The 144,179-nt window shown below is 27.0% G+C and overlaps 3 protein-coding genes and 1 long non-coding RNA gene across 4 annotated transcripts; 3 read left to right on the top strand and 1 right to left on the bottom strand.

Annotated features, from left to right (window-relative positions):
- Positions 1-7,533: 7,533 nt before the first annotated feature.
- Positions 7,534-28,085, bottom strand: LOC135931014 (uncharacterized). Its single transcript, XM_065467863.1, has 13 exons — positions 26,551-28,085; positions 26,470-26,504; positions 26,329-26,407; positions 22,186-22,268; positions 21,670-21,752; positions 20,891-21,045; positions 20,214-20,315; positions 17,433-17,547; positions 16,782-16,923; positions 14,407-14,519; positions 9,396-9,501; positions 8,818-8,896; positions 7,534-7,946 (listed from the first exon to the last, which is right to left on the bottom strand). Exons 1-13 carry the CDS (start codon positions 28,037-28,039, stop codon positions 7,843-7,845), a joined length of 2,685 nt encoding a protein of 894 aa, XP_065323935.1. The 5' UTR covers positions 28,040-28,085; the 3' UTR covers positions 7,534-7,842.
- Positions 28,086-56,353: 28,268 nt separating this feature from the next.
- Positions 56,354-57,413, top strand: LOC135932039 (uncharacterized). The gene is made up of 4 exons (XR_010573262.1): positions 56,354-56,752; positions 56,817-56,899; positions 57,079-57,131; positions 57,183-57,413. It is a non-coding gene; the product is annotated as an uncharacterized LOC135932039 (long non-coding RNA).
- Positions 57,414-70,493: 13,080 nt separating this feature from the next.
- LOC135931640 (uncharacterized) lies at positions 70,494-125,074 on the top strand. Its single transcript, XM_065468881.1, has 8 exons — positions 70,494-70,585; positions 70,624-70,763; positions 104,103-104,286; positions 105,061-105,209; positions 106,875-106,979; positions 108,470-108,639; positions 110,359-110,614; positions 123,629-125,074. Exons 1-8 carry the CDS (start codon positions 70,568-70,570, stop codon positions 125,034-125,036), a joined length of 2,430 nt encoding a protein of 809 aa, XP_065324953.1. The 5' UTR covers positions 70,494-70,567; the 3' UTR covers positions 125,037-125,074.
- Positions 125,075-136,442: 11,368 nt separating this feature from the next.
- On the top strand, positions 136,443-137,926 carry LOC135923261 (ATP-dependent DNA helicase pif1-like). Its single transcript, XM_065457919.1, has 2 exons — positions 136,443-137,325; positions 137,406-137,926. Exons 1-2 carry the CDS (start codon positions 136,443-136,445, stop codon positions 137,924-137,926), a joined length of 1,404 nt encoding a protein of 467 aa, XP_065313991.1.
- The last annotated feature ends 6,253 nt before the right edge of the window (positions 137,927-144,179 follow it).

The raw sequence follows: 144,179 nt of genomic DNA, 5'->3' as shown, positions 1-144,179 counted from the left end.
ATCCATCTGCATTCCAGCTGCGGTGTGCTGTTAGAGGTGTTCTACATGCCAGATTGGGAGCTTCAATGACTGGAAATTGCATCCCCTTTGATGACACCAATCTAATCTGTGAAGATTTCCAAAAAGACCCAATCATGTTCAAACCTTTATTGGACAACTCTTATGATATACCTAATATTTCACGACTATCTCTCTAAGTTGATAATGTATTTACCTATATCTCTGGATACATTATCCGTAAACTTGTTAAAGAAAAAAAAGTGAGATGTGATATCTGTTTACATTCACTAATAGATAATTCTTCAAACAACTATAATTACACTTTAATAAAAATTAAAAATTATAGTGAATTGGTAATACCATCCCAAAGCGTATCAAATTTATGCAAAATAACTGAGAGCTCATTCAGGGCTTTTGAAAAAGTATATGAAATAACTAAAAAACATACCGTTAAAAAATTAGAATGTCTAATATTATCAAAAATATTAGGCACAAATATTTTCAATGACCTGCAAGAACATATGTATGATCAAGAGGCAGGATTAAGTCATCATCAAATTATAATAAGACTTATTATAAAAAGGTATATATAATCATTACTTGATTTTAATAAAATTTATTTCAGATACCTACATATACGTATGCATCATTATGGCAATAAAATTAATCAAAAATTGAAACTAAATATTAGACAAAAACTTAACAAAGCAGTACTTTTTCAAGGACAATAAATCAGGTAATATAAAAATATGTTATTTAACTTAAATATTTATAGGTGAAGGAAAAATTATTGTGAAAATTTGTACAAAAAAAAACCTTTGAACTTTATACTTTACTTTATTTAGTTATAATTAAACAATTTATTAGATATAAATATATATATATTATTGTATTAATTATTGTAAAGATTATTTTTCCCGCGATATACATATTCATTTAATACAATTATTTTATGAGATGTAAATATAACATATATTATTTGTATTTATTATTGTAAAAATTTATAAGATTATTATATTATTCGTTAATTTTTGTACTTTAGTGAATTAAATTTAAATAAATATATTTAGAAATGGATAGTTATAATTATTAAGGAATAAACATAATTCAAAGCAAAAATAAAATATAAAAAGACTTAAAAATTATAAAATATAACATCTTTTTATTTGCTAAAAAAATAAATACAAAAGAAATTTTATCAAATTTTTTTTTTTATAAAATTCAAAATATTTATCAATAAAATCATATATATTCAATTTTGTTTTTGAAGTAATTTCTAAAATTCCAAATCACATGTTAAATATTTTCATAGCAAATCTGACTTAATAATTTTTACAAGAAAAATAGGTTATTAATATAAGCTGCATTAAGATTTAATTTGAGATATCATACTTATGAAAGGAAATTTTGCTTCCTGAACAATATTTTTGGTTACAGCCATATGCACTACAATATATTACCATTTTCTTAAAATATATTTTATATAAATTTCAAATCATAATATATCTTTCCTCCCTTTGATTTTTGTTATTGAATATATAAATATAAAATTAATTCTTATAAAAAATATTTATTCTAACTTGGTAAGATATATATTTGAAAAATCTTAAAGATATTCATGAGGTATTAAAGAAAACAAATCCTTACTTCTCTAGAAATGACAAAATTTTAAACTATATTCTTATTACTATACAGATTTTATTTTATATTGATTATTCTATATAAAATATTAAAGATATTCATTAAGTAATAAACTGCAAATGTTTATAAAATGTTTTTTATTCATCTAGTAAAAAAATATGATTATAAATATAATACGTGATACGTGATATATAGCGCATCGCCCTCTAACGTTGAATACACAACAGAGCTAAGCTAGGTTTTCCTTATTTCCATCTAATTGGAACAATTTAATTTAAAAATATGAGGAGCTCTCCACACGTTTGTGGGCAAGCCGCACGTACTTGTAGGCACAACATTTCGAATGCTTAAACCTCTATAGGCTTTAATTTAAAAGGAGTGGGACAAAGAAAAAGCCTATACCCGAGAACTACAGTATAATTTAATTACTTTAAAGGTGGGTGATGGCTAATTTTAAGCTTAATTTCTTTAGTGTAAGTTATAATTACTATCAATATTGAGATATAATGTTCATAGAATCTGTAAAATAAATATGATTAAAATAAAATAATATTTACCGTTCTATCACTTCAAATTTTCCACCGGAAATGACTAAAAAAAATCTCTAAAATAGCATTTCAATATATAATAAAAATAAACCTGAAATTTATAAAATTATCATATGTTTCTTACGTTATAGATCCAAACACAAAATGGCTGCTACTCAATTCAATTTTTGCCACTTCAAATTTGATTTTAGCATCACAATCGGCAGTCTATAGTATTAATGTCATTGTTCAACTTCCATATCAGTTCTTTCTAGGTTGTCACATTAGGTTAGGTGCTGGTTATCATATTCCAGTCCAACACCCAGAGCCGGGGCACCATGAAGAAAGAAGCTTTTGGCGTGAAAGAACTTGCTAGAGAATTTTCTTGGTTCTTGGTCATCTCATTAAGTTAGGTAGTCATCTCATTCAAGTCCACCACCTAGAGCCGGGGCACCATAAAGAAAGAATAGATTATTAATTCTTTTGAGCTTGGTAATTAATATACTCAGTGTGGGAACATAATATCTTATGCTCATATTATCTTGCCCTTCCAAGATTTTAAGTGAGGCAGCAACATATTGCATAACAGGAGACATAGATCTAATATTAAAGATTCTTTCATTTCTTTAAAGCTATCCAAAATTCTTGCTATCAATGTCTACCGGCAAAATATCTTGGTACGTGGAGATAAAGTGTTTATCATCTAAAAGAACCATTATCCACCATGGATATTGGTTGAAAAGTATTTATTATAAAGTTCATTATGACTTTGTCAGCCAATTTTTGAGATACACCTGGTGTTGATGAATCCAAATTCATCAATTTTGTTTGAATTAAATTTGATTTGGAAGTGGATGTATCTTCTTCCATTACCAGGGTTGCCAAGTCAATATTTTCAAATTGCGGGAGAAATTTGGTATTTTGCGGGAGAAATATGAAAATTGCGAGAGAAATATGAAAAATATGGTAGAAATAAAAAATTTGCTAAAAAAGGCCCGCAAAATCCCGGCCGGGCCGAGATTTTGAATTGACTTAATTATCCGCCTATTATTTTTTATAATTAGTTTATATAAATACAAATTCAGTAACTATTTTTTAAAATAAAATAACATCTTGATTTATTTAAATATATAATTTATAAAAAATAACCAACGATCCTTTTTAAATATAAAAGAATGTAAACAAGATAAAATTTTATTAAAAAACAAACGATTTTAGTTTTATAATGTAAAAAATATATTTTAAGTGAATGTCCCGCAAAACATCAGCAATTAGAAATCTAACTTATGTGTGTATAATATTATAGGGAAAGGCGCTTAATTATCACGTATCACGTTTAAATACATAATAAGGTAATATTGTACTCAATGATAATTATTTTATTTATTATTGTTCAATCACATTTTAATAATCAGTGCAGAAGAGTGAATCTACATACATTGCAAAGCAAAAATATTCTCCAAAAATAAGAAATAATATAGATGCAACTACGCTTGCAGCAATTGTAATCACTTATCTTGTAATACAACATTCACAGAGCTACTTATCATACAATGTAGGTAGAATCCCTCCCCATAATATTTAACGACTCCAAGATAAATGAAAACTTTACTTGTAGAATAAAAATGAGCAAGGATATCATCAATATTTTAGAACCTGAATTCAGTAGGTCAATTCTTGACGATTTGAAAGATGGGCATACATATGCAATATTCTAATAGATGCATCTAATAAGGAAAATATTAAAATATTTCTTTTGATCCTTCGCTATTTCAAAAACGTTTCAAGAAAACTATTAAATTTTTTCCCTTCAAATAGTGAAAAATCCAAAGACATAGCTAACCATATAATGGTAAATATAACAAATTCTGGATTATCAATAAATTACATGTCAACTTTCTGATCTGATAATGCCTCAGTGAATTTGGAAAAAACCAGAGTGTATTTACAGAATTGAGTCAGCACAATATTGGTTGCGATATGTTCCTAGTACCCGCCATCTATAGAATTTTAAAATTTTATAAACCTTTAAATATTTCTTAAATAAAGATTATAAAAGCTGATATTTAGAAAAAATTTTTCAAAAATGAATGGCAGAGGTATATTTAGGAATGATTTCACATGTAGGAAATATACTACATGCTGTTAATGGAGCTCGGATGAGACATTAGATGCTCCTCTGCTTTTAGACAATCTAACTTTAAGTATTCTGGCGAATCATAAAAAATAGAGAAAATTACAATCTCCTCAAACAAGACATCAATGTCTTTCGGTATTTTTATATTTATTAAATTACAAAAACCATCAATTGACGGTTTCTGTTCCAAGGTCATAATATTTATACATTTGTAAATAGAGTTATTAAAATCAAATTTTGATTGTAAATATTCTAAAATTGTTTTAATAAAAATATCTGCTTCATTTAAAAATGTATTAATTAGAGTATTATTTGAACATTTAATATTTTTAGCAATAGCGCCATAAAATTTATTATCAATTTTTAACTGTAGAGATGAACAGAGCTGTAGCATGATTTTGTGAATCTTTATTAATAAAGAATATTTTGATTGCAACTGAATATTAACTGCATGAAGTAAGATTTTTACATGTGAAACTAATCCCAAATATGCTTCTGCCATTTCATACTTGAATAAATTTTTCAAAATTTTAGGACAGCTTTTAAAATCTTTATTTAAAAAGTATTTTTTTAAGGGTTTGTAAAATTTAAAATTCTATCGATGGCAGGTATTAATGATAACCACCTGATAGGTACATATCGCAACAACTAACACCATTCCAAGTCAGACCACTCCACCAACTCTTTTAATTCGTTAACTCTTTTCGTTGATGTAATAAATTCGTTAAAACACCTCATCATAATTATTTCGACATCCACAGATAATTGCCTTCTTGCAAGAATCATGTAGATGGCATATACAGTCAATTGGTTTTAATTCATTATTTTGCTGCCTCAATTCGGTAAATACACTCTGGTTTTTGCCAAAATTTACAGAGGCATTATCAGTGCAGAAAGCTGACATGCAATTCATTGATAACCCTGAGCTATATTTACATTATGTGGTTAGCTACATCGTTGGATTTTTCACTATTCGAGGAAAAAAATTTAATAGTTTTATTGAAATGTTCTTATTCTTGTTGGAATAGCGAAAGATCAAGGGAAATGTTTTAAAATTTCCCTTATTAAATGCAATTGTCAGAATTGCATATGGATGCCCATCTTTCAAATCGTCTAGAATTGACCTCTAGGATTCAGGTTCTAAAACACTTGTGATAGCCTTGCTTATTTTCGTTCTACCACGAGTAAGGTTTGCACTTATATTGGAGTCGTTAAATATCATGGGAAAAAGATTCGACCCACATTGTGATGATATAGCTCTGTGAATGTTGAACTACATGATAGGTGTATACGATTTCCGCAACTGTAGTTCCGTCTGTATTATTTATTATTTTTGGAGAATATTTTTGTATTGCAATCGATGTTGATATACTCCCCTGTACTGACTTATATGACTTATATGAATGAAATGATGTTGATTTATTATTAGGTAAAAATAAAACAGGATAGAAAGATATTTACAAACTAGACATGTTTTTCAAATAAATATTTAAAATTTATTATAAAAATAATCAATTAATGTCTCATAAATTATTATTTATATATTTAAAACGTTAAAATACTTTTAAATAAAATTGCGGGAGAATTTAAAAAATTGCGGTAAATTTTTGCGGGAGATTTCCAATTGCTGTAGTTTTGCGGGAGAGAGATGTCTGCGTGTAAATTAAAAAATTGCGGGAGTATTCCGCTGATGGGGAGAGACATGGCTACCCTGTCCATTACCCCAAAACTTTTGAGATATTTTTCAATCTCTTTATAAAGTCTAAAATTATAACAGTAATCACTAGAATATAAATTATGTAGGAAATAAGTGCATAAAAATGATTGAAATAACTATTTTATGTTTAAAATAATTTAGATAAAATTTATGAATATATAAAAAAAATGATTGGTCTTTGATTTAAATTTATTTTAAAAATTAAGGATTAGCCTACACATTGATATTAAATTTGTTTTATATATTACCTATGTTTTTTCAAATTAAAGCTGCTTGTATGATTTGAGGATAAAATTTTGCGACAGATCTTGCATCGAAACCGATATCCAGTAGTAATTTTTTCTTCAAGATTAGAGTATTTTTTGAATTTTGGGAAAGGATAATCTATATTTTTCTTATTTTTAAAAAGAAATTTCGCTATCTTCAACAATCTCACACATTTTTAATTACTAGATTTATAATGCTAACTAGATTTATAATGTATATTTTTAAATATAAATTAAAATTTCAAAATTAAATTAAATAAAAGGATTATAATTTATATTTAATAAAAAATATTTTTTAATAATTTTTAGATGTATTTATTATGCTACTTTCTAAATTAGTAGCGAGCTACCCCTAACGCTATTTTACAAAAAAAGTAGCCCACTAAGGCTACCGCTACTGAAAAAAGTAGTGCTCAATAGTAGCGAACAACCCTCTAATGTTTGATATTGGAATGGATTCCAGAGCCTTGTATCAAATATGGAAGAGGAATCATCGCCGCCGTATTAAATATTTTCAGAGAAAAATGCAACCCAATTGGCTTAATTTACAACACAATCTATAATATTAATATAAAATTCAAAATTAATATATTATTAATTATCTTGTGTATAATAATTATATTTTTAAAATCTTTATTTACCATAATTTAATGCTATTTAATATTTTTTTATAAATGAATCTAAATCTCAGATAAATTTAAATTTTGAAAATTAAAAAGGTATTCTTCTTTTATTATAATAAATACAATCGCTTGCGCTACTCATTTGAAAACGAGAGCGATAGCGTTAGCGCGCTAATTTTAAAAGTAGCGTTTAGCAACACTGGAACATTAATATAAATTTGTCTCATTATTTACTCTTACTCGTTTGATTCCCTATCATGATCAAAATACGCATAGAACTGGTATCTGTTGATATATAATTGACATTTAGGGACGTTTTTCAATTGATTTCGAATAAGAGATAAATAACATTTTTTTTATCTTTGTTCTTTTTACAATGATATCATGTGACATAATTATTATAGTGATATATTTATGAAATAAAAATAATCTGGAATTATCATTATAGAATCATTTATTTTTAGAAAAGTAATCATTCTTATTTTTTAGAAATGGAACTATAAACCTACATTAGACATCAGAAACCTGAAAATCACCATTAAATTTAAGTTCGTAAGAATATTACCATTAATACGGTCGATTAAAAACGCTATTTTATTTATTTACTTAATAAAAACTAAATAATATGATGGATAAGTAACTAACACATTTATGTAATAATTCATGATATTATATAACATAACACATAATTAATAAGAAGTAAAATAGTTAGATATTAAAAAAGCTCCAGGTTAATATAATATAAAAAATTTAGTATTTAATGACTGGGAGCAAAACTGATATCTGAGTCGGACCAATTAAAAAAAACTCAATATTATATTACATAAACTAGAATAATGGCAATATTATTTATCGAAAAAAAATTAACAGAAGAATTCATCATTTTATAAAAATAATAACAACATAAAATCCAATAAATCAAAAAGAAATCTCAATATTTGTAATGAGGACGTAGGGGAGCGTTTGCGTTGATTGAATCAGGAAATCGTTCGTTATACCTTTGCAGTCTCAGGTATTTGACGGCTATAAGATTTCCTATAAAAAAAATTTAATTAAAAATATTAATCTATACTCGGTCCGGTTAAGCTCAAATTTTTTTCAATTACTAAACCTTAAACCAACCTTCCCCCCCCCCCAATCTAAAAAGAAGAAGAGGGGTATATGGGTGTGAAATAAAATATTACTTAAATAAATTCTCGTAGGATTTTTTCTTCTTTTAAATTCACGAATTGAAATGTAATTATTTTTTTTAAACGCAATATATAATAATTTATAATACTTTGCATTTTATTTTATTAAAAATATATAATTCCTTGTCAACTGGAATGCTCTACTCGTTGTTTAAAAATTGAGACAGATTTAATGTTCAAGAAGATAGAGGAATAGTAAAAAAAATAAGAAGGTGACATTAGAAGACAATGGACATAGATATTATTATCAATCATTAAATCAAATTTAGATAAAGAAAAAATATAATATTAAGTTTTGATTGACATATTTAATAGCGATTTAAATTTTTATTTAAAAGAAGGCATTCATTAACTAGGCAACGATATAATTCACAAAATCCGATCAAATTTATCCAGAAAAGGAGATTGGATACCGTTTTTTATTATACTTTTAATATAATCTAGATAGGACATTCATTTTTATCATTGTTTTAATATTTTAAAAAGAGTAAAGTTACTCCTAACCCAAGTATCTACATAAGCCTTTTCATAGGGGAGGGGGGGGGGGGGGTTCTAGGTAGGGATTTATAAATATTTTGCGATGTAGGTTCTCGACATGTACCTTAAAAAAAGTGGTTTAATGAATGTCAATTAATTATAAAATAATCATGGGTGGCTATGTATTAAAAATGAAAATATTTTTTTAAAAAGAAGGAATAAAAAATGAAAATTAATACCTCCGTACCACCATCCATGTAAAGCTGTGAAAGTGGCACCAGCTGCGTCACTTGTTCCGCATTTCACGTAAACACAACCCTAATTTTTTTTATATTAGAAATATATATTTCAGTGCTATTAAATTTAAATCATAATATAAATATTTTAAATAAACCGGACCCAGAACACAAACCGTATATTAGGCCTGGAGAGTAAAAATCTAGCCAAGCAATGCATTAAAATAAAAAAAACTCGAGCCGAGACAAAATATATTTTTATAAATCCGAGCTGTGCCTAAATATACTACCTCTGCAGTTCTCTGATAAGCAAAAAACTTTAAAAGTTCTTTAGAATACGATATTCCTGAAAGGTTTTCTTCGTGAGAGGTTATGTTTTATACAGGTTCTAAGAAGTGGACCAAAAAGGATTGTAGTTCCAGTTAAATTGTAGTTCCAGTTAAGAAAGTTTCTAGAGAGAGAAGTTCAGAATTATGATTTATAGATTTATCCCATATCAGGTTCCTGGTTATGGTTCCAAGTTCTAGTTCTGAAGTATTTGCTTTTTCTTATTGCATAACAAAATAATTGTATTTATTAACTTCTGGGGATTCTTGGTCTATGACCATGTGAACTATATTCGCGTTAGGCCCACACTTTTCCAAGATGGCGTCTTTGACTCTATCTGGCCATTCGTAACCGGTTTCTCTGTTAATTTGTAATAATAAAATAAGAATTAGTTCTTGATGTGATAAGTTAAAAAAATAAACATAATGTCATTATTTAGAAAAAATCACTTTTAAATATCCAAAAATAATCGTATAAAAATGAAAATTATTTTTAGAGGCAAAATGAAATTTATATTTTTGTAAATTATTTTGCAATTATATCATTAATTTTATTCATTAAATAATTTATTAAAACTATATAAATGTAAAATAATATAAACTTTAATAAAAAAAATTTAATTTAGTTCCTAGAGGAACAATAGTTAAAAATATTGATTTGTATGTTCTGACTGAGGAATAGCAATTCCCTTTGTTTAGATGTTTGCGATGATTTTGTAAGCAAAACTTTTTAAAAAGCTAAAAGTTAAAGAAGTGAACTGCCGTTGGTAGACGTTGCTAATGCTAAGGATTTTGTATTTATTTATTTTTTTATTCTCTGCTTGGATAAGCAGGTTATATTTACTATTAATGGGGAAGGGTGGGACACATGTATATCCCAAATAAGGGTGTTGCCCATGGTCAAGGGGATAGTGGTCAGACCGTAGGGTCCTAAGCCGTCATCTGTTGAGAGGTAATAATAAATGACGAAAATTCTAAAAATTTATAAGGCTAAGGCCATATTGAGCATACTCGCTTTTAAGCCATATTAATAGATAAAACCGAAACTAAGCAATGCAAAATATGATTACCAAAAATCTAGATTATTTCGAACGTTAGTATATTTAAAAATTTTTTATCGTCTGCTTAACTCATTGTATAGATATTTCCATATTTTAGAGTAATGAGTGTAAATGTTGTATTGGGATATGGAATTTTATGGGAGTTTGAATCCCAAAATGAGAATTCTTTGTTATTTTTCAAAAAAAAATTGAGTTCCCATGGGGATTCGGAATATATTTTTTGAAAATATTAAATATTTATTCTAATATCTTATTATGCTTAGATAATAATTTATTTTGAATATAGTACGTATTTTTACGCCTGAAAAATAAAATTCAGATTATATTTTTACGCACTTATTGTTTTAATTAAGAAAAAAATTTCTTTTTAGTCAATTGCATTTTTTTTACTCTCCCAAAATCCTACCTTCAGCCTCATCGTGGCGGGGGAGTGGCAACGTCTTTTGGCGGCAAATGGAGGTCTAAAAGGTTCCCTGTGATCTGGGTCTAGAATAGGATCACCGTCTCCTCGACGGGGTGTAAAAACCACTTAAAGAGGTTGATGTCAGGAAGGGCATCCGATTGTAAAAACCTTGCTACAAAAATTTCCCTATGGTTACAACAAAGCATGGGCGGGGTACAGCCCAAAGTACCCCGTGGGCCTCCTCATCCGCCTACGACAAAAAGAAGGATGGGAAACCTGGTGGAACCACTATTCATGAAAATGAAACCTATGACGGCCATAAACGACCTGATAAAAAGTGGAGAAACCAGTTAACGGGTGATCGAGTTAGGGTCGCGACATGGAATGTTGGGAGTATGACGGGAAGAGCGGGAGAAGTCGTCGATGTATTGCACAGAAGACATATAGATGTGTGCTGCATACAGGAGACTAGATGGAAAGGAAATGGGACCAGAATGATTGGCAAGACTAGCGAAAAGTATAAATTCTTTTGGCAAGGAGGTAATGATGGTAAGGCTGGAGTTGGGGTATTGGTTGCGGAGAAATTGGTAGACAAAGTAGTCGAAGTGAGAAGGCTAGACAACCAGATAATGGTTATCAAGATGATTATTGGTAGAAAGCTATATAATATGATCTCGGCATATGTTCCTCAGGTTGGAAGAAGTGAAGAAGAGAAAGATGTATTTTGGGACAGTCTATTGGGGGTGACATCGAGACTGGCAAATGAAGAGGGGATTATCCTGGCTGGCGATCTGAATGGACATGTGGGAGCGAGTAGTGAGGGTTATGAAGGAGTACATGGAGGGTTCAGTTACGGCATGAGAAATTTGGAAGGAGAGAGGATTTTAGAATTTAGTGATGCTATGGATATGATTGTTTGTAATACAATGTTTAAGAAAGAATCAGAGAAGCTGGTGACTTATAAGTCGGGTAGTACCAAAAGTGTTGTGGATTACTTGTTATTAAGGAGATGTGATCGATGTATAATAAAAAATGTGAAAGTGATACCGGGAGAGGAATGTATAAATCAGCATCGACTAGTTGTAGGAGATCTCACTCTTAAAGGTGCCAGGGTCACTAAAAGAAAGTTTGTCCCAAGGCTGAAGGTTTGGAAGTCAATTCAATATGGCATTGGCGATTAGGGAGGCGGAGGTGGCACAAGCATCTGGGGTGAATGACAAGTGGGAAGCCATGAAGAAAGCTTGGGTAATGACAACTGAGGAGGTATGTGGATGGACAAAAGGGCCGCCTAGACATAAGGAGACTTGGTGGTGGAGCCCGGAGGTAGCGAAAGCCGTGGATGAGAAACGGAGGTGTTTCAAAGTATGGTATAATAGCAAAGAAAATAGTGATAATGATATTTACAAGATGGCTAAAAGAAATGCTAAGAAATTAATAGCGAAGGCTCAAGAAGAAAAAAGACACGAGTTTGCTAAAGAAATGGAATGCGCTGATGGAATTGGAAATATGGTTAGAATGGCAAAACAGATGTCAAAAAAGAGGCAGGATGTGATAGGTGTAAAGTGTTTGAAAAATATGGAAGGAAAAATGACGATTGATAGTAGTGGTATTAAGAACACCTGGAAGATTTACATGAAAAGACTTTTGAATGAAGAAAATGAATGGAATAATAATATTAGTTGTGCAAAGGTAGAAGGTCCAGGGTGTAAATTTGGCAAGGACGAGATAAAGAGAGTAGTGAAAAAGATGAAGAAAGGGAAGTCATCGGGTTTAACGATGGTGGTATCAGAGATGTTTAAAGGTTCTGATGATTTAGGGATTGAATGGTAAATGAATTTAGCAAATCAGATTGTCACAGAAGGTACTATTCCCGAGGACTGGCGAAGAAGTATAATTATCCCTGTATACAAGGGGAAAGGTGATCCTTTAGATTGTGGGTCTTACAGAGCTATTAAACTCTTGGAACATGCAATGAAAGTATTTGAGAGAGTTTTAGAAAAGCGGATAAGGGAACAAATCAAAATTTATGAAATGCAGTTTGGTTTTACATCGGGAAAAGGCACGACAGATGCAATTTTTGTGGTGAGACAAATTCAGGAGAAGTATCTTGCGAAGGAAAAGAAACTCTATTATGCGTTTGTTGATTTGGAGAAAGCATTTGATAGGGTGCCGCGTGAGATTACAAGATGGGCCTTGAGAAAATCCGGTGTGGAGGAATGGTTAGTTACCGCAGTGATGGCAATGTATGTTGGAGCACAAACAGCAGTACGGACGGATTATGGTGATAGTGACAGCTTTGAGGTGAAGGTAGGACTTCATCAAGGATCCGTGCTGAGTCCATTATTATTTATCTTAGTAATGGATGTGGTGGCTAGAGAAATGCGTGAAGGACTTCCCTGGGAGATATTATATGCAGATGACCTTGTATTAATGGCAAACAGTGAGGGAGAAATGAGGGATAAAGTTAGTAAATGGAAGATGACTATGGAAACAAAGGGCCTGAAAATGAATGTATCAAAAACAAAGGTGATGATTGGTGGGGAAAATCTAAAGATAGAAGAATCAGGTAAGTGGCCTTGTGGTGTATAGGGGAATAGGAGTTGCTAGAAATTCTATCAAATGCACCAGATGCCAGAAATGGGTACATAAAAGATGTAGCGGGAAAAAAGGCAGTTTGATGTTAGAAAGAATGACCTTTATATGTAAAACATGCATGAAAGGGATACATAATAATGATAACCTAAAAAATGGTGGTCTGGATATTGGCAATGGGTTAAACCTAAAAAAGTGGATAAGTTTTGTTATTTAGGTGATATGCTAAACGCAGATGGTGGTGTAGATTCTGATGTTGTTGCAAGGATCAGACAAACTTGGAAGAAGTTCAGAGAGATGTCGTCTATTCTTACAAATAAAAAAGTTTCTCTGAAGTTAAAGGGGAAAGTTTACGTAAGCTGTGTGAGGAGTTGTTTAGTTTATGGCGGTGAAACATGGGCAATGAAAGCAATTCACGAAGCCAAATTAGAAAGAACAGAGATGAGGATGGTTAGATGGATGTGTGGGGTATCTCTGAGAGAGAGAAAAACTAGCAAGGAATTGCGAGCAAGATTAGATATAGAAATGATTGGTATGGTAATTCGACGAAATAGACTAAGATGGTTTGGGCATGTGGAACGTATGACAAGAGATGACTGGGTAAAGAGATGCACAATGATGGAAGTAGGAGGATCAAGACCTAGAGGAAGACCCAAGATGACGTGGACAAATGTGATAGCGGCGGATATGAGAAGCTTGAATCTTACAAGTATTGATGCTCAGGACCGTCAAAAATGGAAAAGAAAAATCAGAGGGAAAACTGGCCTACCCGAGTAAACCTAGAAATCGCTATAAAACGGAGAAGAAGAAGAAGAAGAATTGCATTTTTACCCCTTTATTTTAGTAATTTTCGTAAGATATTTTATACATATATATGATAACATACATTAATAAATTCATAGCTAATTTTAGGGATTTCGATTTAAGCTAAAAACTTAGTTTTGCTTTTTTTGTAATCGAGTGAAATGTCCAAAAATGGCTATTATCTAATTTCTTAGTTAACTATCAAAAAATATTCCTAATATTACAAATTTTGAATTTTTTTTTCCTAAAAAATAACTGTCCTACTCCAGAAATATTTTTAATTTTAAAATTAAGAATTCTAAAAAAATTAAACAAATCAAATTTATAGGAAACAAATAATTGAACGAAAAAATAACTCCAAATAATAAACATAATTGGAGATGGATGCATCATTATTTTTTTTTACATATTTTTGTCGAACATATTCCTTATCTTGAGGCATTGAGTCAATCCCTGGGAACCATATTGATTAGAAACATCGTTAGCCGGACCTTGCCATAATTTCCCATTGTCGTTCTCCTATTTAATTTTATTTAAAAAAAATTTCTTTACTAGAATTTTTTATTTCAATCTCTATTTATTTTTCTCTTCTTTCTTCCATGTTAATCATAAATCGTTATCGAGCTAATTAATCAAATTTTAACACTGACAAATCCATTTTATACAGTGGTATTAAGAATATGAGAATTTCTAGTAATAATAATAAGTAAAATATTGGATATTGTCAGAGATGCCCTGATACCCCTCTTATTGCCGATATTGATACCAATTCGATGCCGATATCTAATAATAACCGATACTGCGATATGATCGGTTCGATACTTGTTATATCTCTGGTTATTGTGAAAAATCATTTCCTTTGCAATTGCTAAAATTTATTTTTTAAAAAATGCCCATTATACAGAGTGTATAAATGAGGGCCAAATTTTAGATCATCTATTGGCGAAATATCAAGATTTAGGTCATTGTCGTTTTTTTTTAAAAATTGGTTAAATAATCGAGGTTTTTAACAAACACTAATTATTCAAAAAAAACAAGGCAAATACATCGCTATTTTCGTGAATACTATAAATTCGACCAAAAGGCAAAAGTTTTTGAAATCATCTACAACTTGAAATTAAGCCATTCTTTCTAAAAAAAACTTTGTTAGTGATCCATTTCAATTTCACATTTTCACATTTTATATCAAGATGACATATTTAATAATTAATATAAGATTTCTAAAACTGTAAAAAAAAAAGGAAAATAACAACTGAAAAATATTTTAAGACCGTGCCCTGTTCGCCTTCTTTTTGAAACGTATTTCTGATTAGACCAACCAGTCTATTAAGATTTTAAGCTAGTATTATTAAATCTAAATAGTCTCTTTCTTGGAAATAAGATGAGTCAGGATAAAACCTAATAATTTATGAGCGTTCAATTATTATTTTTGAGTATAAGTCAGAAACCTGCAGGCCCTATGGCCGAGTACACGGATCGAGCTTAAAAAATTTTTTTAAATACCCGAGCAGGCCTAAAAAAAAATTTCAAAAAAAATACCAAGACCGGGCTGTATATTTCACCGAATATATAGCCGTTATTAGGTATAAAAATTATAAATAAATGTAATATATTTTAAAAAAATCCAGGCCTTTGTAGGATTGTGAAATCAATACCCATTATAGCTTAAATACCGTAGTGATATTTTGGTATTGCAGAATCAATATCGTATTGATCTTTAAGAGATGTTTTCATCGCTTCAAATATATTGGCGGCCATTAAAATTGCAAAATATTTATTCATTATATATTTTTTCATCTTCAATATATTGGCGGTCATTAAAATTGTAAAATATTTATTCATTATATATTTTTTCATCGTTTCAAATATATTGGCGATTGTAAAATATTTATAATTATATATTTTTTCATCGCTTCAAAAATATTGGCGAACATTTTCAATTTATAAAAAATTTATTTAAAATAGATTTAATAGTTTTAAATATATTTAAATGATTATAAAAATGATTTTCTCTTTTATATAATTTTTCAGGGAATTTATTTATTTTACAATTTTTAATATCCTATATAATTTTTATTTGTTTACTCATTATTTGTAATAATTTTCTTCCTATGGTTAAAATTATATTGTTTATTCAACTCCATCCTGCAGAAAATTTTAAATAAATACAATATACAAAAGTTTTCTTCATTTCCATCGTATTATTGGGATCTCAAGCCTTAAAATTTTGATAGACAAAAGCTTAAGCTAATCACAGACAAATGAGAGTTTCTATTACGTCAAAGGATCTCAATCAATATCTATCATTCTGATTATGTTTTAATCATTTCCTGTTGGCTTCTTAAAATTGTCATTTTATTTTTTGGATGCATATATAATTATTTAGCTGAATAAAATTTAATATGGCATACAAAATTTTTTATATAGAAATTTATAAAATAAAATCTTAATGTTTTAAATTATTCTTTTAAACTGAAACAACTATTTTTCTTTGTATATATATATTTTATTGCAATAATATTAAAACTGGCTTCATCTATAAATGTCGATTCAAAGATTTGTAAATTATATTAGATTTTATTTGTAAAAGTTGAGGTTCGGTCATAAATTATCAATATGATATTGATTTTAGATGGTACTGATTTTACAATACTACACCGGATCTGAATATATAAAACATGGGCTAGGCCGGGTGGTGTAAATGGTACTTCTGCAAGTCTCTGTTATAAGTGCATCTCCGATTTTAAATGTGTAAAATATGCTTGAAATGCAATTATTAACCTCTTCGATATGGTGATAGTGGGGAATCCATTTCCACACTTCGAAAGGTTCTCCGTGAATGGTCTGAGCCTCAACCCTTATCCTAGAATCATCATTGTTCATGTGATAGAGCACCTGAGTCCATGTTGATCTTAATTCTTGTCTGTTTTTTCGACAATTTATTTCAATTCCCTCCAGTGAAAAATTTATGGGGATTAAAAAAATGGAATATTTCAAAGAATAAATAAATATAATATATTTAATATTAATGAATATTAATGAATATTCTGATTTTTTTTTTAAAAAAAACTGGAGGATAATTGATAATTTTTTTATTTATTCAAAAAAAAAACTGGAGGATAATTGATAATTTTTTTATTTATTCATAGGAATAAAAAATAACTATAATATTCAAATCAATGATATCTCAAACCAAGATTTAAATTTAATATTAAAGAATTTTACGATTTTAAACGAGAAGCGACAAACTATTTAAAAGAATACTATTCTTTTTGGATATGGTTTTTTGGAATTATAGTTCAAAAAAAAGCAATAAGTTAATTTCCTGATACGAATTAGCCATTATTTAGGCATTACCCAACTTATAATAGGTAATCATCACTACTAGGAGATTCCTCAAATATATTCTTTCTTGTTTTAAATTGCAATAACCGTTTGTTGGGCGGAATTAGCATGTCCCTGACGTGTGAAATCGCAATGTAAGGAAAAATCTCGGTATCCTTCGCAGAAGAATTTTTGTAAGCTTCATCGTTTTTCATGACTATATCTGAAATATTATACAATTGTCAATCAATATTTTAAATATATTATATATTTCTAATTATAGCAAAAATATTCGTGAAATCGTGGGCCGAGTATTAGAGGGATCGATATCCATTTTATATTTATCAGGAGAATTTAGAATTTTTTTTAAAATATTTGTTGATTGGAGAGGAATATATATATATATACTGAAATAAATTTATCGAAAATTAAGAATTTTGTAAAAATAAAGATCTAGACATAGAACACTAAATATTCAGCCGATATTGCTTGAAAAAATAAAAAAGTTTTCTAATGAAAAAGTTTCATATTTTTTCTTCAGACATTTTTCTCTAAGGAAAATATGCAAGGATAAGGTTTATTATGCGATTCACGTGTATAATGTAGGACTAACTTTTAAAATGTAATACAAAATAGTTATAGGAGATTAATAGAACCCTCCTGTATATTAACAATTGCAATAATATTAAAAATTGCAACTCAAATGGTATCCTGTTGTTAAAGGCTAAGCCGAGTCGACTTAGCTGCGACTCGAGCCTAATTTCTAGTCGATAAAACGACTTTGACTTGAGTCGACTAAATGAGCCGCATTGGTCGGCTCACTTAGTCAGCTCGTGTAAGTCGACTCGCTGGGTCTGCTCAATTTTTTTGTTTTTTTATATCTGGTAAATTACTAAATTTTGAGTTACTGATTAATGTGTACAAAATTATAAGAATATTCATGTTGTAACTAAAAATGGCTCATGACCCGAATTCAGCTTCAGGGATTATATACCTAATTTTTATAAAACAAAAATGTAAAAATATAATTTATATTGTAAAGATGTTAAATTAAAATTTCAGTGAAGATGTACCATAGATAAGTGACAATTGTCATAATCGTTATTTTTAAAGATTTTTGAAATTTTTTGACGCAAGTGGGTAAAAATATAGATTGTAAATATGTTATATTAAAATTTTAGTGAAGATGTACCCTAGATAAGTGACAATTGTCATAATCGTTGTTTTTAAAGTTTTTTAAATTTTTTTGACGTAAATGGGCTAAAATAAGTATTGCTAACATGTTTAACCCTTTCGCGCCCGGAATATTTCCCATGAACAAAAAATACTTGTATTTTGATATAATAAAATAATGATTTTGACATTTTGATATAATAAAATAATGATTTTGACAGGTTAATGATAAAATACGAAATAATAAATATTGTTTTATAAATTAATATCTCTAAGTACCAACCATTAGTTTCTTAAATATAAAAATTAATTGATTAAAAATTTTGATGACAAATGATCTCGCTGGGCGCGAAAGGGTTAAATAAAATTTTAGTGAAGATGTACCATTAATAAGTGACAATTGTCATAATCGTTATTTTTAAAGTTTTTTAAATTTTTTTGACGTAAATGGGCTAAAATAAGTATTATGTTAAAATAAAATTTTAGTGAAGATGTACCATAGATAAGTGTCAATTGTCATAATCGTTGTTTTTAAAGTTTTTTAAATTTTTTTGACGTAAATGGGCTAAAATAAGTATTGCTAACATGTTTAAATAAAATTTTAGTGAAGATGTACCATTGATAAGTGACAATTGTCATAGTCGTTGTTTTTAAAGTTTTTTAAATTTTTTTGACGTAAATGGGCTAAAATAAGTATTGCTAACATGTTAAAATAAAATTTTAATGAAGATGTACCATTGATAAGTGACAATTGTCATAATCGTTGCTTTTAAAGTTTTTAAATTTTTTTGATGTAAATGGGCAAAAATAAGTAATGCTAACATGTTAAAATATAATTTTAGTGAAGATGTACCATAGATAAGTGTCAATTGTCATAATCGTTGTTTTTAAAGTTTTTTAAATTTTTTTGACGTAAATGGGCTAAAATAAGTATTGCTAACATGTTTAAATAAAATTTTAGTGAAGATGTACCATTGATAAGTGTCAATTGTCATAATCGTTGTTTTTAAAGTTTTTTAAATTTTTTGACGTAAATGGGCTAAAATAAGTATTGCTAACATGTTTAAATAAAATTTTAGTGAAGATGTACCATTGATAAGTGACCATTGTCATAATCGTTGTTTTTAAAGTTTTTAAATTTTTTTGACGTAAATTAGCTAAAATAAGTGTTGCTAACATGTACCCCACTTCATGAGTCGACTAAGCGAGCCGACTACACGAGCTGACTAAGCGAGCCGACTACATGAGTCGGCTCATGCGGCTCCTTGATTGGCTTGAGTCGGAGCCGTTTTTTACGACTACGACTCGAGTCGCAAGTCGTAAGAACTCGACTTTTTAACAACACTAATCCTGATAATATGCATAAAATTAGTGTTGTTAAACGGCTCGATTTGAGTTAATTTTTAAAAACGGCTAACTCAATATTTTAGCAATATGGCCTAAGCCTCAAGATATCGCTAATAGATGTCCTACTTTGTACCGTCTATAAACAAAATCTTCAGGCTTGCGTAATATTTTTATGGATAAAATATTGAGCTAGCAGTTTTTAAAAATCGGCTAAAATTGAGCCGTTTAACAACATTACATTAAATATATATAGCATGCTGGAGCATTAATAGTATGAAATGAATGATATATAATATTCACAATTTTTTAATTTTAGGAAATTTTGGGATTATATCTTATTTTCAAATATGTGATATAAAAAATAATAACCTAGAGCTTTGCGAATCATTTGATAGACCTTTTCGTTTTGGCGCCTTTTATAACAGATGAATTTGAATGAAACGAACCCCAAGAGTGACAAAAAGATCAGGACTATAATATATATTTTTTAAAATTCGCATCAATTATTAATTTTGACATTTAATAAAACATGAATTAAAAAAATTTCATCAAGAGATTGGACAACTAAATACTTAGTATCACCATGGGACTTCGATATAGTTCCACAATAAGTCAAGAAATCCTCAATAATTAGGTATAGCAAGGAGGTAAAAAAAACCCTATTACTAAGGAGCAAGTTAATATTGTTTGTATACTATGACAAAAAAAATTAAAATCGTAAAGATTATTATTCATCAGGACCTACACTAAGTTGGGATCCTGAAAAATTGAGAAAGGAACTTCTAGGTTGGAATGTGAAGCAGTCTAAATTCCAAAAGTATGTGGAAATTCAGCCTAAAAAAGTCTAATTCAAGAAAATATTCCAACTCCTAATGACCAATTTCTATAGTTTACTTTCTACCCTTCCTACTGCCAATTTGCTACACTTTCTTTATATTTCCATTTCGAGTTGTTCGCATGGTTTCATCCCAATCTCCTATCCAAAATTACCCTAAGAGTCGGATTCAAAATATCAAAAAATAATTTAAAAAATAATAAATAAAAACTTAATGAATAGGAAAAGATTTTGGAGAGCAAATATCCGAGTCCCTTGAAACCCGAGCACCAGAGGGGTATGTAGGGGCGCGCGGATTCTAACCAATATACGTCGTAAGCGGTTGGCAGTTTGATCTTGCTGTTATAGCCCGATTTATCCGCTAAGCTATTTGATTTGATTATATACAATGCATAGCATAATATATATTATAATATAATGGATAAATCATTAAAGACTACATAGAATAAATAAAGCACTCTTAAGATGCGAGATGAAAGAAACAAAAATGATTATAGAGGAGATCTTATTAATAAGAATAATTCCGAGATCTAGTGTAAAATGAATTCCATTACATGGTGGTGTGCAATCAGGAATAACACACCATATATATATACAGTAGCCAGAACATAATCTAGAACTTATACACTAAAAATAGTTCTGATTCTCGAGCTCCCAATATTTTCTTTTAAAAATTGATACCGGCTCCTGAAAAAATTTGTAAATGTTATCTAAGTTCTGGTTATTAGATATGGCTCCGAGAGTTCGATCTGCTTTCAAAACTCAACAATCAAATTTTTAAAAAATTCAAAAAATAAACGTTAAATGAATCATAAAACATTTTATATTAAACAAGTTGAGTTTTCGTTAGAAACTGGTACCCTAATTCGGGGTTTCCAGTTTCAAGCTCTTGCTAACAACTATATTTACATGTTATAGTCGAGTGACATTAGTGAATAGACGTGCTATTATTATAAGTAATAGGAATTGGCATATATATTTGGTAATTACTTGATCCCCCAGTGAGGATTGTCCATCATCATCTTGATAGCCGACACTAAGTATTCGTTCATTTGAAATTTGGGGATACCTGGCTATTTTTTATGATTAGAATTATATAGCTAAAGATTATTAGGAGATAGGGGAGCAGGGATCTAAACAGAGCGATAAAAAACATGTTAAACAACATTTTAACCATATTGTTATTTTTTAAAAAAGAAATTTTATTCATAGATTTAAAATGTATAAAAGCACAAAGTCAATATATCCCAGAAAAAGTGCACCACGTGACTAAATTAAATATTTTAAAAAAACGATTGACCATGCCAACCCTATTTTTTTTAAATTATAGTGCATTTGACACTTTAAATTATAATGATGAACTTACAAGAATCAGCTGATTCTTTAAAAAAAATTAATAATGATAATTGATGTTAATTTTTTTTAACTTTAATATTCATTCATATAAATTTAAATTGTTATAAATCCAATATTTAATTTTATACGATGTAATATTATGAAAATTACGTATTTGGCTTTGAGATGCAATAAAATATCATCAATGGAATAATTTTTAGGTCCGAGGTTGATAAAACTGCACTGATATCGCCCTTTTAAACATTAAAAAAAATGACTGATATTAAACTGAAATAAATTTTTTAAAACATATATATAATGTAATCAATACATAAAACAGATAGGTATTGGTTCGATTAAAAAAGGCTAATCAAATATTTTAGCCAAAAAATGTTACGCATGCCTCGAGATTTCGTTAATAGATGTTTAGCCTTTTTGCCATCTGAGCAAAATCTCTTGGGGTTAGCCGTTTCTAAAAATAAAGTCGTTTAACAAAACTATTAAATTTATAGAAAAAAACGACTATTATCAATTAATTAAATATTGGTTAGACTTAAAATAGAATAATCAACTTTAAAATATAAAATAATTATCAAATGAGTGTTGTTAAAAATTTAGCCGATTTTTAAAAAAAATCTATTAGTGAAATCTTGGCGACTAGGTAATCAAATCGAAGCATTTTCGTTGTCATAAATATTAAAGATCAATCATTAAAACCTATATTATTTTCAAAATTTTCACTATTTTTAATCAGAATATATTTTTTTCCATTTTTACCCAGTATAAAATTGGTAATTAAATACAAAATTGATCAGCTATTTTGATCAGTAAAAATCTTAAATTGGGTAGTGATAGATGTGAATCACGGACAGAAATGTCCTGGACAAAATGACCCAGGCAAGAAGACACTGGACAAAAAGACAAACCGCAAATTCTGCAGGTAAAAAATCATTTATGTATGTCGTAGGCGTATAGAAAATCAAGATTATGCTTCAAAGATCCGAGTTTTGTAGGACGTTGAGAATTCTTCTTTTTTTGTTCAAAATTAGTTTCCTGTGGTAAACATGTTTTATCCCTCTTCAAATTTTGGATTCAAATATCTAAGCTCTTCGGCGAGTCTCGAGAGGGTTTCTACCTTAGACAGAGGTTAGTCATCGCTTTTCTTGATGCAAACCACATTGGCTTAAACGAATCTTTCTAAAGAGCTTTCCTATATCTACTTTTCCTTTCTTATTTTCTTCCCCCTTTATGATATATTTCTTCTATTTTTTAGATTAACATAATCTTGCATTAGTTACTATCTATTATAATAATAACTAGAAATGCATTTACCTTTATATATTAATTGCTTTAATTTTTTTAAAATTTTTATATGATTTAAGAAAATTGGATTGCTTAATTTTTTAGGTTAATGATAGTCACTACCAAGTCAACGATACCATTTTTCTAAATACCAACCAAATTTGCTAAATACCGACCAAAATTTATTAAAATGTAATAAGACCTTATTTAATAAATATTATAACGGAATCACGTGGTCGAGTCCGGCCTCCTATGTATCATTAACCAAGGACGGAACCACCAAGTTAAATTAAGAAGAAAAAATGATCATTGCTGGGATTCGAACCCATAATCATCGGATTGGTAAGCGACGCTCTTGCCGATTAGGCCACAGAGGCTTCCCATATATATTATGATTTTTCAAATATATATTATAAATAAATTTGGTATTGTCTATCCAAATGAAAAATAAACAAAATACAAATTTGATAGGTATTACTTTAAGGTAGTGACTATCATTAACCAATTTTTTATGTAAATTCTTTTTTATTATTGATAAGAATTTGTTTTATGATTTTATAAAAAAAAAATTATTATTGGACAAAGATAGAATTAGGAATTATCAGTGAAAATTGTTATAATCAGAATTTGAAAATAAAATTTCGCAAAAGTTTAAGTAAAAATTTTTTGAATGGTTACAAAATTAAAGAAAGATTTTTGTTAAAGAAGATTAAAAAAATTTCTGATTTGTAATTTCACCATAAATGATTTTTTAGACTTAACTTATTAAAAATATTTCACAATTTTTTTTTGAGATTTTGGTAAAATATGCTCGAAAATTCTGTTTGAGTAATTATAAAAAATTTTGTAATTTTGTAATTTCATTGTAAACGATTTTTTGGACTTAACTTAAAAAGGATATTTCACAATTTTTTTTGAGATTTAGGTAAATATGCTAGAAAATTATATTTGTGTAATTATAAAAAATCTTTTTAATTTGTAATATCACCGTATAAAATATCTAAATTTAATTTTGAAGAGCATTTCAAACTGTAATTATAGTTTCCTTTTTTACTAAAGTTCATGGGAAAGATATAAGCAAAATTTATTAACAACTAAATTTTTATAATTTTTTTTAAAGATATAGCCTTATCAGCTTATAATCTTTATATCTTGGATATATCATAAATTTATTTGGCTGTCATCTCCTACCATTATTATCTAGAAACTTTAGCTTTAAAAAAAATTATATCACAAGCTAATAACGTTTGATTCAATTTTAAAAAATTTAACATTTTATAATAAATATAATTTATATTTTGTATCAAAAATCTTAAAATTTATACAAAATTATTTATAATAACAAATTTTTACCCACAAATTAATTTTACACCAGTCCTCTTTAAAAAAAAATTATTATGAGACAGACTGAGAAAAATATCTAATGGACAGTGTTGGGCGATTCATACATAAAAACAAGCCTCAAAAATTTATGATATTAAATTTTACTAATATTCTTTGATATAAAATAAAAACAAGAGGCTTTTTTATTTTCATTTTACTGCTAATTCACCAAAATCTATAATTCAAATAAAAAAATTTATTCCCTAATGTATAGAAAATTAAAAGCTATGCTGGATCTTTCATAAAATTTTAATGGACTGGACCTGCTGTTCATAAGATTTTAAAGGGCCAGGCTGGGAAATAAAAAAAAATATTGAGCTTTTATGGACTGAACAAACATTTAAAGACGAGCTGAGATAGGCCATTTGTGCAAAATATCTTAGCAGGCTGAAATGGCAGGTCTTGCAAATCTCAGATTTAAATCACATTTTTTTTGGTAATAATTTAAAAAATAAATGAAAAATATATTTAATGACATATCAATTAAAATATCATGGAAAAAATATATACTGGCAAATCTAAAATACCAAAAAATATATATTTAAAGGATACACTTACATATTAATTTTATATGGGTAAACTTAATAATAAACCAACTATTTTTAAAATTACTGATAATTTCAAATAAAATACTGAAGAAATATATAACAGTCAAATTCAAATAATACAATTTAAAGTTATTATTTTTTCATATTTTTAAAAATACCAATTCAATTTAAACATCAAAGTGTTTTAATTTAAAAAACATTTGCAAATGCTATTAGCTATTTTTATAAAAAAATCTGATAAATCAAAATTTTTAACAAAACTAGATATAATTTTACTCATTTTGAAAAATTTATAAATAGCACAGAAGAATTAACAATCATATTTATTTAAATAAAATAAGGCTGTAACTGTACCAATTTTAATTCAAGATTGGATATTTTGTGTTTATTAAAAAATTGGAATGGGCCAATATTTTTAAAAAAACCCAATCCAATCCAATATTTTAATAGTTTTTGGTTATTCTATGATTGTATAATATAATATTTTTTATTTTATAGATAATTTCATAATGATAATAAATAAATAAAAGGAACCAAAATTCAATTTATTTGTAAAGCTTAAAAAAATCAAATTATTTTGAAAGATAGAGTAACTAAATTTAAAATTTCTTGTTGGATAAAATATCTAACAAGTCACATTCAGTTCTAATTGTTAAAAGGCTCAATTTATACAATTTTTAAAAATGGCTAAATAAAGATTTTAGCTAAGAGTAAATTACCAATTTTTAAATATTTGCCAATGACATTATAGTTTGAACATCTATTGGCAAAATTGAGACTTAAGTAATAATATTTTGCTTAAAATCTTGATTTATAATAGTTAATTGAGCTATTTAACAATACTATACATTCAGTCATAATATTGGAGAACATAAAAACAAAATACACATACGTTAGTTTAGTTTTTTTAAATAAAAAGTGTTTATTTTTAATAATATTGATTAAAAGATAGTTGGTAAATAAAAATCAATATAAATATTGGATAAGGTTTATAGTAATATAGGTAAATATTGGATCAGATCAATAAAAAATATGTGGATCAAAACAGCCCAAAAATTATATTTTTAGGAATAAGTTTTACCAGCACGCTTAGATAATAGATCATATATTAACCTAACAAGTTTCACTACAAAAATGTGCTCATTTTCCATAATACATTTCTAAAATTATTTTTTATTATATATTAACATATTTATTTTAAGAATTGTATTAATATTTGAACTTGATCATTTCCACTACAAGCAAATTTTTTCTCTCCTATATATACATAACTATTTAATATTTAAAAAATATATAAATCAACCTTTAATTTGTATCATATTTTGATTAGTTAAAGAATCTTTGAAATTATAATAGGCAGATGATAATAAGAGAATAAGGCCTAAAACTAAAGCAACTGATAAAATATTTTGCAAATTGGATGGTTTTATTAGGAAATGGAAAGATCTTGACAAAAATGATTTGATATGATTAAAGTAATATGCATAATTAAATTTTGTTCCACAATTGTAGTAATGGCTATAATAATCTAAATAAGGATTTTTTTCATTTTTAAGTTGATTGCGCATCATTAAATTCCTTTTGCTATTGGTGGGAGAAATTTTTATTGGATTTTCATATTGTAAACTGCTACACCTACTATTTTGATCATGGTTATAATTGTTTGGAATAATTTTAGATTTGAAAAAATTTAAATAACGAGATATATAATGATTATCTTGGTCATCAATATTATCTTCTTGGTTAGTGTTTATTCTATTCTGGTAATTATTAGGATTAGAGCTATAGTTTGATCTTGAATCCAAAATATTTTTATCATCTATATGTGAAGATCTATATTTTGGGTTTATATCAAGGTAATTTCTAACAGGTATATAATTATCTGATTTATTTATATTTCCAAAATTTTCATTGATATAATTTCTTTCTTGATTGTCATCCACTTCCATTATATTTCTATCCCAACTTTTATTATTATGATGATCTGAGCTAAATTTATCATCCAAGGTATCACCGTGATCAAATCTATTTCTGAGTGTATTTTGTGACATTAACAAATTCTTTGATCTCAATATAGGATAGGGATTTGAGGTTTCATCTTTAAATTGAAGTGGTGAAGAATGTGATATATTTTGTGACATTTCATCATTTCTTTGACTATTTATAGCTTTATTAATTATTTCATCTCCTTGATTAAATAATGCATTCCTTTTACCTAGTTCATTAGATTTTAGGATAGAAAAATTTAAATTAGGGTATAAAATATTTGAACTTTGTTGTTTAGGCTTATTATAATTATTTTTAGAACTAAATATAGAAGATAAGTCAATTTGAGGTATATTTTGGACTTTGTAATTTGATTTTATAGGGGAAAATTTGTTTGATGGAGGCGATGGTGTTGAAGGAATAACAGTTAATTTGGGTGAAATTTTTAATTCATTTTTATTTACATCTACATTAAAGGTTTTTGTAATTTTTTTAATTGATGAATTTATGATTGGAGTGGAACTTTTAATGAACGTTGCATCAGGTACAGTTGTTTGAATGTTAATAATATTTTCATTATTTTCCTTATAAATATTATATCGCGTTTTTCTAATTATTGGTACTTTATTTTGTGTATCCTCTAACTTTTTCTCATTAATAGTTATTTCACTTTTTTCGTTCATAAGTTTTTGCAATTTTTTAAGATAAACACTTCTTGTAGATTGCGTGATTGGGCCAATTGAAGTAGCTCCGTAACTTTTCAGCTTGGTTCTCAACTCTTCATCCGATATATTGTCTTTAATCATAATGATATTTTTTTAGAATGATCAGTTATATTTAAATGAACGAATGTTTAATTGGCAAACATAGTCGGTAAATATGAATATAATAATTATATTCGATAAACAACGACCTTAATTTAATTAGTCGAAGAAAAGTAAAAATGATTATTTATTTTTGACAATTCGATTTCACTAAATACTTAATATTATAGTATATTTTATATTATTCCTATCAAAATAAAGACATGACAGATTGTTTATAATTATCAAAGCATGTGAATTTATAAAATATCAAATTTCTATTTTGACAAAATAATAAATTATATGACAAGTTTTATTATTTTATTTCTCTTTAATAGAATTTAAAGTAATAGAAAATATATTATCAAAATATAATCGAATTTATCTAAATAATCTAAAACCAGGGGATTTAAAAAAAATAATATTGGTGAGAGATATATTTTCCATCACCTTCAAAATAAGCAAATAAAAGACTATCTGAATCTCATGATGCTAAGCTTTGGCTGTTTTACAGCCTTCACCCTCTATTTACCATCAAATGTTTTTTCACATTTAGGTTATTTTTCCTTAAACATTAGATTCTCAATTTTTGTGTCAGTTATCAGTTACGTGGGACCATCTCCATCAACGAGTTAACTCGCATCAGAAATACCCTGTCTTCAATTTTAATTTTTATCAACAAAAAATTTTTAAAAAAATATTTCTTTTTTCTAAATATAAATAAAGAAAATATTAAATATCATTACTTTATTTTTGACCTATGTTTTATCACGGAAGCAAATATATTATTTTTTAATTTTCTTTTACATGTGTTATATGTTAAATTTTATATAGCATTTTAAAAATTAACTTAAGATGATTGAATTTTTTATTATTAAAATATTTCATATAAATAAAATGATATAATTTTTAAATTACAATAATAAAATATATCTAATATAACAAGTCATATATTAAAAATGAGTATAAATTTTAAAAATATCGATGGCTCTAAAAAGAGCTTATAGTAAAAAAGTACCTAAAAAACATGTATAATTATGTTAAAAATCTAATTGTATTTTTTGTTTTAGGAAGGTTGACTTGCGTTTTTCGTTTGTTATGTTAAAAATTTTACGTGCTAAAATTTTTAAAAAAGAATATGTTGATTAAGAGAAATTACCATTAGTTGAGATGACTATGGGTTGAAAAATAAAATTATTTAATGATGATTGAATTAAAATTTTAAATTATAAATATTCTGTGAGCAAATTCTTGATAAATTATTGTTTTTTGAAATTTTTTTTGTAGATGTTCCATCATATGAATAATTTTGTCCTATGGAACTCATTAGATATGTGTCAAACTGGATATTTTTTAAGTTTATTACACACAATTTTTAAAATGTTACACACAATTCGGATTCTTTATTTTATTTTATTAATATCCAAATATAATTCATACAAATAAAATAAACTAATGTATAATAATTTATAAGCCGCGGAAACAAAAAAATAATAATAATCATAATTTACCATTTTTTAGGCTTTTATATATTTATTTTTCTTTATAAAAATAATATTCATTTATTAATAATAAATTTTTTCTTAAAATAAAAAAAACAATAATAAAAAAAATATACTTTCTTTTACTATAATTCCGATTCATTAAATTAACAAAATTAATTTCTATAGGATGACTTGACCAAAACCAATATTATTTTTTGAGTTGACAATCAATAAAAAATCCTAATATCCATAACTATATTAAACTTGCTTATAGATGTACCACTCCTCTACTTAAGAAAATTTGACTTTAGTTAACATATAAAAGGAATTTAAGGTTATAAATACATTTAATCAATTATTTATCACCACCTAAATTTAATATTACTATAACAAACCATATCCCATAATAATAAGACAAACCATAATTCATAATAATAAGACGACTCAAATTTATTCATTAAAAAAAACACCAACAACAATCTCTATATATTAACAAAAAAAATATAATATAATATAATATAATTATCCATTTCTTCATCTCCCAAAGGTTCACAGCTGACATCTTATTCAATATCTCCCAATCTCCTTTTTCCTAACAATGAAACACACCCCGTGATCATCATCTCCCCTTCTTCCCCCAAGGAAATCTTAATTCCCCTGTCAGAAAATAACAGACATTTTATGTATTATATTAAATTTATTTCTTCTTTTCCAACAATTACAACAATTACAAAGAAGATATATTATTATATAGATAATGTCATAGTTATAATATTAAATATATCTAAGTAGGAAGGAAAGTTGATTATGGTAAATATATTTTAAAATGCAAATCTATTTGCGATATATCGGTTAAGAAAAATAAAAGCCCCATTATATTTAAACAATGCTATTTGTATCGGATAATTGCAAAGCGGTGATTTTTGAATTTAAATTAATCCTACAAATTATTGCCAACCAATCTGATGGGTTTTTCTTTTTATATAAGGCTAAGTGCTTAATATCACTTAATTATTATTTTATTCTATAGAATATAATAAAAATTATCACAATGCCTTACAAATAAAACACCAAAATTAGGTTCCAGAAATTATAGTCAGCATTTTTGACTTGCACAGATGCGGACCCCAAATTGTAGCCTGAATGGCCTTTTCATGCTAGAAAAAGATAGAATTTACAGCAAAACATTTGGAGTTCTGAATATTATAAATATTTACAATTTTTATAATTCTAGGTGGCTGCAGAGATATTGAAAATAATTTCACACAATCTGCAATGTAAGAGGAAGCACCGAACTTGGAAGGTGTATTATTTTTTTATAAATAGAAAAATTAATTTTCTAGAAAGGTAGGATAGTGTAGAAAGTGATTACTTGAATGATGTTATAAAAGAGATGCCTAAACCTGATTATTTACCTAACAAAAGCAAATCTATGAATAGATATGACATCTTTAACCAGTATACACATGCTAACTTGAAGGACCAAGAATCATTAAGAAGGCTAGAAAGAAGTCATTATAGAAGGCCTATTTAAAAATTCACAAATTAATTAATTTTATAAACATTATTTATTTGTTTATATACTTTATATAATAAAAGAAAATGTCTGGTAATTTAATTTTGCAATTCATAAATTAAATATTAACAAGTTTTTAAATGAGAAATTAAAAATATTTCTCAGTGAGTAAATTTGGATTATCTACTATTCACTCATTTGATTTATTCATTATTGATTGATTCTGATTTATTTAGCAGATTCTAATTACATAAATTAAAGGATTTTCTTTAAAAAATATATATATATATATGTAAAAATCTCAAATAAAATATTATATATATATATATAATAAAATTAGAATGGTAAAATGAAATTCGTTAATAAAATATAAAGATTATTCATCTCACTGTCCATTTGAATATTAAATAAATTATAATGTTAAATAAAATCTGATTCTATCATTAATATTAAATCACAATGTTCGCCGACAATGGATCTAAAATAATTCTTAAACATAATTAATATTTTTAGATTATTAAATAATAATGTTTCTAATAAATAACAGAATATCTTTAGGTTATATTTAAACTATGGTGTAAAATATTGATTAATTAATAAAATGAAAAAGTCTTTTATGATTGTGGTAGTCTCAATATTTAATAAAGACAAGTAACAACAATTTCAACTCAACTCAAAAAAGTTTTTTATTTTCTTTAATAATCATAATGAAAAATATCTATTTTTTTATACTTTATATATGTGACGTAATTTTTAAATGGATCAGAAACTATCCAGGATCATCATGGGTTTTAAAGGGATCTTTTTAAGAATTAAATTTTTAAAAGATAAAGAGCTATACGGTATTATCACGTTTGAACCATGATTAAGGAAAATCTTAATTTAAAACGCGTTTAATTTGTTTTATTTATTTTCAAATTTTTTTTTTTGGGGGGGGGGGGGGGGTGGGGGGGGGGGGGGGGTGGATTATGAAAGTAGATATGTCGAATATAGGGTATCAGCCAATAGCTTATTAAAATATCTATTTATTCGAATAGAGGTCAAAATTTTACCATTAATGGGCGAGTCTATGTCTGAGGGGTCAAGAATATTTTTATCAAAACAAAATATCGATATGGGTATCAAATAATAGCTAATTAATATATTTTAACGAGAAGTATTTATTATTGGTCTTGATGGGTATGACTTGGTCTTAATGGGGGGGGGGGGAGGTGGATGGATAGGGGGGAGGGTAAATAATTTTTTTTGATATGGGTATCATAAAAGATAAATAAAATATTTTTTTATTTAATAATAATAATTACTTTAAGCGTGTGTCTAGGTCTTGGGGGCTCAGGAGTATTTTTAACAACACAAATCAATATGGGTATAAAATAAAAGCTAATTTCTTTTAACTGAACATTCATTCTTGGTTTTGATGGATAGGACTTAGTCTAGGGGGGGGGGGGTAAAAATAAAAAATATTGATATGGGTATGGGTATCAAATAAAATGTAATTAAAATATATTTTGATTGTAATAATAATTATCACTCTAAAAGGGCAGATCTAGGTATTGGGGACCAGGTATATTTTTATAACACAAAATAACGATGTGGGTATCAAATAAAATGTAATTAAAATATCTCATGTTTGTAATAATTATACTCTAACTAGGCGGGAGATCTAGCAGTGGCGTCAGTAGGGGGCGCAGAGGTTCGAGCCCCCTGAAAAATTTGAATAGCCCTCTAAAGCAAAAAAAATTTTAATGGAATCTTAACCCGTTGAATTAAAAATTAATTTTTTTGATTGCCCCCTGATAGATTTCTTTTATAATTCTATTAAGTAAAATATAGATTTAATTTTATTATTTAAAAATTAATATGACAGTCTAAATATTTATTAAAAGAATACTATTTTACATATAATATTACATTAATACATATAAATTATATTTTCACTATGTCAGCTTGCAATCAAATTTTGTGTTAAAAATAGAATATCAATATCATTCACTAAATATTTATTTAGCAGTAACAGTTGAAGCTTAGTAACTATTATTATTTAAATTATTATAAAACTCTAATTAAATAAATATAATCATTTATTAATTGAAAACTAAAAAATTTAATATTGTATATTTATTTTTAAATTTTATTATCATACCTATTCCTAAAAATATTTTAAAGGTCCAAATTATAAAATATTTCTTTATAAAAAGTAAGTAATTATACACAGGGCGTCGCTAGCCTTTACAATCTCATGTGGCTCAGCTAAAAAAAAATTTATGGGGGGCTTTTGCGGGTATTGCTACGCTTTTGCCTGGCATTCGACCGGGTTTTATATTAATATATTGTACATTTTTAAAATATGCTAACTCTAGACAATTATTCTGAAATATTTTGTCATTTATAATATTTTGCATACAAAATAAACTAGCATATAAATAATTAAAACAATACAATAAATTTCTAAAAATAATATTTTTTAATACAAAATCTATTTATTACAGTATAAAATATTTTCGATTGCTGGCATAAAAAAATTTTGCGTAAATAAGTACAAGTGATAAAAAAGGTTAATTAATTCATACATATGCCCCTCAATTGATAATAAAAACCACATAAGGCTATATAATTCTAGCAAGTAACATTGACAAAAGGTCATGACACTCACGATGGTAACCTATATCAAAATTTTTTATGTTAGATAAACTGATAAAGCAAAAACAGTAAAAATCTTTAGAAGAAATTATACAAATATATTGATTAAGTTATTTACACGGCAAGGATGCCATATTAGAAATGAAACATTTTTTAACTATAAAATAAGAACCAGAGTGATATGATGAAAGTAATTAAGATTTTATATATTATTGTCGCACCACCTCTAGTTGGTTAATCTATCTTAAAATAATAATAGATTGTAATAATATCAAAAATATATTCGTATTAAAAATTTAACTCAAAACTGTTTTTCAAAGAAGAAGAAAAATAGCTTTCCTAAAACACGTAAAAAAGAGAAGAAAAGATATCTAATTTATTACATCCATTGTGGGATGAATAATAAGAAGTTTAATTTTAATAATATATTTATTAAATAGAAGGCGTTAAATAATTGAGTGCAAATTGCTTATATTTATTATCAAAAGCATTATTATTAAAATTTTAAAATTATTAACTGTAATATATTATATAACTGTCAAATATGTCTGTAAAAGTGACATTTTACCTAATTTTTTATAAAGAATTATATATTATAAAGGATTATAAACTATTTATCTACTTACTTTTTATAAATAAATATCCTATACTCATTTGGATTTGGACCTTGAAAATAATTGTAGGAAGAGACATGATAATTAAATTTAAAAATCAAAATGTAGTTGATTAGTGATTTTGAACTCGGCTAATTACAATATGTAATTATCAATTAAAAAATGATTATATTTATTTAATTAAGGTTATATAATAATTTAAATAATAAAAGTCAATTAAGCTTCGACTGTTAGTGCTAAATTGATATTAGTGAGTGATATTGATATATTTTTAACATAGAATTTGATTGCAAGCTGACAGAGTGAACATATAATTTATATGTATAATCTAATCTTATAATTAAAATAGTATTAATTTTATAAAAATTTAGATAGTTTAATTAATTTTTTAATAATAAAATTAAATCTATATATCACTCAATAGAATTATAAAAGAAATCGTTTAAGGGGCAATTAAAAAAATTTATTTTTAGTTCAAGGGGATATTAAGGAGCAATTATAAAAAAAAATTAATTAAAAAAAAATTTTTTGCTTCAGGGGGCTATTCAAATTTTTCAGGGGGATCGAGCCCCTGCGCGCTTCCTCCTAGCAACGCCACTGATTATACATATAGTTTATATTCCTCTATTATATACAGTTGTTTATAAAATATTAGATAAAATGCCGTTTTATAGACGTATTTGTCAGTTATAATATTACAATCAATATTATCAAAAGCTTTTACTAATAAATGCTTTTGATAATATATATAGAAACAATTTGGATATAAGTATTTAACGCCATCTATTTAGTTATAAATAATTTTAACATTTTATTATTCATCCTACAATAGATCTAATTAATTATATCTTTTCTTCTCTTTTTTTTACGTGTTTTTAGGAAAGCTATTTTTTTCTTTCTTTCGAAAAACAGTTTTGAGTTAAATTTTTAATACAATTATATTTTTGATATTATTACAAACTACTATTATTTTAAGATATAATATACCATAGAGGTGGTGCGACAATATATAAAATATTAATTGTTTTATCATATCATTCAGGTCCTTATTTTATAGTTATAAAACATTTCATTTCTAATGTGGCATCCTTGCCGTGTAAATAACTCCAGGCTTCAATATATTTGCATAATTATTTATTCCAAAGATTTTTAGTGTTTTTATTATATCAATTTATCTAACATAATAAATTCTGATATTAGTTAACATCGTGAGTGTCATGGCTCTGCAAATTAACCAGCATCTATTATTTGTGTTGCTATGTAATTTAAGATTATTACTACAGCTGCTCAGAGCATATGATAGCATATTTTAGATAAACAATAATGGTCAATGTGTAGTCGTTTATATATATCATTTAAAATGGAAGATAATCTTTTAGAAATTTAATATCTCACAATAATTTTCTCGATTACTTATCTAGCTTCCATCATGTCATCTAAAAGGAAACTCTATCCACTATGTAGTTTTATGGTTAGGATTGGTCGTTTATACTCTCTTCTTCAAGAATTGTTGATTTGGTTTAGGCCTATAAATTTTTCCTTATTAGTCCATTCTATAAAACATTGTCTAAAATGGTAACAGAGAGTTATATTAGTTTCATGACCTTTAGTCAATGTAACTTGCTAAGAATTATATTATTGCATTATGTGGTTTTTAAAAACTATTATCAATTGAGCCATATGTATGAATTAATAAATCTTTTTTATCACTTGTAAATTACAAGTTGTAATTCTTTAGACGCAAAATTTTTTTATATCAGCAATCGAAAATATTTTATATTGTAATAAATAGATTTTGTATTAAATAGGATTTTGTATTAAATAGATTTTGTATTAAATAGATTTTGTATTAAATACATTTTGTATTAAATAGATTTTGTATTAAATAGATTTTGTATTAAATAGATTTTGTATTAAATAGATTTTGTATTAAATAGATTTTGTATTATATATATTTTGTATTAAATAGATTTTGTATTAAATAGATTTTGTATTAAATAGATTTTGTATTAAATAGATTATGTATTAAATAGATTTTGTATTAAATAGATTTTGTATTAAAAAATATTATTTTTAGAAATGTCTTGTATTGTTTTGAGTATTTATATGGCAGTTTATTTTGAATGCATAATATAATAAATGACAAAGTATGGGGGGGGGGATATAAAAATTGATATGGGTATCAAATAAAAATTAATTAAAAATCTTTAGATTATATTAATTTTTTCACGCTAAGCGAGCATGTTAAGATGTCTTGAATAATATTATTAACAAAAAACATTAACATACGTATCAAATAACGGTTAAATACAACATATTTAGACTTCAATTATCACTATAAGCAGGGGTCATATATAGTCAATAAAACTCATGCCAAACAAATGATAAAATTATTTGTTCAGAACTTAATCTAATATGTAATATTTTTAATCTAAATTTCTAGAATCACAAATTTTAAAACGACATTATAAATTTTCTTATTGCAGTTATAAATTATTACACTTCTTTACAAGCAAATTATCCTTATTATTATATTTTTTTCAGCCATATATTCAACACATATTTTATTTGATTTTGATAATTGAAATTTAAAATAAAATTTTGAGAAATCATTTATTATTTAAATAATATTTAATATTTTCTCAAACCTGGTCCAACCCATAATAATTTGTAAAAGATTGTCCCAAGCCAGGTCCAGCGTCTACATGATAGGGGGGGGGGTAGGAACAGTTTGCATCTTAATATCTAAAAGAGGAGTAGGGGGTAAGTATAAGTTGGGGGGTAGGATAAAATTATCTAGAATACTATCTATTACATTTTTAATTTATATATGGATAAAATTTGCTATAATAATTTATAATACAATTATAGACATATTATAATATTTATAGATTGCTAAATATCAACCAATACAATCTTAATAGATTGTACTCCATTATTTTTGAATTTTCCGTCAAATTTTTTATAATATTTTACAACATTTTTTATAACATTATATTTTAATTAAATCAATATATTCGATATACATTGTTAGATGCCAAGCAATAAAATATCATATAAAGTAAAATGCTTGCATACAGGCTGTATCCAAGAAAATTAGAAAAGACAAAATTAATTTACATTACAAAAAAAGACACCTAAAATGTACACATGAAACCTGTATTGAAATGCAGGCTATTGGAAATGATTTAGCCATGGTGAATAAATTAATTCAACATACCAAAAATAAATTCCAAAGATTAAGGGGCTATATGTTTAATTATATTTTTTTAATTAAGCAAATGGTGATAATATTTTCTCTAAATTACATAAAGATGTTAATTCCTTTATGGACGATAATAATATAACAGATATTTATAATATAAAATTATTATTTAAGCTGGATCAAACAGAGTTTGATAATTTTATGGAACAACAGAGAAGTTAAAAAAAGTTTATTTTAAAAATAATATTTAATTTTTTAGATATAAAAATGAAAATTTTTACCCAGTAATTAATATGATCATTAAACACTTAAATGAAAGATTTGATTATCAATCATTAAATTTTTAAAATCAGATTTCTATTTTCACTCCTGCTGGATTAGTAGAGAATGAAATTATAGAAATTTCCCAAATATCTGAAATAGTTTCTTTATATGGTTTTGATGCAGAAAAGATTGTTGATGAATTTTCTAATTTCAGACCACTATACTTAAATTCCTCATCAATTATTTATAGTAATGATCTAATGAATATTAGAAAATATTATGCCTTATATGTTGAAAGTAAATAATTATATTATAACTTAAATTTAATAAATTTATTGATTAAAACGTAAAAGATACTAAAACTACCAATACAAAAAGATGGCTCAACTATTCATTTATTCTACCATATTGATTACTAATAAAATTGAGTTCCTTTTTCCTTCTTTAAAAACATTATATAAACATCTTATAACTTTACCTACTACCTCATGCTCTGCTGAAAGAGCTATGAGTAAAGTTAAAATTGTTAAAACGCGTATAAGAAATAAAATTTCTGATGCTTTTTTAGAAAATTTATTATTAATATCAAGTGAAATTGATATACGATACATTTAAAACGGAAGATATAATAACAGATTTTGCACTAACCTCAAAAAGACTATCTAATCTTTTAATCGTCTAATCCATATTTTATATAACAAATAAATTTAGTGTCATTATAATTTACTTTTTTTTATAATTTAATAAATTTATAAAATTAAGACTATTAATACATTTTGTTTACTAGTCCCTTATTAGTTATTATAATTTACTTTTTTTTATATTTGAATAAATTTATAAAATTAAGACTATTAATAAATTTTGATATACTAGTCCCTTATTAATCATTTATACGTAGCCTTTTGCTGCACATTTATTTATAATGTCATTATAAATATGTACAATATTAAAAAATATAATGTAACAATTATAATATATATTTTTTTAAATTTCGATCTATTTTATATCAATAATTATTCTTTATAATTCCCTGTTTTCGAAATATTACTATTTCTATAAATGTTGATTCAAGTATATTATAATAAACATGTGGCAATCGTTTAATAAAACTATATTTTATTATAAAACAACATTGGTGGCAGAATTTTTTTTATGGGGGTAGATATATATTTTTCAAGGGGGTTTGCATCCAGTGAATAAATATCCTGTCATGTAGACGCTGGCCAGGTCCAAACTCATATTAATTTTGAGGAATATTTTCCAAGCCAAGCCAAACCCATAATAATTTTGAAAAATTTCTCCCAAGCCTGGAGATAGTTAAATTTCTAATTGATTTATCACAGTCCTGAATTACGCTGGAGGAAGTGCAGCCTGGGAATTATAAATGGCATGAAATCAGAAATTTCCATGAATTACAAATGGCGAAAGATAACAAATCAGGAGATATTCGAGTTTAAAAAAAAATATAATATGGCTATGGGGTTAAGAATGGATATTAAAAAAATATTTTTAATTTATGTATTGCCATAATATAAATGATTATATTTACGAGAAACCATAAGAAAAAAAATTATACAAATATTTACTATATGCAAAATAATAAGTATATATGTGAATTAAGATAAATATTGTTTGGAGAACCATTTTGGCAAGCTTTCTATAATGTAAAATCGTAGAGAATATAATTTGTTTTTAAATATTTTAAAAAGTAAAGATTTTCCATTTTAGAATTGGAATTTCCCCCTTTTTATTGGATCTTTTACTTTTTTGATAGAACCTTTTCCTTTTTAGATCAAACTTTTAAGGAAATTAACGGTAAAGTAGCAATCCAGAATCAGTTGGAATTAAACTTTCTAAGAATGATACGAAGAAAGGGAAAATAAAAATAAAAAGAAACAGAAGAAACGAAAGGAATTGGGAAAGGGAAGGAAAAAAGAAAGATAAGAAGGAAAACGGGGTAATGGAAAGTGAAATAAAAAATAGAAAAAAGGGAAAGTGAAATAAAAAACAGAGAAAAAATAGTTAAAAGGGAAAAGTGAAAGAAAAATGAAAAGGAAAGAAAAGGGGTAAGGAAAAGAAAGAGCAAGGAAAAGAAAAAGGGAAAGGAGGAAAAAAATGTAAAGAGAAATAAAAAGATATGAGAGAGAAAAGAAAACGGGAAAGTAGATAGGAAATAAAATCTGGAAAGGAGCAGTGAGAGGATAAGGTAAATAAAAAGAAAATGGATTGGCAAGGGAAATAGAAAGATAAAAATAAAGGATAGGGGAAAGAAAAAGGTTGGAATGGAAGGGGGGGGGGTGAGGTAGGATTGTTAAAAACTGATTTAGGTCGATTTTTAAAACAACCCAATTATTTTAGGCAAAATAATATGTACGACTGAAGATTTTGCTCTTAGATGGCAAAAATGTTTGCACCTATATTTTGCCCTCGAGGTTTATATAATTTTATTTTGCCTAAAATAATTTTATGGTCATTTTTGTAAATCGACTCAATTCAGCATTTTAATAACCCTATAAAAATTGAAAGGTAAAGAAAAAAGGTAGAAAAGGAACAGAGAAAGAGAAAAAAAAGGAAGAAAAAGGAAAGAATAAAAAAAACTTATTATTATTTTTATTGAAATAAATCTTTAGAGGAGTCAGCTAGTATTAATACCCTTTAGAGAGCATATCCAGTGTAGTGGATTAATATCCACTGACTGGAAAACCTGAGGGAAGGGGGGTAGGGCACATTCTTGTTGCTAAATCCACCTAACAACACTTTGACAAAAATGAAAATAGCCACCCTAAATGTGTATTTAAAATTCCCCTCCCTTTTCAATGTTGTAAATGATATTAATGATATATAGCTCTATCATTAATATATAAATATTTTATAGAGTATAAATGGTTATTATTATATTTTGATTTTTTAAAAAAAATAATAAATCTTGAAATTTAAAAAAATAAAATAAATAAGAAAATTAATTTTGAATATTGTAATATAATTGATATAATGAAAATATTATGTATCATCATATTGTATTTTACATTGGTGAATAACACTGATAGTAGCTTATTGAGTGAGAGTGGTAAGTAAATAAATTGGTATCATATTGTATTTTACATTGAATTGGTGAATAATTTTTTCACTGATAGCAGCTACTTGAGTGAGAGTAGTAATATCATCTTGCCTAGCTTTATAATTGATATAAAAAAAATATTATGCATCAAATCTTGAAATTTAAATGATGATTGATCTATTTAAAATTAAAATAAAAATAAATAAGAAAATTAATTTTGAATATTTTAATATAATTCATATAATGAAAATATTATTTATAATATTGTATTTTACATTGGTGATTAATTGTTTTCACTGATAGCAGCTTCTTGAGTGAGAAGTAATATCATCTTGAATAACTTTATAATTGATATAGTAAAAATATTGGTATCATATTGTATTTTACATTGAATTGTGAATAATTGTTTTCACTGATAACAGCTTCTTGAGTGAGAGTGGTAATATCATCTTGCATAGCTTTATAATTGATATAATAAAAATATTATGCAAATTTTGTAAAGATAAATTAAATGATTTGTAAAATTTTGTAAAGATAAATTAAAAGAATATTTAAGGTTTTACATTGGCATCCTACAGTGCATGGTCAACTGAAGTTATAGGCTCATCTGTTAGTATAGATATTGAAAAAAATAAAATAAACAAATAAAAAATAAATAAATACGTATCGATGACATGACGTAGTGATGATGTAGTGAGGACATTGGAAAATTATAATATAAATTATCATAAGAAGATGCACTTCTTGATGCTGTTATTATGGAGATGGTCTTAGTATAAATGGTTAAATGGTTAAATTTTATTGATTTGTGAACGTTCTTTTTTTAAAATGGGGAATCAATTTTTCCCAAATTAGTTCCAACCCATAGTTTCTCACCCTCCATTTTTATTGGATAATTATGGCTTCAATATTTTTTAGGCATAGATTTTATCTATCATTTTTATATAATATTTTGTCTTAATAAAAAATTTTCTGACCCTCCAAGACCTAGAGCCCATTTACAGTTTAATTATTATTACAATCAAACGATATTTTAATTACCTTTTTTGTTATCCATATCAAAAATATTATTTTTGTCCCCTCCCCCACCCCTCCATTACCATTAAGACTTAATCATACCCATCAAGACAGGGAATGAATGCTTTCAGTTATAATGTTAAATCAGCTTTTATTTGATACTCATATCAAAAAAAAATATTTATTATACTCCCCCCTTCATCCACCTCCCAGGCTAAGTCTTATATATAATGACCAAGAATATATCCTTTCAGTCAAAAGATATTTAAATTAACTTTTATTTGGTACCCATATCGATATTTTATGTTGAAAAATATTTCTGACCCCCCAAGACCTAGAACCCCCCCCCTCCCCCTCCCACTTTGAGTGATAAATATTATTACAATCAAAAGATATTTTAATTACTTTTTATTTGATACCCATATCAATATTTTTACCCCCCCCCCCAGACCTAAGACCTACCCATCATGACCAAGAATGAAGACTTTCAGTTAAAAGATATTATAGCTATTATTTGATACCCATATCGATATTTTGTTTTGATAAAAATATCCCTGACCCCCCAGACCTAGACTCGCCCTTAAAGTAGAGAGATTGACCTCCAGTTGAATAGAATTTTTGAATAGCTATTGATTGATACTCTATATTAGACATATCTTATTTAATAAGGTCAGAAAAGCAACATTGAAAATTAATAAATAACAAAATTAAAAAGAAATAAACGAAACGCGCGTAAAACGCTTTTTAAAATAAGATTCCTCTTTAGTGATAATACAGTATTATCATTACTTAACCTAAAACTCCAATTTTTTAGTTATCCCTTTAAAACTCGTGATGATCCCGGATAGTTTTGATCCCTTTAAAACGCATGATGATCCCGGATAGTTCTGATCCCTTTAAAATGGACGACAAAGTTGTATAAAAAATGTGAAAATAAAATTATAAAAAATGTGAAAATAAAAATATAAAAAATGTGAAAATAAAAATATAAAAATTTTTTCATTATAGAAAATAAGATGTTTAATATAACTACAATCAGCGTCTACATGAGCGAGAGGGGTAAGAACAATTCGCATCCTATTTTTTGAGGGGGGGGGGGGTAGGGGGTAGGCTGCTTTAATGGGGGTAAGATAAATTTTTGGGGGGTTATCTATTAATTTTTGAGATGAAATAGGACAAAATTGCTGTAAAAATTAATACTTTTATCATAGAATAATTATAATACAATTCATCGACCAAATCTATATATTGCAAACAATCATTCACATAGTTTTCCAAATAAAACTTTCTGTTATCCTTTTAACTGTAATTTAAAAGGTTTAGATATTTCAGCAAGCTCATAATGCCATAATAATTAATTCATTGTAAATAATGGAGGTTTTAATTGAATTTATTATCTAAAAAATAAATTCTTTATATTCACAAAATATCGATAGTTAGTAGTAGAGATAGATTAATTTAAGTTATCCTTTATAAAGTCTCTGAAAAGAGTATCAATAAATTAAAAAGGTAAAAATAATAATGGGAAGACACCGTCGCTGAAGGTGGCGGGATTTTTAGGGGGGTAGGCAAAGGTTTTTGAAGGGGGTTTGCACCCAGTGAAAATCCTGTCATGTAGACGCTGACTACAATGATTAACATAATTCTCCTTCACTATCCTTTTTTAAATATAGTATTCCTAATTCCCGCTGGATTGCGTGCTATATTTGTATAAATAATTAATGATATATTTTCATTATTTAATGTTTTAATCTTTTCAAGTCTATCAAAGGATTTGTGAATTGAGTTTTACATATATATCGTCGCTTAATTATTATAGGGTTCTAACTCACTTTTTGAGGAAAGTGAATTAAGGTGAAAATATAATTCTTAGTGCTTTAACCTCTTTATTCAATCGACAAATAATTGATCAAATTATTTTTAAAAAAATACAGGGCCGTAGCCATGGGGGGGGGGCAGGCGCCCTCAAAAAATTTTTTGGCCCAAAACCTGGCCCCCAGAAAAAATCTATGGCCCTCAAAAATTTTTCTGGCCCCCCAAATTTAAAAAATTTTTCAGAATTGATTATTTTTATATTTTTAAAATAAATTTTGAATATTTATTTAAAAAACATGTCTAGTTTGTAAATTTCTTTCTATCCTGTTTTATTTTTATTTTACCTAATATTAAATCATCATTAATTCATATTTTTATTTTTATTTTTATGTGTGTTTGTGTATAACATTATATAGGTATCACATCATTATTATTATAATATATAACCAGTTATTTTATTTTACAGCGGTTATTTTAAAATTATGAAGGAAGAAACAATCAGTCATTAATTCTTATTTTAAGTTACACAAATGTCAAATAACATCACAACCTCTACAAACTACTAGTATTACTACATCAGAAATTTCCGAAACTGATTCTGCTCATAGTTAGTATAAATTTCTATTATTTTTTTTGTGAAGAATTATTTGACCATGATTTATATGATATATAGCAAAAACTAATATCTATAGGATTGGGCAATACCTATATAATATTATTTCATATATATAATATAAGAGATATTTATTATTAATTTTATCATTTTAGTATAGTAATTATTACAATAAATATATTCACTCATATTTCAAGTATGAATGAAGCTAATATTCTAGATCATGATCCTCACTACTCTCAGGTAAAGGAAGATGGTAAATAGTTTAAAACTTAACCCAGATTTTTCTATTTATATATTTTTGACAATATCATAGGACTATGTGATTATGGTGATTCAATATTACATTATGATTTTAATACAAATATTGAAGATGAAGAAGAGACTCAATCATCTAGCAGCTCAGTCTCTCATTGTCAAGAGGCAGCTAGTAATTTATTTATAAATATAAAAAAAAATTTTTTTCTAAAATCTTTAAAAATATAATGTTTATGATCTTTTTATTTTAATGTTCATCAGGGTTAGGCACTACAATATAGCAAATACTTGTTAAATACAAGATAGAGAATTTTGTATGTGTTCATTTTCAGCATGCTCTTCCCTCCGCCCATCCTGATGACCATTATTATGACCCTTTCCCTCATTACAATTTATTAATTATAATATTTTTAGTGTCAAAAAAATCCTCTAATAATTCAAGTTCAATTCAAATCCCAGGTGACCTTGGCCAGAATGAACTAAAACAAATCAAATTAAACAATTACGTGAAAAAAGATATCCATGGAAAGCAAAGATCATTTCAAAAATAATGGTACAGAGGTCGAGACTGGTTGGAGTACAGTGTAGAAGCCGACGCTGCTTTTTGTTTTCCATGTAGGAAATACTTGTGTAGTCCAAGTGGTGAATTTAAGCAAAAGGGATTCTGAAATTGGAAAATGCGTTAGCTGCCAATAAAGGACTGCTAAAACACGAGAGCTCAAAAGCTCATTTAAATTCAATTACAATATGGCATGATAAAAATCGAAATATAAATAAGGGTATTGTAATAACATGTTGGGAAGTCAACAAATTAATCGTAATCAATACTATATTAAATCAATATTTGATTTGATGCTATTTCTTAGCATACAGGAGCTACCTTTTCGTGGCACTGGTTCGACACAAATTATAGATGCTGCAAATGATGAAAAAATAATTTATTCTTCTGGATTATTTATAGCAATGTTTTCATACACGATTCAAAAAGATCCAGAATTAAATAAGATTATGAAATTTATACCCAAAAATGCACAATATACATCACCTCAGATTCAAAATGAAGTAATATCTATCATGGTAGATATGGTGCTTGAATATATCTCAGAAATATAACAAAAGCGAGATACCTTTTCTTGTCGTAAGGGATGAGACATAAGATGCATCAGGTTGTGAAAACCTGAGCATAATTATTCGCTATATTTTTTCTGGAGAAGTCCAAGAAAACTTAATAGGAATTATTAATTTAGAGTGCCTTTCTGCTGAAAGTATTACTGATTGCATTTTAAAGCAACTTAATGACTTAAATATTAATTCAACAAATATAATAAGCCAGGCATATGATGGTGCAAACGTTATCTCTGGCCGAAATGGAGGAGTGCAAACCCTTCTTCAAAAAAAAATTAATAAAAAAGTTCCTTTTATACATTGTAACAACCACAAGTTGCATCTTGTGGTTCAAAATTGATATAATAATATTGTTAATTTATCAAATGCATTGTGCACCACCTCCAAAAAAAAAATGTATAAAAAAAATTAAAGTCTTGAAAACACAACATGGTACAAAAAATGGGGAAGGAAATAACTCGTTTGGCATGCAGGAGGTAACTCTTATAATGTTAAATGAGTGATAGGGTTAATATTTAATGTTACAATAATGGTTTCATTATTAAAATAATACCCAATACTTACATTAAGATTAACAAGGAATTATATAAAAAATAATATATATATGGGGATAGTAGGAACTACAATTGGGAAGGGGGAATTATTGCCATTATTTCCTAATATTGGAATATAATAAAAAATTACAATTGGAAAGGGGAATTATTGTTATTTCCTTTTTTTGGAATATAATAAACAATTACATTTGGGAGGGGAATTATTGTCATTATTTCCTTATTTTTGGAATATAATAAACAATTACAATTGGGAAGGGGGACTTATTGTCATTATTTCCTTATTTTGGAATATAATAAACAATTACAATTGGGAAGGGGGAATTATTGTCATTATTAACAATGTAACTTATTAATCATAATTATAATAACTAGGAAAAATGGAATATGTATGATGCTTTAATATTTGTAACCAACAATATAAAAGTAAAAAAATATAATGCAATATATTCTTATTGATAATTGCTAATGTGATCAATATGAACAAAGAGAAACTTATCATCTACCTGAATTTCCCAAATGACGTTACTAATTCTCCCAACGACAATTTCCACAGGCCATTCTTGATTGGAGCCCACTTTAATAAAGACAGAGTTGCTTAATGTTAATTATCTGAAATTTATTCTTTTTACATTGGGTTTATTATCACAGTCATCGTCTTTTAAAAACTCCATTTCCATCTTACTCCCTTCCGAATAATCTAAGAGCAGGTGATGTATTAGTAACCGCATGTTTCGTGTTGCGATAATTTAACAACACATCTTCCAAAATGTCATCCCAGCCTCCTAATTTATATATCATATTTTTTGCTGATTGTACAGCTCTTTCATAAATACCATTTGACGCAGGATGGTATGCAGGAGTTTACATAGGTAAAATTCCCTTTTCTTTTAAAAAGTTATTAAAATCAACAGACCTAAAAGCTGATCCATTATCTGATACCAATTCTACTGGATACCCAAATCTGGAAAAAAGATTATTTAATACCATAATGGTGGTAGTCGCATTAATGTCTTTCACCTTAATAATCTCTAACCAGCGAGAGTACCCATCAATAATTACTAATCCATAAAAAATTTAGGTCCAAAAAAATCAATATAGACTCGGTACCAGGGTTTGTTAGGTTGTACCCAATATATTTGTTTAACTTTTGGGAGTTTAGGCGCATTGATCATGCATATATTACATCTAAAAATCATTTCTTTAATATCTTTATTGATTCCTGGCCACCAAAAATACCTTTCCATAGTATCTAACATCCAAGACAACCCAATATGTCCCTCATGTAACACACTAAGAAACTTTTTTCTTAATCTTTGAGGAATAATAACTTGTTCACCCTTAAAAATAAAATCATTCCTAATATTCAACAACTTACCGAATGCCTAGTAACCTTTAATCAGCGTATCATTTTCACCTTTTTCCAACACAATTTTTTTAACTTGGATTAATTCTGAATCTAAAAAGGTTTCTCCTTTAATCAATTCTAAATTGTTAATTATTCTTACACCCTTCATATCATTATAAACATTAACAAAACAAATGATATCTTCCTTAATTAACCTTGTTAATCCATCAGGAATGATTTAATCCTTACCCCTCCTATAATTAATGGCAAAATCAAAACCGGCTAAACAAAAAGCCCATTTCTGTAATCTTGGAGACATATTGTAAAGCTTAACAGGATCTACTCCAAACAAATTCACCAGTGGTTTATGGTCCGAAAAAATTTTAAATCTCCTACCTACTACATATTCTTTTCATTTTTTTACTGCCAAAACAACAGACAATCCTTCTTTTTCAATAATTGAATATCTTTTTTCAGCTCCAGACCATGCCTTAGACATAAACTAAATTGGCCTTTCTAAACCTTCTTCTTCTACCTGAAATAAGACTGCACCCATGCCTTTATTGGACGCATCCGTTGAAATAAACAATTCCTTATTTCTATCACAATGTGCAAGAATTGGTGCATTACACAATTTTTTTCTAATTTCGTAAAAACTAGTTCTTTCATTGATTCCCCAACAAAATTTATTACCCCTTTTAAGTAAATCATATAAATTAGCTGCTAATTTAGAAAAATCTCTTATAAATCTAGAATAATAATTCATAAGACCCAACCAAGAATGTAATTCATCCTTATTCTTAGGTTCGGTCATTGTACTTATAGGATCAATTTTTTCTTTGATTGGCAGTATGCCTTTGTCACTTATTAAATAACCTAAATATTTTATACTCTCTTTGTAAAACTCACTTTTTTTTATATTTCCAATCAGCCCAAATTCCAACATTCTTTCAAACACTCTTTTCAATTTATAAAAATGGTCTAACTTATCCTTACCAATTAACAAATCATCTAAATAATAAATGACCCCATTAATATCAGCAAATATTTCGTCCATAGTCTTCTGGAAATAAGCAGTTGATACTGTAAACCCAAAAGGTAGTCTATTAAATTGAAAAAGACCCTTGTGGGTGGAGACGGTCAGAAATTTGGAAGTTTCTTTAGATACAGGAATCTCAGATATGCCGATAAGAAATCTATTTTTGAAAAAAACTTTCCATTACCTACTTTAGCAATTATGTCATTAATTCTTGGAAGCGGATATTCAAACCATTCTAATTGTGGGTTTACAGTAACTCTAAAGTCAGCACAAACTCTCAACGTATTATCTTTTTTTTAACTAACACTAATGGAGTGGCCCATTGTGAAAATCTGACAGGCTTAATTACTCCCTGCTGGCGCCATTGCTCTATAGTGTTTTCTAATTCTTCTTCTAACTCGAAGGGCACTCTCCTGGCTTTCACAAATTTTGGCTTAAAGTCATTTTTTAATAAAATGTCTATTTCCAAATTTTTGACTTTTCCAATTCTATCATTAAAAACACAATCAAATTTCTTAATTAGTTTGTTGATGTCACAACTCTCTTCAAAATACCCTTTTTTAGTAATTAATGATTGAATGACATAATTTTTTTTATAAAATTTATCAGTATCTTTGAAAGGATTGTTAAAAGTTAAAAAAATTACCCTATCTCCTATCTCATTCTTATTAATAGTGTTTACATCAACGTTGAATTTGATTATGTCAAATTCTTTAATCCAGTCTTGACCACTTATCGGTGGTCTCTCTCCATATACATAAAAATTTAAATATTTAATTGTATTCAAATATTTAACCTTAATATTCGAGACCTGACCAACGACTGTGATAGGAGAACCCTCATAAGAGAATAATTTTTTAGAACAATTTTCCAACTCAAATTCTTCATAATTCTCCAATTTTTCAAAATCTTTAATGGGCAAGGATGTCACCGGAGAACCCGTGTCTATCAAAAAAGAAAAATTTAGATTATTAAGTTGCATATTAATAAAATCATTAATAAAATTTATCTTATTCCTTGGCCTCAAATTATAAGGCGTTTGTATCATTTCTTGTTTTTTGAAATTGTTGTTGTTATTGTTGTAGTTGTTGTTGGTGTTGGCCTTAAAATCCTGCTTGTTCTCTTTCCAAGACGAATAGCCTTGCCAATCGGCTCTATCCTCTCTTCTCCAAGAATCTTTCTCTACATATGTTTTATTATTATTAATCTCCAACGATTGAAATTTGACAACAATGTCCTCTATAATATTAAGCTCTGTAGTATTTTATTCTATCAACCTTGTTTTTAGATTTTCATTACGGCAATTCAACATAAATTGCACCGACAAAAATCAGGATTGAGCCCCGAACCATACCCTTTCAGTCTATCGAGATACTCTCTGGAAGACTCAAGTCTGTCCGGTTTTGTATTGAATAATTCAATGCGCCTAATCTTGTTTTTTTCAACTTTTTTTTGTATTAAATCTTTCATCTGTTGATACGATAAGTTATCTATGTTGTCCATAATACCAACAACCATATCTTTGTCAATTGTTTCGAATTGTATTTCTTAGTTGCCTCATCAACAATATTTTCGGCTAAAAATTTCAGATCCAATGTTTTAATTTTAAAAAATGTTTCCCAAATTACGTCCAAGTCCATATTAATTGTGAAAAATATTTCCCAAGCCCAGGAAAACCCAAAATAATTTATTTTTTCCTTGGATCCAGAAAAATAAGTCTGATGTAAGGGGTTTATAAGAATTAAATCTGTCTAATATGCACATATTTTTTTTGCCATTTTATATTATTGGGAAAATTTTTCAAAATTATCATCAAATGAAGGGGAAATATCTGATTTACCTATCATTCTACTGGTTAGCTCCTGGTATTTATATGTAATTAATGAATTCATATTAAAGTACCATGCTGAAAATATTTTCATCCTAATTGAAATTTTAAATAAACCACCACCCTTCCAAATGATTTATTACTTAGTTACAAAATATAAATTTCAATTTAAGACTGTTGTTTTCTGGAAGTTCAATATAATATTCGGAGAAATAATAAGAATCAGGTTTATTTTATCAAAGAATCCCATGATATATTTTAATAAATTCATGAACCAAGTTTATTTTATTAAAGAATCAAATTTATTTTTTACTGAAAATACAAAAAAATTCGTTGTTTATAAAATATTTAATATAAATTATCACTGAAGGTAACAAAATAAATTGTAACTTGTATAATGTCATTAACAATTAGAATTTGTAGAGTTCAATGTCATTAACAAACAATTTAAAATTTGAATGTCATTACCAAAACAAAAAAAACAAATAGTTTAAAGGAGATTAAAAAAAACAATTACAACTACTTAACAAAGTCATTGTTATTAAATTACAATAGAAAAAATAAATAGATATTATAAGTTAACAAATAATAGAAGGTTAACTTTAAATATAGTCAAATTATATATAAGTAAAACAAAAAGGTTATACATTTAATCAAAAATGTTATAATAAGTTATGAAAAACATACATTCTACAATTAAATTATGAAGGTATGAGAAAATATACAAAACTATGGAATGCATGTAGAAAGGCCAAATTTTCAGAAAAGTTAAGAGATGCAAATATTTACTTATGCATAAAAATTACCTAATTAAAAGATATATAATTGTATAAAATTCAATGTGGAATGGATCCTTCTTAAAGGTTTTAACACAAAACTCTCATCTAGCAAGAATAATTTTTAGATTATAAAATACAAATACGTGAATAAAAATTTAGTTTTAAAGACTTTTTAATTGTGCACATAAATTAAAATTACTAAATATATTCTTCATTAACATATTTTATAAAAATAATGGAAAATTTTAGAATAACCCCAAATTAATATAAATTTTTAAATAACACCTCATAAGATAGGAAAATTTCTAATTCATTCCTCATCAAATAAAGGAGAAAATTCTGATTCCCCAATAGAATTGGTATAAAATAAATTATACATAAATTCAAGAATTAAAATAGTATTTAAATAAATCTCTTATTCCTCTTGAATTAATACTTGATGCATTTAAAGTTCTAGTGATCCCTAAATATTCAGGAATAGGTATAATATTAGGTGTGTATTCAGTGTATTTAATTATTTTGTGCAGGAATATAAAAATATAATAAAATAAAAATTAAATTAAAAAATTTAACTTCCATTGCCTATTTGATATTTAAAATCCTTAAAAAAACTTATTTAATATATGTATTGTAATATTAATATAAAATTGTGTAAGAATATCTATAATATATCAGTTAGTTTAGTATATATATATATATGATGATGTATAAGATAGTGATGGTTTTATGGTAATGGAAGATGAATGAATGTTTGATATGATTTGATTCTATGGTGATTTTTATTGGACGAATATTTTTTAAAAGAAATTAAAAATTTAAAAATATAAGAATAATAAGAATACCTATTTAATAGTTTGAATTTTAAAGTAGCTACAAACTTTGAATCGTATCTTCTATTTGGTTAATTTTGCCAGATTAATTAAAAAAAATTTTTGCTGGGATTCGAACCTAAGTCCATCAGATTTGTAAGCGACGCTCTTGCCGATTGGGCCACAGACACTTTTCAAAATTAACGATTTTTTAAATATATATTATAATTTGTGAAAGTGTGACTGTCACAGTGTGACTGTCACAGTGTGACTGTCACAGTGTGACTGTCACAGTGTGACAATTTTATATCGTATCAGGTCAATACAGCGAAACTTTTATCGCGAAACACTTTTTCGCGAAACTTTTATCGCGAATGTCGTTTATCGAGAATTTATTTCCGCGATACCTTAACCGTGCAATTTATTAGAGCGAATACATTTTAGCAAAACATTTTACGCGAACACTTTACAGCGAATTTTTTATCGCGAATATGTTTACGCAAAGTCATTATCGCGAGCGCATTACCGCGAAACAATAAATATATTGCGAATGCATTTATTTAAAAGAAAACAACATATTATTTATTATTTGATGTTTTTTAATAAAAAATGACATGCTACTATTGTAATTTTATTTTTGTTACAATTTATTAGTGATTTTCACGCCCAAGATTTTAATTAAAAAATATTTCTTGAAGTTCAAAAAGATTTTTGAACATATTATGATAAAAATTTTAAATCTTCTTTGTTAATATATCTTTTTTGAGGAATTCTTTTGTGAAATTTATTATAAATATACGATTTTTAGGTGAAATCTTTTATAGTTTTTTTTTATCATTTTTGTAAAATTATCTATTTCTTGAAGTTCAAAAAGATTTTTGAACATATTTTGATTTGATAAGAATTTTAAATCTTCTTTGTAAATATATCTTTTTTGAGGAATTCTTTTGTGAAATTTATTATAAATATACAATTTTTAGGTGAAATCTTTTACAGTTTTTTTATCATTTTTGTAAAATTATCTATTTCTTAAGTATATTAAAAGAGGTGGCTAAATAATTTTTTTTAAAATATTTATATTTAACTTATTTATGTTATTTTATGATCTTTTTAAGGATAATATTTTAATGTGACAATTGTCATATTCGTTATTTTTAAGATTTTTGAAATTTTTTGACTCAAAAGGGTAAAAATATCATTTATATTGTAAAGATGTTAAATTATAAATTCCATGAAGATGTTCCTTGTAAATATGGCAATTATCATAGGTATTTTTAAACATATTAGATTTTTTTAACGCTAATGGGCAAAAATATGTATTTTTTAACATGTTAAATTATAATTTCAATTAGGATGTACCATATAAAAGCAACAATAGTCATAATCATTATTTTTAAAGTTTTTTTACAATTTTTTTACGTAAATGGGCAAAATAAGTTGTTACATGTTAAAATAAAATTTCAGTGAAGATGTACCATAGATATAAGTTAAAATTGTCATAATCCTTGTTTATAAAGTTTGAATTTTTTTGTTGTAAATGGGTAAAAATATAGATTGTAAACATGCTTTAAAATTTCATGAAGATCTACCATTGAAAAGTGACAATTGTCATAATCATTATTTTTAAAGTTTTTTGAATTTTTTTGACCAAAATGCGATAAAATAAGTAGTGCTAGTATGTTTAATAAAACTTCAGTGAAGATGTACCCTAGATAAGTGACAATTATCATAATCATTATTTTTAAACTTTTTTAAAATTTTTTTACCGTAAATGGGTAAAAATATAGATTGTAAACATGTTAAATTAGAATTTCATAAAGATGTACCATAAAAAAGTGACAATTGTCATAATCGTTATTTTATAACTTTTTTTGACTTAAATGGGCTAAAATAAGTATTGCTAAAATGTTAAAATAAAATTTCAATGAAAATGTACCCTAGATAAGTGACAATTGTCATAATCGTTATTTTTAAAGTTTTCTGAATTTATTTGACGCAAATGGGTAAAAATATAGATTGTAAACATGTTAAATTAAAATTTCATGAGGATGCACCATAGAAAAGTAACAATTGTCATAATCGTTATTTTTAAAATTTGAATTTTTTAGACGCAAATGGGCAAAAATATAAATTGCTTACATGTTAAATTACAATTTCTTAAAATGTACCATAGATAAGTTACAATTGTCATAATCGTTGTTAATAAGGTTTTTTTGAATATTTTTGTTGCAAATGGGTTAAAATATAGATTGTAAACATGCTAAATTAAAATTTCATGAAGAGAAAAGTGACAATTTTTATATCTTTATTTTTAAAGTTCTTTGATGTAAATGGGCTAAAATATAGATTGTAATCCATTTTAAACATAATAAAATCTTAACATTAAATTTATAGGATGTTGATTGTATCATATTATTAAATAATATTCATATGGTTTTTAAGTTCTTTCTATAATAATCCTACCCTGAATTCAGACTCAGCACTATTTTGTTACAAGTTTACAAAAATATTTGCTAACTGTGGATGCAAGGTTATACATTTTTATAATGTAGAATTAAAATTTATTAATTAAAGGAATAAGATTGTGAATCACTTATTTTGGCCCATATACGTCAAAAAAAGTTTAAAAATAAGGATTATTACAATTGTCACTTTTCTGTGATACATCTTCATGAAATTTTAATTTAACAAGTTTACAATCTATATTTTTACCCATTTGTATCAAAAAAATTCAAAAAACTTTAAAAATAAGAATTATGACAATTGTCACTTATCTAGGGTACATCTTCACTGAAGTTTTATTAATATATGTTAACAATACTTATTTTAACCGATTTCCGTCAAAAAAATTTAAAAAACTTTAAAAATAACGATTATGATAATTGTCACTTTTATATGGTGCATCTTAATTAAAATTTTAATTTAACATGTTAAAAATACATATTTTACCGTAAAAAAAATCTAATATATTTAAAAATACGCTTGGTGCCTTAAGGTACCATCTATCAAATTTGAATTTTGTTCATTTTTCATTTGGATAGGCACTACCAAATATATTTATAATATATATTTGAAAAATCGTGATTTTTGGAAAGCCTCTATGGCCTAGTAGGCAAGAGCTTGGCTTACTTATCCTATGCTCCCGAGTTCGAATCCCGGGAATGATCATATTTTTTTTCTTATTCTAACTTGGTGGTTCCATCCTTGGGGGGAGGATATATAGAAGGCCGGACTCGAGCACGTGATTCCGTATTAATATATTAAATAATAAGGGTCTTATTACATTTTAATAAATTTTGGTCGGTATTTAGCAAATTAGATTGGTATTTAAAATATTTCCATACATTCACTTGGTGGTAAGCATCATTAACCGATAATTGCCAAGAACACATCTTCAATGACGAATAAAATTGTCAGATTAAATTATTATCCTTAAAAAGATCATATACATATAAATAAGTTAAATAAAAATATTTTTAAAAAATATTATTTAGAAAACCCATTCTTTTAATATACTTAAAAAATAGATAATTTTACAAAAATGATAAAAAAAACTATAAAAGTTTTCACCTAAAAGATTGTTTATTTATAATAATATTCCAAAAAGAATTCCTCAAAAAAGATTTAAAATTTTTATCAAAATATAAAATCTTTTTGAACTTCAAAAAATATTTTTTGCTTAAAATTTTGGGCGTGTGAAAATCATTAATAAATTGTAACAAAAATAATATACAATAGTAGCATATCATTTTTTTATTAAAAAAATAATCAATAAAAGAAATGAAAAATAAAATATTAACATTAATATTAAATATAAATAAAATAAATTATTTTAATAAAAATAAAAAAATAATAATAGGCCGCGTTATATTTCGCGAAATAGTTTTCGCTATATTGTCTTCGCGATTTATGTTTCGCGATATTGACTTCGCTATAAAATTTTCGCGATTACCTTGAATTCATAGTGGCGCGATTGCGATCGCGATTTAACAGCTGATTGATTTTTAAAATCTGTTTATGAGTTCAATTTTTATTTGTTAATATTAATTTTATCTTTAATTCAAATTTTAATGATAATCTAAGAAATAATGATTTTAATAAAGAATAATTGATCTCATAAACAGATTTTAAAAATCAATCAGCTGTTAAATCGCGATCGCAATCGCGCTATTCGCTTTAAAGGTTTCGCGATAAGAGTTTCGCTATAAAAAATTCGCGATATTTGTTTCGCTATATTGTTTTATCGGAAAAATATTCGCTAATGTGGATTCGCGATAAAAGTTTCGCTATAAAATTTATTCGCGATAATCGACGTTCGCGATAAAAGTTTCGCGATAAAAGTTTCGCGATAAAAGTTTCGCTGAATTGACATGGAACCCTTTTATATATATTATAGATAGATATATTTTAGTGTCAGAATATAATTTTATGGAAAGCATAAGAGTGCACAGGAACCTCTGGTGCAAAATTCAGAGATTCTGTAGAAAATAGGAAAAACATAAATATGAATTATGATCAAGTGTAGAAGAAATATTTAAGTCGTGTAAAGGCTAAATTTAATAAATTATATTCTTTCACCCAACAAAAATATGGAAAAAATAAATTTATATTATATTATAATTTTAATAGGTGAGGGGCAACCAACATAAAAAGTAAAGATTTACTATATGTTGAAGAATATTTAAGGTTAAAAGAGAATGTTGATAATATTACCAAATATTCTGAGTCAAGTTTTAAACTGGCACAGACAAATGTAAAATATTAAAAGGCAAAAATATAAAATAGTTTTTTATTTATAAAATTATATATTTTAATAGGCTGCACAATACCTTAATGAAATTGAAAACCCACTTGATGATCAAAATATTGAAATTGCTTCATTTGAGGATACTATGACGAGGTAATATTTATTATAAAATTATTTTACCTTTTAATATTTTTATTCTTTCAGATTCAATCATTTTTAATTTTTTTCTTTTAATAGATGGAATAGGAATATTTTTATTAATAATTATGGGGTTTTCATTTTCTTTATTAGCAATATCTTGATCTAGCTATTCAATAATAAATATCAAATAGAATATAAAATACAGCGGTGCCCCATGCTAAAATGGAAGCTAAATGATGGAAACGTAAATCTATTTTTTCAGATTCAATCATTTTTCTTTTTTTTCTTTTAATAGATAGAATAGGAATATTTTTATTAATATTTATGGGGTTTTCATTTTCTTTATTAGCAATATCTTGATCGGGCTATTCAATAATAAATATCAAATAGAATATAAAATACAGCGGTGCCCCATGCTAAAATGGAAGCTTAATGATGGAAATGTAAATTTAATTGTTTTATTTGTAAAATATTATGTCTTACAAAATATCACCGGTATATATACAAAAAATCTTTGTACAATTTGAATGCTTCACAAAAATAAAGAATTATAAAAAATATAAAAATAATAAAAGTTAAGCCAATTATTCAAATACACAAAAATAAGGAAATGTCAATACAAAGTTAATAGTTTAATTTTCATTATGCAACATGATGGAATAGTTTGATCAAGGGTTGATCTTGGAGCAAATATTCTAGCTAATGGCGGCCATTTGAACATAAGCTTTGAAGTACAAAATTTGACTCAAATTAATTTAATATTTTCAAGTTTTTGTCAAATTGTAAAATTTAAAGAATTAAAAAAATTTTTTTACATGTTGGATAGTTTGAATCTTGTTTTTGTACAACTTTGAATGTGCATAACCTTAGATTCTGTTGATGGAATTTGAGGAAATTTGCAGAAATGATCATTTATCCATCTCTCTGTAAAATTTTATCAAATTATATATCTCTGTAAAATTTTATCAAATTATATATTTAGTATTGTCAGATTTATCGCTAAAACAAAAGAGTACCAGTTGAATTGGAACACAGTGTAAAAATAATAGATTAAAATATAGAAAATAATGAGCTTATAAAGTGCGATTTTTTTTAAATGGGAGTGTATTTATTTTATGTAATTTATATTTAAATTATTGGACACTTTTTTTAATTTACAGAAAAGGCATCTAATAATCAGATTTATTGGATAAGTGAAATATTTTGTGTTATATTTTATGATTTAGAAGAAATTTTGCAAAATGGGTAACTTCTGACTATATAGTGGAAAAACAATGGGGCCTATCTATCTTTTTTAAAAAAATATATCTGAGGGTTTGGAGTTATATTTTTTTAAAATTTGAACATTTATTTATCTTAATTTTATAAACCTCGACTTGATAAAATTCTAATATATTTTGAGAATGATAAGATTAATAAATTTCATAGATAATGAATAATGCTTTTTGGATTTATGAATATTTATAAACGCGACCTTTATTTTAAAAACTATTGATCATATATTTTATTATGCTCCTTAAAGATATAAAATTGGCAACGAAATAAAAAAAAACGTGGTCTTCGCTTAAGAATATAAATAGAATTATATATTTTTTTTAGAAATTATGGGTGATATTTCAAAAATTACATTAAAAGAATTTCGTAAAGAGGAAGAGGAAACTTCTTTCTTGGAATTATTTTTATTAGATTTAGTCGGGGGCCAAAAGAATCAGTAATGAGTTATTTAAAAAATATAAAGGAACTAGTTCGTAGATGTGAATTTGAAGATAATATTGACGAATTCGTGATCAATTAAACGCTGGATTAAAGATGTCGCAAATTGATAAAAATAACTACAGTTAAGATACCCAGATACTAAAGACGAAGAGCAACCGTTAAGCTAAAATAGGGTTATAGAAATGACTTTAGCGATAAAACGGGCCGACTTAGAAATAAATAATAGGTTTATAAAATCAAAGAGATGAATAATCAAAATAATAAGAAAACCAGTTCAAGGTTATAATAACTACCACACAAATAAGAAAACCGTGCTATTTTTGTAATCATTTTCATGCTATTCGGAATTATCCAGCATACGGGAAAACGTGCAGAAAATCTAAGAAATTAAACCACTTTGCCGTGTTTTGTAAAACTGGAGGAAAAGTTTACAGTACAAATTACAATAGTGATTTCTCGATAAAAAAAGTCTACAAATATAGACAGCACCCAAAAATTATGGTAATATACAACCATGAAAATAGAATGGAATATGAAAGGTTCAGGTAACCATCATTAATGCAACAATATAGAATAAAATTGGGAGGCCAAAATTTAGTATGGTTAGAGCTTCAACTAATATGGAAACAATACAATAAAAATTATGGGAGAAGCTTATGGAAACAATACAATAAAAATTATGGGAGAAGCTTATGTAAAAGTTCAATTAGATGATAAAATAAAATGGCTTCCTTTATTAGTTACAAAAACAAATGATGCAGCGCTATTTCGATTTCCATGGACTATAAAATTTGATCTATCTTGACCAACAAAGGTAAAAGGCAATATGATCAGGAATTGATAATGGAAACGTAAATATTGAAAAATTATAAAGAATTTTGCTAATTTGATACTAAATTAGGATTAATAAAAACTGTAGAACCAGTAAAACTACAATTAGAAGAAAATACAAAACCAATAACTCTATCAGCAAGAATAGTACCGTTGATATTAAAAGTAGAAATTGAAAATGAATTGAATTGTTTAAATAATAAATAAAAAAGATATACCAACAACAAGAGTAACTTGGAGTACTTTAATGGTATTAGTACTTCAAACTTCAGGTGAACTACGATTATGTGGTGATTTCAAAGTAACATTGAATAAATTTTTACTAAATGACTATCAATTCTACCAATGTTTGAAGAATTAATCGTAAAGATCGCTAGCGGAAATAAGTTACAACATTAGATCAAAAAGAATGAGTATTGATGAAGAATCGCAAGAATTATTAACAATGGTAAAATATATACTACCGCTATTTAAGATTACCTTTTGGTATAGATACAGCACCAATACTATTTCAACGATATATACTGGCTGACTGTTAAGATACATCCGTTTATTTAGACGATGTTATAATCACAGGAAAAAATGATCCAGAACATTAGAAAATATAAAACAAGTCCTCGAAAAATTACAAAATGCGGGATCAAAAGTCAAAACTAGCAAAATAAATTTTTTGAAAGAAAAAGTATTTCGGCGTAACCAAAAAAAATCGGCGGCCGGCCAACGGCCGCCCGGCGCACAGGTCTAATAATAGATGAAAATGGAATAACCCAGATAAAAAGAAAATTAGTAATGCAAAAATATTCAACTCCAAATAATATACATGACATAAAATCATTTTTAGGTATATTAAACTATCATAAACGGTTCATACCAAACTTACATGAAATTATAGCTGAATATCATAATATAACTAGTATAAATGATAAATGGTATTGTAATAAAAAAGATGATACATTTTGAAAGAGCAAAATGAATGGTAAAAGAACAAAATACTATACAGTTTTATATACCGGATTTCGAGTTAATATTAGAAACAGATGCATTTAACCAAGGATTTGGAGCTGTACTCCTGCAAAAATAAAATAACGGCGACGAATTTTCAATACCATACACCTCAAGAACTTTACAAGACACTGAAAAGAATTATTCTACAATAGACAAAGAAGCTAAAGCAATAATAAACGGCGTAGAAAAATTCCAAAACCATTTAGTAAGTTTATAATACGAACGGACCATAAACCTTTAATAAAGATATATGATAACAGAGATTTAAGTTTATTAACAAATCAGAAGTTATTACGTTGGGCCAATAAATTATTAGCACTAGTAGAAAGCCCATCAAAAATGACGGGGAATGAGATTTTCATTTTTTACGATAGATGTCATGCCAGGTTCAAGCTCACAATATTAGGAAGCATCCAAGATCTTATAATTTTAAAAAAGTTTATCAAGCCCAGCTCAACCCTTAATAATTTCTAAAAGATATTCCCAAGTCAGGTGCAAGCTAATATTAATTTTGAAATTCCAAGCCCAGTCCTACCCATTATATTTTTGAAAATTTTTTCCCACCTCGGAGATAGTTAAATTTTTAATTGATTTATCATCACATGAAGGGGAAATATCTGATTTACCAATTAGTCTAATATGCAAAAAAAAACATGTAAATTCCATATTAAGGGAAACTTGGAAGGCCTGGCAAACCACTTATTAGAGAATCATGACAAATAAAATAAAAATAACCGACTCTTATACTTTTTTGTAATATGATCAATTAAAATTATATCTAAAAAATAAATCGTTGTTTATTATATAGGGTTATTGTTTTTCAGATAAATTTAATATATGTCTTGCATTTCCGAAATTATTTGTCAAAGAATTTGATAAGGGATATATATATTTTTATGTTAAGTAAAATAAAAAAATGCTATCTATCTAAATTACAAAAATGCCATTAAACACTAATGAAACTTATATGCAAATTATTTATATATTTTTTAAGATATATTGACATATAAATTTAGGATAATTTTTAAAAAAAATAATGATTAATTATTATGTATTTGATAAAATTAAGAGCAAATCTTTGTTGACATTTTAATTTTTGATGGAAAAAGCGACAAAATAAATCTGGGCGGTCGTCTGGAGAGGAAATAATTAATGTATAATTTCATATCATTTAGGGTTGTAGATGAAAGTAATGAAGGATTAACAAAGCAGTGTACAAATCACATTAAGTCCTGACACGGTTGCCAGGTCAAAATTTTCAAATTGCGGGAGAAATATGAAAATTGCGGTAGAAATATAAAAATTGCTACAAAAGGGATTTTGAATTGCTTAATTATCCGCCTATTATTTTTTTTATATATAAATACAAAATCGGTAACTATTTTTCAAAATAAAATAACATCTTGATTTATTAAAATATATTAATTTATAAAAAAAACCAACATCTTTTTTAATATAAAAAAAATGTAAACAAGATAAAATTTTATAAAAAAAACGATTATAATTTTACAATTAAATATATTTTATGCGAATGTCCCGCAAAACGACAGCAATTGGAAATCTACCGTGTGTGTGTATAACATTATAGGGATAGGCGCTTAATTATCACGTATCACGTTTAAATACATAATAAGGTACTCCGTAAATAAGAAATAATACAGATGCAACTACAATTGCGGCAATTGTAATCACTTATCTTGTAGTACAACATTCACAGAGATACTTATCATCACAATGTAGGTAGAATCTTTTCCCCATAATATTTAACGACTCGAATATAAATGAAACCTATACTTGTAGAACAAAAATGAGCAACGCTTATCATCAATGTTTTAGGATGTAAATCTTGGAGGTCAATTCTTGACGATTTGAAAGATAGGCATACATATGCAATTCTAACAGATGCATCTTATGAGGATTAAAATACCCTTGATCCTCCGCTATTTCAACAAAATTAAGGTCTTTTCAATAAAACTATTAAATTTTTTCCCCTCAAATAGCGTAAAGTCCAAAGACATAGCTAACCATAAAATGGTAAATATAACAGATTCGAGATTATCAATAAATTGCATGTCAGCTTTCTGATCTGATAATGCCACAGTGAATTTGGTAAAAACAGAGTGTATTTACAGAATTGAGTCAGCACAATGTTGGTTGCGATATGTTCCTAATACCCGCCATCGATAGAATTTTAAGATTTTATAAACCTTTAAAAAAATATTTCTTAAATAAAGATTATAAAAGAAAAGTCATTTCAATAATGAATGGCAGAGGTATATTTAGGAATAATTTCACATGTAGGAAATCTACTGCATGCTGTTAATGTGTAGTTGCAATTAGAAGAATCTTAACAGATTCACAAAAATATGCTGAAGATGTGTTCATCTTTACAGTTAAAATTTGACAATAAATTTTATGGCGCCATTGCTAAAACTTAATTATATTTTATTTGAGATTTAAATAATAGAACTAAATGTTTACCGTCGTTATTGAGATATTTATAAAATTCCTGGCATGACATAATATATATTTGTTTAACCTTTAGCTCGGCCTCTAATGTTGTTAAAGCAATCCGATTTCTCTCCTTTTTCCAGGCAGTCCTCATCAGGCTAAAGATGCGCTCGGATGAGGCATTAGAATGAGGTAAGGAGAAGACATACTCGCATATTTTTTCCAAGCATGGGGATTTATCGTTATTACGAAAAAATTCTACCCATTTCTCCTATGCTTTTAACCATCGAACTTTAAGTATTTTGGCGAATCATAAAAAATAGAGAGAATTACAATCTCCTCAAACAAGGCATCAATGTCTTTCGGTATTTTTAATTTATTATATTATAAAAACTATCAATTGATGGTTTCTGTTCCAAGGTCATAATATTTATACATTTGTAAATAGAGTTATTAAAATCAAATATTGATTGTAAATATTCTAAATTGTCTTAATAAAATTATCTGCTTCATTTAAAAATGTATTAATTAGAAGTATTATTTGAACATTTTAATATAATATTTTTAGCAATAGCGCCATAAAATTTATTATCAATTTTTAACTGTAGAGATGAACATAGCATGATTTGTGTATCGTTTTTAATAAAGAATATTCTGATTGCAACTGAATATTAACTGCATGAAGTAAATTTCCTACATGTGAAACGAATCCCAAATATGCTTCTGCCATCATACTCGAAATTTTTTTCAAAATTTTAGGACAGCTTTTAAAATCTTTATTTAAAAAATATTTTTTTAAGGGTTCGTAAAATTTTAAAATTCTATCGATGGTAGGTATTAATGATAATCACCTGATAGGTACATATCACAACAACTCACACCATTCCAAGTCAGACCACTTCACCAACTCTTTTAATTCATTAACTCTTTTTGATGAACTAAATTCGTTAAAACATTTCATCACAATTATTTCGACATCCACAGATAGTACATATATTGCCTTCTTGCAAGAATTATGTAATATATGGCATATACAGCCAATTGTATTAATTCATTATTGTGCTGCCTATTCGGTAACTTTGGTTTTGGACAAAATTTACAGAGGCATTATCAGCGCAGAAAGCTGACATGCAAATCATTGATAACCCTGAATTAGCTATATTTACCATTATGTGGCTAGCTACATCGTTGGATTTTTCACTATCCGAGGAAAAAATTTTAACAGTTTTATTGAAATGTTTTTATTCTTGTTGAAATAGCGAAGGATCGAGGAAAATGTTTTAATATTTCCCTTATTAGATGCATCTGTTAGAATTGCATATTGATGCCCATCTTTCAAATCGTCTAGAATTGACCTCTAGGATTCAGGTACTAAAACACTTGTAATAGCCTTGCTCATTTTTGTTCTGCCACAAGTAAGGCTTGCACTTATATTGGAGTCGTTAAATATCACGAGAAAAAGATTCGACCCACATTGTGATGATATAGCTGTGAATGTTGAACTACATGAATAGATGTATACGATTTCCGCAAATGTAGTTTCATCTGTATTATTTATTATTTTTGAGAATATTTTTGTATTGCAATCAATGTTCATACACTCCCCTGTACTGACTTATATGAATGAAATGTTGTTGATTTATTATTGGATAAAAATAAAACAGGATAGAAAGAAATTTACAAACTAGACATGTTTTTCGAATAAATATTTAAAATTTATTTTAAAAATATATAAATAATCAATTAATGTCTCTCTATTAAAAACGTTAAAATAATTTTAAAAAAAATTGCGGGGGAATTTAAAAAATTGTGGTAGATTTTTGCGGGAATTTTCCAATTGCGGTAGTTTTGCGGAAGAGAGATGTCTGCGTGTAATCTAAAAAATTGCGGGAGTCTCCCACTGATGGGGGGAGACATGGCAACCCTGCTTGGGATACTGGTAAAAGAAGAACGCAATGATATTTCTGTCAATATCAGCATTGGTATCCCCCTCTAAAATAGAATCATGAACGACAATGTTAACTCAACCATAAAACGGTCGTATGAATTATTATAAAGGCCACGACAGAACTACTGCATATTTTTCCGTTAATAAAGTTGATGAAATTGGCTATACTGTACATTCAAGTTTGAACATTCCTCTAAATATTCATGAAAGATTCTCAGAGAATCGGATAAAGTAATATTTATATTAACTCCTAGTGAAGTGAATGATAGTACGGAATGCTTATATTTGTTAAAAATAGGCAGAGGTGGCATAGGGATTGTAGTAGTGGTGATAGAAATATTTTTTGGAGAACTGGGTGAAAATAAAATAAACATAGATATAAAACATAAGATAAAAAAAAACTGGGTGAAAATAAAATAAACATAGATATAAAACATAAGATAAAAAAAAAACAAAATAAACCTCTAGAGGAGTTCATTTCAAGCGTAGTTCTTTATTATTTTGGCTACCAGTAACTCTAGAACGGGTAAGGCGTTTGTTTAATCGTCATTATTTTCTTTGCTTATCTTTAATAATAGATTCATCATGTTTTGCAGCAATGTGAGGGATAAAGGTTGGGTTAGCCTAGACAAATAAAGAAATTAGGCAAAACTGTAAACAAACTATTGTTGAAATTAAACAAACATTTAAATAATGTAAACCAGGGTCAATTAGAGATCTGCAAAGTTACGGCCAGTACCCGGCCCGAGCGGGCCGGGCTCAAGCCTAATTCTATTTATAATAATCGGGTTTGAACCGGGCCTAATATTTTAAAAAAAATTTCGGGCCGGGTCGGGGCGGACCTTGGAAAGTTTATTAAATATATCTAAATTTATCAATTTTATATTGAATTTTTTATGAAAAATAATAATTTTTGATTTAATTTATTGAAACTAAATGCTATATAACCTATGTCTTTTATTTTAAGTAATTATAAAAATTAATTTCTATATTTAAATGATTCGGGCCTGGCCGGGCCGGTAAATTTTTTTAAAATATATTTCGGGTTCAGGCCGGGCCGGTAAAACTTTTTAAAAAAATTTAGGGCCGAGCCGGGCTTGAAAAATTAGGGAAAAACTAGGCCCGATGCAGATCACTAGGGTCAATATTAGATACATACTTCTAGTAGTTGGAGGGCTATCATCAAAAAAATTTTTTGGGGGACTAATCAAGCCTATTATGATATTCTGAAGGTTTATTTTGCATTTGTTCATTATTAATGGCTTATATATCAATATTTGAACAATTATAAAGAGGAAATAAGATGGCGATAGTTTTCTATAGTAAAAAAAAAATTCTCAAGTTAATTTTACAAGGTAGAATTAAAATAAAATACCATAAATAGGATCCTTGTGAATAGGTATAGAATAATTTAAATAATATAAAATACCGTAATATGTATTTTTTTTGGAATAAATATAAAATTCTAAAAATAGAAAACTCCGTTTAGTTATTTTATTGAAAGAATAAAAAGGAGTATTCTTAAAAAAGGTAGGATCCTTAAGAATAAATATATAATTTAATTGAATAAAAACAAATATTGTAATATTTTTTTGGAATAGATATAAAATCCTATATAAAATTATTTATAATAAAAATAATGTACTATGTATATTTTTTTGAGCATTATACAAAATATAGCAGGGATAATAGAAAAATGGTGGATCCGACAAAATGGTAAGCTTTTAAAAAAGTAGGATCCTTAAAAATTGTTATATTAATTTAGTTAAATAATAAAAATTTACTTTGTATATTTTTCAGTTAGTTAGACAAAATATTCATCAGTGATAAAATGGCATATTGTGCAGCCCGACAAAGTGGATAGCCTTAAAAATACGTAGGATACTTAAAATAATATAAATTTATTTAAATTATAAAAAAATAATCGATTTTTTGGAATAGATATAAAATCATATATAAAATTATTTGTAATAAAAATAATGTATACTATGTATATTTTTTTGTGCGTTATACAAAATAATCAGCAGGGATACATATTGTGCGGCCTGACAAAATGGATAGATTTAAAAAAGTAGGATCCTTATAAATTGTTATATTAATTTAGTTAAATATTAAAATTAATGTACTTTGTATATTTTTCAATTAGTTAGACAAAATATTCATCAGAGATAAAAGAACATATTGTGCGGCCCGACAAAATGGATAGCTTTAAAATACATAGGATGCTTAAATAATATAAATTTGTTTAAATTATAAAATAATATCATACTATGTAAATTCTAACAATTTATTTTTTATAATGCTTAATGATTTTTATACTTTTTTTGTACTATGATCAAGGTTATAATTGTATTTTGATTTTATAAAAAAATACTATTTAAAAATAAATTAAGACTGTTGGTATTTTATTGAGTAAATGTATAAAATATTAATGATGATATGAATAATTTGTAATATTTTGTAAAAAAGATATATTTAATGTATTACTTTGATATCCAATACTCATGAATATTGTAATATAATGTTATAATAGAAATATTTGTACATTTATAATTATTTTCACTAATAGCAGCTTCTTAAGTAATAATCAATGACATACTAAAGATGCCCCAAGTAGTTGGCACATTTTTATATTTACTGACAGACCATCACAAACTATAGCTTTACAGATGGTGCTAGTGTCATGTAGTAAATGTAGTGCATTAGTCACTATATTTGCAAACAAGTCTGAAGTAACATTTGATACTAAAAAGTATCCTATTGGAATTTTCCATGTTCCATTAAGACATGTCGCCATGAGAAAAAGGGCTTGCCTAGCCTCAGGAAGAGAATCGGATGGCTTTATTCCATTGCCTATATCGACATATCCATGGTACTCCTTTTTATCCCAATGGATATGATGACGAATAGACATTTCATCAAGGCTTAATATGGTGTATAATTGAAATTTTGATTCTGATTGAAAACTTTTAATTCTATTGAAGGAAGCATCAAAAAAACCTAAAATCAAATTATTTTTATTATTATTTATAAAGAAAAACCTAGCTTTATATTAATTTGCCGGCTCCAAGTTCTCAGTGTTGATTCTGAAGGTTAGCAGAATTGATAACTTAGATATTTATAAGCCTTTGGGGAATATAAATGAACAGTTGATGCAAATTGTTTCATTTCCGAGGTATATTTTATTCTCCGTGGATTTTTTACGCCTCCACTGCGTAATTGAGTTTTAACAAAGGTTAAAGGAATGCCTGTAAAAAAATTTCTAATACATCCTCTCCTTCACCATATATCAAATTTTTAGTCTTTAATTGTTTTATAATGGATTTTAAATCAATAATTTTCTGATTTTTTCTAATTTCCCTTTTATATGAGGCCCTCATTTTTTTTTTTAATTTTTGAATATATATATCTTGGTATTTAACCTTCCTTGATAAAACTGTTAAATTGGCTATGTATATATGATCATTGTGATAATTGGAAAATATAGGAACAATTATTATTAATAGATTTTGAATTGCATGATATTGCACAACAATAGGTCATAGTCTACTTCCATAAAAATAAAAAAGATATTTATCATTCATAAATTATTAAAATACTTTTTAAGAAAATATTAATGTTAAATTAAATATCTTCAATAAAATAATTATGGTATAGGTTACCAAAATGGCGGGTCCAGCTGATTTGCTTTTAACGTCGCTTAAAAATGCATTTTAATGAATGAATCGTCAGTCTAGGTATATTATATGTCATTGGTAATAATGCTTAATGATTTTTATACATTTTTTGTAATATTGGAAAAAATTTCCCAAGCATCCAAGATCTTAATAATTTTAAAAAATTTTCTCAAGCCCACCTCATTCCCTAATAATTTTAAAAACCAAGCCAATATTAATTTTGAGATATATTTTTTAAGCCCAGTCCAACCTATAATAATTTTGAAAAAATTTTCCCAAGCTTGGAGATATTAAATTTATAATTAAGCCCAGCCCAACCCTTAATAATTTTGAAGAAATATTCCCAAGCCTGGATATATTAAATTTATAATTAATGAATGGGAAATATCTGATTTACCAATTAATTTATGAGTTATTACTGTTCTGCGGCAATATTACAAACGTACATGAAAATATAATATTATAAAAAAAGACTGTTAAAATATAAAATACACAAAGAATCATGACAAAATCAGGTTTGCTAATATTATTATAATAATAACAAATATTACCTCGTATTATTGAAGATAACTCCAAAAATTAAGTTATGGAGAAAAAATCTCTGACGTACAAGTTAAATTGAATTTCTATATAAAATATTAATAATTTGTAAAATTTTGTAATTAGATATATTTAATGTATTACTTTGACATCCAATGTAAAGTTTTGTAATCATAAATTATAAGAATATTTAAGGTTTTAATATGGCATCCTACAATTGCATAGAAAATTAAGTTATAGGATCATCTGTTGTATAGAAAAAAATAAAAATAAATAAAATCAACAAATAAAAAAAATATAAATAAATACTTACCGATGACATGACGTAGCGATGACATGACGTAGCGATGACATGACGTAGCGATGACATGACGTTACGATGACGTAGTGAGGACATCGGAAAATTATAATGTAGATATGATTACGATATTATCTACAAGAAAGACCCTAATTCTATAATTGCAGATGCTTTATCGCGAAATCCAATGGAGTAAAATTATGATAAAATAACAAGCGAAAATAAAACAGTGAATAAATCTCACTTATGTCACATCAACTATATCTAGAAAAGAACTTAGAGAAGAAACGCAAAAGATCCAATCTTAAGAAGAGTAAAAAAATTAATAAATGGTATAAATATACAAAATCAAGCACCATAATTACAAGCTTTTAGAACAAGAATAGATAAAATAGAAAATAGACAGTATTTTGTTTTGGAATGGAAGATTAATCATTCCTTACTCACTTCAAAAAAGAGTTTACATATATTGCATACTGGACATCCGAGTATTATATCAATGAAATCCATTACGAAACATTATATATGGGAACAATTAGATAAATATTGAAAACAAGCTAACAGCTGTATAGAATATCTCTAGAGATATGCCAGGTGTTGCCGTATACCCTATTTTAAGTTGTTTTATTTAATCCTTTAAAAAATTTAAAAATTAAATTAATTAATATATTACAATAAAATGTCTATTTGTATAATTACAGCACAATAATTAAACTTAACAGTCGTCTTATTTTATTTTGCAAAAATTATAAATTTAATAATAGCAATCGTCTGATTAGAAATATAAATTGCATTGATTATAAAATTATAAATTGCATCATAACCATCGTTTGATTATAATTATTCAAATTTAAATTAAAACTTTATTATATAATGAATACTAAATAATTATTCAAATTTTAATTATATAAAAGAAAAACTTTTAAAATAAATATAGAAAAATACTAGAGACAAAAAAAATAATCATAACATCCAATTATCACAACAGAATATAATATTATTTTTTAAAAGTATAATTGTTTCCTTTAAAATTTATTTATTAAATTTAATATTAATATAATATATATTAACAATTCTTAACGGTACATCTGTTCGTTGAAAAAATTTATCATCAAAAGTCATTAGGTGACAGGTGACAGGTGACGATCTATCAACTTATATATTATATATACATCTCGTAAACTTAGCGTGATCACACCTTCCAACAACAAAACATGCTTGATATGGAAAAAGTAAAATATTTAAAAATGATATATCTAAATCTTAAAAGATATCCGGTGCTTTACATGAATATGTCGGACATATTAGGAAAAAAGAAAACAACGATTTGATAAACGACTTTGACATTCTTTCACTTCAAATCAATCTTAAGAAGATACCTATATTCAAGGGGATACATAGATTCTACATGTATAATTTCATTTTTGCATTAAATTTTATAAACTTATATTTTAAATATATTTTCTTGATATAAAATTAAACATCATTTGTGAAGATGGGATTATAATATAGAAGGGGGGGGGGTTGCTTAGTCCACCTGATTCATATCTATAACTATAGTGATGCAAAATTGCTCTATTTGAGCCGTTTTTTTTAAATGGTGAACTCAATATTTTGTCCAAAAAATATTACGCAAGCCTGAAGATTTTGATCATAGATGGCACAAAGGCAGGCTTGTTAATCGATCCTTTTAAAAAGATCGAATCACGATCTTTTGAAAAAAATAAGATCGAAATCCAGGATTGATCTTTTTTTAAAAAAAAGGATCGCACTCACGATCACCATCCTTTCTAATTTAAATTTCTGATCGATGCAAAATTAACTAATATAAAAATTAATTAAATATGCTATAAATTTATTGTAATTGAATAATATAATATAAGTATAATAATTAGAATATATATATTTATAATTAAAATTAGCCTTTAATAATAAATTTTTTCCTAAATTATCATCATTAAACAACCATGTTTTTCATTAAGTATATGTTTAGGAGCGCTTGATGGTAAAGGTGTTATGTTCAATAAATGTTTTTTTTAAATTAACCTAATTATTAAAAATATTCACAGAATCATCATTAGAATAAAAAAAAAAATTTTAATGGAAAAAGCATTTTGTGACGAATTTTTCCCAAAAAGGTATCGATTTCATCCATGCCCTTATTTGAAGGATCTGCATATGGTTGACCCTATATATTTTCTAAATGGGCAATTAACCTTTCTTTTAGCAACAAATTTTGTGGCAGATTAATAAAAAGCCAATTGAGCTTAAACTTTGGGTGAATTATTGATGCCAATATATTACTGTCATCATATAGTGAACGAAATCTATATTAATAAATGATAATTAATTTATTATTAAATAAGTGTTCATTCATATAAATCAGGTATCTGCAAAAGTTAGCCCTTTCAAATTTTACAGTCAGGCCTGACCAATCATCTGTATAATATTGATTAAATTTAATAATTTTTAATGCCTATGATGGCTTATTAAAATTTTTATTAAAAGTTGTGAGAAAATATTCTATCATATGAATAATACTGAGGCTTTTTAGGTATTTAAGAACCTATGAATTAATGGTTCAACACAAATTTATATTATTTACATGTGGTTAAAAGGGTCATATAGGTTATATTAATAATTTAAGTTAAAATTGTCTATCATTAAAAGCTGCCCAAGATGATATGGGCAAAAGATTTTGAGAAAATATTTTCATATGATATGAATAAAATGAGGCTTTTTTAGCATTTAAAAACTTAGGAATAAATGGTTCAACATAAATTTTGTTAAATATATTAAGTTAAGTATATTATTTATATGTGTTTGGAGGGTTTTAAATACTAAAAATTAATTTCAACTCCCATTAAAAATATTAGTCTCCCTTTCATATCAAAGCTAAGAATGGGCTAATAATAATAATAATATTAAATTCCTGATTATTATAATTAAGATTTACACATCAATAAATATTTTATTATTTATTGTAAATAATTCTTATTATATGCATATTGTTATGATCTTCACAAATAATAATTGTATTTTTAAAAGAATTAATTACTTCTAAATGCCTCTTTAGGTTTGAACTGCTAATCAGAAGAAGATATTTTGTTTTTGCATAAAGAGCATTTTGCATAAATCATTCTATGGTTACTTCCATCTGTTTCACATAAAGTAAAATACTTACGTAAATTATGAAATGGTAAAAGATTCTCATTCTTATATCTGCTGTCACATCAATAGAAGTAGATGTATCATCTTCTAAATCTATAATGGAGGACATTATTAAAACCTAGAATTTATTTAACTTATTATAATTTAATTAATAAATAAATATAACTTGTTCGTATAAAAAAATTGGTAAATTATGTGATACGTGATATTTAGCACTTTTGCCCTCTAGCATTGAAGGTTCAACAGAGCTACGCTAGGCTTTCCTCATTTCCATCTAATTGGAACTAATTTAATTTGGGTGTAAAAGTAAAAATATGAGGATTCCTCAATAGAGAACTGCAAAGTAATTTTTTCTCAACCCGAGCCCAACCCGATCCCGAATTTAAAATTTTTTTTGTCCGAGCCTGACCCAAGCCCGAACACACATTTTTTAGTCCAACCCGACCCAAGCCCAACCCGAATAAAATTTTGCAATTTAAGTTTTAATATTATAATAACCAAAAAAAATTTTATGTGTATTTATTCAGTTAAGCCACCAGAGTTGTTAAACGCTATTTTTAAAAGTAGCGCGCTACCGCTTTCGCTATTTGTCAAAAAAAGTAGCGCGCTATTAGCTACTTTTTTTCAAAAGTAGCTTTAGCTACTTTTATACTTTTTATAAAAAAATTTTTAGAAACAAATGAAACAAATTTTTTTTATTTTTTTTTGCTTATAATGTAAATGTATAATAAATAATATATAAAAATCAACATTTATAAATATAAAAATTAGTTAGTTTAGATTATAAAAAATTAAGCAATATAAATAAATATTTATTTTAATTTGTTGCATTTTAATAATAATATCATTTCAATATTATCATCCCAAAGTCTAGAGCGACGATCAGAAAGTATAAGCTTTACTTTGCTAAATAATCTCTCGACACTAGCACTTGAGGGCAAGGAAGCTCTAAAAATATTTAATCAGATCAATTTATAAATATAAATAAGTTTTTACCTTCTGTTATGTGTCCAACTATCTGCCGGTGTACATACATAAGATATATCTGATAACTCTACTATTAGAACATCTTTCATCACTTTGAAGTTGTCGGCTATTTTATTCATAAGTGTCTGGCGACATAAAACTGTTGTGCCAGGGGATAAAGTTTTAATCATCATAGTAAATGATGGATTATCAACCAACAATGGCTGAACTGTGTCAATAATAAAATCAACAATTACTTTATCAGCCAATTTTTGTGAAATATTGGCATGTTTATTATCAGTTAATTTGGTTTGGATAGTATTTGTCTTTTTGAATGAAGATTCTCTTATACCAAAATTTTTTATATGTTTTTCTATTTCCTTTTAGCAATTGGCGTGAACAGTCTAATAAAATAAATAATATTATAATGTAAAAATAACAATTTACCTTTAGGTATTTCTTCAGGTTATAGCTAGGGATGTAAGACAGGGGAAATTTCCCATATTTCCCCTATAGTTTCCCCAATTTTTATAATTTTTGCCTAAATCAACATGATTTTTATAATATTAACAGTTTCCCAATTTTGAAAATGATCTTATGATAATATAAATACGATTTTTATTAGATTTTATAAAATCATTTTTTCCTCGTGGTTCATATCATAAATTATAATTGTGTTTTGTTTTTGAATTATGTCAATTTCCCTATTTACATTTGCAAAATTTTATAAGATACTTGTTAAAATTAAATAGCTAGTCTGAAAAGTATAATTATATTATAAATAAATACCAATGAAATTTATAAATAATATATGAAATTTTAAGTTATGTTAATAGAGAATATTTATAAATAATATATGAAATTTTAAGTTATGTTAATAGAGAATATTTATAGTTAATTTATTTCACAGTTTTAAATTTAGTTGAAAATTTTTAGTATTAATTAATGTATTTACAGTCATCTTGACAGTGAGTTTAAGAGGATTGAACATATAATCAATGAAAAATTAAGCAAAAGTAAAAATTTGACTCTAATTAGTGATGGATGGACAAATATAAGAGGGGGGAATCCATTATCAACTTTATTCTAGCAACCCCCTGTCCAATTTTTTATAAATCGATTCACACAGGATCTAACATGCACACAGGTGAATATATATCAAACAAATTTATTAAAGTAATTGAAGAAGTAGGAATTTTAAAAATCAACACCATAATAACTGACAATGCAAGTAATATGAAAAAGCATGGGCCCTTGTAAAACTGAAATACCCAACTATTGAATGCATTGGATGTGCCGCTCATGGATTAAATCTACTTGTAAAGGACATAGCAAGATATTATCCATTCAAATTTTAGTCACAAAAGCTAAAAATATTTAAAATCTAACAATATTCTTTTATCAACGTTAAAAGAAAAACAACTCCTAAGAAATAATAATAAAATTGTTTCCCTAAAGTCAACTCGTTGGGCAGGTATAGTTTTAATGATAAATAGCTTGTTAAAAAATAAAGATATTTTACAGGAAATGGCTATTCTTGATATATTTACTGATCGAGATAAGAGACTTACTCTTCTTGATAACGATGGGTTTTTAAATGATCTAATGCAACTATATAATTTTATTAAAGTCATATTTACGCAAATAGAGATAGTGGAAGGAGATAAAGCCAATTTATCTGATGTCCCTCAAGCGTTTATTCATATTAGGGAGACATTTAACGCTTATAAAACAATATCAAATATATTGTCGCAGAGCGAGATTTTAGAAATAGAGCAGTTTATCAAAAGCCGAAAAATTTTTTGTTGTCGGGACATTCATTATGCTGCTCATATATTTGACCCAAGGTTTTGTGGATTTAATTTAAGAGACAATGAAATTGCAAAGGGGTTGGATATTATTAACCGATTTTCTGGATATCTAGATTTAGATATTGCAAGAGTAATAGTAACCTATACAAATATCGTGCAAGGGAAGATTTTTTTAATATAGCAAGTCTTTGGCAAGGCGCATCATTTACAGATCCAGTGAGTTGGTGGAAAGGTTAAATACTTTTATATTTCTGTAAACAATAACTTAACTCTTTTTCTAATCTTAAAATTGTGTTATTCAATATTTTATTAGGTCTATGTTGCAATCAATACATATCGACCCTAGCCATACAAATTTTATCAATACCATCAACAAGTGCAGCATCCGAAAGAATATGGTCCTCCTTTGGAAATATTCATTCTAAATCTAGAAATAGATTAAAAAATGACAAAGTTCGCAAATTAGTTTATATAAGAGCCAATCTACATTTTATGGAAAAGGAAATTTCAGAAAATGACAAATTGCTGGATTCCAGAATTTCAAGCTCTGATCTGGAATCAGTTTCATAAACGAAGATAATTAACTAATTAAAATTAATTGTTTAAATATTATTTAGTCTATATATAATATTTCAAATAAAACATGTAAAGTAATTGCAAATTAGTTGAAAATAATTTATATTTGTTTAATTATAATGTTTATAATCTATATATTTTCAATAAAACATAAAAAAAAATCAATATTGACCTGTAAAGTATTATAAAAAAGATAGTTTCCCATTTTTTCCCGTTATTTCCCTATTTTCTCATTATTTCCCGTTTTTTCCCCAATTTCCCGGGAAATTTCCCCGAAATATAGTTTCCCGGGAAATTTACATCCCTAGTTATAGCTACTCGATTGATTTGATGATATATTTTTTTTAAATTTTAAGCACAGGAATTTGAATCCAGATTTTGTTTTAATATTTATTTAAAAAAATTTTCAAATCTAGGGAATGGGAAATCGTTATTAGAGCTATTAAGTACATTTTCTTCCATTGAATCTTCCATGTCTGAATCACTTTCAAGGATTTGGATATCCATGGGCGATGCCATTTTAGATTATTAACACAGATTGAAAATATAAATTAAAAATTGAAAATATATTTAAATTTCAAAATTAAATAATAAATTATAAAAATTATAATTAATTATGATATTATATTTAAATTTTCATGTTTATACTTACATTTAGCGCGCTAAAAAATTAAATAATTTTAAAAAAAGTAGCGGCTATTAGCTATAGCTACCAAAAAAGATAGCGCGCTACTTTAACAACTCTGTAAGCCACCTTAAATAAAAGTTTATTTGACGGCCGTGACCTCATCAATATCATTATCAAAATTATCACAAAGTGAATAATTATGATATATAAATAAAGAGGCGTCCAGTTTATCTGGCTTTAAACGAGTCCTTCTCTCCTCAAAGGCCCTACCAGCAGCTGAAAACGCCCTTTCACTGCTAGCCGACGAAGCAGGGATAGCCAGGAATTTAAGAGCTAAAATACTTAAATTTGGAAACTTATAATGGTTTGTTTTCCACCATTTTAAAATATTATCCTCATCAATACATAATTTCGGATCTAGGTATTTTTTTAGCTCGTCAACTTTGGCGCTAGCATCAGAATACGCATTGTCAGCCTCCCATAGAGAGAAGTCCAAAAACGTATCTACCACCTCTGTAGTTTCTTAAGAAAAAAATATTCATTAATAATATTAAGATATATATTTACTTTATTATTTTTTAATAAATAATTTTATTATTAATTTAATAAACCTTTATTTACTACTCTATCGGTTGAGCACGAGTTAGATGGTGAGTTGTTTAAAGACTTTTGCTCAATCACATCTCTGTTGATTTTCTCTGCATTAATCAACGTGTTGATATGTTGACACAAATCTTTATAATGTTCCCGGGATAACATTTTCATATCCCGAAATTTTGGGCATATTTTAAATTTATCCACCAATATTTCCCGGCATCTTAATGAAAGCTGGTTTAGCTGATAGTTTAAGCTAGGATTAGCTAAAAAACTCAATATTTTATGATAACATAAAATAACTTTGTGAAAAGTAGGTTTTAAATCACTCTCAAGTTCATCACTCGCAATTTTAAAAGGCGTCAGAAACTTGATGAGATCCCTCATCATTTCAAAATCAATATTTTCAAGTCTAATCGACTCTCCTCTGGAATTGAGGATTTCCAATATGTCATTAAATTGATTAAAGATCGATTCAATCATATTCAACCTACTATTCCACCTAGTCTCAACACACATGTGGAGAGTTTTATCGAGGCGATTAACTAATCTAAAATGTAATGATATATTTTAATAAAAAGTTAATTTAACATACCCACTCTGTTTCATATACGTTACTAAACTTTTACAGTCATTAAAACATTGATTTATCTCCGAACAAGATTCAATATTTTTGTTATCAAAAGTATTTCTCAATACTGTATTTAATAGATGAGAAGCACAATTTAAACGCTTATGATTTTCAAAAGCTTTAATCATATTAGCTCCTTGGTCGGTAATAATTGGAATTTCCGATAAATAGGCCCTGCTATATCCTGATACAAAGAATACATGGATTTTTATAAATATTTTTAATGAAATCAATACCTAACAAGGTGAAATTTCTAATAATTTCCTTTTTGATATTTTCCCCTGTCTTTTTTTCCTCTTCAAATTTGCATGTAAACAATACAATTTTATTTAGTTTCCAGGAATCATTTATAAAATGAATTGTTAGAGTTACATATGATATTTTTTTATATCAGTCCAAAGGTCTGTGGTGGCTATAAAAAATTATTAATAATTTAACCATATTTTCATAAATTTGTTACCAGCACATCGACCCTTTTTCATATAAGAGTTTAATATAGGAAATAATTTATTGCGGATACCATCAGCAGTATCTACTAAATTTCTAGAAATTGTCGTGGGATTTGGAATGATGCTTTTAACATTAGTATTTCCATATATTGAACCAATTTTGATAAAATATTGGCAACAATCAACAAAGCCTTCCCCATGAATTGTATATAATGATCTCAAATCACGTCCACAAAGCATAGTAAGCACCTTTGTACATTTTTTTTTTTAATTTGGTACAACTTTTGAGTTTTTTGGGATCAGTACCAAAAAGGCTATCAATTGTTAATTGAGTATTTTTACTCTCTATTGTATATACACATTTATGCCTTTTTAGTTGATTTGTGCCTAAAATAATTTAATAAGATTATATTTTATGTATAAATATCTAACCTGTTGTAATTGAATTATATACATAAATAAATTTGCAAATAATGCAAATCACATAATTAAATTTTTCTTTGTTTTCATCATATATAAATGAAAATTTCTTCCATACATCGGATTTTCCATTAAGATTCTCCCTTACTTCATACTCTTTTGTCTTAATCTTTTCACCAATTCTTTTTAATTTTGCATCCATTGAGATAATTTTTTTAATATGGCTGTGTCTAAAATCTAAAAAAAATATTTATGAAATAAACAGAGTTGAGCAGTACTGCGAATACTTGTATCTAAGATACATGATACAAGATCCCTTTATATCTTGTACTCAGTATATTTTGACATTTTTAATAAGATACTAATATCTGTATCTAAGATCCTTAATTCTGAAAAGAATCTTGTATCTTTTTCATTTTCTTGACAAAAGATACAGATACAGATTCTTTTTAATATTTATGTTTTAAATTTTACATATCACAGTATACATCTTATTTTCTTTGAGAATTTTGTATTAATTTCCTAATTTTTTTCTGCCATATATTAAAATATTGACAACCAAAATTAGCTGGAAAATTTACAACTCATATTAAGGTAGATAGATAAAAAAATAATAATACCAAAACGAAATAAGTAAAGATTATATTTTATATATAAATGTAACTTAGAATATCATTACCAATTTTATATAATATTTTTTAATTTCTAGGATGATTAACATTTATGGTAGTGAAATTTAAATTATAGAAATAAGTTCCCCTGAATCAAATCCCAATCTTAAATTTTATATGGAAATTTTTTAAAACAAATGTTAAAAAAGACAATGTATAGGCTAGATAAATAATAAATAATGAATAAAACTTATCTTTAGTACATAAAATATGTCTTATCTTGTAATTCACGGGAAACACACAATTTAGTGATAAAATAGTTTGGTATCCTGTTGTTAGGTTTATAAAATAATAATTAATAATGACATGACATGTTAATATGATTGACATTTTAATCCTAAAATGTGATAAATATTAAATAATATGATTTTATAATTAATATTATAAATTATACTGACTATTTAAGATATTAATATTATTATTTATTTTCGGGTCGGGTCGGGTCGGGCTACGGACAGCCCGTGCAGTTCTCTAGCCCTCAACACGTTTGTGGGCAAGCCACACATATTTGTAAGGGCAACATTTCGAAAAATGTTACTTAAACCTCATAGGCTTATTAAAAAGGAGTGGGGCAGAAAAAGAGCCTATACCCGAGAACTACAGTATAATTTAATTACTTTAAGGGTGGGGGGTGGCTGATTTTAAGTTTAAATTCTTTAGTGTAAGTCTTAATGATTGATATTAATATTGAGATTTGATGTTCATAGAATGTAAAAGATGATTAAATAAAAAAAATTTGCCTGATCAATATGATATAGTATTATTTTTTATTAATGATTCATCCATACAATACAGTATTATCACTTATACTTCCAAAATTTTTGCACCGGATGAACCGCCCAAGATAATATTTCTTCCATCATTTTAACAAATTCTTTTTGCTCAAATATATAAAATAGATACATTCGGGCCATTTTGATGCATTAAATTCCGGAAAATATTTTAATTTTCACATGTTTTTATGCGTGAATCGGGGAAAAAAATCAGTTTAATAATCTCACGGCTGAAAAAATCATTAAAAATATTATGAATCAATTGGTAAATTGTTGAAATAAAAAATCTGGTGGAATGGTGGTTGATAAACTATGATGTAGATTGATATTTTTTTTAAAATAATATTTTAATTTAATTTTCAAAATTTTATTATATTTATTGTTTTTTAAGTAAAAAATTTTTAAAAGGATCGGGATCGAATATTTAAAAAAATGATCTCGATCACGATTCACCATTTAGGGTCAGGATCTTAAATCCGAGAAAATTGAAAAATTAAGCTCGAATACCGGATCGGCGATCTTTTGATTCGATCCTTTAACAACTCTCCACAAAGGTTTGAACATCTATTAGTGAAATTTGAGGCAATGGCACTTTTTTTCTGGCTGAAATATTGAGTTAGCCATTATTAAAGATTGACTCAAATGGAGCAATTTTCATCGGTATATGATTACTAATTTAATTAAAATAATATAATATTTAGCAAAGTAATGTATTATGAAAGACCAGGTAAGATTTTTGGCTTGTGGCACATATGCTGTATAATATATGGAGCTAGACTCCCCCCCCCCTCATTCCCAGCCTTTGAAAAGATCCAACCCATGTCATCTTCCATTTTATATTTATAAATACTCTATTTATTCCTCTATAATATAAGTAGGCCAAAACTAACCTAATAAATTTTTTATAAACAGTTTCTGTCCTGACTCATAATAAATTTTTATAATATAACTAATTATACAATAATATGTACAAAAACTAATTAAAATAACATATAAAAATTTAAGCCATGTTGTTTGGCCTGGTTGTTTTTGTCTAAGAACTTTGGAGCAGGCCACATTATCAACAATATATATTTTTTTTCTATTAAGTACCATATTTTTATTCAATATAGTTTTCTCACATCAAATATAAAATAAAATAAAACAATATTATATAAAAACGGAGGTGGGACTACAAGTTCCCCAAAAACATGCGTAATTATATTTTAAAATTGTGATTTGAAGGTTTTGTTTTAAAAAATAAAATTCTTTAGGTTCTGATGTAAGGATCTTGTCTTATCCCCTATATTTTTTAAAAACTTTAAAGTTCCACTTAGCATATGTCCAAGGGAAGAGATAACAATCGGTGTAAAAATATAATTTGGAATATTTCATTGTTTTTTTTTCTCGGCTATATCAACCGGATTAGAATTTAAATTTTTTGGGAAAAAGATACTCATGTGAAGTCCCAAATTAAGGATTTCCCTAAAGACCAAGGCACGGAAGTTAAGCCATCTGGTCTTAAGCCATCATCTGACGATAAATTTGTAGGCTCCAGGATGTTTGGTATTCGGGCCCTGGTAAGAGAACGGCTAATAGCTAAATTAATTGCTGCATGCCTTGCATGCCTGCCTTGACTATATATACAATTTAGACCATGTCTCCCTTTGGAGTCAACTAATATTTTACATTTCATGCATGTATGTGGTTGAACAATGTTACATCCAAGTCGATGGCCTATGGCAACTCTTAATTGTTCATCTGATAAGAGGTTACCTAGGTTACGACTTGGTAATGCTTCCAACCATTCATAACCACTAGTACAGTCAGCATTCTGTAATAGTTGAATATATTAAAAATTTGATAATTCATTCTCATAAAAATAATCACAGTTTTACAATTTATTAGCATATTTTATTGTATACAAAAGTTTATTAGGAAATTTTATTATCCACACAGATTTTTTATAATTTAACATCATATTTATATTAAAAATAACATTATAAAAAACATATTTAAAAAATAGCCATAGTTTTGTTAAAAGCTACTTTTAAAGTAGTATGCTATTGCTATCAATATTTTTCAAAAAAGTAGTGTGCTATTTAGATATTTTTATACTACTTTAGAATTTTTTTAAAAAACATTTTTAAGTATCTATCTCCACAAATAAAAAATATGACTAAAATTTCAAATATATAAATAATTTTTTTTGCATCTTAATAATAATAACATTTCCATACTGTCATCCTGTCTGATCAGAAAGTATAAGCTATTACTAAATATTTTTTCCTTCTTAAAATTTGATAAAAATATACAAATTACTAAAGAGGGTTGTAACTCATGTTAAATTCTAAACTTTTAATATATGGATTCACAATCTTATTCATTTAATTAATTAATTTTAATTCTACATCTATAAAATGTAAAACCCTTCATTCACAGTTAGCCAAAATTTCGCATACTCACAGCGAAATCTTACTGAGTCTGAATTCAGGGTAAGATTTTTATGAAAAATAACTTAAAAACCATATGAATATTATTTATCAACTAATTTTCTTTTTACTTTTATAATAGTTGTTACCTGATATTTGTAAAAATAATATACAATTTTTATTTTTTTTACCCCCCCCCCCCTTCAGCCAGGTTTAATCTATTAAAACTAAGTGTAAATACTATGGTTTGAGTAAAAATAAATTTAAAGCTTTTACTTGATAATACCAATATTATTTGTTAAACATTACTGATCACTTAATTTAATATTAAAAAAAATTCCCAGGCAAAGTACAATCCCATAATAATTTTAAAAAATTCTTCCAAGCCCAATGAAAGATCATAATAATTTTGGTAGTTGAGAACTGAAATAAAACATTTAAATAATCATAATGAATTTAAAAATACAATAAAAATCAGATTTTCATGGGCCTTGGTTTTTTGATCAGGCCGAGCCCAGGCCTGCAAAAAAATTTGTTTTAGGCCAATGTCTGACCCATAATTAATAAAAAAAATTCTCAAGCATCCAAGCTCATAATAATTTTGAAAAATTTTCCCCAAGCCCAGCCCATTATAATTTATAAAAATATTCTCCAAGCCCAGCCCAACCTATAATAATTTTATACAAAATTTCCTCAAGCCTGGCTAACCCATAGTAATTTTCAAAATTTTTTCCCAAACCTGGAGAAGGTAAATCTCTAAAAACCATATCTTTCCCTTCAGACCAAGGCCAACCCATTAAGACTAAGAGTGAATATTATTTTTTTAAATAAAAATATATTTAAATTAGCTTTTACCTGAGAGCCATATAAATATTCTGTACACCTATGCCTAATATTAAAAAAATTCCCAAGCCAGGTCCAAGCACTTAAGAAAATTTTCTCAAACCCACCAAAGACCATAATAATTTTGATAGTTGAGAACTGAAATAAAATATATAATAAGTCACAATGTATTTAAAAATTCAATCAGAATATGAAAGTTGCATGGGCCCTGGTTTTTGATCATTCCTTCAGGCCAATTTCTAGTCCATATTTAAAATTAAAAATTTTTCAGGAATCTAAGACTATATTAATTTTGAAAAATTCTCAAGCTATGTCCAAGTCCATATTAATTGTGAAAAATATTTTCCAAGTCCAGGAAAACCCAGAATAATTTATTTTTACCTTGGATCCAGAAAAATAGGCCTGATGTATAAGAATTAAATCTTTCTAATATATACATTTTTTTTTGCCATTTTATATTATTGGGAAAATTTTTCAAAATTATCATCAAATGAAGGGGAAATATCTGATTTACCTATCATTCTACTGATTAGCTCCTGGTATTTATATGTAATTCATGAATACATATTAAAGTACCATGCTGAAAAAATGTTTATCCTAATTTAAATTTTAAACAAACCACACCACCCTTCCATATGATTTATTTCTTAGTTACACAATATAAAATTAAATTTAAGACATTGTTATTACAATAGAAAAAATAAAAAGATATTCTAAGTTAACAAATAGTAGGTTAACTTCAATTATAGTCAAATTATATATAAGTAAAACAAAAAGATTATACATTTAATCAAAAATGTTTTAATAAGTTATGAATAACATACATTCTACAATTATGAAGTTATGAGAAAATATACAACACTATGGAATGCGTGTAGAAAGGCCAAATTTTCAGAAAAGATAAGAGAGATGCAAATATTTACTTATGCATAAAAATTACCTAATTAAAAGATATCAATTGATTTAAAAGATCTAATTTTGCAAGATTATTTATTTTTATGTACATACCATCTAATGAGCCAAGGTAGTTTGGAAATCCATGTTTCTCAAAATATAAAATGTTTGATTTTCTAACTCTAAAATAATTAAAAATTATTTATTAATATTATAAATTTACTTTGATATAAACTACTATTTCTGAAAATGCCACCACATATCTATATATATAAATTTGTAGCTATAAGCTAAACTAAGCAATAAATTCAGGACTTTTGATTTTTATGTCCTTACCATCTAACAGGCGCGTAACCAATGGGGGGGAAAGGGGGAAATTTTACCCCCCATAGCAAATTTGACTGTTTTTCTAAATATTATTTTAAGATAATAAAAAATTTTACCCCGACCCCCGGACCCCCTCCCCCTTGCCCCATCAAAATTTTTCAATATCAAGCAGAGTTTATCCTTACTGCTAGTTGCATTAATAAATTATTTTCCTATAGCTCAATACTATGTAGAAATTTACAAAAACCAAATTTCAATTTGGTTCAAGATATTGATTTGGAGGAAAATGTGGACAGGAAGAATGAATGTAGTTGAATATTTCATAATATTTATATAGACGTTGAATTAAATCTTATAAAATATCCAATTTCATTCCATTCTTAGATACTTTTTTATCGCAAATTAAAGTACGGTTTTTAGATAAAAAACAAGTCTTTGGTAATCTTCAAATTTTATTACCAAAAGACCCTTCTTCGTTTTCTGATGCCATTATTGGTATAATTAAATATTTAGCAAAATTTTATTCCTATGATGTTGATACTGAAATCAATTTAATCAGTGAATTCGAATTGTGGTATAAATATTTACTACGTTTATTATTTTACCTGAGCATGCTATTGATGCGCTCAATCGGTATAAGGAGGCTTAATTTATTTTGAAGGTATTCTTGCATGTTTGCCTATTACAACATATACGAATGAAAGGACCTTTTCCAAATTGAGAAGGTTGATAACTTATTTACAAAATACTACTTCTCGGCTAAATGGGTTAGCTATGTTAAATATCCACAGAGATTTATTTCCAACGACATAGAAAATTCTTGATGAATTGGAAAAATTCCCACGAAAATTAAAAATCACATTATAATTATAGTATTTAATAAATTTTTTATATAATATTGTATTTAATAAGTTATAAAAACTTGTTCTTTAAAAAATTTTCTAGTCAATATTTTATACTCACTACAATTAGAATTTTCAATCAAAAAATATATTTATATTATATGAGAATTTAAGCTGAGGCTAGTTTTTAAAGCAAATTTTATAAAAAAAAAAATTGACACTAAACTTTATTTCAATTTTATATTTTTTTAAAAAAATTTATCTATAATATACCTAACTTAAAATAAAAATTGGGTTATAACTTTTATTTCTTCTTATATTCATAAGCGCGAATTAGTAATCAGGAGACCCAAAAGAAAGCGACTACTTACGTCAACGCATAGGAATTCAGATTATAAAATCTAATTTTACACGCCATAGGTTCATTCCCCGAGGAGCCGATTAATCTAGATTTTCTTCTTCTTCCCTAAATTATTTAAACCCCCCCCCCCCCCTTCTTCTTCATATTATCATTTGCATTTATTATATTTCTATTATATCTATTATTATACTTTGTATTATGAAGTCCTTGTTTGTTAAATTTCTTGAATTTTCTAGAATTATGTTTTGGAATTTTATTTTTATACTATCATTTTGTCAGATTTAATTTGTCTTTATTAATAAATGTTAAATTTAAAAATTAAAAAAAAAATTTCTTAAATAATTAATTTATAAAAGGAACCAAAATTCAAATAAAAATTAAAAATATTAATATAATTATTATTGAATTATGAATAATTTAAAAGAATAGATCAAAGATATGACCCGGCCAAAGGTGAGGAAAAAGCTGGCCAAAGAGGGTTTGGAGGCAAAGCCCCCCAAAAAAATTTCCCTTCCTATAGGAAAATCCTGGATACGCCACTGCCATCTAATGAGCCAAGGCAGTTTGGAAATCCATGTTTCTCAACATATTCTTGTGCAATCTAAAATGTTTGATTTTCTAACTCTAAAATAATTAAAAATTATTTATTAATATTAAAAATTTACTTTGATATAAACTATTATTTCTGAAAGTGCCATCATCATCACATCTATATATTTAAATTTGTAATTGCTATCAGCTAAACCAAGCAATAGTTTGAAGAAATTCGTCATATTACAAATCACATGGGAATTACTATTGGCTTAAAATTGCCATAATGATTATCATTGGACAAATATTTAAAAGAACACTATTGGTTAAATTTGATTGACGTTTTTTTGAATTTTATAAACATGGTAAAAATAGATTGCAATCTATATTTTATAACCCACTTGCCTCAAAAAACTCTTAATAACGATCATGACAATTGTCACATTTCTATGCTACATCTTCGTGAAATTTTAATTTAACATGTTTACAATCAGTATTTTTAGCCATTGGCGTCAAAAAAAATTCAGAAATATTTAAAAATAACAATTATGATAATCACTTATCATTGATGCATCTTCACTAAATTTCTAATTTAACATGTTAACAATCTATATTTTTGCCCAGTTGCGTCAAAAAAAAATCAAAAAACTTTAAAAATAACGATTATGACAATTGCCACTTATCTAGGGACCACTTTCACTGAAGTTTTTTAAACATGCTAGCAATACTAATGTTAACCCATTTTCGTCAAAAAAATTCAAGAAACTTTAAAAATGACGATTATGATAATTGTCACTTTTCTATGGTACATCTTCAAGTTTTAATTTAACATGTTAACAATTTATATTTTTGCCCAAATGCGTCAAAAAAAATAAAAAACACGATTATGATAATTGTCTTTTTTATATGGTAATCTCAATTGAAATTTTAATTTAACATGTTAAAAATACATATTTTTGCCCATTAGAATCAAAAAAGATCTAATATGTTTAAAAATATCGATTATGATAATTGTTATTTTTCCAAGGAACATATTCTTTGAATTTATAATTTAATATCTTTACAATATAAATTATATTTTTACCCTTTTGTGTCAAAAAATTTCAAAAATCTTAGAAAATAAGGAATGTGACAATTGTCATATTATCATTTAAAATATCATATAAAATTATTTAGAAAAAAACACACTTTTACTATACTTAAAATCGATAATTTTACAAAAAATGATAAAAAAAAATTATAAAAGATTTCACCTAGCTTAGAAGATTGTTTATAATAAAATTCACAAAAGAATTCCTCAAACAAAGATTTAAAATTCTTATTGTTTAAAATTTTGGGCGTGAAACACACTAATAAATTGTAAAAAAATAATATTACATTACAATAACAGCATATCATTTTTTGGTAACTCACTGTATCACGGGGAAATTTTTAACATTATTTATTTTTTATTCTTTTTATTGTTTGATCTGGTAGAATGAAGTCATATTTTAATTTTAACAATATAGATATAAATTGTAGGTCCGTGAAGTTGGCCCCACAATTTTTGATTTTCAATAGTTTATCAGTTGGTGTGATTAGTACCCGATTTGTACCGTTTTCAGTTCGATTTGTACCATCACCGTTTTTGAGATATTCAAAGAATAAAATGGGGGGCCAACTTCACGACAGCCCCCCAACTTTTGAACTTAAAAATAAAAAGTGAATAGGTCGATAGAGAATGATTTGTACCGTTTTCAGTTCGATTTGTACCATCACCGTTTTCCAGCTATTGACCGTTGAAAATATGGCGCCAAAAATAAAAAACACTCAAAATTTATTTTTTTTTAAAATTTTTTAACGTACAACGGTAGAGAATTTTTTTCTCTTCCTAATGATGCCTCAAATTAAGCTTTATCTTCATTATTTATTTCGGAAATCAAATTTTAAACCTTATAATATAACGTGAAGTTACCCCCCCCCCCCCCCGATATTTAAAATTTGAGATTTTTCAAATTTTTAAAACGGGATTGATTTGTACCCGATTTGTACCGTTTCAAACTCGATTTGTACCATTACCGTTTTCCAGCTATTGACCGTTAAAGATATGGCGCCAAAAATAAAAAACACTCAACATTTATTTTTTTAAAAAATTTTTTAACTTACAACGGTAGAGAATTTTTTTCTCTTCCTAATGATGCATCAAATTAAGCTTTATCTTCATTATTTATTTCGGAAATCAAATTTTAAACCTATTCAAAATTTGAGATTTTTTAAATTTTTAAAACAGGATTGATTTGTACCGTTTCAAACTCGATTTGTACTATTACCGTTTTCCAGCTATTGACCGTTAAAGATATGGCACCAAAAATAAAAAACACTCAACATTTATTTTTTTAAAAAAATTTTTAACGTACAACGGTAGAGAATTTTTTTCTCTTCCTAATGATGCCTCAAATTAAGCTTTATCTTCATTATTTATTTCGGAAATCAAATGAGATTTTTCAAATTTTTAAAACGGGATTGATTTGTACCATTTCAAACTTGATTTGTACTATTACCGTTTTCCAGCTATTGGCCGTTAAAGATATGGCACCAAAAATAAAAACACTCAACATTTATTTATTTTTCTAAATTTTTTAACGTACAACGGTAGAGAATTTTTTTCTCTTCCTAATGATGCCTCAAATTAAGCTTTATCTTCATTATTTATTTTGGAAATCAAATTTTAAACCTTATATTATAGCTTGAAGTTAGCCCCCTTCCCCGATATTCAAAATTTGAGATTTTTCAAATTTTTAAAACAGGATTGATTTGTACCCGATTTGTACCGTTTAAAACTCGATTTGTCTATTACCGTTTTCCAGCTATTCACCGTTAAAGATATGGTGCCAAAAATAAAAAACACTCAAAATTTATTTTTTTAAAAATTAATGAAGATAAAGCTTAATTTGAGGCATCATTAGGAAGAGAAAAAAATTATCTACAGTTGTACGTTAAAAAATTTAAAAAAAAATAAATTTTGAGTGTTTTTTATTTTTGGCGTATATCTTTAACGGTTAATAGCTGGAAAACGGTACAAATCAATCCCTTTTTAAAAATTTGAAAAATCTCAAATTTTGAATATTGGGGGGGGGGCTAACTTCACGCTATAATATAAGGTTTAAAATTTGATTTCCGAAACAAATAATGAAGATAAAGCTTAATTTGATGCATTATTAGGAAGAGAAAAAATTCTCTACCGTTGTACGTTAAAAAAATTTTTAAAAAAATAAATGTTGAGTGTTTTTTATTTTTGGCGCCATATCTTTAACGGTCAATAGCTGGAAAACGGTAATGGTACAAATCGAGTTTGAAACGATACAAGTCGGTACAAATCGGGTACAAATCAATCCCGTTTTAAAAATTTGAAAAAACTCAAATTTTGAATATTGGGGGGGGGGGCTAAATTCACGCTATAATATAAGGTTAAAAATTTGATTTCCGAAATAAATAATGAAGATAAAGCTTAATTTGAGGCATCATTAGGAAGAGAAAAAAATTCTCTACCGTTGTACGTTAAAAAATTTTTTAAAAAAATAAATGTTGAGTGTTTTTTATTTTTGGCGCCATATCTTTAACGGTCAATAGCTGGAAAACGGTAATAGTACAAATCGAGTATGAAACGGTACAAATCAATCCCGTTTTAAAAATTTGAAAAATCTCAAATTTTGAATATTGGGGGGGGGGGGGGAGGGGGCTAACTTCACGCTATAATATAAAGTTTAAAATTTGATTTCCGAAATAAATAATGTAGATAAAGCTTAATTTGATGCATCATTAGGAAGAGAAAAAAATTCTCTACCGTTGTACGTTAAAAAATTTTTTAAAAAATAAATGTTGAGTGTTTTTTATTTTTGGCATTATATCTTTAACGGTCAATAGCTGGAAAACGGTAATGGTACAAATCGAGTTTGAAACGGTACAAATCGGGTACAAATCAATCCCGTTTTAAAAATTTGAAAAATCTCAAATTTTGAATATCGGGGGGGGGGGGGGAGAGGGCTAACTTCACGCTATAATATAATATTTAAAATTTGATTTCCGAAATAAATAATGAAGATAAAGCTTAATTTGAGGCATCATTAAGAAGAGAAAAAAATTCTCTACCGTTGTACGTTAAAAAATTTAAAAAATAAATAAATTTTGAGTGTTTTTTATTTTTGGCGCCATATTTCGGTCAATAACTGGAAAACGGTGATGGTACAAATCGAACTGAAAACGGTACAAATCATTCTCTATCGACCTATTCACTTTTTATTTTTAAGTTCAAAAGTTGGAGGGGGGGGGCTGTCGTGAAGCTGGCCCCTTATTTTGTTCTTTGAATATCTCAAAAACGGTGATGGTACAAATCGGGTACTAATCACACCAACTGATAAACCATTGAAAATCAAAAATTGTGGGGCCAACTTCACGGACCTATAAATTGTCTAATTTGGTATTTTAATAATTTGAGCGATACAATTTTATAAAATTATAATAACTGAAAACAATATTATATCAACGATGCCCAAATTAAACAAGTGCTTACTTTTAAATCTAAAAATAACTATTTCTTTTTTGAAATATTAACCTTTTTACACTAGAAATTTTTTATTCTAATAAGTCGATTAATTATTTAATATTTGATTTAATAGACCTTACTATTTTATTGTTTGTAATTTATGCGATACAATTTTAATAAAATTATAATAACTGAAAACAATATTATATATATATATTATATATATAAATATATATATATATATATATATATATATAAATATATATATATATATATATAAATATCAATTAAATTATATTTAATTTTATGGGTCATTCAATTTCAAACCCAACAATGCCCCAAATTAAACAAGTGATTACTTTTATTTTATAAATCTAAAAATAACTATTTCTTCTCTGAAATATCAACCTTTTTCACCAAAAAAAATTTATTCTAAAAAATTGATTAATAATTTAGTATTTGATTTAATAGCAGTGGCGTAGCCAGGATTTTATCATAAGGGGGGGGGGTGGCTAAAAAATTTTTTTGGAGGGGCTTCGCCTCCCAAACCTCCCATTTTTTTGAACACATAATTGCTTATATTTTTGGATTTGTTAAAATTGTTTTATATTTTCATATAACAAAATTTTAGGGTATTTTATTATATATTTTAAATTCCTTTATTTAATCATGTATATATTTTTACTAATTAAAATATTTTCAAAATGTTGATATTTTATATAATACAGATTTTAATATTAAAAATTATAATGTATAAAGACTATTTTAAAAAAGTAATTTTTTACAATTATATAAAATATGTGTAATTCTTATGCAAATAATGGTATTTAAAAAAATATGATGATATTATCTTATAAATAATACTTTTTTTACAAAAAAAATTGATTATATATTAAAACTAATAAAATTTTATTGCTTTGAAATTAAAAAGAGAGATCTACATTTCTCTGAGATTTCGCTAATTCATCTAGAATCAAATTTTTATCTAAAATAATCTCTTTATAAATATTCAATAGGGCTAATCCATTTAAACGTTTTTCACCGGTTGTGTTTCTTATATAGGTTTTTAACCTTTTTAAAGTTGAAAAAGACCTTTCATTAGTGCAGGTACTAATTGGCAAGGTAGCTAAAATAATTAATAATGTTTTGATATTAGGCAGGGAATCTAAAATGCAATTACACAGGGAAAGGGCCTGCAGAGCATTTTTTTGGTCTCAAAGAATACCCTATTCTGTCAAAAAGTAACTTATCATATGAAACTACTAAATCATCAGCATAAAACTCTGAGATTTTTTTAATATCCTCTCATGTTTCAAGTGTAATCAACAGTTTAGACTCAACCGGCAAAAGAAAATAAAAGCTTTTTAAAATATAATTATGACTAATAAATCTTTCTTTTAATTGAAATAAAAATGTATCAATAAGGGGAATAAAAATGTTTATTTTATAAAAATCCTCAATCGTAGATGCATCAATATTTGATCGATTGGATTGTCTAGAGACTACTCTAGGTTTAAAAATTTCAATTCCAAACATATTAGCAATCTCCTTTACTTTTTCATATTATTTCATGAAATTTTTCATCCATATTCTCTGATATTTGTTAATATTTTACCAATATCCTTTGCTCTATTCATAATCTCCCTTAAATCCAAATCAATTTTTTGTAGCATTTTGCTAAAATCATATGTATAATTAAATAAAAAATGAACACATTGAATTGAAATTAAAAACTGTGGCTTAATAATAGCCTGCAAAAGATTTTCGGCATCTGCTGAATCTTTTTCCTTGCTTGATATATAAAATTTTAGTGCTGCAAAGACAACATCATATAGTTCAATAAAGAGTTTCACCGACTCTTGTCTTTCGATGAATCTGGTCGGACAAAATTTTTTTAGTTTTTTTTTTGATTTTTTGAGTCAATATCATGATACGTTTATAACTCCATTTTTTTGGGTGGTGTGAAATAGCTGCAAACCAAAAATAAATATAAAAAAAAATCAAATGTGTATATCTATTATTATTTATAATAAATTTAAAACATAAAAATCAAGCGTTTATTAAGAATTTATTAAATTAAAATTAAAAAAAAATATTTTTTTTTCATTTTTCATGGGGGGGGGCATGCCTACGACACTGTTTAATAGTCATAACTTAATAACTTCATAGAACATGTTTTGTTTTTATTGTGAAATTAAAGAATTATGAAAATTTTCACAAGTTTTTTTAAACTTTTTATTATACTCCGTTTTTTGTAAAATTAATGAATTATGATAAAAATTTCCACCAAAATGCAGATGATCATTTATTTATTATTTTATAAAAATAATATCAAAAATTTCCCCGTGATTCAGTGAGCCATTTTTTTTATTAAAAAAACATTAAATAAATAAATCTATTTTCATTTCATAATATAACGTTTATTTGTAGATAATAATAAAATTTAACATTAAATAAATAAAATAAATTATTTTACCAATAATAAATAAATAATAATTAATGCTAGGCATATCTTACATAATGCTGACGGGCGATTAGCCGATGCAGAATTTTCGATTAATTTAGTTTTAGCCGATTTTAGGACTAAGCCTAATTAGATTTAGCCGATTTTTTGGCTAAGCCTAAAGAGTTTAGCCGATTTTTAGGCGGCCTTGTTAGGCTTAGGCATAGTTTTTAGCCGATTACGCAACACTACATACCATTTTTGGACTGGACCAGAAAATCAACTTTCCTTAAACTCATTTAGAACTTATAGATACAGCTTTGATTCAAATTATATTTTAAATATTAAAAATTGGGATACACATTGATATTAAATTTGTTTGAAATATTATCTTTAAATGTTTTCTCAAGTTGGAGCTACTAATCTTGTTTGATAATAAACCTTTCTGGCACATCTTACATCGAAATTTATACCGTGTTTATTTTTTTTATTATGATTAAAATATTTTGTGAATTTAGGAAAAAATTCCATATTATCATTTTCCAAGGAAATTACTTTGTCGCTATGGCCTGTACCAAAATTATCTTCAATATTATCTCTATTGTCGACATTTAAAATTTTTAATTATTTTAAAAACTAGATTTAAAATGCATATTTTTAAATATATATTTCAAAATTAAATTAAATAATAAAATTATGATTTTAGAATTAATTATAAATCTATTTTAATCATTTTTATGTGCATTTATAATATAAAATTGAAAGCTAAATTAGTAGCAAGCTTCCGCTATTAATTTTTTTTTAAAAATAGCACACTAAGCTATCTAAGAATTCATGATTCCCATTGATTTGGTAAAAAAAATCTTAAAAAATATATAGCCTAGGAGATCTAAGTACCCATTTGCAATAACTATTGGGATGAAATGAAAATCTTAAAGTCATGATACTCTCTGATTTTTTACTTTTTTGTCATATCTAGTCAATGTTTAGGTTGGAGTGATCTAGGAGACACGTGAAACCAAATATGTTTTCCTCTAAATCAAAGAATATTTTAAATGCCATCTAGTCTTTTCCATCAGACAGGGATAAATAATGGATTCAAGGAGATTTGGATAGCTAACCAAACATTATTTAATCTAGATTATCAGATTAATTGCTCTTTGGTGACTAAACCACTCTCTGGATATAAGTTAATTACATGTTTACCTTTGGGATTGAACTCTTTTCTGAATCATTCATATTTATTAGGCTTATATATGTAATTATAATAATAGTTTAATAATATTTACATCTGTTTATTTTTTAAAGCTAATAAACAATTAAGCTCAAAATATATATTAGTCAGTTAAAAACAACTTAACATTATATTAATATTTAATAATTTAATATCATACATATTCTTATAAATCATTTCAATCAAATAAATTTGAATTCCAAAATAACACAATCACCCAAATGATCACAAACTCGAATGTTAAATAAGGGCCTTTGCCCTCCTTGAGACCTATTATACTGCTCGATTGCATATAGGTGTTCAAGTATACACACTCTGGTTCCACTCACCATCAGTATTCCTTCCTCCATCACAAATCCTACAATGCAATATTGCTGTTATTAATGATATAGATAAATTACCCCATTATGAAACCATCTTTACAATTAAAGCTTTCATATCATGATCTCATATAGATATAATAAACTCATTTGAGTACAGAAAATCAAATTATAGAACTATTTTATATAGAAAGTTTTAAATTTATTAGCAAATGAATTGATGGTAACTGTCAACATAAATTTCATCACATTCTACTTGCATGAATTTTAATTTACAAAACAATACATACATTTAGCCATAAACACAATTGTGAATTTTAACAATAATGATATTCACCTTCACCCTCAATCTGGTAAATATTTCCAATTCATGAACCTAGCAGACCTCAGTACAGCTCCTACCAAATATAACTGCCCATTATGTAATAAACTTATTAAAGTAACCAAATTGGGGCTATTACTATCTCATCAAAACCATAAAATAAAGTGTTCCCAATCTGGGCCTTTACTACATTTCAAGTTCCTGATCCTGCCAGCAAAAAATCCCTGACCCAACAAATTAAAAGTGCAACTATCTACCCCTTACCCATCAATCACATTTCCACATCTTTTAAGAGTGATGACACAGATAAAAAATAAAAATCACAAAAATGACTTACTCACCAGGCCAGGCTAATATCTAAAAAACTAGATACCCTGAATGTTAAATCCGCCAGGCGTCACCTCTGGCAATAAGCTGGCTCCCTACGATCAAGCAACCTATCAGGCTCTCCTAAATAACACCACTCACACGATCTTAAAAACGAAATATCACCTTACCCAGAAGCTCCTCTAATTGCAGCCACTTATATCACAAGCGACGTTAAAAAGGCTGTTCTTCCTTCAAACGCGATTCCTCACCCGGGTTTGATGGATTTCGCCATGCTATACTAGACACCGAGACGAATAAACTCGCTAAATATTCGCCATGGCTTCCTGATAATTATACATTCCTACCACTTATTGCCACGACTTTAACATCGTTCGGCTCTCATGCACTGGCCTTCTTTAAAGAGCGGGAAAAGGATATCTGCTAGGACCGAGGATCCCAACGAAGGATTATACCTACGTCTAAGTAGTGTTGTTAAACAGCTAAGCCGAGTCGACTTAGCTACGACTCGAGCCTAGTTTCTAGTCGATAAAACGACTTTGAGTCGACTAAATGAGCCGCATTGGTCGGCTCGTATAGTCAGCTCACTTAGTCGACTCGCTGGGTCTGCTCAATTTTTTTGTTTTTTTATAAAATCTGGTAAATTACATTTTGGGTTAATGATTAATGATTACAAAATTGTAATAAGAATATTCATGTCGTATTCGAATTCGGCTTCAAGGATTATACACCTAATTTTTATAACATAAAAATATAATTTATATTGTATAGATGTTAAATTAAAATTTCAGTGAAGATGTACCATAGATAAGTGATAATTGTCATAATCGTTGTTTTTAAAGTTTTTGAATTTTTTTGTATATGGGCTAAAATAACCATTGCTAACATGTTTAAATAAAATTTTAGTGAAGATGTACCCAAGATAAGTGACAATTGTCATAATCGTTGTTTTTAAAGTTTTTCGAATTTTTTTGACGTAAATGGGCTAAAATAAGCATTGCTAACATGTTTAAATAAAATTTTAGCGAAAATGAACCCAAGAAGTGACAATTGTCATAATCGTTGTTTTTAAAGTTTTTTAATTTTTTTGACGTAAATGGGCTAAAATAATCATTGCTAACATGTTTAAATAAAATTTTAGTGAAGATGTACCATAGATAAGTGACAATTGTCATAATCATTGTTTTTAAAGTTTTTTAATTTTTTGAAAAATAATCAAGTGGATCATCCACGTTTTTTTGGGCAGGCCGCAATTACTTGTGCCCGCAAGAAGCATAGTCACTAACTTAAATGCTCACGGGTTAATAAGAGGAGGGGTAAAAAGCCCATGCCCGATTAAATAAAACTTTATTATGGAAGGGTTATGTTGGCTATGTTAATTTAACTTTTATTTAGCATTGTGGAGAACCTAGAAATAAACTTAAGAATAACAGTACAAATACAATCACACCTGTAAATGGGCTAAAATAAGCATTGCCAACATGTTTAAATGAAATTTTAGTGAAGATGTAGATGTACCCTAGATAAGTGACAATTGTCAAAATCATTGTTTTTATAGTTTTTCGAATTTTTTTGACGTAAATGGGCTAAAATAAGCATTGCTAACATGTTTAAATAAAATTTTAGTGAAGATGTACCCTAGATAAGTGACAATTGTCATAATCGTTGTTTTTAAAGTTTTTCAAATTTTTTTGTCGTAAATGGGCTAAAATAAGCATTACTAACATGTTTAAATAAAATTTTAGTGAAGATGTTCCATAGATAAGCGACAATTGTCATAATCGTTATTTTTGAAGTTTTTTAAAGCAAGTGGGCTAAATAAGCATCGCTAACATGTTTAAATAAAATTTTAGTGAAGATGTACTCTAGATACAGGGTTTTCCATTCAAAAAAAGAAGATCGTAATTTTTTTAAAATTTCTTGTCAATTTTTCTTAAACTTTTATTTATTTTTGTTATTCCTTAATTTATTTCTAAATTTTAGCGATTTCTTTACGATTTTTTACTTACTGTATCTTTTCTCAATTTATTTCTAACTTTTTGCGATTTTCTTTACTTCTATTTTTCTTACTATATCTTCTCTCAATTTATTTTTCTTCTCATTTTGATAATTCTTTTGTATTTTTAAAAATAATTTAAAAATTTAGGTCCATTTTTTTAACAATTCTTTACGTTTTTTTTTCATTATACCAATATTCTTTTTATGATTTTTTCATTATAATCTTTTACATACATTTTTAATTTTTTCAATCTCGTCATTTTTAATCTTTAGTTTTGACCTTTTCTCTATTTTTTTCTTCTCATTTTTGATAATTATTTTTGCTAGTTTAGTTCATTACAAAATCCTAGTACATATAATTTTGTTTATTAAAGACCATTTAGTTAAAACCATCTATTGTAAATCTGACTTTGATCAAACTAATTTATAAATTTAAAAATACGCATTTTTTTTACTATATATAATCTTTATTTATAAAATAACCTACACTTTATATTATAATAATGTACAAAAATAACTCGAATTAATATTTATGAAAATATATAAAAAAAATTATTTTATTTATTCTGTCTTCCCTATTGTTTTAAATAATAAAATTTTCTAATGCGTTATTTAAAAATGATTATTTTTTATTAATTTAAATATCGTTTGGTATTACAGTTAAGGTAAACCAAACGATTAATTTATAATTTAGCAATTGTAATTATATTGTCTGCTAAAAACATTAAATATAAATCGCGTTATATAAATTTTATAATATTTATAACTATATATTTTCTCTAATATAATGTATTGCATTTTTGAAATTACTTAAATAAACTAATTAATATTAAACATATATAATTTAAATTGCTAAACAATTGATTATAAATTTAGAAGAATTAAATAAAATTTAAAAAAATAATTATCAAAAATGAGAAGAGGTCAAAAAAATAAAGATTAAAAATGACGAGATTGTAAAGGTTAAAAATGTATGTAAAAGATTATAATGAAAGAATCATATGTATCTTTATGTATGATGAAAATAAACGAAAAGAATTGTTAAAAAAATGGACCTAAGTTTATAAATTTAAGAAAAATAAATTGAGAGAAGATATAGTAAGAAAAAAGAAAAGAAAATCGCAAAAAGTTAGAAATAAATTGAGAAAAGATACAGTAAGAAAAAAAACGTAAAGAAATCGCAAAAATTTAGAAATAAATTTAAAAAAAATAACAAAAATAAATAAAAGTTTAAGAAAAATTGACAAGAAATTTTAAAAAAATTACGATTTTCCTTTTTTGAATGGGAAACCCTGTATCTAGTGTATATCATCAATGAAGTTTTATTTAAACATGTTAGCAATGCTTATTTTAGCCCATTTATGTCAAAAAAATTCGAAAAACTTTAAAAACAACGATTATGACAATTGTCACTTATATTGGGTACATCTTCACTAAAATTTTATTTAAACATGTTAGCAATGCTTATTTGAGTCCATTTATGTGAAAAAAACTTTAAAACAACGATTATGACAATTGTCACTTATCTAGGGTTCATCTTCACTAAAATTATATTTAAACATGTTAGCAATGCTTATTTTAGCCCACTTACGTCAAAAAAATTCGAAAAACTTTAAAAACAACGATTATGACAAGTGTCTCTTATGGGTACATCTTCACTAAAATTTTATTTAAACATGTTAGCAATGCTTATTTTAGCCCATTTACGTCAAAAAAATTCGAAAAACTTTAAAAACAACGATTATGACAATTGTCACTTATCTAGGGTACATCTTCACTAAAATTATATTTAAACATGTTAGCAATGCTTATTTTAGCCCATTTACGTCTAAAAAATTCAAAAAACTTTAAAACAACGATTATGACAATTTTCATTTATCTAGGGTTCATCTTCACTAAAATTTTATTTAAACATGTTAGCAATGCTTATTTTAGCCCATTTACGTCAAAAAAATTCGAAAAACTTTAAAAACAACGATTATTTGTCACTTATATAGGGTTCATCTTCACTAAAATTTTATTTAAACATGTTAGCAATGCTTATTTTAGCCCATTTACGTCAAAAAAATTCGAAAAACTTTAAAAACAACGATTATGACAATTGTCACTTATCTAGGGTACATCTTCACTAAAATTTTATTTAAACATGTTAGCAATGCTTATTTGAGTCCATTTATGTCAAAAAAACTTTAAAACAACGATTATGACAATTGTCACTTATCTAGGGTTCATCTTCACTAAAATTATATTTAAACATGTTAGCAATGCTTATTTTAGCCCACTTACGTCAAAAAAATTCGAAAAACTTAAAAACAACGATTATGACAATTGTCTCTTATGGGTACATCTTCAATAAAATTTTATTTAAACATGTTAGCAATGCTTATTTTAGCCCATTTACGTCAAAAAAATTCGAAAAACTTTAAAAACAATTGTCACTTATCTAGGGTACATCTTCACTAAAATTTTATTTAAACATGTTAGCAATGCTTATTTGAGCCCATTTACGTCAAAAAACTTTAAAAACAACGATTATGACAATTGTCACTTATCCAGGGTTCATCTTGACAAAATTTTATTTAAACATGTTAGCAATGCTTATTTTAGCCCTTTTACGTCAAAAAAATTCGAAAAACTTTAAAAACAACGATTATGGCAATTGTCACTTATCTAGGGTACATCTTCACTAAAATTATATTTAAACATGTTAGCAATGCTTATTTTAGCCCATTTACGTCAAAAAAATTCAAAAACTTTAAAACAACGATTATGACAATTTTCATTTATCTAGGGTTCATCTTCACTAAAATTTTATTTAAACATGTTAGCAATGCTTATTTTAGCCCATTTACGTCAAAAAAATTCGAAAAACTTTAAAAACAACGATTAATTGTCACTTATCTAGGGTAAATCTTCGCTAAAATTTTATTTAAACATGTTAGCAATGCTTATTTTAGCCCATTTACGTCAAAAAAATTCGAAAAATTTTAAAAACAACGATTGACAATTGTCACTTATCTAGTACATCTTCACTGAAATTTTAATTTAACATCTTTACAACATTAATTATATTTTTATGTTATAAAAATTAGGTATATAACCCTTGAAGCCGAATTCTGGTCTTGGGCCATTTTTAGTTACGACATGAATATTCTTATTATAATTTTGTACTCATTAAATCAGTAATCCAAAATTTAATTTACCAGATTTTATAAAAAAAACAAAAAATTGAGCAGACCCAGCGAGTCGACTAAGCGAGCCGACTACATGCGGCTCCTTGATCGGCTTGTTTCGGAGCCGTTTTTTACGACTACCACTCGAGTCGCAAGTCGTAAGAACTCGACTTTTAACAACATTACGTCTAAGTTAGCCATAAACATAATAAAATGCAGCTATCTCAGCTTTATACTCTCAATGACCGAACCCCCCTAATTGAATTTCCTATGCATAAGATAGACTTAGGCTATTTTGCTCCCAACTATAACGTTGACACTAAAAGGGAACTTGGTCTCAATCAATAAAATACAGCAAATATTAATGACTTTATATAACTGTGATTTACTAATATTATATTTTTTTTCCAATAATATTAGAATTAATCTATAATCTAAATTTTATAATTCATTTTAATTATTTATTATGTTAATATTTTTAGCGTTTATTTACTAATTCTCGCTTATGAATATTTAAAGTTATTTTAATTATATTGGAATTTTTTAGAATTGTATTCTTTATATAAATTCATATATATTATCAAACTTCTTAGTGATCAGTGTTAAATAATCTTTAGGGTGAGATAAAATGCTTTTGAAATGATATCAAATAAACATTAAATTAATTATATTTAAATGGATACTTTATTTTTTGTAATACTCTTGTTATCAGATAACAATGCACTTTTGAACCTGTTTATTTTTTCGCTCCTGGTCCAGCCCATTAATTAAATGTTTGTCCAGCTATCCAAGCCTGATAATTTTTTTGCTGGCTCTGACCCGTTAAAATTTTACGGAAATTTTGTCGGTCCTTTAAATTTTTTGGTTAATATTTTAAATGTCAATATCTAATTTTTCCTCAATATCATGTAAGGTCTTATATATCTCTACTCTACGGCTATCTATTTCTAGAATAACCATTTTATAAATCAAATGTTTTGATATTTGTTATATTGTGTATTTGGAATTAGATCATAAATAATTTGTTAAAATTTTTTTTTGTGAATTTACTGTATTATTTATAGATTAATAATATTTTATAATTAGACAACTCTTAAAATACTAAAAAGAATCTTATTATAAAATTTTATGATAAATATTTTTTAAATTTAATTTAATATAAATAAATGTCTTATATATTTTAACACAATATATTAGCCATGTTAAAAAATAATATAGTTTTATTTTGATAATAAAATTATAAATACAATATAATATAGCGAATAAAAAGATTTATTTATAAAAAAATTTTCATCTGATAGACACGCTTGGCAGTTAATACGGCATTAGCTATACTAAAAACGCGCTCTAAAGGGGCAGATGATGGGATTGCGATTATACATAATAAACAACTCTTAATGTGGATAATTTATTAAATTTATTATTTTGTCTTTTGCTTCAAAAAATTGAGATTAGTTATCTTCCCCAATCCATCCTCTACTTCCTCCTCTAAAAAAGGATATCTCATAATTAACAGTTCTTGCATTATCATATCGAGGGTTTTTAATGCATTTTTTCAATAACGTTAAGTTTATTTTTATAGGTTCGTTCTGTGGAAGTTTTATCTGATGGCTCTTGAAGCTTGAATACTGGATGTATAATTGCAGAAAGAATATATTGATCTTCATATATATGTTCAAATCTTCAAAAAAATAAAAAGTAATTTGATAGTGATAGGTTAAATACCTTTTATTAATTCTATTTAATACTGCGTCTATCAATGGTTGACCATATTTTAGTTCACTAATTTTTTTTAATTTTAAAATAACTAGCGTTATTGTTGGGGTCAAATAGCCCAAATGCACATTTTCTTCAAATTTAATGATTTTACTTAGTTATATTATATAAAATAAAATGATTAATACTGCAATCAAATGCCGTTTTAAAATTAAAACTTGAAGATTTTGAAACTGATATAATACTTTTTGGACATATTTTACATTTGGTAAATATTGAATTAGTCAATATAGGATGTCACTGTAAAATATTTATCATATTTGGGCTATGGTTATGTTAATTCATATGATTTTAAATTTTCAGAATCAGACGATGATGAAGAAATAATAATATCCATGCTTATGCTAATCTATTAAATTAAAATATAAACAAAAATATTCAAATTAATAAGCTATAATAATGGCGTGTTAAAAAAATTGAAATGTGAAAAAGGAAAAACAGTTAATTATAAAACAAGACTTTTTTCATAAAAAATTCGGATTAATAAATTTATAAAATAAATAATAATAAAAAGTGCTTTTAAAATTGAACGAACGTTAAATTAGAACGCGTTCGTCATAAAAAAGGAACTCGTTAACGTTCAAAGTTCGTTCAAAAATAAAAGGAATTCCGTTCATAATTTTTTCCAAAAAAACGAACTTCGTACAACAACTGCTCTGACCCGTTAAAATTTTACGGAAATTTTGTCCTGGTCCTTTAAATTTTTTGGTTAATATTTTAAATGTCAATATCTAATTTTTCCTCAATATCATGTAAGGTCTTATATATCTCTAGCTCTACTCTACGGCTATCTATTTCTAGAATAACCATTTTATGAATCAAATGTGTTTGGATATTTGATGTATTATGTATTTGGAGATCATAAATAATTTGTTTAAATTTTTTTGTGAATTTACTATAATTATTTATAGATTAATAATATTTTATAATTAGACAACTCTTAAAATACAAAAAAGAATCATATTATAATTTAATTTCAAATAGTATTAATCAAAACAAAATAATTTTAAGATCAAAAAATATATCAAAATTTTAATACCTAGGCTGGCCCATTCAAATTTAATAAAATATAAGATGCACATTACCACTCGTGAGATAATCCACCACTCATATGGTGGACCCCAATAAAAATTTTGATACCGATCCTGCCTTAAATGACAACCCTTATTATTTAGATCCATAAATTGTAGAAGTTAATTTGGTTTACTGGTGCTTCGCCTATTATAGCCATTTTGGCTATGCCAAAAGAGCTAATACCCAAATTATATAATAAATGAGCAAATGTAATAGAAAATCAGAAAATTTAATAGAAAATCAGCAAAATTACAAATTAGCAAAATATCATTCATGTAGGGCCAAAGGACCAAATTTAATATATAATACTAAAATTATATAATAAATGAGCAAATTTAATAGTAAATTAGAATTGATAATTGACTAGAAATACTAGCAGATTAGCAAAAAGTTTTTGCCTAAAAATGCCAAAAGAGCAAATTATTTTTAAATCAGCACTTTCTTTTCTGTAAAAAATGTCATATTTTGGCACTTTTTTAAGAGAAAAAGCGCACCCCATCCAGTAATTTATGTATTTTAGGCATTTTTTAAAAATTATAGTTTTATTTAAGTAAATTACATTAATTCTAGTAGGAAAGATCTGTCTGTCCCTCCCTCTATATTTATATCCATATATACAATATTAGTAAAATTATGACTAATTAAAATTTTATATTTTCAGAAAACTACCTTATTCCTTTTCTAGAGATATGAGGACATGCTTGATTATCAAAAATTTTGATATAGCTGACGTTCATGATAATGATAGTAATGCTAGGAATGTTTATGACTATGATGATGATTTAAAAGCAATGCATTTTTGGAAGAATAAAATATTACATGATAGTGATCATACATTTTCAAAAGTTGTTAAATTATATATGATTTTGTTATATTATCTTCAAAAAGAAAAGGATTTTAAAACTTCTCACGAGTCACATTCAGTTAGGCTAGACAGCTCGATTTAGTAAATTTTAAAAACGATTAACTCAAAATTTTGACCAAAGTATTTAGCGGCATAGGAAATAATATTTAGTTAAAATTTTGATTTGGCCATTTTTAAAAATCGACTAAATGGAGCTGTATAACAACACTACATTCATTCATAACCATTGCAAATATTTTAAATGAGAATAACTTATGAAAAATAAAAAAAATAAAATACACTTAATCATTGGTGAAAGTTAGTTGGTTTTTTTTAAAGTATAAAATGATATATTTAGGGCATTGATACAAAGATAGATGGTAAATAAAAATTAATATAAATATTGGAATCGGTTTTTAGTTATATCGTATGGGATCGTTGAAAAATTTGTGGATCGGCACAGCCCTAATTGTATGATAATCCAAAAAGTACTGAATCGTAAAATAATATACAATTAAATCATGATTTATTGATATCTCTTTTTAAATTGTAAAAAAATATTTCCAACCTAATCCGCATTTTTTTCCCCAACTCAGCCCATCTCAATAATAATGGAAAAATATCCCAAATCACATGTACATGGTTTGGGCCGGGTCTTTCATATATCTAATTTTATGTTCTTAAATCTTTAATAATTCGTTCACTTGAATAAATCACAGAACTTGTGCAGTATATAAAGTCATGTTTTTTCAGTTAATTTTATTACTTTTTATAGATCCTGACCTTTCACCAACTAAAAACTTCTTACAAAACCTTTGAAGCTCGCAATAGATTAGCCTCGTCCTATGATCTCTTTATAGCTGATCATCGCATTATTCAGTACTTTTCCAGGATATTGGGTTCTGCTTTTGTTAAAAGAAAAAAGTTAACCATTGATTTATTTATAGTGTTAATTTTTATGAACCATATAATTAAACAGATCATTATAACCTTTTTTTTAAATAAAATAGGTCATATTTTTTCAACATTAATTAAAAAATTATTTATGATTAATATTGTTTTATTTAAGTATTTTTAACACACAACAACTTAATGTTATAATAAAATCAAATTAATGATTAATTTGTTTAGTATATTGTAGATATTCACACAAACTTGACCTATGTGCCAGACTACTTGGTCAATTTGTCTAAAATATTTTTTAAAAAAGTTTAGCCTTGAATAATTTTATTTATTATTTTCCTACGCAAAAAATAATTATGGGCCAGGTACAGCCCTGCAACTTTTATTTTGAACTTGAGCCTAACTCAACCTTAATTTTATTTTCGAACCAAAACTTGACCCATATTTTTATAAAGTTAAATGAAAAAATAAATCCCTATTTTCTCTGTCCTATCCCCTAAAGAAATTTAAAAAAATTATTTTCTTTTCTAGTTTTATAATTTTTAAGCCGAACCCAACCAAGATATTAGTATTTAGATCTAGGTTTTACTATAAAAATTCGAGCTTTGGAACTTGTGTAAATTGTTTTTGGGGGGGATTGGCTAGGCCGAAAAATCCATATAAAATTTATTATGGGCTGTGGAGTCAGATCTTTATACTATATATTTATTGCTATTTTTTATTGGAAATTATCTAGAATATAAATCTTAATTTTCTCTTATAGAGCCTAAAAACAACATATATTTTTTTTACCTACATGTTATCCAAAATATTATAGCTATCCAAACGGTCATTCCATGTCACATCAAACACTTTTTGGCCAACCTCTTTTAATTTCAATAAAAATTTGTAGGAACGTTATATGTTATAGTTATATCAAAAATGAAATTTTGACTCAATTCGCAATTATATTACATGAGATAATGGGGATTAAAAGTACAAGATCGGTTTTTTAACCTTTTCCTCATGTTAAATAATTAATTTTAAATTAAAAGTTAAATTAGTTTGAATATTAAATCTAATATTAATAAATAGCTAAGTTAATAATTGATGGGGGGAAACATTAAAATTAATTTTTTTTAAAATACATAATTTGAATATATTATGAGCTCCAATTATTGAAATGTCCATATATAGCACCATCTACACGTTTTTTATACATTATTCGCGGAATTTAAAATTACCCAGCTGCGTTAATTATTGAAAATTTAGAAAAGTAGTAAAAAAATAATAGAAAATAAGATTGGAACTCATAATATATTCCAAATAAAGTTGACCTATACTAAGAAAAATATAATTTTATTTTTTCCCCTACAATAATTAATATTAGATTTAATATTCAAACTGATTTAGCTTTTAATTTTAAATTAACTATTTGAATCATTATAAGGTTTTTAAAAAATGATTATTTTTACCTTTGATCCCCATTATTTCAGTTAATATAATTGCTAATAGCTAAAATTTTGCTTTTAATATAACTAGAACATGTATAACGTGCCTACTAATTATTAAAATTGTAAATAGTCTTCCATAAATAAAATACCCATTTTTTTGCTCATTTAACATGGAATAACCCCAAAGGTGAATTTTGAAAAATAATCTGTAAAAACTTAATTGTATTATTACTACATTATTTTAATAAAATAGATGGCCCATGGGAATCAAATTAAATGATAATACTAACCTAAAAACAGAGCTCGACAACGCTTTTCGCAAAACATATTGTGAAATCAGGGGGTCTGGAAGTTGCTGGTAACTATTTATTTATAATATATTTTAGTCATTACTAGTGTTAAAAAAATTCGATTTAGGTGATATTTACATTATTAATTGTTTTTGTTAAGTTTTATGATCAATGTCTATTTAAAAAAATTTAATAACAATTTTTTCATTTTGGATAACATTTTAAACAATTTAATTTTTAAGGAATCGATTTTTGCTTCTCGCATATAAGAATAAAAAATTATTCATACATGTGAATCTGATTTATTTGATACTAACATATAAATTATAAAATTAAAAAAATTATACTTTACATCATTATTTTTGGAGTTTGATATCCATTTCAATTTAGTAATTTTTTTAGATATTTTGGCTTTAAATATCTTTTTTTTGACCAATTTTGTGTAAACTAACATAATAATAAAATTAGAAAAATTGAAGTTTCCATACTATTTTTGGAGTTATGATGTATATTCTCAGTTTAGTTATTTTTTAATATGTATTTAGGTTTTAAAAAATATATTATTATTTGACACATTTTGTGTAAACTAACTTATATAATAATAAAATTAGAAAAATTGAAGTTTCCATACTATTTTTGGAGTTATGATGTATATTCTCAGTTTATTTATTTTTTAATATATATTTAGGTTTTAAAAAATATATTATTATTTGACACATTTTGTGTAAACTAACTTATAAAATCATAAAATTAAAAAAATTGAAGTTTTCATCATTATTTTTGGAGTTATAATGTATATTCCCAGTTTAGTTAATTTTTAATATATTTTTAGGTTTTAAAAAAAAAATTATTTTTTGACTCAATTTGTCTAAACTAACTTATTTAATCATCTTTAAAAAAAATTTGAAGTTTCCATCATTATTTTTGGAGTTATGATGTCCATTCTCAATTCTGGCTGTTACTCTCCACTCTCTTTTTTCGCACTTACTCTTACTGCTTAGTTTCCTATAATAACCTCATCTCTCTCCATACTTTTACCTTTTCAAACACATATACACCACCTACTACATAATTGGTATGCATATGAATACCTTCATAAGGTTGGCATGTGTGTACATATCGGATTATTTGAAACATTTTACACCAAACACACGGCATACAAACAAGTAATAATAATCTATTTCATTAATGAATTAAAATTGAATCTTTGTCATAACTAAATTTTGACCCTTTATTTAAAAGTGCATCTATACCATGACTAAATTTTTCTTTACTTGGGCATGGATCTAAATCCATAATATATTATATAATAAAAACAGGGTTTTTCCTCCTTTTAAAAATCTTCAAATATTTTTAAATCTTGAAGATAAAAAGAAATTTTTTTTTAATGATCTGAAAATGCTTCAGGCATGATTTTTTTTGCATTTAAAAAAACTTCATTTTTAATCCTCAAGGATTTTTGAAATCTTTAAACATGGAAGATTTTATAAAATCCTCCAAAAAAAGTAATTAATGACAAACATATTTTTCTTTATGACCAATATTATTAATATTATAGCGAACTTATATTTGGTCATACTTCTATGCCAGTCAATCAAATATTCTTGAATCTCAAAAAGGTTATCAAGACGTTGGACATCAAAATACCTGGTATGTGGAAAAATATTCGAAGTTTGTACCTCAAATGCAGACTTGGTTCACCGTCTATACCCATATATGTTGACTTAAGTAAAATTATCTTGTTACTTTTCTTTATAAATGCATTTTTTTAATCATACACGCCTAAGGAAGGGGACACAGCGTTCTAGCGTTTGGGAACGTTTTGTAGTCATACAGAAAATAAAACTATAAATATAGAATTATTAATGGTACAAGGTAGTTTTCATTATGTTATATATCAGAATCAACATGTTCACCCCTGAAGTCGTATAATTATTAAGACTGTGCCGATCCAGAAAATTTTCACCGATCCTATATTTTCTGATATTACTAAAAAAATCATCTGATTTGATTTTTATTTACGATCTATCTTTGAACCAATATAATAAAAATATCAATATTTTCTATTTTAAAAAAACCAACTAACTTTCACGAATGATTAAGTATATTTTACTTTTTTTATTTTCCAATAGTTAATGATCTCATTTAAAATATTTGCAATGTTTATTGGTGAATGTAGTGAAGTTAAACAGCTCCATTTAGCCGATTTTTAGTAAAAGTGAAATCAAGATTTTTTTCAAAATTATTATCTAAGCCTTTCGTCAATAAAGTTCCAACCAACCCTTTCTGCCTCCTATAGGCAAAATCTGTGAGCTATTTGATTTACTTTTAGCAAATTTTTCAGCTAAAAGTTTTTAAAAAATGGCTAAATCGAGCCGTTTAATAACATTAGCTAAATGTGACTCGTTAGATATTTTAAAATAATATATACAATCATAAAATAACCCGTAGCAATAAAAATATTAGATCGGATCATCGCTTTTTTAAAATATCGACCCGATACGATATTTTTTGATCGGTGCCTATCCCACACTTAATATTGGCACAGCCCCGATAATTATAAAATCCGGGCCGGGTTTAAAGAATTTAAATCCAAGACAGTCCGATTTTTAATTATTCGGAATTAAAATAAGTAAATAAGTAGACAATAAATTTTTTAAATAGGCGGAATGCTTGAGATATCAGGATTTCTATTAATGATAATTTTCAACGCTCGATTTTTTAAAAATTTAACATTCGGTTATATAGTCTTTTTAAATTTTATAACATCTTGATGATATAAAAGTTGATAGATAAAAATTGAACTAACATTAAGAAGATAGATAAGCGATTACTTATAGATTACAAAGATATATATGAGATATGAGCTCAAACACCAGAACATGCCCCTCTTTATTTTAATTAATATAATTTGAATTTCAAGTTATATTTCAAAATCCTTAATATATAAAATGTCAAAATATTATAAATTTAATTTAATATAATAAATATTATTATTCATAAATAATCTGATTTATATTAATATAATAGTGTGTTCTCTCCTCTTCGTAATATCACTTTGAATATTTTCTAACAAATATATTAAGTATTTTGTGGTATTTTTATTTAAATATGATCGACACATTAGAGGGTTAAGTCTATTTTTTAATGTCTTTAAATATAATAGAATGATAATAATAACTATCTAATCTAATTATTATATAATGTTTTATAAAAATTTTAGAGTTTAAAGCAAATATATTTGATTATCTCTTAAAGCAAAATATTTTTTCCTTTATGTTGGAGAGGTATAATCATGTGAACCTAAAAAGAGATGAGAAAGGAGGCTAGGGCGAAAACTATATTATAATATGCCTTAGGGATTAATAACACAAAAAACAAATATTTTTATTGGATTTAAAAAAAAATCTTATAGAAAATGATAACACATTATATTTTTCCATATAGCTTATTCCGACTTAGAAATACCCAGAATAAAACAACCTAAACTCGAAACTGACAATTTCGAAGAGATAACCACTCTACCAGACAATGTTAAGGTTAGAGTTTTACCCAGTGGAAGAATACAATTCAGAAACGACAAAAATAACGCAATCGTCTCCCACAAATCTAAGAAGAAAATGAATCCAAACAAATCAAAGAGTAACAAGCGACCAGATTTATTTGAAATCAGATCCGATACCCATAATATTGTTATAGTCGAGTTTAGTAAAATATATATATTTTTTGAAAATCTTAGTTTCCCTGACTTTCGTGAGGCTGGCATCAATTGTTACTTGCCTATATAAGCCATTGATAAATGACGCATTCATTGACATATAATATAACCATACTAAAAATTTGGATAAAATCATATTATACTTTGAAATAAATTGAATTAATAAAAAAAATAACATAAATTTTTCCAGCTGATTGTTAAATAATTGAATTCTTGTTTAAAGTGATATTTTTTAATAACCTAAATTGGCTATCATATAGTATTATATGTTACAACGAAAAGTATACAAATTAGCTAAAGACTTAGGTTGTACTAACCCTCTCTAGTATAACTCAAAGTTGGGCAGGTTATCAAACAAAAAGAATTAAATACAATAAAGATTCTTTGTAAAAGAAAGGATTTTAGATACAAATACCAGTATATTAAAAATTATCAAAAAATTATAAGATTTTTGTATCTTTTGCTAAATGCGAGTATCCTAAATACATGATACTTTTTATAATTATCATTAAATTAAAATCGTTTTAAGTATATAATTACAGAAAAGATTAATTTTTTAGAAATTATTATATAAAAATATTTATTTAGTTTTATTTATTAAATCAAATACTATTTTTTAAAATCAATTTTTCAACCTTTACCATTTTAAACTATATAACATTGTGCCAAAACTAAATAACCTTCCAGTTGGAGCATATTAAGGTATTGCAGCATTATATTTAAAAAAAAATCCTTAATAGGGTAATAATTAAGTGTTTCTAACCTAATTCTACAATTTTTAAGCTACTTCAACCACTCTGGCCCAATCTTGTATTATTAAACTCAGAAACATTTGTTTAACCAGAAGAAAAATAATCATCATATTCTTGGTTTAAATGTTAAATATTATGGTTGGTTTGATTATGAATATATTTCAAAGGTATTTTTTTTATCATCTGACTCATTTCATACATTCTTAAAGTATGGATGTGATAATAATTCTAAAAATGCTTCATTCATCAATAGGAAAAAATCTTCCCAAAATTTTTCCTATACCATCTTGGATAGTCTTAATAAAGGTAGACAATGTGTTAAACCTAATTTACAAGTTTACCAAAGTCTCTTAATAACAAATAGTACAGACACTAGTTTTCCATAAAAAGAATTGCTCTGCCCTTCTAATCTTTTTAATGCAATTGCAGGGCTTGAAACTTTACAGTACTCCAATATAAGTAATATCAATATCTTTTAATATTTTTTCAAGTTCAAACTGGTTATGCAGATAACTTTCAAAAGATTTCCTCTTATCTCCCTTATCTTTTCTGAAGGGCCATTCAAATGCATTCCATAGCTTTGTATTTTACCCCATAACTTGATAGTGAATCCTTACAAGAGGCATTGAGTTTGATATTGCAAAACTTAACTAATAAAGTGTACCATATATGGTTTCCTTGGATTCAGCTGTAACTTTATCTTTTTCTACTAAAATAATTTAAAATGTTAATCTTTGGATTTGATTAAAGGCGTCTTTATAGTAATATTGTACATTGTATAAAATGTATAATTTTATTTTGTTTTGGTATTGTTATTTATCTATCTTGGTAAGTTGTAGAATAAATATTACGTTGATTTTAAAATATGTCATAAGAAATAAAGAGTGATGAAATTAATATAGCAATCCTTGAAAAAAAATAAGGTTAATCATATATAAAAATTATTTTATCAATAAATGAAAAAGATACAGGATTCTTTTGAAGATTAAATATCTTAGATACAGATCTAAGTATCTTATTAAAAAGATAAAAAAGATACGGAGTACTGTATCTTAGATTAGTATTCATAGTACTGCCCAACCCTGATTATACTCTTATATTTTGCTCATTTTTGAGTATTTATGATCCTGGTTTTTTCCCATTTTTTTTAGTATTTTAATAACTTTTAACTTATTTTTATAAAATTTGCTTATAATTTTCCCAGCCAATGTTTTTTTTAGCCTAATATATATTAATTTTTAAATTATTTTGTATTTTGAATATTTTTTAATGGTTTTTTCCCCCATTTTATTGACTTTTATAACTTCTCTAATTATTTTATTTGATATTTTATTTGAGGATTATTTAATTTTAATTTTCTGCACTTTATAATTTTGACAAACTAACAATCACTTGCCTTTTGTTTTTCCTTAAATAAATGACAAGTGGCAAACTTTATATATATTTTCAATTCTCAGTAAATTTATAGTTCATTGATGTCTAATTATAGTTCGACTCAAACCGGCCTGTCAAAATTTTTGAAAAAGTTTTTTGGTCCAACACGTAATTCATTTTACCGGCCCATATAATTTTATATAAGTTATACGACCCAGAACAAGGAAATATACATAGACTTGCCTAATTTTTAGCTTTAAATTAATAAAAATAATTTTTGGCGACCTGCCTCGGTTTTTTTTAAAATTTGTTTCTTTTGTCATTTATTAGTTTTTTTAAAAAAAAATATGGAGAGGGTGGATGATAGTTTACCTTAGATAGTATTGGTGATCTGCATCCGGTCTAATTTTCTAGCACAGCCCAGCCCGAATTTTTTTTAAAAAAATTGCCCGGTCCGTTCCCAAACGAATTTTTTTTATTTGTCCCGAAAACCCAGACCAAAATAAAAATTATTCAAGTCTTGCCCGAATTTATTGAAATATGGAAATATTTATTATTATTTTTGATTGTAAAAAAAATATTCTGCAAATAAAAATTATTAGCGCCTTGTTTCTTGCAAGAATATTAAATATATTAATTTATTTGACAAAAAATGAAATTATATTTAAAAATTTAGCCGTGATTTGCCGATCTCTATCTCCTATCACCTCTCATTAATTTTGAGCTAATATTAAAAAAAATCAGTATTGTACCAAGGTTATGTTTAGCACATGCTTATTATATATGCAAATGGACGAGAATAGATTTTAACTATCTTCTTCTCCGTTTAATGGGGATTTCCAGGTTTACCCAGCTAGGCCAGTTTTTCCTCTGATTTTTCTTTTCCATTTTTGACAGTCCAGAGCATCAATATTCGTAAGATTCATTTTTCTCATATCCGCCTCTATCACATTTATCCACGTCATCTTGGGCCTTCCTCTAGGTCTTGATCCTCCTACTTCCATCTAGTTGCATTTCTTTACCCACTCATCTTTTGTCATACGTTCCACATCCCCAAACCATCTTAGTCTATTTCGTCGCATTACCACTCCAATTATTTCTATGCCCAGTCTTACCCGCAATTCTTTGCTAGTTTTTCTCTCTCTCAGAGATACCCCTCACATTCATCTAATCATCCTCATCTCAGTTCGTTCTAATTTGGCTTCGTGGGTCGCTTTCATTACCCAAGCTTCGCCTCCATAAACTACATCTCCTCACACAGCTTGCTTAAATTTTTCCCTTTAATTATTTGTTAGAATTGACCACTTCTCTGAACTTTCATGCTTGTCTAACCCTTGCAACAACGTCAGAATCTACACCATCATCTACGTTTAGCATTCACCCAGATAACAAAACTTATCCTTTCCCAGGGATAACCCATTGCCAATATCCAGACCACCATTTTCTACGTTATCAATATTATGTACCCCTTATATGCACTTTCTACAAATAAAGATCATTCTTGCTAACATCAAAGATCCCTTTTCCCGCTAATGCACGTTTTTCTGGCACTGGTGCAGTATTTAATTTCTAGCAACTCCTTTTTCACATACACCACAAGGCTAGTTGCCGGATTCCTCCATCTTTAGATATTCCCCACCAATCATCACTTTTGTCTTTGCATTCTTTTTCAAGCCCTTTGCTTCCATAGCCATCTTCCATCTACTAATTTTATCCCTCATTCCCACTGCTTGCCATTAAGGTCATCTGCATATAATAGCTCCCAGGGAAGTCCTTCACGCATTTCTCCAGCCACCACATCCATTACTAAGATAAATAATAATGGACTCAGCACGGATCCTTGATGAAATCTTACATTCACTTCAAAGCTTTCACTATCTCCATCATCCGCCTACATACATAGCCATCACTGCCATAACCAACCATTCTTCCACACCTGATTTTCTCAAGGCCCATATAGTAACCTCGCGAGGCACCCTGTCAAATGCTTTCTCTAAATCAACAAACGCATAAGACAGTTTCTTTTCCTTCCCAAGATACTTCTGCATTTGTCTCACCACAAAAATTGCATCTGTCGTTCCTTTTCCCGATGTAAAACCAAACTGCATTTCATCAATTTTAGTTTGTTCCCTTATTCGCTTCTCTAACACCCTCTCAAATACTTTCATTGCATGAGTTTAATAGCTCTGTAAGACCCGCAATCTAGAGGATCCTTTCCCCTTATATACTGGGATAATTATACTTCTTCGCCAGTCTTCGGGAATAGTTCCTTCTGTGACAATTTTATTGGCTAAATTCATTAACCAATCAATCTCTAAATCATCAGAACCTTTAAACATCTCTGATACCACCCTCGTTAAACCAGCTCCGTTCCCTTTTTTCATCTTTTTCACTTCTCTCTCTATTTCGTCCTTGCCTTGCACCCTGGACCTTCTACCTGCACAACTAACATCATTATCCCATTCATTTTCTTCGTTCAAAATTCCTTCCATATAGATCTTCCAGGTGTTCTTAATACCACTACTACCAATCACCATTTTCCTTCCATATTTTTCAAACATTTAACACCTACCTCATCCTGCCTCTTTTTTGCCATTTAGACATTCCATTTCTTAAGCAAATTCCTTTTTTTCTTCTTACGCTTTCGCTATTAATTTCTTAGCATTTCTTTTCGCCATCTTGTAAATATGGTTACCACTATTTTCTTTACTATTATACCATTCTTTGAAGCACCTCCGTTTCTCATCCACAGCTTTCGCTACCTCCGAATTCCACTACCTTGTCTCCTTATGTCTACGCTGCCCATTTGTCCATCCACATACCTCCTCAGTTGTCATCACCCAGGCTTTCTTCATGCCTTCCCACTTGTCATTTACCTCAGATGTCTATGCCACCTCCGCCTCCCTTATCGCCAATGTCGTAATGAATTGACGTCTAGCACTCTCCTTCAATTTCCAAACCTTCACCTTGCCACAAATTATCTTTTAGGGATCCTGGGCCTTTAAAAGTGAGATCTCCTATAACTAATCGATGCTGATTAATACATTCCTCTCACGTTATCACTTTCATATTTTTTACTATATTCCTATCTCATCTCTTAACTAACAATTAATCCATTGCACTTTTGGTACTACCCACTAGCTTCTCTGATTCCTTCTTAAACATTGTATTACAAACAATCATATCCATAGAATCGCTAAAATCTAAAATCTTCCAGATTTCTCATGCCGTATAACTAAATCCTCCATGTACTCCTTCATAACCCTCACAACTCGCTCCCAGATGACCATAGATAACCAGCCAGGATAATCCCCTCTTAATTTGCCAGGCTGGATGTCGCCCCCAATAGACTGTTATCTTTCTCTTCTTCACTTCTTCCAACCTGAGAAATATATGCCGAAATAATATTGCATAGCTTTCTAATAGAAATCATCTTGATAACTATTATCTGGTTATCTCACTTCGACTATGCCCACCCATTTCTCCGCATCCCAACGCCAGCCTTACCATCTCATTACTTCCTTGCCAGAAAAATTTATACATTTCACTTGTCTTGCCAATCGTTCTTGCGCCATTACCTTTCCATCTGGTCTCTTGTATGCAATACACTTCTATATGCCTTCTATGCAATACATCAACCACTTCTCCCGCTCTTCCCGTCATACTCCCAACATTCCATGTCGCGACTCTTTCTCTATTCTCCGTAAATTGCTTTCTCCACTTATTATCAGGTTGTTTATGACCGTTATGTTTCATTTTCACTAATCATAGTTTCACCAGGTTTCTCATCCTTCTTTTTGTCGTAGGCGGATGAGGAGACCCACGGGGTACTTTGGGCTGTACCCCGCCCATGTTTTATTGTAATCATTAGGAAAGCAAGGTTTTTATTATCGCATGTCCTTCCTGACATCAACCCCTTTAGGTTTTTACACCCCGCCAAGGAGACGGTTATCCTATTCTAGACTCAGACCACAGGGAACTTTTTAGACCTCCATTAGCCGACAAAAGACGTTGCCATTCCCCCGCCATGATGAGGTTGAAGGTAGGATTTTGGGAAAGGGAATAGATTATAACTATAAACTTTGTTAATTTTAAAATTGATTTAACCCTTTCAAGCGCGGAAAAAGGTGCAAATAGTTATAGTGAAAAGTTTTATTCTTATCTATATAAATAAATTCAATTTAAATTTAAAAAAATTTTTTATTTTAAAATAGTGGTATCCATGCGCGTACGCAGGAATTTGGTGTGGAGGGAGGGGGGGATAATTAAATTTTTAAAAAATAAAATTATTGTTATTTAAAAATATCAAGCATAAATTTATTAGGACTAATAACTATTTCTAATATACAAATTTAAATTAATATGAATTATAAAAAATTAAATATATAAACCGGTATATAAAAATAAATTTGAATTAAAAAATATTAAACGGATATAACCGGCGGCATATAAATAGTTTAGATAAATCTGAATTATAAAATATTAAGTGGATATAACCAGGATATGAATGACTATAAAATAAATAACCCATAATAGAAATTTAAATTTTTTTGAGCCTTTAAAATTTATATATAAAGTATAAAAAATTTAAATGTTGGAAATATGAATAATTATATTTTTTATGTAAAAGAAAAATATATAAGACATTAAAAAATGATTGCACAAAAAATATTATAGAAACATTATATTTTTATAATGTAAAATCCAATCTTCGTTGGGATTGAGCTAATTTTTCAATTATCTCATCCGTGCTTGGCGTCAAATGCCTATGAATATTCAAAAGGGCCAGACCATTCAATCTACTTTCAGAGTACTTCTTATGTACGTTTTTAATCTTCTTAAAGAAGTGAATGTTCTCTCATTAGTTGCAGTACTAATGGGAAGAGTTGCTAATATATATAATAATTTCAATATATTGGGAAAATAATCTAAAAGCTGTTTGAAATGATGCAAAGCATCCATAGCATTTTTTGGGACTATATCAACCATAGTTAATCTATACCATAGTTGGCATTCAGCTAATAAAGCATCATGAGATATATTAACGTCTTCATGATAAAAATCTGCCAAATATTTTATTTTTTTTCTATCACCATCTGAAAAAGGTTCAGAGGGCTTTTGTGGAAGTGATATCTGCAGATTGGTAAGTGCATCTTGATAAATTAAAAACTGTTCATTTACTTAGGTTATAAATTTATCCAAAAGAGGTATAAAGACATTTATTTTATAATATTCTTCTATTGACCCTATATTAATATTTGGACGATAAGCTTGCCTTGCTGCAAGTCGAGGGAGACAAATATTGAACTCGTATAGCTCTGCTTTTGATTCAACAATAACATATAAAATATGAAATTCCTCATCAGCATTAGCTCTAATTTCCTTGAGTTCTAATAAAATTGTCTCTGCTATTCTCATCATCTCAATCAAATCAATATCAGGTTTTTGAAAAGTATTATATAAAATAGTTGTATAATTAAATAATTTATTAATACATTCTAATGCGAAAAAAAATTTGGTATAAGTATTGAATCCAGTAATTTGCTTGCTTCTGAAGAAATATCTCTTTCAGACCATTGTGATATTTCTGTAAGAGCATTAATAATTAATAATCGGCTCTTCTAACTCCATAAAAGCTGTTACTGCTTGATTTTGAAGACTCTATCTTGTTGGACAAGCTTTTTGCAATTTTTTTCTCCTTGTTGGGCAAGGAGTTTCAGATATAATTCTGTTCAAAATATTTTGACGCTTGGAGTAACTAAACATCTCATAGATGCTAGATATTTTACCTGATATAAATATAAAAAATTTAATTTAAATAATTAAAATTATACCTAAGCAATTTGATATCAATGGTAAAGAACATGAATCCGATATTGCTAAGTTGAGTGAATGGGCAGCACAGGGGACATATATAGCTGTTGGGCATTTTTTTAATAAATGTCTGAAGCCCATTGAATTGTCCACTCATTGTACGTGCTCCATCATACCCTTGCCCACGTATCATATTTATATTTAGCTATATTTTTGAAAATAATTTTATAATAAGATTAATTATTACTTTTAATTTTTTAAGATTCTCAAATATTACATCAGCTAAAGCAGACCCAGTCATGCTTGAAACAGGAATAAATTGTAGAAACATTTCCTTGATAATGTTATTATGAGTATCTACAAATCGCGCACACAATGACATCTGCTCAATGCCAGCAATGTCCGTGGTCTCATCTGCCAAAATTAAGAAGCATAGGGCAGAATTGATTTCAGCAATCAATTTTTCTAAAATGATATTGTTGCAAATATCAATTATCTCATTTTGTATCCTAGGGCTAAGATAAGTAGCATTTTTATTGCCACTAATGAGGCTCTCCATTAATACAGGATCCCCTAATGCTTTAAATTTTAAAAGTCCACGAAAATTACCTTCGTTATCATTATTATTAAAATTTAAGCTTCCTGGATCCTTGTGGCCACGTAGTGCTAAGCCTTGCAAGCCACAATATAAAATAGCCTCAATAGTTAGTTTTATCTTACATTTATTTTCTTTTGCTATTTTAACCCTGTTTTTATCAATAAGGGAAGAAATGGGAATCATATCCCCCCTTTTGAATTGATTTTTTTGACGAAATCATCAGTTCATAGCTTTTGTGATAATTTGTTTTCTGATGATTGTCAAAAATTTCCCCCGCATCTTTGTATTTGTTGAAAGGAGGCTTAACAAGAGTGTTAAGCTTAACTAGATTTCTGCCAGCATATCGTGGTCCAAACAGGACACATATCTTGCAATAAGCTCCACTGTCTCGGATGGAGTATGCTAGCCATAACCATCTAGTAAAATAGCTATTTTGAAATTTTAACTTTCGATTAGCACATAAAGTTTGGGGATTTTGAAAATTGAGGGGTGGAATATAAATCTATTATTAAATAAAATATTTATCATAGGTATCTTTAATATATACCTTTTTAAGAAGTATATGTCTTTCTTCTAGGCTAATATTATCTTTATCTAAAAAATTGGCTATATCATATGGATGATCATTGTATTCTAGTTTTGTATAAATATTTTGTTTTAAGTTTATGTCTAATTATTGAGATGTAAATTAAAATTATTTTTGAAAAAATTATTGCTGCACATTGTTGCAATCTCATTCTTTTACTATATTAAATATCTAAAATTATTATTTATTAAATAATATCAGCTAAGTTATTATAAAACTGCCCAAGTGTATTTTTAGAATAACTAACCTTTAGATGGCTCTATATACTGACTCTTAATTTTTCAACAATTCTTTCATTATTTGCTATTATGGGAGGGGTTTTAATTGCTAAAAATATATTAAAATTTTATTAAATTATTATACTATACTTTTTTGCTTTTTGGTATGATTTTCACTATCTTCAGTGTTTTTTAAAAAAAGTCTAATATCCATGACTAGAAATTTGAAAATGGTGAAAAAATATAATACCGAGAAATTTAAAAATAATAGATAAATATTACGCCAAGGAAAACTTGAAAATGAAATTAATTGATAAAATAAATTAGTAAATGAAAAAAGTAATAATATAAAAATTTAAAAAGAACGAGATATGAATAAATATAATAAAATATAAATGAATATAAACAATATTATTTTTGAAAAATATATCAGGCATATGCATTTTTTGGCTTTGGGAAGGGGGGGTCCCCCCCCCGCTGCTTACGCAAATGGTGGTATCATATGGGTACCACCTCCCACAGCCATATCAGGAGGCATAACAATTTTAAAAAAAATGATTAAATAAAGGAGAACGTTGCATTGATTGCACCTCCATCTTATTTAATATGATTTAATCATTAAAATTAATTAACTTTTAGCTTTAAATAAAATTTTATCCCTTTTTTAGATTTAGACATTGGTTAATATAAAATATGTCATATGATTTTAATTCCTGTTTCAAATAAATATTAGGGCTGTGCCGATCCATAAATTTTTCACCGATTCGATTTGATCTGATATTTATATCGATTTTTATTTAACATCTATCTTTGAACAAATGTCATAAAAAAATCATTATTTTCTGATTAAAAAAACCAAATAATTTTAACAAACGATTAAGTGTATTTTGTTTTTTTATGCTCCAAAAGTTAATCAACTCATTTATAATATGGGAAATGTTTATAGCTGAACTCGATTTAGTCGATTTTTTAATACGGAAAAATTGAATGACAAAATATTTCCTTAAGTCTCATTTTCGCTAATAGATATCCAAGCCTTTCTGTTATCTGAGCAAAATCTCCAAGAGTTTATTATGGCTAAAATCTGGGGTTAGCCATCTTCAAAAATCGGCTAAATCGAATCGTTTAACAACACTAGCTGAATGTGACTCGTTAGATATGTTTAAACCCTTTTCTTTTTGTAGATAATATATAACAAAAAATATATACAATAATTCGATTTTTTTTTAAATTGCAAATAAATTGAATTTTGGTTCCTTTTATTTATATTTATATATTATTAAATTATGTATAAAATTAAAATATTATATATATAATCATGAAATTATGCCGGTTTTTTAAATATCGACTCTATCCGATATTTGTTTAAAGGATATCGACCTCGATTCGATATTTGAAATTGGCACGGCCTTAATAAATATTTTATAATTTGTGTAATAAATTAGAATGATTAAAAATAGATTTAATTTTAATATTATGGTAGTTTAATGAGGTAACTTGCGCTAGTATCAGAAATATGATTTTAAAATGGGGGTCATTCCACGTAAAATCGATCACACTTTGTGTACCACTTTCAAATTAAATGAAACTTTGCACGATGATTATGTGTTGAGTGTAGTGAAGCAAAATCGCTCCATTTGAGCCAATTTTTTAAAAGAAGCTAACTCAGTACTATATTCAGAAATATTACAAGCCGAAAAATTTTGCTCATAGATGACGTAAAGGTTTGGACATCTCTTAGCGAAATCTTTAGATTTTGACAATATATTTCTGCCTAAAATATTGAGTTAGCCGTTTTTAAGAATCGGTTCAAATGGAGTAATTTTGCATCACTAGTTGTGAGTGCCTTTACAATTAAATTTTTTAAGCTCTAACTCAATTATTTACAGAAATATGGCGAGACTAAGCTAAAAAAATGGTGTTCCTTTTTATTCAGAAAAACTGATTAAAAAAAAATTACACAATAAATATAAATTATAGACATAGCCCTTGAATCCCTTTCTTAAATATAATTTATTTCCGGAAAAAGTTAAAGTTGATTTTAAAAATTAAATTTTATAAAAATGGTATATTATATGTTTGTTAAATCAATATAAATTTATATTGATAAAATTAGGTTGGGATACCTATCATTTCTTTAGTTATTTAATTTTTTCTAATTTTTATCTATAAGAAAAGTCATTTTATATGGCGATGTGATAAAAAATACTAGATTATTTTTTTTCAATAATATAATTAAAAAAATCACATTTACTAAATAAATATCATTATTAAATCATTGATGTATGAGTACACCCTGTTGCTGTTAAGGGATTTACCCTATAATGTTATTGAGGCAGGTATGTAATTTATCTGCATTAATTGATAAAATGAAGGATGGATAGAGTCCACGGAATACTAACTTGTATTTCTTCAGCATTTTTATATACTGCAACTGTCAATCACCAAAAGTTAAGACAAACGAGTTACATAGCCATTATTATCATTTGATAAGTTATATTTCACTTTACCTTCCTTTGTGAGCATTTGAATAAATTTTTGTTTCAATAGTTGAACCTAGTATGTATATTTTGCTTGCAAGTTATTAGAAGCAATTGAATTTCTTCATGATTACAATAAAGAATAAATTAAATTGTGTAGAATATTTAGCAAAAGACCCATAATAATTGGCAAGCAAAATAAACACGCGATTATTACATTAGGTCTGAGAACTATTGAAACAAAAATTTCTTGAAATGCTCAAAAAGGTAAAGAAAAATTGTACTTAACAAGATACGAGATTTAGAATGAATAATATTAATGTCTACTTTACTTATTTGTACAATAATTTTTGGTGATTGTAGATAAAAATGAATGACCGAAGAAGTGCAAGTTAGTCTGCTTCCACATGGACTATTTCCATACTGAATATTTGCTAATGAAAATAAATTATATACCCTTGTCAATAACTATAGAAAACAGCAACAGTGTACTTATTTGCATCCAGAGACTTTTTAAATCACGACTAATTGGAGTTCAATGACTAAATAATGATATTTTATTTCAAAATTATGTTAATATTGTTTTTTAATTATATTTTAACAGCAATACCAATTTTTAGAAAATTTTATGCTCAAGTATATATTAAAAAATCGACCTCTACCTTTATCGGAAATGAAAAAACATCTGAGATTTTTTGTAAAAAAAATTAAATTATTTTTAAGTAGAGGTTTTAGGGCTAACTAATGATACCAAATGTAGGTCTCTATCATTTATATTTTTTGAGAAATCGAATTGGGAATGGTACCATTTTTTAGCTTTGACCTATTATACTACTGGAACTAATTAGATAGAGCATAAAAAAATTAAATTGCATAGGTCCTCACAACATATAATAATCAACATGCTATGCTTAATTCGATTTGTCATGAAATGATCCATGGAGGTTTCAAAAATGCATCATGCCCCTCAAAGAGTAAGGAGAAAATGTATTTCTAAAAATGAAACCAAATACAAAATTAAATCAATTATTTTATGAATTAAAAGCAAAAAATTCCAAAGTAAAACATTTTTTGTGTTTGGTTTCTCCAGCTTTATTAGGCTTAGGAACTATTATAAGTATATATATTGTATCTTTCTAATCCTTTATTATTATTAAATAAAAATATACATATATAGATCGGAAAAAACGGAGGTTAAAGCCGAGGAAATAACGAACCTTGCTGATGATGAGCCTGCCAAAATTTTGCTTGAACCTATTAAAGACATTAACAAGCCAATAAAGGACCTTGAGATAATTATAAGTTCCCATGACAGGAACAAGAGATATTGGCAAGAGGAGTCCAATAGTAAACTTAGAAGTATTCGTAATACGGACATTACGCCCAAAAAAATAAAAGGATCTTTCACCCCACAAAGCATGGCTACCTCGAGTTCTTTTACAAATGAATCGGCCAAGTTGAGAAATGATAAGTCTTTCAAATCTCCTAAGATAGATCGCAGTCTGAATAACATGGCAAGCAATAAAAATACACTAAATAATAAAAACGAGAGTAGCTTGAATAACATTATAACTGGCGAAAAACCTTTAGCTGATAAAACCATCCAAATTATTCTTACACCTATTGTGAATGATAATAGAAATCCTCAGCAAGAAGAAACACCACACGACCTTCGTCCAGAAATCAACACTTCAATTGCAAATAGTCAGAAGGTGTCACGTTCAAAGCAAACCAATAAAAAGTTACGTTTCTCCAACTCAAAAAATGACGACGTGGATGTAAGGGTCTTGAGAAAGAGGAACGCAGATGATAGAAGGGATAATAACGATGAAATATCATCTGTTACTCCTCGTGCCACCAAGAAAACGTCTCTTAAAGAGATGTTAACTAAAACTTCTTGTAAAATAGCGGGTTCTTTTATTTCCCTCAATCATATCCAAGGTATTCCAGCTAAAATACTAAAAACACCCAAGACATCTGCTATAATATCTAATTCTAATAGGGAAAATGCTACACCAATGGTTAAATTAAATAAATTAGTAACTAAACTTGATTCTGAAGTTATCAAGCTTGGATCCGCTTCAGCTTCTTCAAACTTTATCTGCAAGATTCCACCGACTATACCCAAAAATCTTAAAAAGATTAAAGCGCCTTTAAAAATATTATCTGATACTAAATGTGTGTCTACACCATCAGTCAAAAATAGAAAGAAGTTACTAACCACTGAAGTTACAAAACCTAAATTGGCTTCTCTCTCTCCCGATTTAATCGAAGACATCTTTAACAAAATATCTGATTTTAAAAATAAGGTTACACCATCCGTTAAAAAGGAGATATTACTAACCAAACTTCAATCTGAAGTTTCCAAGCCCATTTCTCACCTAATCAAAGGCACCTCAGATAAAGCATTCAAGGCGTCTAAAAAATCTGATGCTAAAAATAAATCAATACTGTATGTTAAGCAAAAGAAATTACAAACCAAGCTTGTTAACGTCACCAAGCCTAGAATAGGCGATACTAAGGCTAACTTATCAGATGTTCTTACAAGAACTTCTAGAAGAAATAAAAGGCATAAAATAGTCTAATTTTTTTATATATCATAATAATTATAAATTTTTAAGTAAGACCCAAATTTAAAATCGAATATTGTATAAATTCGATATCAATTTTTTCATACATCCATACGAAATAAATATGCTGTAAATTTATTTATTGGCTACAAATTTTAGCTTTTACTAATCATTTTTGGCATTAAATTATAGCGGATTACTTAAAATTTTCACCAATGGTTGACATAATTTTTAACAAAAATGGAGAAGATTGAAGTTAACCATTTTGTAATAGAGTGTTTCATGACAAATCACCCATTGTAGCAGACGACAATTTTTAAAATAGATGCATATTTTATAAAAATAAAATTTTTAAAGCTCTAGCTCAAATAGAATGAATTATGGGCCTTTAAAGTTCAATAATGGCCTCATCTTGATTTGAATAATCTCAAATTGTTCGATAAATATTAAGTCATAAATTATATATCATTTTATAGCCCTTAAAATTTTCCTTAATAAAATACAGATTGTTTTGAAAATATTTTTTTTATAATAATAGAAAATATATTATAATTATTATTAATAATGCCCTCTTTAAATAATTTTTTATTTCTAAAGTATAAAACTAAATAAAATTTTAATTCCTATTTTAAACATTTGATGAGCTTCATCTTTTCTCAAAATAATTTTTATTTGTTTTACCGGAAATAACTGGTATACAAAATGATATATAATTAGTGACTTAAGACTAAAAATATTTTTAGCAATTTAGATTCGTTAAAATTGGAAAAGGGTCTCATTGGTCTTTGAATATCCATAAATCGGATTTATTTTAGCTAGAACTTTAAGATTTTAATTTGTATAAAATGTACACACTATATAACCAATATGTCGAATGATTGAAGTTAAAATTAAGTACTATAGTTTGGGTTTTTAGGCTTGATATAAAAAATACATTCATTTATTGCTATCATTTTATAAATATAATTAATTTCATCTCGGCAAATATTTTTTCCAAAAATATATATACCCCCTTATTTTTAGCCTTTTTTCACGGTTTTAAATTAATTTATTATTCCATATTACATCTACGTGTGAAAGTCGTTAACACGTAGATTTTTTATCTGAATAGCTTCCCATTCACCTATCCAAATTTTCACTATTCTTAGCTACCCTTTAAATACCTTCTTTTTTGTTAAAATCTAATTCTTTTTTAGCTAAAATTTTATTAATGCCATTCTATATATTTTAATTTCAATTTATTAAATTTTTCATCTTAATATTAAAAGACTATATAAATAAAATACCATTTCATAGTTCCCTAAAAGGAACTATAATTATATCTAAAATTTCTATTTGAATTTTTTGACGAATAGAAATCTAACCCTAGTTTTCCCCTATAATTATTCCCTCCGATTTATCACTTAGAATTACCCCCCCCCCCCATTTATCTTCTCTTAGAATAAATTTCACCGATTTCATCATCTCCATGATATTCCCACCCTCCCCCGATTAAACATAGTTTTCATTCTCGGCAATATATTTCTTCACTCTCATATGCCAATATTCGCATAGTCCTCTTCTCTAGTTACTGGCACAAATACCCCATCATGAAAATACCCCCCAAAAACTACGCTATGGAAAATTCGGGTGATCAATCATACCCCTATGCCGCTACTCTTGGATTAATATACAAATATAATATCTTTACCCTTTCATCCATTATCACTTCCAATGACTGCCAATTGTGACCCATAAAATTGTCATATTCTTAATCCCTCATTTTCTATCATTTTATTGGGCCAAATACTCCGATATTTGTCGTATTCCATCACCGAAATAGCCGCTCCTATATCAAATAACATGTACAGTTCTCTCAAATTTATCATCGACAAGGATCATGTACAACCCCCTCTTGTATATCCCCTCTTATTTATTTAACTCTGGGACAGCACTTACTTTTTCACTCATCGCCACGACCCCTGCTATATACTCTTTGCCATCATATAGTCAAATTTCCAAATTCCCTCTTCACAAGTCCTCTTTTTCCGACATCTAAAGCACACGTTTTGCTCCCCGTTTTCTTCTACAGGGTAGATTCTCGATAGTGCACGTTCGCAGCATTTTGCTCTATTCCTACATACCTTACCCCACGGTTTTCGCTGATTAAACCCCGTACGCAACGGTTTTCTTATTTAATTTTCGTAAACACGGTTTAATTGTTCTTTATAAAATTCCGACCACACAGCTTAATTTCTCTTTATAAAAAATCCAAATACACGGCTCGACTGTTTTTTATAAGATTCTGAACACGGTTTAACTGCTTTTAATAAATCCGAACACGGCTTAACTGCTCTTTATAAATAGTCTGAACCCACGGCGGCCACCACTATTATGTTACGTTTATCCTTTATTATCAGTCGGTTTATAGGTATTAGTGTTTTTCCCTTTCTAGAGTTCATTAAAAATAAATCCTAAAGAACATAAGCAAACATAAAAAAAAATATTTAATAATTATAATGATAATTATAGAACAAAATTCAAAGAAACAATTATTATGATAACGATAGAAAAAAATAAGAAATAAAAAAATGACCGAAACTATAATAATAATTATAAAAACATTTAGCGGTAAAGACTATTCAAGAACACATGTCCAGCTTATAATGCATGCCACAAGGAGTAAGAATAGCCATAGCAATGTATTACAACCAACAAAGAACAATTAAGTATAAATAAATTATATTACTACCTACAGAAACTTAGCAGGTGGATAATATAAGACTTCTAGACCACCTTCATTTGGAGAAAGAAGAACACAAAAATTACTTAGTTATTACAAACAATAAAAAAACTTTATTTTAATTATTGTAAAAATATATGGTGGATTTTTCTTATAGAGGCATTTTATGACATCAATTTAATTTATATCTTTTTAATAGTATATTACAACTTATTTTATTTTGCATTTTTTGACGCAAATTACAATAAATGTAATAGTTATAAATTAATAAAATGACAACATTTACATTTTATTATATTATTGTGCTTAAATGCGTTTTCCATATTTCAGAGGGCTATTTTACAGCAGCGGCTTTCTAATTAGGTCTGACAAGTCAAGCTAGTAAGTTTGCCCAACTTTTTGTGAATCTTTAGGCCTAGTATTAATTTGTTTGGTCCTAAGATTTACGACCCAATTTTGTGCTCAGTCTTGCTCTGCGCACCCCGAGGTTCAGATCCTGAGCAAAACCCAATTTATAGTTTTTGTTGAACTTAGAAAAGTATATATGTTCAATATATATCAATCGAGAGCTAATCAAAAGATCTATTCATTAGGAGGATGAGCGTTTCCTCGATGAGCTAATCTAAGACTTTATATTTTAATTAAAATAAATTATTATTCCAAGTGGATGGGTCTAGGTCTTTGGAGGTTGGAATATTTTTATCATCACAATTTATCAATATGGGTAGTGATTTTAATCGACAAAATTTCGTGGCTATTCACGACATGAAATATCTAAAAGTTTTATAATACAAATAATGGAAGAAGAAAATAGAAGAAATATAACCTAAATAAGGGATTGGTTTTGTTTTTTATATTTTTATACACAAAGAAAAATATTTCATTAATATTATATAAAAAAAATTAATTATTAAATGGAATATACAAATAAAATATTCGCAGGGTCCATAAGTCGAAAGGCTGCATGATATGAAAGGCAAAAACTAAAGAAAATGATTAATGAGAAATTAGCATTTTTAGATAGAAAATTTAATTCTGATTACAATGATATAAAAATATTTAAATTACGTTTAAGATGTTAGCCGCTTCCCTCTGAATCTCTTCGTGACAAAAAAAATTTTTCGAAGAAATAGAAAAAAATACATCTAAGCATTTTTAGATAGGAGATAATTACAATCAGTGGCGTAGCTACGGGAGTGGTTTTCGGGTTTGGACCCCTCCCAGAGCAAAAATTTTTTTTAGATTATACGTTCAAAAGACTTAAAAGTGATTTTATATGAATTATATTTTTCTGGTTTTGATGTTTGTGGAAGGATATTATATTACTATTGAAATTATTCTGGATAGTATTATTATAAAGTCATCGAGAATAATCTACTAAATTATAATAACATATTATTGATGCATTTAAAAAATATATTTATTATATATTATCGAAGATATGATTATGATTTGTAAGATAAACCCGGCCGAAGGCCGGGCAAAGGGCCGAAGGCCCGTTAAAGGGGTCTGGGGGCGAAGCCCCCAGCTTTTATATGTATGGACCCCCTCTAAGGAAAATTCCTAGCTACGCCACTGATTACAATGATATAAAAATATTTGAAATTACGTATAAGACGTTAGCCTTTTCTATCTGAATCTTTTTGTGATAAAATAGATATTTTTCGAACCAAAAACGTAAAAAAATCATAAAATTTATATTTGGCAATTACTTCTTCATCAATGTTGATCAAGAGAAAAGTTGATATAGCGTGCATACAAGAGACGAAATGGAAAGGACAGAAGACTTTGATGATTGGAGATGGGTATAAATTGTACTATAATGGAATTGATAGCAATAGAAACGGTGTCGGCGTCATCCTCAGTCAAAATCTAAGCTCCTCATTAGTAGAAGTCAACAGGATCTCAGATAGACTAATGAAGATAAAACTCTGCATTGGTCAATCAATACTCTTTCAGTATATGCTCCTCAAACGGGTTGCAAGGAAGAAGAGAAAGATGACTTTAGAGCTATCCTTGATGAAGCTGTAATGGAAATCCCTAAGGCGACCTAGTTATAATTGGTGGTGACTTAAATGCGCATGTGGGGAAAGCAAGAGATAGCTACAAAAGGCATCATGGTGGTTTTGGATATGGAGAAAGAAATGATGAAGGAGAGCACGTACTGAAATTTGAGCAAGCCTTCGACCTTGCCTTAACCAACACCTACTATAGGGAAAAAGACAGTCATTTAATAACATACGAAAGTGGTACAAGGAAAACACAGATAGATAAAATGCTAATCTCTCGCAGAAGATTAAAAGATGTAATAGACTGCAAAGTCATCCCAGGAGAAGATATCGCCGCACAACACAAGCTACTAGTCATGGATTTACACATCTCAAATAAATTCACTCAAAACAAGATAAAACTGGAACCATGTATCAAATAGGGCAAAAAACAATGACAGATACCTTTGCAATCAATGCAAACATTGAAACAATAGATTCCTCACAAAGTGAAAAAATGCGAACAGACCTTTCATCCAGATTAATAGACACTGCCAAATCGACACTAGGCTTGTTTGAAAATATCTTAAAATTTCCATTTTTTAAATATATTACATAATATTCTTCTCATAAAGAAAGCAATAAATCAATCAAAATTATCATTAGTCATTTATTTTGTTTTTTTAAATTTTCAATAATATTTTTCAGCCTTTCATGTCTGCAGACTTTCGATTTATAGACCTACCCATATAAAATGAATGAATATTTTAAAAAAATAATAAAAAACTAAAGAAAATAAAATAATTTAATTTAAATAATATATAGTACAAAATATATCATAAAATTATACCTAAAACGAATTATTTGTTATTCGATATTCTGATTCGATTATATTATTCGTCGTATAATTTTTTATCTATTATCCGAGATCGATTAAAATAATTTATATTAATAAATATCGAAAAATAATCAAATATTATTAGTAGAAATTATTTGCAATTATTCCTATTTAATAAAATTTCCTATTGGAATAATGAAGAAACATTTTATATTTCTAAATGTTGTTAACGGCTGTTTTTATTCGAATAATTCATAATACAAAATTAACTTACAAAAATTGTTTTATGATGGACGAAGAAAGTATTTATTTATATGTAATTTATAACACATATACAATTATAAATAACTAGTAGCCATCCCGTCAAGAATGACGGGCGAACCAGATATTTCTCCTTTGTTTGATGATGGAGAAATCATAAATTTGACTTTTTGAAAAACTTTGTGTTTAAAAAATTTGTTGTTGGTATATTTGTCTTATGATAAGAATATTATATTGATTTTTCTACATTATATATAAATATACTATATATGTATCTATATTATCTTACTAATAAAATTTGTTTGTCTTTTATCCATAGTTAAATTTTACAAAATAAATTTAATATGCTATCTTTTTTAATTTACGGTTAAATAAAATTTTCGAATTGAATCGAATATTCAACGAATCGAATAATCATTTTATTTTTCGTACGAATACGAATAATGAATTATTCGATTTAAACGAATACGAATAATGAATTATTCGATTTAAACGAATACGAATAATGAATTATTCGATTTAAACGAATACGAATAATTTCATTATTCGATTCGTATTTTTGTAGGTCTACATAAAATAAATAGAAAAGAACATTGTAAAAATATGTATAAATGAATTTGTCCGAACGATTGGAATCACTAACAATTAGCCATACCATTTTTTTGATATTAGTTAGCTTGTTAGTACTTCAAACTGTTGTGTAGCCGAAGTTAAGGAAAAAAGTCATAAGCAAAACAAAATCGTTGATCAACTTCACTTAAAAATCGATTGAAAGTACTAACGAAGAAACATCATTCGTTAGCAGAAGTTATTGCTTCAATCAGTTTAGTAGCCCCTATTAAAATAAAAAAGTTATAAAAGAAAAAAAAACAAAAATAAACAACAAATGGTGGCTTTCCAAAACAAAAACTATGTTATATATAACATTCTATTTTCTCATTATTTAGTGCTTATAAGTTAATAAAGATAATATACATAGAAATATTTGTTATAATTTGCTACGATGATAAATTGAATAAAATGCTAAAATCTGAGTGGCCAAAGATTCAAAAACTTTTGACAGCTGGTGAATAAATAAAAATTTTGGCCCAGCTCCTGTGAATACAATTGAATTCAGAAATATCATAACTATCCCATTTAACATTCGTATCATCTAAACGCTGCTTCTCAAAGCTCAAGAAACACCTCATTTATTTGATTCTAATTGAATAAAGTAGATTATTCTCATTTTATATAAGTAAATTAAAATCCAAAATCCTCAAGTTCAATATATATTTTCCCTATCACGCAATAATGATAGCTTTATAAATTCAATTCAACCTATTAATTTTCTCAATTTTAAATCAAATAATAATAATAATTCTTTAGCAATAAAAAATTTGATTTATAGATGTTAATAAAAATAGAGTCCAATCAATTACCAAAATATGCTAAATCTCAATTCAGAACAAATTTGTTGATCCAAAATCATAATTAATAATTATAAGCCAGTCCTTACAATGTTTGTGTAAAGGTGATTTATGCAATTAACACTAATATCTTGTCATCAATTTCCAAGGATGGAAAAATAATTTTCCTATACCACCTGCACCTATAATTTCAGAGTATATAACAAGCTCACTTTCAATTGAAACAACTAACAACACCTCATCTTGAAAAAAACAACATTTACATGAACTCAATATAATTACTAATTCTGAACCCATTTACAACAAAACCCTTATACACCAACACACCAGCAAATAACCCTACTCCAGTGTTTCCTCTTAGACTCAAATTAACAATCTTCTCTGGTATTAAAACACCTTTTCATCATAAGCATGAAAAGAATCTGCCCTCCTGTCACAAACTTATTAATATAAAAAAAGATAACCATCTATACAAACATGGCCCCCAAGCTCTCCCTTCCTCAGGTTTTAATACACTTTGCACAAAACTAATAGAGCCCCTAATTAATACCAAACACATACAGGTAAATAACGAATCCCTAGAAGAATTTATCTTTATCAAAAAAATACCAACAATAAAAACATCCCATCTAGTGTTAATTACCAGATCACTGACCACCTTACAAAATTATTTGATAATATTAACAAAGATTTGTCAAATTTAAATCATTGAAATAATCTTTTACATCCCTTATGCCTCTCAATCCCAAAAAAATAACAAATCTATCTCACTACCTAACCTCATAAAAGACAGACTCAAAAATTGGAAAATTTAACACAATTAGAATACGTTTAAAAATCCCAATAATCCTAATGAAAGTTTCAGTAAACCTTGCAACAAAATATCAAAAAAAATAAATGAAGGCGACATAAACAGCGCACAGAAATTATCTTCACAAGCAAAACTTGCTCCATTTAACAACGAGACCCTTAACCTAAAATCCCTTCATACACGCGTCTCTTACACTAGCTTACCAAACCCACCCCTCAATATCCCCCCTTTCATAATCACAAACCAAGATATTTACGAAACTATAAGAGAATTTAATAAATTTTCAGCAGCAGGCCTGGATGGCTATAAACCATCTTACTTCCAAACATTTCTAAAATCTTATAATTCCAATAATATTTTTAACTCACTTACCACTTACCTTAATAATATAACTACTAAAGATATTCCCACATTAGCTCATTAGATTATAATTGGTGCTAACTTGGTTGCTTCGAAAAACCTAATGGAGGCATCTGCCCAATCGCAATCGGTTCACTTTTCAGGCTTCTGATAGCTAAAATTACAAAAAAAATAGAATCCGATTCTCAGTCCCTTCTGGGCAAATACCAATTAGGATGCGGAACTAAAGGAGGCGTAGATATAGCCTCTCAGATAAACTCCGTGTTATGCATCGATTTTAAGAATGCCTTCAATACAATTTTACGTTCCTCGACACTTGAATCTTTTTACGATAAATTCCCCCAATATTCGCGCTTCGTAGACATCTGTTATAACAATAGCACTCCCCTGTAACATATGTTTACTTAAAATCTCATATCTTTTCCTCTCATCCTCCTCATTTAACGTCTCAAAATTTTTCAATCAACATATTCGCTTAAAAACATTTATACAAAAAATCCTCAACCTCTCATTATCGGACCTTAATTGGCACCTTGCACAATTATTTGCTAAACTAGGTGATATCGACATGATTCCTTTAGAACTATTACCCCTATCATTATTTATCTTAAATCGCCTATTCCTCAATTCAGCGATCTTATCATTCCTAACTCTCAATGATGATCTTTTCGCAGCAATCAAACCATGGAATCAACTTACCCCAGACGGTTTTACATTTTCAGCCGAAATATCCAACAAATTTATTATTAAACCCCTAATAAAGAACCTACAAAATAGCCTTAACCCTACTGATATTAACGATATACAATTATTACAATTCAACGATAAATATGGAGAGCACGAATGGCTCGAAGCACTTCCAAGTCAAATCTTAGATAATCTCTTAACCAATGAACAACCGAGAGTTACTATAGGATTTAGACTTGGATGCTCGCTTACACAGCCACACACTTGTCACCAATGCAACTTACCCGTTCAACCTAACGCCCGACACAGCCTAAACTGCACCCGCAGCCAAGGTCGCCATCTCAGGCATAAAGCAATTAATAAAATCATCCATAACACTTTTAATATGGCTAAAATACCCAACATCCTCGAACCTACCAACCTTTAATTACAGGACGGCCTTAGACCCGACGGTTTAACCTGTACCCCCTGGTCCAACGGTAAATCCCTTATTTGGGACGCAACCTGCGTGTCTTCCTTTCCTTCATCAATTAATTCAAACCCTCTCTAGTAGGGAAAATAAGAAAATTGATAAATATTCAAAATTCAATAATATTATATTTCAGCCAATAGTCATATCAACTTCCCAGTCTACATACTTTTTTTAAAAAATTTATAGCGGAAAATTTTTAATATAACAAACGAAAACCGCGAATTCATATTTCTTAAACAAAAACTCAACTAGATATTTTTAAACATAATTATACTTGTTTTTTAGGAACATATTCATTATTAAATTAAGCTCTTTTTAGAGCCTTCGATATATTTATTTTTATTTAGTAATTATATAAATTTTTATAAATAGTTATTTTAATTTTTTAATATAAAATAAAAAAATGATGAAAAAAATAAATAAATTAGAGTTCCATTATTAATTTGGTTTACCGCTTTATAGAAAAAAGTTTTAAGCTAATCTATATATATAATCCTCAAAAAATGTCAATCAAATTTAGCCAATAGTTTTTTTTTAAATATTATTCGTCAAATCAAAATGATTATAGCAGTCACAACTGTGACTTTATATAGTCAATTATTTTACCTGATAATAGTCAATTATAATTTTGTTAATATATTATGTAATATTCAACTTCTTTATTAATTATTGGACGTTTGTCCTACTTAAATAGGGAGTGATTCTTAATAATATTTAATTAATATTAACAAATTCGGAAGTATTTAAGTTATGTTAAATTGTAGTTTTCATCTCCATGATATTTAGCGCCATCTATAATATTATATTTTATTTAAATAGCATTATATTTCTAAGTTGAAATGTAAATATTTTGTCTTAATTGATGTCAAATATATTGTTCTTTCTATATATCTATAATTTATCTATCTATCTATCATAGCAATTTTAAGCCAATTTAGATCATATTAGCAAAATGGATTTAATCTCCTATAAATCATGGAAAGCATTTCAGAAGTATTTTGAGGCAATAGGCAGGAAGGAACATTAGTATGAAAAAAATGTTTGCAGATAATCCTACAAGAACTAAGGAATTCAAATCTATAATATATATATTCAATAAAAATCATTATAGCTTAAACATATCAAACACGCATTCATAAACCAAATCGAACCGCCATTTTCAAAAAAAGAATTTCAATACAAAAAACAATTACAAAACATATAATAATATAATAATTACAATAATTGATATTTTTTAGACACACCATCGAGCAAAACCTTCAATCATCAGTAAATAATTATATTTTTTAACAGACACCACATCGAGCAAAACCTTCAATCATCAGTAAATAATTATATTTTTTAACAGACACCACATCGAGCAAAACCATATACTTTCAATTTACACATCTTAATCTTGAAGATACTGAAAATCAAGAACAAGTTGAACATTACTGTGGGCCATTAAAATCTATTTTATTATTTTTTTTTAGATTCCTACACAAGATACCATTCAACAAAACCAAACAATGGAACGTTTCATACTACCAAAATCTAAAGAAGGCATTATTGCTTCAACAAGAGTAAATTTTATATTTTTAAGATGTGATTCCGAAATATATATTTATTAGGTGAGGGGCTATTCTAATATTTTCCATTATTTTTTATAAATATGTTTATGAAGTATATATTTAATAATTTTATTTTATGTCCACAATAATAAATATTTTAAACTAAACTTATTTTTATAAAATTGAGTAATTCTTATATTTTTAAATTTTAATAATAAATCAACATAAGGAGAAAGCTAGAAAGAGACAGGCACTTTGTCGTATCAAGAAATATGATGATTGAAGATTATTTGCGTCAATATTCAGAAGTAATTGCAATAAACATGGCTTTAATGGACATTGAAAACGTTTTTCTTGATCATGGTTTATGCTGTCAAAGTTTTGATCTTCCTTCACCTACAAAAATCCCCCCAAAACAACATTATGATGCCCATGTTGAAGCTGCCGATTCAATCGAGCGTATATCTAAATTAAACCGATTACAAAAATATGCTTTTGATTTAATTATACAAGCGATTGAATTAGAAAATATTCCAGAAAGATATTTCTTCGTGGATGGCCCTGGAGGTTCAGGTAAAACGTATCTTTACAATACCTTAATGTGTTATATAAGAGCAAAAAATCAAATTGTATTGCCTTTTGCAACCACCGGCATATCCTCTATTCTTTTAAAGGGGGGAAGAACCATCCATAGCGGATTTAAATTACCTGTGCCTATCTTTGAAACTTCTACATCCCATATGAATTTACATAGTTCGCTAGCTCTAGATATTAAAAATAGCAAATTGATTATTATTGATGAGGCCACAATGATGACTAAACACGCTTTGCGATGCAATGACCGATTACTTAAAGACATTATGAAAAATTCCCACCCATTTGGCGGAAAAGTAATTTTTTTAGGTGGTGATTTTAGACAGACTTTACCAGTAGTGCCTAAAGGCTCCAAAGTCGATATTATAGAGTCCTGTATAAAAAGTTCATATTTATGGAGTCATTTTAAAATAATACATTTGATTGATAATATGAGTATTTCATCAGATCAAGTTGAATACAATGCTTGGTTACTTAAAATTGGAGATGGGCTATCACGCAGCAATTCTGATCTTCCTACAAATAGTGTTGAAATCCCACCTTATTTGCTTGAAAATGATTCATTAATAAAATGTGAGTATGGTAATTCTATAGAAATTGCTGATATAGATAGTCTTTCTACAAAATAATATTAACCACCAAAAATAAAATTGCACTTACCCTCAACAACGATATCATTAATATAATTTCAGGCCCTATCAAACATTATTATAGTGCAGATTCCATTGAAAGCGATAATAAGGATGATATAATGAATTTTCCACTAGAATTTTTGCATTCACAAACTCCATCCGGTATGCCACCTGACAAGCTAACACTTAAGGTTGGTACAATTGTTATGCTATTACGCAACTTGAGCCCAAAGAAAGGACTTTGTAATGGTACCCGTTTAATCATACGACATTTACATATTAATTTTATCGACGCTGAGGTATTGACAGGCACTAATAAGGGTTATCGAGTTTTTCTCCCACGAATAGATCTATCTCCTAGTGACTCTCAGTTACCATTTACTTTAAAAAGACGACAGTTTCCTATAATTCCCGCTTTTGTGATTACAATAAATAAAAGTCAAGGACAAACTTTTGATCATGTAGGCTTATTCCTCCCTGAGCCCGTCTTTGCCCATGGACAACTATATGTGGCTCTTACTAGATGTAAATCTCAAAATAATATGAAAATTATGATTTTGCCATCAGAATTACAAGGATAAATTTTAAAAAATGATAAAACATTCACACAAAATATCGTATATAATAAAATCTTAAATTCATAATTTGTAAGAAATTTAAAAAAGTCACCAACTTTGTTATTCACCATCAAATCACCAACTTTACATCATCTTCAAAAACTAAAACACCTTGAGCAAAGAAAAGAGAACTTCTTCACCATCGCTAAACCATCTTCCTCACCAAAAACAGTATATTCTATTTTATAATTTCAATTTACACGTTTTTTTTCAGGTTATTTACGGCAAACTACGAGCAAGGAAATTACAACATCATCTTCAAAAACGAAACCAACTTGAGCAAAGAAAAGAGAACTTCTTCACCATCGCTAAACCATCTTCCTCACCAACAACAGTATATTCTATTTAATTTCAATTTACACGTTTTATTTCAGGTTATTTACGGCAAACTACGAGCAAGGAAATCACAACATCATCTTCAAAAACGAAACCACCTTGAGCAAAGAAAAGAGAACTTCTTCACCATCGCTAAACCATCTTCCTCACCAACAACAGTATATTCTATTTTATAATTTCAATTTACACGTTTTATTTCAGGTTATTTACGGCAAACTACGAACAAGGAAATCACAACATCATCTTCAAAAACGAAACCACCTTGAGCAAAGAAAAGAGAACTTCTTCACCATCGCTAAACCATCTTCCTCACCAACAACAGTATATTCTATTTTATAATTTCAATTTACACGTTTTATTTCAGGTTATTTACGACAAACTACAAGCAAGGAAATCACAACATCATCTTCAAAAACGAAACCACCTTGAGCAAAGAAAAGAGATTGAAATCTCCTTTTTTATATTATATGGCTACAAATGCATATGTGTTGTAACCCGATAATCATCAACTCTTGAAGTATAAATATTTATTATATTTTCTTATAATTCATATCTTTGTCTCTTTTTTTCTATTTCTTCCTTCTTATTTTCATTCTTTTTTTCATTTCTTTGCTCCCCTAAAATCCATCTCCTACCTTCACGCGGTGGGGAGTGAACAGTAATTCTGACTAACAGGAGCTCTGGTAAATAATGTTAGTATTTAGGGTGCTAATAAGAGATATTGTTTCATTTTTGTAATTTAAAATATAAATTTCGAAATCACATCTCATAAAAAGGAAAATGTCTGATTCATCCATCATCAAATAAAGGTAAAATATATTATTCATCAATCATTGAATAAAAAAGACAATTCCTCTCTCTTAGTCTTAATGGGTTGGAATTGGCCTGAAGGAGGAGGGGGAGGGGTAAAAAGAATTATCGTAAAAGAATGAATAAAATTCTCATCCCCGTCATTTTTGATGGGTTATCAACTAGTTGATGTATATTTAACATATATTTTATTTTATTGGTAAATAAATATTGTTAGATTTAAAATAATTATTGATAAATGAAAATGTCAATCAATAAATAGATATTAAATATATATTATTTTTATGATATGTAATCATTAATTAATTTTTTTTATATTTTGGAAAACTTAAATTTTACTTCGTTTATATGAATAGTTATTGTAAATAGGGATTTATATTATTATAGTGTTGGAATTTATTATTGAAAAATAAAGAAAAGTTTATCTGAATAAAATTATATTTGTAGTAAAATATTATTAAATATAATGAGATGTTTAGAAATCAAATTTTGCCCCGCAAAATTATGGAAGCACTAACGATAAAATTCATATCATTCTTTAGTGCCTAGTTAATAGAGGTTGGTGCGTTAATTAGTTTAATAGACGAAATTAAAATAAAAAAGTATTAACAAAATAATCAAAAAATTGTGACCTATCAAAACAAAAAATAGAGTAGGTAAATACATTTTGCTTTACCATTATTTGTGCTTAATTTGCAAATTCAAATAACATAATTAATTTAGTTAACCGCTTATTTAAAAAAAATTTATACGCTAAAAATATGATTCGAGGTCACATTTGGCCCACGAAGTTATGTAAACACCAACGATAAAACTTATATTATATTTTGGTGCTTCGTAAGTATAGGTTGTGCGTTAATCAATTCAGTAGCCGAAATTGAAATAAAAAGTTATTAACGAAATAATCAAAAAAATGGCCGACCACCAAAACAAAAACTAGAACAACGAAAATCATTTTTTTCCCACATTATTTAGGGCTTGATTTATATATTTATATTGTTATTAATTTGGTTAACAGCCTTATAAAAAAAAGGTTATAGGCAAAATAAAAGTTATGACGTCATGATTTAAGCGTGAAGTCATAGCCCTGGCTCCTATATAAAATATGGCATTTGTGAAAACAGAAATTGTGAATTATAAATTATCCTATATATTTCAAATAAAATATATTGTATTATATGTTATTCTGCTATTATAAAAAAATAAATAGTATTTATAATTCAGCCACACAGCCGTGTCCTGATTTGTCTTATTTTTGAAATTTATTTCTGTTTAGCCTCGGCTAGACAAATTTTGAAACTAGGATTCTTTTTCTTTTTTTAAAATATATATATAAAATAAATATTTTGGTTTTGAAAGAATTAGACATTTTACAAATATATAATAAGAAATAGAAAATTTTTTAATGTAGTAAAAAAAAAATCGATATATATCGTACTAAAATAATAAATAATATGAGAATCACTACTAAAGATTTTGAGATAATACAGAATTTATTAATGAAGAAATTAAGAAGGATGCTAAAGTTCAAAATCAAATAGATTCTTATAAACTAAAAGAGATAAATTATATGATAAAATTTAAAGAAATAATTGTGATTAAAGAAAATAATGATATAAACAATTAAAGAAAATAATAAAATAAAAACTTTTATAATTAATATTAAAAATGATAAAAAATTTAGAAAAAGGAAATTTAAAAGAAATATTATAAAGAAAGGCAAGGTAAATGTTAAATATCTTGATGTTAGAAAAGTTTTTAAGGATGTGATATGTAGATCATATGTTAAAAATGGAAGGCTAAAGAAAAATTATTTTATAAAGAACAATTTGATAATAAATAACGAGATCAACAAGCTAATGTGATGATGATGATCAAGAGGATGATTAGACGATCAGGATAACAAGCTAGCGATTCGAACAAACCAACGAAACTATGGCAAAAATGTTAATCAACGAATTGGTGCAAAAATTTCAAAGAAAATAATGGGAGAAAGGAATCGTAATAGATAAAGATGGGAAATTATCGTACAAAATACTACTATAGGGAGCAGACAAATTTTTAGAGGGGGGGGGGGAGAAGTGAAGTATCGAGATCGAAATTATAACTTACGACCTAGAAAATTTTTTTATTATAAATAAATGAATAAAATTTTTTTTTTGATATAAAATATAAAATTTTGAAAGCGAAATGGAAATAAATGATCAAATACAAACATCAAACAACGATGATTCAACAAACGATCCATCTGACAAACAAACTCATGCATTACAAGCAAATAAATACTAGAGAAATAGATAGGATGATCAACTAAGGACTGAAGTCAAGAGAGGGAAATCTTTAAAAAAAGAGGGAAATGTTAAGTATAAAATTTTAAAATGTTTCAAAGATTATTTGAATATAAATTTTGTAAATTGATTAACCTTAAAACAAAATTTTATTTTCTTACATTGTTAATTTTTCTTTACTTACTTTGTAATATGTAAGAACTTTAAAATAAATTCTTTTTCTTTAACCTTAAAATAAATTCTTTATTTTCTTAAATTTTGTATATAATTATAATATAAAATATATATATGATAGAAATTTGTCAAATAGAGAGATATATCTCAACTAAAGCACTAAAGAATGATAAAAATTCCATCGTTAAATCTTCCAAAATGTGACCTCAGTACATTTCGTAATCATATAATAACTATTGTTTTACGGAATTTGAATTTAGTGATTAAGCAATAAATAATGGCGTGACCGGATGTTTACTATAGTTTTTGCTTTGGGGAGCCGCCATTTGTTGTTTATTTTAGTTTTTTTCTTTAATAACTTTTTTAATTTGAGTGGGGCTACTAAACAAATTAAAGCACCAATAATATCTACTAACGAAAACCTAAAAAATGACATAAGGTTTATCGTTAGTGCTTGCATAATTTCGCTGGCCAAAAGTTTACCTCCAAGCAATTTTTTAGCGTATAACTATTTTTAATTTAGGCTGTTAACCAAATTAATTACGGAATTTAAATTTACAAATTAAGCACTATATAATGGCCAAAACCGGATGTTTAGTACAACTATAGTTTCTGTTTTGGTTTGCAGCCATTTGTTGTTTATTTTTTTATTTCTTTAATAACTTTTTTTTTGCTTTAACTGGAGCTATTTAAACTGATTGAAGCACCAATCTCTACTAACGAAGCACTAAAGAATGGTGTTTCATCGCCAATCGTTCGGCCAACTTCACGCCTAAATTGCTGATAACTTTTATTTAGCTTATAACTTTTTTATAAGGTTAATTAAATTAATAACGGAATTAATATTTACTAATTAAGCACTAAATAATGGGGAAAACGGAAGTTTAATACTACTATAGTTTTTGTTTTGGCAAGCCGCCATTTGTTGTTTATTTTTGCTTTTTTCTTTAATAACTTTTTTATTTTAATAAGGGCTACTAAATTAATTAAAGCACTAAGCTCTACCAATAAAGCGCTAAAGAATGATATAAGTTTCATTGTTAGTGCTTCCAATCGTTCGGCCAACTTCACGCCTAAATTGTGACGTCATGATTTTTATATAGCTTATAACTTTTTTTATAAAGCGGTTTACTAAAGGAATTTAAATATTTTAATTAAGCACTAAATATTGGGGAATACTAAATTTTTATTGCTTTTATGGTTATTGTTTTGGTATGTCACCTTTATTTGTTTTTTTTTTCGCTAATGACTTTTTATTCTTAATTTCGGCTACAAATGTGATTGAGGCACTAACCCCTACTAATGAAGCACTAAAGAATGATATATGTTTTATTGTTAATCCTTTCAGTCGACTTATCGTGAAGTTGACCAAAGTTTTATTTTTGTTTATAACTTTTTTTAAAGTTCGGTTACACAACGGTTTGAAGCATTAAGAAGCGCTAACGAAGCATTAAAAAATGGCATATGTGCTTCCAATTGTTTGGCCAACTTCACAGACCTATAATTATATAAAAATATATAATTAATAAAATAAAAACAACTCTAAAAATTATTACGGTATTGATTCCACAATAGCAAAATATCACTACGGTAGTAATTCCAATGGGTATTGATTTTACAATCCTACACAGTTTATTATTCGCCGAAATTTTAGATTAAATATAAAAATTTGCCAAGTTTAGTCAATGGAATGGGCTTGGCCGGGCCGAACAGATTTTTAGCGTTTATAGTCTTTTTAAAATAATTGATCTTTCAAAATTATTTTTAACATCCTCTATAATTATATAATCATAAAATACGTATTTTATTTTAAGAAGAGATACGATATTATTGAAAGCCAAGAGCGCATTTATTTATTACTGGTAATATTATTATTTATCATTATTTCGTTTTAGAAATAAATTTTTATATATTTTGCTTCAAGCATATATCTCCAATGGTCTATCTAGTCAAGCAGCACTGTTTAGTTCAAATTTTATTCATTACATGTTTAAAACATAAAATCTTTAAATTTGTAATTTGAAAAAACATTAATCAAGTTAGGTATTTACATTAACAAAAAAAATCAAGTTAAATATAGCCTAAGACAATCTGAGTGATTTATTTATTTCAACTGTATAATATATATAAGAAATAGAACTTATTTACAGTTTTTTCGTAGTTCACAACACCTCTTAAGCCTGGATAATCATAAATCACGTATAAATGATATTGCTCTGCTTGTGGTAATTTGTTCTAACTAAATCTATATACCGATCCTTCATTATGTTCAACTTCGAGAAATAATTCCTCTAAATAGTCAAATTATATATGAAATTTTATATTTTGTAATTATATTAGTTTTTTTTTGTTGAATATATTATTTTATATATAAAATTTTAAATTTTTTGATTCGGTATAGAAAGACTTACAATATCTTATTTAACTTCATAATAATATAGTACTTTTATTAATATTTTTTAATGAAAATTTTAGTTTTTTACCTCCACTCCATATAACATTATGAAAATATAAATTAAACATCCTCTTTAAAAAAGCTAATAATTTAAAATAATAATAATTTCTCGCTTGATATATCTTTCTATTATTCACATAGTGAATTTTTTAAA

Source organism: Gordionus sp. m RMFG-2023, chromosome 1 (assembly GCF_954871325.1).
Source record: "Gordionus sp. m RMFG-2023 chromosome 1, tfGorSpeb1-WG-v2, whole genome shotgun sequence".
In the NCBI taxonomy this organism is placed as follows: domain Eukaryota; kingdom Metazoa; phylum Nematomorpha; class Gordioida; order Chordodea; family Parachordodidae; genus Gordionus; species Gordionus sp. m RMFG-2023.
This window is presented reverse-complemented; position numbering and strand designations above follow the sequence as displayed.

Coding starts and splice junctions, on each gene's coding strand:
- LOC135931014 (XM_065467863.1), bottom strand. CDS start 28,039: ATGATTAAAGACAATATATCGGATGAAGAGTTGAGAACCAAGCTGAAA. Junction 17,548..20,213: donor AATGATTCGCAAAGCTCTAG/GTTATTATTTTT, acceptor ATAATATTTCAG/ATATAGTCATGAAAAACGAT. Junction 7,947..8,817: donor ACATGGATGGTGGTACGGAG/GTATTAATTTTC, acceptor TTTTTTTTATAG/GAAATCTTATAGCCGTCAAA.
- LOC135931640 (XM_065468881.1), top strand. Junction 106,980..108,469: donor AGGGGGTCTGGAAGTTGCTG/GTAACTATTTAT, acceptor TTAATATTATAG/CGAACTTATATTTGGTCATA. Junction 108,640..110,358: donor ACCCATATATGTTGACTTAA/GTAAAATTATCT, acceptor TTTTCCATATAG/CTTATTCCGACTTAGAAATA.
- LOC135923261 (XM_065457919.1), top strand. CDS start 136,443: ATGGCTTTAATGGACATTGAAAACGTTTTTCTTGATCATGGTTTATGC. Junction 137,326..137,405: donor AGAAATTGCTGATATAGATA/GTCTTTCTACAA, acceptor ATATAATTTCAG/GCCCTATCAAACATTATTAT.